General features: G+C 46.0%; 6 protein-coding genes across 15 annotated transcripts in view; 1 reads left to right on the top strand and 5 right to left on the bottom strand.

The window, feature by feature from the left end:
• Window positions 1–790: 790 nt before the first annotated feature.
• On the bottom strand, window positions 791–17,091 carry RUSF1 (RUS family member 1). Of its 4 annotated transcripts, none has more exons than XM_083378111.1 (15): window positions 16,566–16,841; window positions 14,396–14,558; window positions 12,927–13,004; window positions 12,296–12,410; window positions 11,254–11,299; window positions 10,240–10,272; window positions 9,958–10,063; window positions 8,813–8,914; window positions 8,631–8,701; window positions 7,427–7,611; window positions 6,777–6,834; window positions 6,420–6,490; window positions 4,602–4,760; window positions 2,626–2,703; window positions 791–1,178 (listed from the first exon to the last, which is right to left on the bottom strand). In XM_083378111.1, the coding sequence occupies exons 1-15, from the start codon at window positions 16,589–16,591 to the stop codon at window positions 1,084–1,086; spliced, it is 1,386 nt and encodes a 461-aa protein (XP_083234237.1). In that variant the 5' UTR covers window positions 16,592–16,841; the 3' UTR covers window positions 791–1,083. The 4 variants fall into 4 exon arrangements, with proteins under 4 accessions (XP_083234237.1, XP_083234240.1, XP_083234239.1 ...); XM_083378114.1 differs by lacking the exon at window positions 16,566–16,841 and adding an exon at window positions 15,141–15,889 and having other exon boundaries at window positions 793–1,178; XM_083378113.1 differs by lacking the exon at window positions 16,566–16,841 and adding an exon at window positions 16,913–17,091 and having other exon boundaries at window positions 794–1,178; window positions 14,396–14,553.
• Window positions 17,092–20,137: 3,046 nt separating this feature from the next.
• Window positions 20,138–40,521, bottom strand: RNF40 (ring finger protein 40). 2 transcript variants are annotated; one of them, XM_083378644.1, is made up of 20 exons: window positions 40,355–40,521; window positions 37,898–38,094; window positions 36,667–36,834; window positions 35,743–35,872; window positions 35,166–35,399; window positions 32,785–32,903; window positions 32,544–32,690; window positions 30,856–30,930; window positions 30,631–30,750; window positions 29,097–29,276; window positions 28,787–28,922; window positions 25,481–25,602; window positions 24,409–24,905; window positions 23,180–23,297; window positions 22,610–22,759; window positions 21,885–22,097; window positions 21,636–21,761; window positions 21,257–21,397; window positions 20,985–21,086; window positions 20,138–20,884 (listed from the first exon to the last, which is right to left on the bottom strand). In XM_083378644.1, the coding sequence occupies exons 2-20, from the start codon at window positions 38,027–38,029 to the stop codon at window positions 20,708–20,710; spliced, it is 3,087 nt and encodes a 1,028-aa protein (XP_083234770.1). In that variant the 5' UTR covers window positions 38,030–38,094; window positions 40,355–40,521; the 3' UTR covers window positions 20,138–20,707. The 2 variants fall into 2 exon arrangements, with proteins under 2 accessions (XP_083234770.1, XP_083234769.1); XM_083378643.1 differs by having other exon boundaries at window positions 32,785–32,906.
• Window positions 40,522–41,080: 559 nt separating this feature from the next.
• CFAP119 (cilia and flagella associated protein 119) lies at window positions 41,081–49,387 on the top strand. 3 transcript variants are annotated; one of them, XM_083378590.1, is made up of 9 exons: window positions 41,081–41,178; window positions 43,637–43,668; window positions 43,931–43,996; window positions 44,533–44,702; window positions 45,503–45,573; window positions 46,120–46,236; window positions 46,956–47,016; window positions 47,790–47,867; window positions 48,957–49,387. In XM_083378590.1, exons 1-9 carry the CDS (start codon window positions 41,155–41,157, stop codon window positions 49,133–49,135), a joined length of 798 nt encoding a protein of 265 aa, XP_083234716.1. In that variant the 5' UTR covers window positions 41,081–41,154; the 3' UTR covers window positions 49,136–49,387. The 3 variants fall into 3 exon arrangements, with proteins under 3 accessions (XP_083234716.1, XP_083234717.1, XP_083234718.1); XM_083378592.1 differs by having other exon boundaries at window positions 41,152–41,178; window positions 43,637–43,798; XM_083378591.1 differs by lacking the exon at window positions 43,931–43,996.
• Window positions 49,388–50,977: 1,590 nt separating this feature from the next.
• Window positions 50,978–62,739, bottom strand: PHKG2 (phosphorylase kinase catalytic subunit gamma 2). 2 transcript variants are annotated; one of them, XM_083377284.1, is made up of 11 exons: window positions 62,440–62,739; window positions 62,143–62,205; window positions 60,338–60,473; window positions 60,040–60,215; window positions 57,676–57,730; window positions 56,576–56,641; window positions 56,263–56,426; window positions 55,893–55,983; window positions 55,301–55,454; window positions 54,459–54,662; window positions 50,978–51,869 (listed from the first exon to the last, which is right to left on the bottom strand). In XM_083377284.1, the coding sequence occupies exons 3-11, from the start codon at window positions 60,430–60,432 to the stop codon at window positions 51,585–51,587; spliced, it is 1,290 nt and encodes a 429-aa protein (XP_083233410.1). In that variant the 5' UTR covers window positions 60,433–60,473; window positions 62,143–62,205; window positions 62,440–62,739; the 3' UTR covers window positions 50,978–51,584. The 2 variants fall into 2 exon arrangements, with proteins under 2 accessions (XP_083233410.1, XP_083233411.1); XM_083377285.1 differs by having other exon boundaries at window positions 54,459–54,581; window positions 62,440–62,681.
• A 13,597-nt stretch (window positions 62,740–76,336) lies between these two features.
• Window positions 76,337–114,765, bottom strand: SRCAP (Snf2 related CREBBP activator protein). Of its 2 annotated transcripts, XM_083378466.1 has the most exons (34): window positions 114,537–114,765; window positions 109,668–109,741; window positions 107,599–107,849; window positions 107,093–107,335; window positions 105,984–106,169; window positions 105,463–105,603; window positions 104,491–104,704; window positions 103,965–104,257; window positions 103,448–103,538; window positions 103,268–103,357; window positions 102,484–102,639; window positions 101,367–101,623; window positions 101,108–101,285; window positions 99,138–99,274; window positions 97,756–97,925; window positions 97,476–97,668; window positions 97,238–97,374; window positions 95,961–96,147; window positions 95,633–95,802; window positions 94,188–94,537; window positions 92,933–93,481; window positions 92,665–92,832; window positions 91,132–91,362; window positions 90,052–90,378; window positions 88,431–88,672; window positions 87,893–88,290; window positions 87,253–87,455; window positions 86,936–87,105; window positions 84,557–84,753; window positions 82,981–83,095; window positions 82,605–82,733; window positions 82,327–82,509; window positions 81,774–81,857; window positions 76,337–81,336 (listed from the first exon to the last, which is right to left on the bottom strand). In XM_083378466.1, the coding sequence occupies exons 3-34, from the start codon at window positions 107,659–107,661 to the stop codon at window positions 77,590–77,592; spliced, it is 9,999 nt and encodes a 3,332-aa protein (XP_083234592.1). In that variant the 5' UTR covers window positions 107,662–107,849; window positions 109,668–109,741; window positions 114,537–114,765; the 3' UTR covers window positions 76,337–77,589. The 2 variants fall into 2 exon arrangements, with proteins under 2 accessions (XP_083234592.1, XP_083234593.1); XM_083378467.1 differs by lacking the exon at window positions 114,537–114,765 and having other exon boundaries at window positions 103,448–103,535; window positions 109,668–110,270.
• A 5,148-nt stretch (window positions 114,766–119,913) lies between these two features.
• Window positions 119,914–139,568, bottom strand: part of FBRS (fibrosin) — a 25,485-nt gene continuing 5,830 nt past the window's right edge. For both annotated transcript variants that reach the window (XM_083377045.1, XM_083377046.1), the window contains exons 3-18: window positions 137,070–137,105; window positions 136,430–136,459; window positions 135,200–135,248; window positions 133,374–133,779; window positions 131,930–132,165; window positions 129,109–129,308; window positions 128,589–128,633; window positions 128,333–128,428; window positions 127,664–127,732; window positions 127,519–127,548; window positions 127,254–127,325; window positions 126,822–126,954; window positions 125,801–125,884; window positions 125,621–125,704; window positions 122,054–122,273; window positions 119,914–121,382 (exon numbers count right to left, since the gene is read on the bottom strand). In XM_083377045.1, coding sequence (XP_083233171.1) covers window positions 120,632–121,382; window positions 122,054–122,273; window positions 125,621–125,704; window positions 125,801–125,884; window positions 126,822–126,954; window positions 127,254–127,325; window positions 127,519–127,548; window positions 127,664–127,732; window positions 128,333–128,428; window positions 128,589–128,633; window positions 129,109–129,308; window positions 131,930–132,165; window positions 133,374–133,779; window positions 135,200–135,248; window positions 136,430–136,459; window positions 137,070–137,105 — 2,541 coding nt within the window. In that variant the 3' untranslated portion in view covers window positions 119,914–120,631. The remainder of the gene's footprint in view (window positions 121,383–122,053; window positions 122,274–125,620; window positions 125,705–125,800; window positions 125,885–126,821; window positions 126,955–127,253; window positions 127,326–127,518; window positions 127,549–127,663; window positions 127,733–128,332; window positions 128,429–128,588; window positions 128,634–129,108; window positions 129,309–131,929; window positions 132,166–133,373; window positions 133,780–135,199; window positions 135,249–136,429; window positions 136,460–137,069; window positions 137,106–139,568) is intronic.

Consider the following 139,568-nt stretch of genomic DNA (forward strand, 5'->3'; position numbering starts at 1 on the left):
CTGTCTATACTAGACAGGGGAACAGACACGAAAGAAAGTGGTTATACTTCTCTTTGGGGTACAAAATCAAATTTGTGAGTTAAAAATCTATGTTAATAAAAAGAAGACTTCCCCATACTGAACAAGGCACGTATTGGATACCGGCTTGGAAAGGCAAAATCAAGGAGTACACATAGTCCTCATTTAGCAACTCAGACGGTGACCATTTGCAGTTACAATAGGGGTGCAAAAGTAACTTTGCAACCGAGCATTTATGACCTTTGCAGGTCTTTAAAGCAAAGAAAAGCTGAGGTGAGATCATAAGCACAGTTGTAATTCATTTAACAGCCACTCCAATTAACGACCAAGTTGTCAGTCCCTACCGTGGTTGCTAAATGAGGATTACCTATACAATTAAATACACATTTCCTAGTCTTGCAGTGATGCTATGAAGGGGTGTGTGTGTGTGTGTGTGTGTGTGTGTGTGTGTGTATATATAAAAAACCCCACCCAATCAGAGCACACCTCCACCCACAGAACACACCCCCTCTGGCAGTTTAAAAAAGAGGAACAAACAGCCACTACCACACACTTCTCCCAGAAGAACGAAGCTGAAGCCACCAGCCTGAGGATGACGGATGAGATTTCGTCGAAACGTTGCTCTTATACCTTCAATTCTACGTGGGAAAAAACCCGAATGACCAAAGATCTACATACAAACACCCGCCGTAGAATTTAAGGTGTAGGAGCAACGTTTCGACGGAATCCCATCCGTCATCCTCAGGCTTGTGGCTTCAGCTTCCTTCTTCTGGGAGAAGCATGTGGGAGAAGCATATATATATATATACATATATATTAGCTTTAACACCCCCCGAAAGGAAAATATGTAAACACTTCATCACATTTTTTTAAACAAAATAATTGGAAAGAAATGAAATCTTATGTTGTCAGTACCTCATCTTTATTTTACAGTTAAGGAGTGGTAAACTGAGGCAAGGCAAATCCAAATCTACGGTTGATTTTGTAAAAGGAAACCAGGGCCCCCACCTTTTCTATGATTGAATAAATCAGGTTCTTGGCATAAAAATTCTTCCAGAATCAGAATCAGAGCATTTTCTTCTCAGCGCTGAGCCATTCCATCCGCCATTCCTCGGAGCCCAGGAGGTTCCGACTGGTTACCCACCCAGCGGATGTCAGTCCTTGGAAGCAGAAGGGAACCCAAAGTGAACAGAAAGGATTGGGTATATCTATAAACGCTGCACCCTAACCTTGGTTTCTATCTTTCTGGGCAAGGTACAAGAGGTACAAGTATAAAGAGCATTAGAAATTCAAAAACCACAGCAGTCCTCATTTACCCATTGCGACAGGATCTGCCACTCCGTCGCAAAGTGACTAGATTGTTAACTGAAAAAAAATCATGTGACTACCTTCGAATTACAACGCAAGATTGTCTGTGGAGATTCTCAGTCATGCAGGTCATGGCTGTTCCAAAAGTGTTTTTTCAAAAGGCAACTGGACTTTGTTTTGCTCTGAGGATGTTTCGTTTCTCATCCAAGAAGCTTCTTCAGCTCTGACCTTGGATGAGAAGCAAAAGGTCCTGAAGAAAAAAAAAAACAAAGCCCAGTTGCCTTCTGAAAAAGCACTTTTGGCACAACGGGAGTTTGTCATTTCTGGCTGTGGCCATTAAGCGGATCACCACAGGTTGCGAAGTACAACGTCAGACTGTGACTTGTGACTTCCGCCAGCTTCTCCGTTGACTTTGTCAGGAGCCAGCAGTGAAGGTCACAAATGACATTCACGTGAACCCAAGGATGCCTGCAACTTTGAGGACCCATCGTAACTCTCCTGTCAGTCACCGAACAAAAGGTGAGTTAAGTGAGGACTTCCTATATCTGGTTTAATTTTTTTAAAAAAAAATTGGGCAGAGCTGTGACTGACACTCAGAAGCACTCCCAGAGGTGCTGGGAAAAGCTTTGAACAAGGATGATTTCATATCTTCAAAGGACTCTGGAATCTTTTGTTGCTCTTTAGGGCTGCATTCATGAGTTTCTCTCAACCCTGGCTACTTGAAGATGCGTGGACTTCAACTCCCAGAATTCCGTGATGGCTGAGGAATGATGGGGGTGAAGTCCACACAACTTCCAAGTGGCCAAGGTTGAGAAAAACTGATTTAAATCTTTCCCTTTTAGTCAGCACTGGGGGGGTGGGGGTGGCAGTGTGACCTCAGAGGTCATGTACGACACTTTTGTGGCTACTGGAGGCTACTCTGATTACCTGCTAAAAGCTGATGGCATCATTGCCCACTGTTTTGAGGTGGAAAACACACGAGAGCTACCAAAACAGGCATTATCCTAATTAAAGAGCAAACACCCCCTCAAACTCCCATTGATCATGGTTCCATCCACATGAACATGACCCTATCCTCTTGTGACCCTCAGCCCTCTCCCCTCCCCAACATGAGTGGTCCCTGGCCATCAATACAATGCCAATATACAGTTATACAATTGAACTGTGTAACTGAACATCAAAAAAGCATTTAAAGGTGTGTAGACTGACTTCGTGGGCAGAGCCTTTTGAAAAGTGAGATTTGAGCTAGCTTGGTGCTGAATCCAGGATTTAAATGAAATTTAAATTTCCACCACGCACCTGCCAGGAATTTGGGAAATATCCTATCTAAGAACTGATGCATTTCGGAATTTAGCCTGGGATCCTCTTGACCGGATTCTGAAAAGCAGAAAAAGGAAGAGAAAAAAAACCATGAGGAAAAACTTGCGCGGCAGATTTGTGCTTGGCACAAAGGAGAGAAAAGGAGAAAAATCGCACGCTGGGGGGGGGGGGCAGGGAGAAACCCTTTGTAAATGGAAGAGAAGCAAAGTTATTCTCCTTGAATCCCTGGAAGTATAAATGCAAAGGAGATTAATTCACAGACAAGGTCCAAGTTGGCTTGTCGGGAACTGTACAACTTTTTCCAAACGCTGCAGGAGAGAGAATGAGAACATAAGCAGGACGTTTACAGGCCAGTCCCCAACCTATGGCCACCACTGAACCCAACATTTCTGTCGCTAAGCAAGACAATAGTGTTAAGTGAGTTTTGCCCTATTTTATGACCTTTCTTGCCACACTTGTTAAGGGAATCTCTGCAGCTGTTAAGTCGGCAACACGGTTGTTAAACGAATCTGGCTTCCCTGTTGATTTTGCTTGTCAGAAGGTCACCAAAGGTGACCCCAGGACAATGCGACCGTCATAAATACGAGCCAGTTGCCAAGCATCCAAATCCTGATCATGTGACCGTGGGGATGCTGCAACGGTTGTAAGCCTGGAAAACAGTTGTAAGTCACTCTTTTCAGTGCCGTTGTAGCTTCAAACAGTCCTAAAGGAATGGTTGTAAGTCGAGGACTATCTTTACCAACCACCTACCTTACCAAGTATCATTCTATGAGGAGCAACCTCCCTCTTCTCCCTGCCCCAAAGCCGTTGGGATAGCCTGAGGTAAATGGCCACCTCCATCTCCCAATCTCCTCAGTCTCCCATAGGCCCCACCTGCCTCGAAAAGGCCTACTGGACAGCAATTGTGTCGGTTGCAAGGAATACAATTGACCTGAGGAAGGCGGTGCAAACACCTTGGCCGTCATTTGCAAGCCTCTTCTCAACTGATTAGATCTGAGGCAGGCAGCTGAAAACATCTCACTGGCAGAGGGCTGTGGGGAAATACGAGGATACAACTGCAGTGGGCCATGCTGTGCATCTCACACTATGCACAAGTGATTGTTGTTAAGGCAACAATCATAGTTACAGTGGAACACTACCACCACCCCAAAAAAAGCTCCAGGCACCATTACAGTTGCATGTCAAGGACTATCTGTAATGTGGTGGAATAAACCCCTCAAAAGCTACTTATGAGCCAATCCCCAAGTAATGGCCACTATAGTTGTTCACCTTTACAACCAACCACAGAGACACTGTAGCTTCACTGCCTGTTTTCCCCCATTCCCCCCCACCCCCAGGTTCCCATAGGCCTTCCCCTCCCCCACTGGGTTCCCACAGGCCTTAGGCCTGATTCCCACCCCATCAGGCCTCACACCCTCCTCCTCCTCCTCCTCACTTACCTTTTGTAGAGCTCCGGTGCTTTCAGCAGCGCTGGAATAGATGGCTTCATTGTGTGGGCCTGTGGCTTGATTCAGGAAGTGACCACCACACTCCCAGCAGCCGCAGGAAATTCGAATAGCTGGGAACATGGCTGCTGCTTCCAGAATCACACCATAATGGCCGAGAATCGCACCATAATGGCCGAGCGACAAAGCGTCCCGTTCTGCTTTGCTAACACAGCCTGCACAGCGCTGAGGAAAGCTCCGGGCTCCATTACGGTTGTATGTCGAGGACTACCTGTAATGTGCTGGAGTAAAAGGGATGCCCACCGTCACAGACAATGGGGACCACCAGGAGATGTCCTTCTCAGTCCCTTCTAATGAGACATGCCAGAAAAGAACCCGTGATGTGAATTTCCAGTCTCACCAAGTTATGACGCGTTTCACACACACACACACACACACACACACACACACACACACACTCCCCAGTTCACAATTTGTTTTTTCCTCCAAATTCACTCCCCGGGTCATCACCTTTACATAATCGATGCTGCAAATTCAGGAGGGACCCTCTTTCCAAGGCACAGGTTTCCACATCTTCACAGAGTAAGGCCTCTAGAAGAAGGGCGTGGGTGTAGGCTTTAATCACATCCACACTGTCTGCTTGCCGATGGAGCAGGATGGAGATCAGCCCTGCAGACGAGGAGAGGAGTCAACGCACAGGCAGGCATGGGAAGGTTCTGGATGGGCTCCCTCTCGCGAACACTTCAGATCCAGATCAATATGATTCTGGATCAAAGTCCAGAAAAGAAAAGTGAAATGGACAGCTCATCTTGAATAAAGGTCAAAACACTGTTGAGCTCTGAAAGACAACCTATATATTCCTCGCTATACAGGAAGTCCTCAACTTACAGCCCTGGTGGCGCAGTGGTTACAATGCAGTACTGCAGGCTACTTCTGCTGACTGCCGGCTGCAGGCAGTTCGAGTCTCACCAGGCTCAAGGTCGAGTCGGCCTTCCATCCTTCTGAGGTCAGTAAAATGAGGACCCAGATTGTTGGGAGGCAATAGGCTGACTCTGTGAACCGCTTAGAGGGGGCTGTAAAGCACTGCGAAGGCGGTATATAAGTCTAAGTGCTATTGCTATTGCTTACGGTCGCCTTTCTATTCTCAAACAAGATAGTCGTTAAAGTGAATTTCGCCCCATTTTATGGCCTTCCTTGCCAGGCTTGTTAAGTGAGTCACTGCAGATGTTAAGTTAAATAACTTAGTTGTTAACTGAGTCTGGCTTTCCCATTGACTTTGCTTGTCGGAAGGTTGCAGGAAGTGATCACATGACCCCAGGACACTGCAACCGTCATAAATAAGAGTCAGTTGCCAAGCATCTGAATTTTTATCATGTGATCATGGGAATGCTGCAACTGTTGTTAGGGTGAAAAAACGGTCCTAAGTCTAAATGATCTGTTCTAAGTCAAGGACTACTTGTAGTTTATATCTCAAAATAAATTGTGGGGCCAACAACTCCAAAGATCAAATCTCCAAATACAATCATAATTCATCTGTGTGTCAAGGAATAAGAACAATACAAAATCGGCAATTAAAAATTAGGAAAGCATGCAAAGAGTATATAATCTTTCTTCGTTTGCGTTGGGACTTCAATGCCCAACCAGTGTGCCTGAGGAACGTCTGTAGATTACATGTAGTCCTCGACTTACAACCATTTGTTTAGTGACCATTCAAAGCTACAACATCACTGACAAAAGTGAGTTATGACCTTTTTTCATACTTAACACCATTGTAGTATCCCCTGGTCACCTAATCAAAATTCAGCTGGCAACTGGCTTGTATTTATGATGGTCGCAGTGTCCCGGGGTCATGTGATCACCTTTTGTGACCTTCTGACAAGCAAAGTCAATGGGGGAGCCGGATCCGCTTAACAACTGAGTTGCTAACTTAATAACTCTAGTGATTCACTTAATAACTGTGGCAGGAAAAGTCATAAAACGGGGCAAAACTCACAACTGTCTTGCTTAACGGCCACAATTTGGGGCTCAATTGTGGTCGTAAGTCAAGGACTACCTGTATTACTAACTATAACATGTATCTCTTCTGGAAGCCCAGGATGAACTCAAAGATCTCCACCCAAGGACTCCATGAGGTTGGTTGGACTGAGAAACGATGACTGGTCCAAAGTCAAGCAAACGTCCCGTGGGGCCTTGAATTCAGGTCTCCCTTATCCCAGCTCAGGACTGCCCAGCACACCACACCTATCTTCCATGCCAGAAATTCCTTCTCCTACAAGAAATTATGGTCAGTTAACTTCACATCTTCCTACAACATGATCGTACACCCACCTGCTGGTCGGTTGAAGAAAATTAAGTAATTTGAAGCATTGCCTTCTAGAGCTTTCTGGAAGTCAGCAACCCTGATGGGGGTTGGAGAAAAACATACAAATAAGGAAAAGTTAAAGAAAGATGCTTTGAGGCTGGGAGGGCCCTCTTCTCAGTCTCCCAAAGAATATTTTCAGCGCTGAGAAAAACGTTTGCATTTTCAGCGCCAGTTAAGAGTAGCCATGTTTCTTGGCATTTCTCAATTCCCGTAAAATAGGCTCCATTTGCTGTATTTGTTCACAGCTCAGATCAAGGATAAAACTCAACTCAAAAAGGCTAAATCATGCATTCGGCCTTCTCAGAATAATGGAGGAAACTCACCTGGAGGTCACTGTATGAAGAGGAGTCCCAAGAGTTATCTTGAGCTGCTGACGAAACCCTACATTGAAAAAAAAAATTGAGTCACAACCCTTGATTCAAAGAACACTGACTGAACATGTGGTGGAAGACTTGGCTAAGTGGTAAAGCATGAACTCCATCACTACCAAAGTAGCTACTCACCCGTGCCCAAAAAAACTTGCAGAACTTTCATGGTTTCCATCGAAAAGTAAAACATAGTGGATTTACCAACCACAGTTGCAAAACATCTGGTGACCACTAGATGGTAGCACGGCGGCACAAAAACCCTCACGCTTTGCTGCCATCTAGTGATTCTTGCAGCTCAGATCTGGTGAGTCTACCCTGTGTATTCCATGAGTTGGCAAATCCCCACCCACGATCCTCATCCGGAGTGGTAGACCAGCTTAATGGCAAATGAGAACTTGAACAAAGCTATTTCTTACCAAAATCAGATCGAAGTAAACCTCCCTTCTCAGATGAACTCTTGGCACTCCTAGGAGAAGAACTGGAAAACAGTCCCATGCCTGACACACCATTTTTTAAGCCATCCCTTCACTAAGGGCTACTCTATTACCAACAGAAACATTGGACATGATACTATAAGGTGCCTGGGATCACGAGACCTCAGATACCTAGCAGAAGGGGTTCCTGAGGGTTGATAGCAGCAGGGCCAGGAACTTCTTCCCACTTCAAGTAATGCTGCAAGACCAGATGGAGCCGGGCACGGTTAAGGGTCTCCATGCAAACTGCCCGCACTGCTTGGTAGTTGGCGTAGAGATGGAGGATGGTGAAGAGAGCATAGAAGGCATAGGTGAGGCTGAAGGAAAGAGAAGGAGAATTGAGAAGATTTCCCATCCCTAATTTTATTTTTCCCATCTCTCCCCGTTCCCTCCTTCCCTCACCATTCCATTCCTTTATTCTTTGTATAGTATTCCTTCACAATCAGCCTGGCCTACACAGAGAGAGAGAGAGAGAGACAGACAGAGAGACAGACAGACAGAGACAGAGACAGAGAGAGAGACAGACAGAAAGAGAGAGAAACAGAGACAGGAGACAGAGAAAGACAGACAAACAGAGACAGAGAGACAGAGAGAAAAGAGAGAGAAAGAGAGACAGACAGACAGAGACAGAGACAGTGTCAGAATCCATTTATATCATATTCATAAATGGAATGTTTCAAACATTATTCCATGGATTCTGCCATCTCCCGAAGAGAAGAGAATGGATGTGTATTGAACTGGTATTAGGCATTTCAAAGGAAAGGAGAAGCCTTTTGAACTGGGGAAACAAAAGGGGGGGCTAGCATCTGGCTTTTGTCACGGAAGACAGCAATAAACATGAAGGGTCCTAAGTTCCTTTTTCCCACGAGATGGATGATACGAGAGAAAGGATGGGGGACTGACCAAATGGGGTTAAGGGGGGGTTAAACCGGGAACTCTTTATAAGGGTTTACTTCGTGGGATAATATTAAGTCCTGTCTCGTTTCCTACAACCAAGCATGTCATAGTAAAGATTCTTTTTGGAATAGATTTGACTCCAAGAATTTTGTCTTCCTAAGACGTGGTTTGGGGTGGGTCCTGACAGACAGAGAGACAGACCGACAGACAGACAGAAAGAAAGAGAGAAACAGAGACAGGAGACAGACAGAGAGACAGACAGAGACAGAGAGACAGAGAGAGAGAGAGAGAGAGAGAGAGAGAGAGAGAGAGAGAGAGAGAAACAGAGACAGGAGACAGAGACACAGAGAGAGAAAGAGAGAGAAACAGAGACAGGAGGCAGACAGAGAGACAGGGAGCGAGAGAAGAGAGAGAATGAAAAAAACAGCATACAACTCACGGGAGATTGTCCACCACAAGAGGAATCAGGAAGAGACTGAAGAGAAGGCCAGCTAGGTTCACTAGTGTCTCCTACAGGATGGGAGAAATTTAGAAGAAAGTTGGTTCAGAGTAGAAGTCCTTCGTGATCTCCACTTGGCCACGTCAAGGGCTGGGTGTCGCTTCTTTGATCCCTCATCTCACCTGGCTTCCATCTTTGGCTGATACATCGGCCATGTTGTCCCGGCGGGCCTGGTGCATGGTGAGAGCCGCACGGGTGGCCCCTCCAGCCACACCCACAATGCACTGACACCAAGAGAACAGAGGAGGAGAGAAAGGTGCTTGTAACTGTCACCTTCTCCACCACCGGCCCTTTAGATTCAGTCTCCCCATTCTAGAGATCTCCGTCTGTTGCTTTTACTCCAGTTTAATACAGGTAGTCCTCAACTTACAATAGTTCATTCAGTGACTGTTCAAAGTTACAACAGCAGTGGAAAAAAGTGACTTGTGATGGTTTTTCACACTTACATTCACTGCAGCCTCCCCTTGGTCACGTGATCAAAATTCGGATGCTTGGCAACTGGTTCGTATTTATGACGGGTGCAGTGTCCTGGGGTCATGTGACTTTCTGACGAGCAAAGCCAACGAGGAAGCCAGATTCCCTTAACAACCATGCCACTAAATTAACAACTGCGGTGATTCACTTAGCAACTTAGTAATGGTGTTCAAAGCCCTTTATGGCATGGGGCCGGAGTACCTCAGGGAACATCTGCTGCCGGCATCAAGCTCCCTGCGCCCTGTGCGTTCCCACAGAGAGGGCCTCCTCAGGGTGCCACCGGTCAGAGAATGCCGACTGGTGGCCCCCAGGGGGAGATCCTTCTCTGTGGGCGCCCCGTTGCTATGGAACCAGTTACCGGTTGAGCTCCGGACGGCGCCCGATCTGCGCTCCTTTCGCCGCGATCTGAAAACATACTTGTTCGAGCAAGCCGGCCTGGCCTGAGGGGGGATTGGTGGGGTTTTTTATTATTTTTATTGGGGTTTTACTATGTATCAATTGTATTTTAATCGGGCATGCATTTAATTATTTTTTAGCTTTTGTAAATTTCTGTGTTTTATTCTTGCCCTGTACACCGCCCTGAGTCCTCCGGGAGAAGGGCGGTATAGAAATATTAATAAATTAAATTAAATTAAATTAAATTAAAAAACTATGACAAGAAAGGTCACAAAACGAGGCAAAACTCACTTCATGGATGTTTCGCTAAGCGACATAAAAGTGGGGCTCAATTGAGGTCGTAAGCTGAGGACTACCTGTATGGCCATCTCCCCTTCTCTGCACTCTTGCTTTTCACCTTAAAAAAGCCACTGGTGCAGACAATGAGCGTGAAGCATGCTGGGAAAGCTGGCGCCACGATCTCCATGAAGATGGCCACGTCGTTGAGCACATCAGCGAAGAGCCTAAATGGTGGTATTGAAAAAAAGTCGCTCAAAAGTCGAAATAAATCAGCCCACCCCAAGCGTACCTTTTGGGTACAATGCCTGGCTGTGATCGTGTATGAATGTGTACCTAAAACTGGGCATGAGATCTATTAATTAGAAGTCAAAACTGAAGGAAAGGCCTTATCTCCTTTTACCTCCATTGCTTAGCATCACAATCCAGTTTGCTCCTGGAAAAGACAAGAGAAAACAAGCAAAAAAGTAACAGGGTTTAAAAATCAAGTTTAGGTGTGATCGAATATCACAGGAATGCTTCAGATTCACATCCCCACTTATCCTGGGTATAGGGTTTCCTGCCTGAGCAGGGGGTTGGACTAGAAAACCACCAAGTTCCCAAGTCTTCTATTATTATTATTATTATTATTATTATTATTATTATTATTATTATTATTATTATTATTATTATTATTATTATTATTAAACTTTTATTCATTAAGCATGAACCTCAGTCAACTGAACACTCAAACTGACTGGCACTAATGGTTGACACGGGTTGCTGCCAGCATGCTAGGTATCAACCAAGTATCTCCTTAAAATGTAAGATGTTCCGAGTAGTGCAGTTTTTTGTAGCTTTGCTGGAGTTATTGCAGGAAGCTGCAATTTCTTGATGTATTTTGCAAAGTTTTATTATTTTTATTATTATTTTTATTAGTAGTAGTATTGTTAGTAGTATTATTATTAGTATCATCATCATCAAGTTGGAAGGGACCTTGGAGGTCATCTAGTCCAAACCCCCTGCTCAGGCAAGAAACCCTATACCATTTCAGACAAATGGCTGTTCAATCTCTTCTTAAAAACTTCCAGTGTTGGAGCATTCAGAGCTTCTGGAGGCAGGTTGTTCCACTGATTAATTGTTCTGACTGTCAGGAAATTTCTCCTTAGTTCTAGGTTGCTTCTCTCTTTGGTTAGTTTCCATCATCATCATCATCATCATCATCATCATCATCATCCAGCAAATTTCCTGGATTGATTTAGACCCATCACTAGGTCTCAGCCCCCCTCCCAGGATGTGGTGAAGGTGTCACAAAGGGAAGATGCTTGAATCATAGATGCCAGTTTGATTTATTTTATTTTATTTGGGGGGGGGGGCGGGAGTGAGCAATAAATGAAATACAGATAGCCCCATCCAAGATGAGGAGAGAAGGACTCACCCCTTGCTCCAAGCGAAAGCAATTCGGCCCAACATTCCTGTGCCATCTGTCACAGAAGAGAGATGAATGGTTGGCATGGCAACACAGGGCAGAGTATGAAAACGCAAAAGTAACACGAGGAGAGATTTTTGAGACCAGGCCTCCTACTAGAGCTAGAGGAGAAGAAAGTGGGAGGAGCTTAAACACAGGATGACCTGAAACTGGGACCAAGGTGGCTTCAGGGACTCCAGGCCCAACTAAAACACAGATTCCATGCAAGCAGCTTAATTGTTTATATACCACAGCCAACCGTTAGGCTTCCTCGAACTTAAGGAACAATTATTTGAAAGAATTGAGATCTAATCAGCCATCATACCCAGCATATTTATAAATAGACACGGATGCAACTTTTGCATGCAAGAGGCCAAATGTTCACAGTGCTTTATGTGCTTTGCATAAAGTATCATGGATCCAGACTTACATCTACGAGAATATAGCAGTAGAAATCAATTTAATCAATAAAATAATAAAATAATCATCACGTAAATGGCACAATAACCCCAGAGTTGCTTCAAAAGGGAGATGGGTGGCAGATGAATCTAATCATTTGTTGTCGACAGGCAAATTATGCAACGACCGACTTCTGGATTTAACATTTGTGAAGGATGAACTATTTACGACGTCAAACATCTTCACTGAACTTAAGCTGAATTCACCAGTTGCGCTGCCTCGTAATGAAATCACACAAGAATTAAAACAAACCACGATGAATGTTGGAGAAGCCATTACACTAATTTTGGGTTGAGTTTAGATTCAAGGAAGCTGGAAGGAAGAGTTATTAAACTTCAGCCTTGGGAGCCCATGACTTTGGGTGAGGATTAAGAGGGACAAAGAGGTGAAGCTCTCCGGGCCGGGGGGGTGGGGGGGGTGGGGGGGGTGTCTGGTGGCACAAGAAATAGGACTTGTCAACAGAAGCAGCACCAGAATACAAGCGAGGAAGCTGGTGGACAAAGGCCCTCCACCATGAAAAGAGAAGACCAAGAGAAATTCAAGCAAGGCCCACCTTTCAGAATCCACGTGACGGCGGCAGCTGCGACGGTGGAGGTCTCGTCCCCGACCCCCACCCCCTTCAGCACTGCCTGGGTGGCCAGTGTCCCTGTGATGCTGCTTGCGAAGGCCTGCAGGTTGATGGGGGATGCAGAGGAAAAGAGAAAGAGTAACAGTTGGAACAGGATAAGGAGACTTCTGGGCCCAGTTCATCACCAGAATAACAGAATAACAGACCCCCTGCTCTTCAGACCAGTGGTTGTCCCATCTCTTTTTTTAAAAAAATGTCTAAAGATGGAGCACCCACAACTTCTGAAGGCAAGCCGCTTCACTGATTAATTGTCCTCCCAGTCGGGAAATTTCTCCTTAGTTCTAGGTTGCTTCTCTCTTGGGTTAGTTTCCATCCGTTGCTTCGCATTCTGCCTTCGTCACCCGGGGCTCCTCTTAGCTCACAGACCCCCCCCCCAAACCCACGCCCCCAAAGATCCCATCAAAACAAGCCCCCTGTTCAAAAAGTGGCTCTTCTACAGATCCCAAGACAGAGAAGCAGCCTTTCTGCATGAGAAGACAAGGAAGGTTTGAGCTTCAAGGATCCCACGGAAAGAGAGCAACCCTGCCCCTCAGACAGGAATCTCCCTCTCTCTCACCTGGATGGTGTCCCAGAACTGGTAGGCAAGGTAGTCCGTGCTAACACTCTCAGGATAACCTTGGGGCAGGAAGATGGACTGCAGGAAAGAGAATGGGTGAGCACCTTCTTCCTTCGGAGCCACCCATGGATCCCCTCTCATTTTTGCCCATCTGCTTGCATTCTCCTCCCCAATGAAGCGCTTTACTGATTAATTTCTTGTACTTGGTGCTCTCTAGCTCACCTGCCATTGGCCCAGCAAGGGCCCTCACAAATCCTACAGCCCACGCAAGTCCAAGTGGAAAGGGTGTCTCAACTCACCAGCACCCATTTTTTTTAGATGGGGAGGACCCCTGGCCATAGTCATCAAGATTGTAAAATAATTATTTGACTCACAGTTGTGCAGCCTGAGAACTTGGGACTTGAATGAATGAATGAATGAATGAACCTTTATTGTCAAAGTGCAACCATGTATACATTGAGATTGGCTGAGCCTCCCACCACAACTCACAGTGACAACAAACCCACCATCTTGTTACACCATGTGAACTAATTGCACAACACACCGGCCTCGCAAGTCAATCATACATAAAGTTATTTCCCGTTCAAAAGCCTAACAGCCCATGGATAAAAGCTGTTTTTCAGCCTGTTGGTACAGCTGGCTATACTCCTATATCTCCTACCCGATGGCAGGAGAGTAAAGAGATACCGTCCAGGGTGTGAGTCATCCCTGAGAATCTTCCTCACTCTTCCAAGGCAATGAGCCCTGGCGAGGTCATCCAGTGGTGTCACGGGACAGCCCACAATGTCTTGTGCTGTGCTCACCACCCTCTGTAATGCTTTCCTATCCGCGGCTGTCAGACCAGCATACCAAACCACAATACCATACGAGAGGACGCTCTCTATAGTAGACTGGTAAAAGAGGGTCATAAGCCATTGTTCTACCCTGTTCTTCCGCAAGACCCTGAGAAAGTGAAGCCTCTGTTGGGCCTTTCTGGCCACCTCACTTCTGAAAGCAATGACTTGCCTTTCACTCACAGATCTCTTAAAAAAGTTGTCAAATTGTAAGATTCTTTGAAGGGCCGTGAGAAAATTATTAGAAGTATGGCTGGGGAGAATCAGATCTACTGAATCTATTTTTAATCATCATTTGTGCATCCCTCATGGTCAAGTAGCTCTCTAAGCTCTAAAAAAGGGGGTCTTCAAACTTGGCCCTTTTATGACTTGTGGACTTCAACTCTCAGAATTCGTCAGCCAGCATGCCTGGCTGAGGAATTCTGGGAGTTGAAGTCCACAAGTCACAAAAGGGCCAAGTCTGAAGACCCCTGCTCTAAACCAAGGTTTCCAAACCTCGGCAACTTTAAAGACGTGTGGACTTCAACTCCCAGAATTCCCCAGCCAGCATGGAAATTGAAGTCCATGTATCTTAAAAGCTGCCAAGGTTGGGAAACTCTGATCTAAACCTTTTTAAAACCAGAACAGTTTACTCACCATGAAGATATGATGAAATGAATTAAGGTGCCAGTCTTTAGGGATGTCTGTCACGGAGCTTAGCTTTCCATTCGGCAAGGCCTGGTAACGCCGAGCAAATCGAGAGCCATAACTTTCCGTGCAAAGTGTCTGAATCTCCAAGTCAGTCATGATTGTGCCTGAACTTTTAAAGATATGCAGCCTTAATCAAGTGCCACTGTAACTCAAAAAAAAGTGATCTTTGCCTAACTAGATCATGCAAGACAATAGTTTTCAAGATCCACTCCAAGACAGGCAAGCAATCACTCAAGCAATCCGGAAAGTTTGCATAAATATACGAGGGCAATTTGGAAATAAACCTCCATTTGGTTATCAATTGCAGACACTCGCAGATACAGAACTTTTATTATACATGCTAGAAAACTACATTGCATTACTTTTCAACATAATTGCCATTCAAATTGAAGCACTTGTCATAACATCTTAAGGGGTTTGAAATTCCTTCTACAAAAAAAAAAAATCTCCCGCCTGGGAATGAAGCCACCCTGTAACAGCATCCTGAAGTGCATTGTCATTGTCAAAGCAGTGCGACGCAAGCCACTGTTTGGTGTGCCTGAAGAGGGGGTAGTTGGTCAGTGCCAAATCTGAGCTATGGAGGTGTGTGTGTGTGATCAAAAACATCCTAAAGGAACTGCTTCAAAGGTTCTTGGGTGCGTCTAGTGGTGTGCGGGCGAGCAGATATCGAGAACTGACCGACTTCACCAACCTTTTTGTCAACTTCCTGCACGAGTTCAGCGCTGACTACAGATGGGCGGCCACTCCTTGCCTCATCGTGCATGTCAGTTCGTCCATCTTTAAACATGCGACATCACTGACGTACGACACCTTCACTCATCACGTTTGGACCGTAAACATTGCACAGTTCCCGATGAATCGCAGCTGCCGAAAGTTTTTTCGCACACACGGAATCGTATTACTGCATGCACTTCACATTGGGCAGGATTTTCTATGGCAGAGTTCATCTTCCATTGATCTCCAGAGGACGAGTCAACTGCAACACAAGCTTCTCCTTCCACTCCTCACTGCCTGCTGAACTATTGCGCACGGCGCCATAGGACAGGCGTCGCTACCTCGGCTATTTCTTGGACATGCTGAAATGGAGGTTTATTTCCTAATTGCCCTCGTACATAAACATATCTACATACCCACATATATAGTGTGCGCGTGTCTATATATTTGTTTTTATTTACTTTTTAATATTGGTTAGGCATATAGAGTCAGAGATGAGTGGCCATATAAATCAAATAAATAAATAAAAGTTAAAAATTTGCTGCTTGTGGTCAATCCACCCAAAAGCCTTTAATTGGATAGTTTTCTACCTATTTAATGGTAGAAATGGTATGCTCCTGGCTGCACCCATTTTTTACAACAGGGAAGTTGGAAAATAAGTAGAACAGTGTTTCTAAATCTCAGCAATCTTAAAATGTATGGACTTCAATTCCCAGAAATCCCTAGCCTGGCTGGAGAATATTTTAAAGTTGCTGAAGTAATGATAATAATAATAATAATAATAATAATAATAATAATAATAATAATAATAAGTTGGAAGGGACCTTGAAGGTCATCTACCCAACCCCCTGCTCAGGCAGGAAACCCTACACCATTTCGGACAAACGGCTGTCCAGTCTCTTCTTAAATATTTCCATTATTGGAGCATTCACCGCTTCTGGAGGCAGGTTGTTCCACTGGTTAATTGTTCTAACTGTCAGGAAGTTTCTCCTGAACAGCATGTGCTTGTGTTGTGTTCACCGTTGGTCATATTATCAGAGAACTGCTAGAAGTTGTACTTTAGCCACCCCTAAAAGATCACTTAGTCTACAGGTAGTGCACAAACAAGGGGCCAATGCAACAATTAACAAACCTTTATTGTCAAAGTACAACATGTGTACATTGAGATTAGCTGAGCCTCCCCCCCCCTGCTCTCTCCCCCCAACACACAGTGACAACAAACCCTCCATCCTACCACACCATGTGAACCAACTACACCACACACCGGCCTCCCAAGTAAATTCTGCATAAGATTATGTCCCACTCAACACAATCAGGCGTTTCCAGCATCTGTTTTTTCAACACACACGCATCCTCTGTCAACAAGCACGCTTTTGTGAAAACTCAGGCTTTAACTACCCACCCGAATGTGGTGGAAAGATGTCCCATATACTGACTCTGTAAACTGCTTAGAGAGGGCTGCAAAGCACCATCAAGCCGTATATAAATCTAAGCGCTATTGCGATCTTTAGAACTCCATTTAAGTAAAAACATTTTAAGGACGCGTCTCTAAAGGTTTCATCCAGCCATTCTAAATCCATTTATCTAATCATGAGACCCACTGACTTCAATAAATGTAAAGAAGCGCACAGTAAAATGCGTTCAAATATACTGCTTGCAACAGCTTCCTGCACCCCCCTAAGCCCGTGAAAGCTTTGCACGTTAAATGTCGGTTTCCCAAAGAATCGTGAAAGACAAGAAGCGAAAGACCTTTGCAGAAAGGATGATGACGACAGTCCGCGTCTTTCCTGCCTGGATTGGCGTTGGGAACCCAGCTTTATAGCCAAACCGCCCGGTTCCCTTTCCCTAAGGAGACATTTAGCCACGTCTTTAAGGCAGAAAATGTATCCGCAAAAGCGTCTCCAGCGGGCAGCGACTGTAAACGCTGCTTTCGTCCAGCAGGGGGAACCAAAGAAAACGGCCAAATTGCAAACCCGGCTTCATTTCATTGTCGCGCCTTCTTCTTTTAGAGATCTCTGGGAAATGTAGTCGTCTGCCCATCCGTTTAGTTTAGGTTTAGGAATTCTGGGAGTTGAAGTCCACAAGTCATATAAAAGGGCCAAGTTTGAAGACCCCTTATTTAGGTTTAGGTTTAAGTTTGGTTTAGTTGAAAAACCTCCAATTACAACTTCACATTTCTCTATAAAATTTTTTTTTCATAGCTACAGATGTGTTTGACGGATCAAGATTGAGAGTAAAGGAAGAAAAAAAAAACCTGTTAAAAGTGAATGCATGAAACATCCCTAATAGACGCTTACAGCAAAGAAAAATATTGCCGCTTCGCATTTAAAATATTTGAGTGCCTTTGAGGATCTCAGAAATTCCCAGATAAAATAAGCCTAATATATAAAAAATAATCTAATAAACATCAGTTAAGTGAACAGTGGAGAAAACCGAAATTGAAGTACTACAAAAATTAGCTAGAAACTATATGCTCATTAGAAAAAGTTGTTGATCCTGTTATTCAGGCACCTTTTTCTGATTTTTCTGATATATATATATTTAAAGTATAAAATCTTCGAACACCGGGATGGATAAAACAGTCGTTTATTGCTGAAAGATCATAATAAGGTGACAGTAAGACCGGATTGCAAGGGAAGCGATGTGAGACAGTCAGAACAATCGCAATTGGCTAGAGCAGGGATAGGCAACCTCGGCTCTTTTATGACTCATGGACTTCAACTCCCAGAATTCCTCAGTCAGCATAGCTGACTGAGGAATTCTGGGAGTTGAAATCCATGAGTCATAAAAGAGCCGAGGTTGCCTACCCCTGGGCTAGAGCAAGGTCCATCACACGGCCGAGCGCGGAACCAAACAGGCTTACCAACGGTTTTTCAAACCTTCAATGTTTTTTCTCTGATGACGCTGGCAGAGGACCAGCGAAAGCTTAGATTAAGTAGATATACTTTAAACAGTTACTTTTTATTGCTTATTTTATTCAGCAATAAACAACTGTTTTTTATCCATCCCGGTGTTCGAAGATTTCCTCTTCGCTAAGATTTAAGCCATTGGGCTGATGTAGTGCTGGTGCTGGAGCAGGCTTTGTTCAAATCTCCCTTCATCCATCAAAATTCACTGGGTGACATTAAGAAAATTGTGTTTTTGTTTTTTTTGTAGCTAAACCTCTCTCACGGGGTTATTGTGGCAGAGAAATATAGGGAGTGAGTGTCCCAGGATAATGTTGCAGGGTCCAATCTGGGTCCGTCACTGGGACCAGAGGTTTAGTCTTCCAAGCTTTCGGACTTGTGCTAGAGCCCTTCCTTAGGGAACTTCTAACGGAATGTCTAACATAAATAAGTTTCCTTAGGATGGGCTCCAGCAGGAATCCGAATCCAGATTGGATTCTGCAAAAATAGGGAGCGCTCCGTATGCAGCTTCTGAACGAATATAGGCTATATACATAAAATGAATGAATGCTGTCATCTTATTCCAGAGCGCTAGTAGATCTTGCTCTTCTTCCCTACCTCAGCACTGCTATTCTAAACAAAACACCTACACACACACACACACACACACACACACACAAATTATCTCACTCACTAGGCCTCTCTATGGTCTTCAGGAATTGTTGTTAGTTGCAAAGTCGTGTCCGAACCACCGAAACCCCATGGACAATGTTCCTCCAGGCCTTCCTGTCCTCTACCATCTTCTGGAGTCCATTTAAGCTCACGCCTCCTGCTTCAGTGACTCCATCCAGCCACCTCATTCTCTGTCGTCCCCTTCTTCTCTTGCCCTCAATCTTTCCCAGCATTAGGCTCTTCTCCAGTGAGTCCTTCCTTCTCATTAGGTGGCCAAAGTATCTGAGTTTTAGCTTCAGGATCTGGCCTTCTAAAGAGCAGTCAGGGTTGATCTCCTCTAGGACTGACCGGTTTGACTCGCAAGAGTCTTCTCCAGCACCATAGTTCAAAGGCTTCAATTCTTGGGCGCTCAGCCTTTCTTATGGTCCAACTTTCACTGCCATACATTGCAACTGGGAAGACCATTCTTCAGGAATGGCTCCCCTTAAATACCTTGCCATCTTTCCCTTACCCAAACAGCTAGTGTGGTTAAGAGGGGTTCTTACCCCCAGAAATTGCAGCAGATACCCATGCCTCTAAATGTTGTTGTAGAACAGGGGTAGGCAACCTTGGCTCTTTTATGACTTGTGGACTTCAATATCCAGAATTCCTGAACCAGCCATGCTGACTCCAGATATTCTGGGAGTTGAAGTCCACAAGTCATAAAGGAGCCAAGGTTGCCTACTCCTGTTCTAGAACATGATGCCCCATGTCCCTGCTTCTGAGTCAAGGATATTATTATTATTAATTATTATTATTATTATTATTATTATTATTATTATTATTATTATTATTATTATTATTATTTATTATTATTATTATTATTATTATTATTATTATTATTATTATTATTATTATTATTTATATACCGCCCTTTTCTGAAGGACTCAGGGTGGTTTACAGGATATTTAAAAGAAAAATCAATACAAAAGTTAAAAACAATTAAAAAAGATTAAATCAATCCCTGAGAGAAAAATAAAAACCCTTTAGTTAAAAATTCTCAGCCTGGGCCAGAGAGCTCGAAGAGCCAGGTCTTCAGGTCCCGGCGGAATGAACGGAGGTCGGGGGCAGTCCTAAGCTCCGCGGTCCTAAGCTCCGCGGGCAGCTGGTTCCAAACGATAGCTCCTGGCCTTCTGGATTTCATAAGAAGGATTTGGTGATTGTATGTTTTAAGAGTTCCTTGTGCCAGGAATATTAATTATAATTTTTGCATTGTACTTCTGTCATTGCATGTTAATAAATAACTGTATTGGTCGCAAATACTGGTCTTCTGCTCCACACAGAGTTGCCTTAGCTAAAGCTGTTTATAATTTTGTAAAAAAATAATAATTCTCCAATGAGCAGAACACGGTGCACCAATAAAACACAGATACTTAGGTTCAGAGGAACAGAGAGGAATCTTGCAGGAGCAGAGCACCTCTGCATTTATTTTCAAAACACTCAAGCAGTTCTTGAAATTCTTAAAAAATAGAAATGCCATTTTCAAGAGGGGGCATTAGAACTGCATGACTGCTCCCAGCAGCCAGCAGCCAGCGATTGAGGATCCTGTGTTAAATCTGCAAAACACTAGGAAGAGAAACCACCAAATCCCAAGACAAGTTGGAGAACCTCTTCGGGAAAGGCTAAAAGGAAGGAAAGAGCAATGGAGCAAGTTCTTCAGTATCCAGGGAAAGGATCCAACGTTACCCAAAAGAAAACCTGTGAGCAGTCTCAGAAGGGTTCCCAGCAGGAAGGAGGGGGGGTACTTTGGGGGAAGGGATCCACTTGAACAGGAATACCTTAGATGGCTATGAAGGGATCCCCAGACTGGAGCCAACGCAAAAGCTGGAACAAGTTCTGGTGGATCTAAGGCTGATCTTGAAAAAGATAAACCACGAGACACACCCACTCACCCACCCCTGGCAGTCCATGGACGGGAGGGCAAGTTAGGGGAAACGGGGCCAGCTGCTCAGCTGATGTAGATCCGGTGGAAGTCATTGGCACCAAAGGCAGCATTGCACTTGGGGCATTTCCGCTGACGGGTGTCGTAGCGCGTCTTGACGCAGTCGAAGCAGAAGACGTGGAAGCATTTGGTGAGCACGGCGTCCTTCTTGCGCGTGTTGCAGCAGGGACAGGTGAGCTTAGCCTGAGGATGTGCACAGACCACCGTGTGAGGGGCTGGGGCATCAGCGAGAGCTTCCCTTAATTTACAAGCCTCCTCCTCCTCCTCCTCCTGCTCTCCTCACCTTGTACTCCTTGATCTCCTCCTGGAGGATCTCATCAGCATCTGCATACACCTCCACTTTGCGCTGTTTTTCCAGTTTGCGCCGAAGGCGAGATATGTCCTCCTGGGAACAGCGGGCACATCAATGAGTCACTATCAAGCTCCGGGATGGAAAACCCCCCCACACACACACACACTGATAAACCATGGCTGCCTCCTCAGAAGTATCACCCTGAAGCCATGAGATCCAACGGCCTGTTTTACCTGTCACGGCCTTCCCCTTCCCCCTTGCACCTGAGCTCTTTTGAGGTTGAAAGACTCCTTCTCCTTGGCCGCCCTGTTCTCGGCCATGAAGGTCTGGATCTCCTTCAGTTTCGTCTGCACGTGCTCCAGCTGCACCTTCAGGTCTTCTGCCAGCTGGGCTGCCTCCACCGCCTGCAAGCAGAACACGGCATCCAAACCCGACCCGCGCCAACATCTAAACGATGCTCCCCCTCCCATCGTCCCTGCTTGTGAAAGCTCCCAGGGAGAGTCCCGTCAATCAGAGCCCGATTTCTAGGCTTGTGCTTCCCCCCCCTACTTTTTTTTTTAAAAAAAACACCTAATTAGGAATTTAACGGGTGCATCCGATTGCCCACTTTCTAACTCGGCAGCTCCCAGACCAGCTCCTCACCTTCCTCTTGTTGAGCTCCAGGGCCTGGCTGCGTAACGTGAGCTCTTTCTCCACGGTGCCCAGATTGCCCTGCAGGACCCGTTCCTTCTCCTCCAGCTTCTGCACCACCAAGAGCTGGGTGTCCACCTGAGGAAAGCAACCAGAGGCCACAAACGTATTCCAGGAGTTGCCTACATTTAGTGGCCTCTTCCTTCAAAGCTCTGATTCTCACAACTTGGGGGTGGGGGTGGGGGGGTGGGGGCTGCCTACCTGAGACTTCAGGGCCAGCACCTGCTCAGCCAGTTCTTCCTTCTCCTCCCGCAGGAGCTTGTGAATCTGGTTGGATTTGATGCGCTCCGACATCAGCTTGAAGTTGGCGTCATCCTTCTCACGCAGCTGCTGGTTTAGCCGCATGTTCTGCTCTTGCATGTCCTCAAAAGCTTGGCCTGTCACATCCATCTCTGAGAGAAGCGCCTCTTCCTCCTGATCCACGGGGGGGGGGGGGGGGGGAAGGAGAATTAAAACCAATAGAATTGGAATTTCCCCAGCCCAGCCCTTACTAATAATCTCGTAACTGTCTTTTTTTCTTTCTTTATCATGCTAGAATGCGTCAGGGGTAGGCAAACCTCGGCTCTTTTATGACTCGTGGACTTCAACTCCCAGAATTCCTGAGCCGGCCATGCTGAGGGGAAATGGAGAGGTTTCCATGCTGGCTCAGGAATTCTGGGAGTTGAAGTCCACGAGTCATAAAAGAGCCAAGGTTTGCCTACTCCTGGTCTAGATGGACTTCTGGACTGATCTGTTGTTACGGGTTCTAACCGCCAGGCCTTGAGCCTCGTCTCAATGAATGTGGTTCTTCACAGCAACCGGTGGACCAGGTCAAGACTGAGTTTAATGTTTATGGGGAAATTGCAACTGCCCTCAGGGCCTCTCTAGGCTCCTCCTGCTCTGGGGCGTTGTTTTGGGCAGCACAAGTCCCTCCCAGGAATAAATACCTGCTTGGTTGCTGCCAGCTTTTTCTGCAGATGCTCAATTTGTTCCTCGGCCATCTTGATCTTGCGTAAGGCATCCTCATCGGCCATTTTCTTACTCTCTTTCTTCTCTTTTTCCTCCAGCTCACGGATCCTCAACCGCAGCTCTTCCACCTGCCCAAAGAAATGAGTCAAAGAAAGCAGGGGCAACTTCTTCCCTTGAGACCCCACCCCAGCAGAGAATCCTTCCAAGTACACCTGCAGGTCAAGCTAAGATAACCAACCCCAATTACAAATGTCCTAAAAAGTTAGCTATCTAAAGCGCAGCCAACCAACACAGCTGGTTCTACCCTACGCGAGGAAGCCATGGCCATTTTCTTCATTAAAGTCACACTGTCTCGCCCAGAACCAGATCCTGAAACATAGGATCGCACCGAAGTGCATGAAACCTGGCAGCCTCTAACGGGGCTGAGCTTAGCAGACCCAGGCCCTGGAGTGATACACGGGTCCAGGTCTCCTGTGACAAAGAGTGAGCAGAAGAATTGGAACTTTGGGAAGACTCATATCTCCGGATAGGCCCCGCCCTTGTCTCACCTCAGCTTTGGTCTTCTTCTCAGCTGCCATCAGCTGCACTTTGTCCCGCTGCTCCTTGGGGGCTGACTTGTACATGTCCAAGAGAAGCTTCATCTCCTTCTGGCTCTCCTGAGCCTTTCTGAGAAATGAAGCAGCGGAGTCCACATGAAGAACAGGCCCCTGTTCTAGTCCCACCCCTGCTCTATGGCGTGTCAGACAAATGGCTGTCCAATCTCTTTTTAAAAACTTCTGAAGGCGGCTTGTGCATACAGGCAGGATTCTGCTACTTACAGCCAACCTCAACAGAAATAGTGCCAGAAGTGTTCCTGTGGAGATGATTTCCTGGTCTGGTCTACCTAGTTCAGGGCTAGGCAACCTTGGCTCTTTTTATGACTCGTGGACTTCAACTCCCAGAATTCCTGAGCCAGCATGGCTCAGCTTGGAAACCTCTCTCTTTCCCCTCAGCATGGCTGGCTCAGGAATTCTGGGAGTTGAAGTCCGCAAGTCATAGAGCGGCCTAAGGCCTAGGCCAGGGGTAGGCAACCTTGGCTCTTTTTATGACTCGTGGACTTCAACTCCCAGAATTCCTGAGCCAGCATGGCTCAGCTTGGAAACCTCTCCCTTTCCCCTCAGCATGGCTGGCTCAGGAATTCTGGGAGTTGAAGTCCACGAGTCATAAAAGAGCCAAGGTTGCCCAACCCTGACCTAGTGGAACCAACACTTTTTTAAAAAAATCCCATTTATATCCCGCCCTTCTCCGAAGACTCAGGGCGGCTTCCAGTTTAAGCACAAACCAATGTGCTTCCTGACAGATTTTTTCCCCCCCTTGCAATTAGCCTCCTTCCTGAGCCAACCATCCAGGAAAGTTAGTCGAGTCTCCAGGCTTCCAATCGGCAACGTTCACAATATCCAGCTGCATTGTCCTCACACGCGCTAACCACCAGGCCTGCCTCTGCTACCCCAGCACCCCAATTCTCCCCTAGTTTGTGTGGATACACAGCAGCTCTACAGAGTCTCGGGATTGGCAGAGATCCTGCCCAGGTAAGATTTTTTCTTCTTCTCCTTTTCAGTCTAAAGTGCTTTCCAGATAGAACAGAACAGAACTCCAGAACGACAGCTCCCTCTCACCCCCCCCCATCTACGTTCCAGGCTCTCTTCACAACCTGGTTTCAAAAACAAAACACGTCACAACGCCTCCACCTTTCAGGCCCACCCACCCACCCCTTCCCCCCACCCGCCCCGAGGCTCACTTGAGCTCAGTTCGCAGCTGCTTAAGCAGATCTGAATCTTTCTTCTTAACGTCTTCGCCACCTCCGCTACCCTTCTGCTTCTCCCGATCCCGTGAAGAGGAGGAGGAGGAGGAGGAAGAGGCCTCTTTCTCGCGATCCCGTGACCTCTCCCGGTCAACGCCCCGGTCTCCACCACGTCCCTTGGACCGCTCAGGCTCCTTGGCGCGGGGTGGGGGCGGCGGCTGGGGAGTGGGAAGCTGGGGGCCAGAGGCCTCCTCGTCTTCTTTTTTCACTCCCTCCGCGTTCCCGAGCAGCTGAGGAGACACCATCTCTTCCTTGGGCTCTTTCTTGATTTGCACCTCCTTGGATTCTTTCTTTATTTCGGAGGATGCCGTGTCTTCCTCCTCTTTAACGGCAGCGACCCCAGGGTGGCCCTGGGGACCACCGGAGTCTTCATTTCCCGGGGCTGGGGCGGCAGTGGCCAAACCAGAAGGAAACCCGCTCTGTTGCATGCGGACCTGGAAGAAACAGTAAGCCGATCGGCACTTTAAAACAAGGTGGTAGCCAAGCCTACGCGCCAGGAGTGGCGATACATTTTTCCCCAAGAGGGCACATGAGAAAGTGGGACTGTTGGGGAAGGCTGCCGTCACCCTGCTGCCTCTTTCCCTGCCCGGGCAGGGGACACCCAAAGGGACAGATGTGGCCCATGGGTCATAAAATGACCAGGTCTGCTATACACAAACAAGTTTCATTCCATTTTCCACAGAGTACAGGACCGACTGCAAAATGAGATGAAGGGGAAGAACGAGCTGAGGAGACCGCCACGGCTGGTAGGAAACGGCCGTAGCACAAGTTAAGCCCGCAGTAAAGCCTGTCGGATTTTACATTCCTCGTCAAAAACACGCGTTTGAGAGCGCTGGTTTCTTTTTCAGTGAAAATAAAAGAATATCGAGACGACTTGCCAGTCCTCAGGTCCCAGGTTCTGAAGCCGAACGGCGTCCTTCCCAAATCCAAACCAGGCAGGAGAGAAGGGGTGAAAGCCTATTGACCTGATGGCCCGGTCTCCCTTCAGCCGTTCCCCCGGGAGACCCACCTTGTTGATCTCGGCCTGCACCTCCCGCAGTTTGCGCTTGTACCGTTGCACGTCTCCCTTCAGCTGGTGGTTATGATTCTGGAGGCTGCTGATGAGGTGGCGCATCTCCCGATTGATGGGACCTCGGTTGTGAGAGGGAGACAGAGGGAGAAAGAACAAGTGTTTGAGCCACTGTCTCCAGCCCAGCTCTCCACAGAGTGCCCAGCGTCTCCCCTTACTTAATCTTTCATTCAGGAGTATCCCATCCGTCATCATCAGGCTGGTGGCTTCTGCTTCCTTCTTCTGGGAGAAGCATGTGGCTGTTTGTTCCTCTTTTTTAAACTGCCAGAGGGGGTGTGTTCTGTGGGTGGAGGTGTGCTCTGATTGGGTAGGGGATAAAGTGTGTTCTGATTGGGTGGGAGTGTGTTTTGAATGGTGGGTGTGTTCTGATTGGGTGGGGGTGTGTTTTGAGTGGATGGGCTGGTCTCAGCTGCCAGCCTTAGACCTGAGCTGGTGAGTTGTGCTGCTTTTGTTCGGCTTCGTGTTTGTGGTGGTGCCATGTTTTTATAGTGGGTGTCAGTTTGCTTATTGTGTGGTTTGGAGGGGTTTAAAGTGGCTGATGTTGCAGCTGTAGTTAGGTTTCTGTTTTGTGGTTGTGCCTCGTTATCATTGTGGGTTCGGATTTGCTTTTTGAATGGTTGTGTGGTGGTGATGTCATGTGGTGTTATCATGAGTTTGGGTCTGGTATCATTCTTGGTGGTTGGGACTCGTCTGTCAATCAAGGCGGGTTTCCAAAGTGTTGGTAGGCGAGAGGTATCATCTCGTTTGTTCATGCTGTGGGGGCGTTTTTCTATCTCAATGGCTTCTCTGATTATTCTGTTGTTAAAATGTTCAATTTTGGCGATAGTTTTGGTTTTTTTAAAATCAATTTCATGTCCCGTGGCTTCAAAGTGTTGGACCAGGGATGAAGTTTGTTCTCCCTTTCTGAGTGAGTTTTTGTGCTCTTCAATGCGTGCACTTATTCTTCTGTTGGTCTGTCCAATGTATGTGGTGGGGCAGGTGGGGCATGGGATTTCGTATACTCCTTGGTTTTCTAAGCCAATTATGTCCTTGGGGTTTCTTAGGATGGTGGATATTTTTTTTTGTCTGTGTAGAATGCTGTTTTGATGTTGTGTTTTTGGAGGACCTTGCTGATTCTGTCTGTGGTCCCTTTTAAGTATGGGAGGAGGGCTTTGCCATTTTCTTGTTCTCTGTCTTGGGTTTTTGTGGGTGTCTCTCTTCGGATTAAGTTGGTAATCGTGTTTCTTTGGAATCCATTGGCTGTTAGTACATTAGTGAGAGTGTGTAGTTCGGTTTTTTGGTGTTGTTCGTCAGCTAGGTGTTTTGTTCTGGAGATGAGTGTCTTGGCTACGGAGTTGATCTGTGCTGGGTGGTGGTGTGAGAGTGCGTTCAGATAGCGGTTTGTGTGTGTTTTTTTATGGTAGATAGTGTGTCCTAGGGAGCCGTTGGATTTCTTGTAGACTAAGACATCAAGGAAGGGAAGTTGATTGTTAGCTTCTGTTTCCATGGTGAATTGTATTTTGGGGTGTAGGCTATTGAGGTGTGTGAGGAAGTCATCCAGTCGAACAAAAGCAGCACAACTCACCAGCTCAGGTCTAAGGCTGGCAGCTGAGACCAGCCCATCCACTCAAAACACACCCCCACCCAATCAGAACATACCCACCATTCAAAACACACTCCCACCCAATCAGAACACACTTTATCCCCCACCCAATCAGAGCACACCTCCACCCACAGAACACACCCCCTCTGGCAGTTTAAAAAAGAGGAACAAACAGCCACATGCTTCTCCCAGAAGAAGGAAGCAGAAGCCACCAGCCTGATGATGACGGATGGGATTCCGTCGAAACGTCGCTCCTACACCTTTAGTTCTACGCGGGGAAAAACCCGAATAACCAAAGATCCACATACAAACACCCGCGAAAACCTCAGAAATCATATATATATATATACATATACATATACATATACATATACATATATATGTGTGTGTGTGTGTGTGTAAATTTTTTGGATTGCTAACAAAGAATTAAAGGGAGACTAATATGGTCATTTCAAACTCATTTGTTCTCATCAGTCAGCCATACCCTAAAGGTTAGAACAATTGCCTAATGTGCGATCGGCCCAGGTTCGAATCTCAGAAGGGTATGGCTGACTGATGAGAAAAAATGAGTTTGAAATGGCCATATTAGTCTACCTTTAATTCTTTGTTAGCAATCCAAAAAATTTACACAAATATGAGCTGTCACTGTTGTGACTACAGCCTGTGGATGGCCTTGGGTTAGGCTGAAACAGGCAATACACACACACACATATGTACACATACATACATACTAAGCAAGTGTATTCTGAATGCTTAACAAACATTTAACACACACACACACACACACAGACACACACACACACACACATGTTAAATGTTTGTTAAGCATTCAGAATACACTTGCTTGGTCCCAGACACGGGACAAATCTTATTTCCTGTTTCAGCCTAGCCCAAGGCCATCTACAGGCAGTAGCCACAGCAGTGGCAGCTCATATTTGTGTAAATTTTTTGGCTTGCTAACAGTCTCCCTTTATTCTTTGTTACACACACACACACACACACACACACACACACACACACACACACACACCTCCTTTATCTTTTCCCACAACTACTACCCTGGAAGGTGGACTGGGCCCAAGGTCTCCCAGGAAGCTTCTGGAGATGAGGAAGGCCTAGATCCTGAGTTTTCACCTTCTAATCCAACACCTGATCCACTATACTGTAATACCTCTAAACCCCCAAATTTCCAGTTAAAAAATAATAGTAATTTATTTTAAAACACTACTGGGGGTTCAAGCCCAACCTTTCTTCATTTTAAAAAAAATATCTATACCACCTCCTTAGAAAGAATCTCAAAAGAATTACAGAATGATCAGAGAGAACTTTCAGAGTTAAAACCATTAAAAACGACTAACACCGTTAAGGAAAAAACAAAACCCGAACGAGATGGGAGGAATGATTTAAAAGCGACTCCACGTAGGAGATAACTGGAGCCTTTCCAACTTCCTGCACGCAGCAGGGAGAAATTACCTTTCTGCAGGGGAGGAGAAAGAACAGGAGGTAAAAATTCGGAAAACAACTAGCGGCACCGGGGATGGCAGCTGGTGTCCTCTCTCCTCCTGGCCAGGGATCAAAGGCCTTGGAAGAGGAAGGAAAGGCCATCACCCGGGAATGGGGCGCAGCGTGACCGGCCCCCAGGACAGGAGGAAGCGGAGGCTCACCAGCTTGTTCGTTGGCCGCCAGGTTCTGCTCAAATTCAATCCGCAGCATCTCGTACTCCTTGCGCACCTGAGCCAGGGTGTCCTCCAGCTGGATCACCTCCGTCCGCAGCTTCTTCTGCACGTTCAGCTCGTCGCTCTGTCATCCAAGGAGAAAGAAGCCAGGTCAGCCTTCCCCCCCAGGAGCCAAAGGGCGCCCACTCTGCAGTCCCTAACCAAAGGTTACGATGATGACGATGATGGTGACTCAGGGCTAAGAGCATGAGAAGGAAAACACCCCAGCACCCCTGGCGGGAGGGGCTGGAGAGCTCACCTCCATGTGCTCGATGTGACGCAGGTGGCTGTTCTTGGTGGTGAGGAGCAGGGCCCGGGCCTCGTCCAGCTGCGTTTTCACCTGCAGGCTCTCGTTGTACAACAGTGAGAACTGGGACTGCAACACTTTGAACTCCAGAGTCTCCTTGACGGCCTCTTCCGGAAGACTCCGCAGTGCCACCTACAAGCCATTGTGGAGAAGGGGAACAGCCAGGTGCAGGGTATCATTATCCAATGTCAAAGCAAACCGGGAAAAGTGGAGGGGGGGGGAAAGAGGAGTGTTGCTTCGCTGTGGCCCAAACAGCCATGTAAAATTTCTACCTAATCTTCAGCAACAGATTAATGCTAGGTATTAAAATGAAGAGACCTGAAGTTAGCTGTTTGATTTTATTTATTTATTTTTTGAGACACCGCGTGCAAACTAAAGCACTGTTTCTCAGCCTTGGCCGATTTCAGATGCGTGGACTTCCAACTCCCAGGATTTATTTTAAAAGACTTCTGGGAGTTCCAAGTCCACACATCTTAAAAGCGGCCAAAGGTTGAAAAACGCTGAGCTATAGGGCAGCAGTTTTTGCATGGGTTTATTTATATATTTCTCAGAAGGAAATCGAGTGACTAGGAATTATTTGGGCAGGAAGCAAAGTACAGATTTAAGATTCCCAGAAAAGGCTGGTCAGTGACAGGAGTGGAACTGCCATCCCAAAGACTAAATGCACCTAAATTAATTAGACTACAAGAAGGACAGAGTTTGAGATTTCTAGTTCTGTCTTTAAAGCCAAGGTTGGGTCAACTGCAATGTGATTTAGGGGTCTACAGGAGTTGCAAAAGGAACTTGGTGTTGCCACTGACCCAACCTTGCTTTAAAGGCAGAACTAGAGATCAGAGTTTAGAGCAGCATAAAATTACTGCTACAGGTAGTCCTCATCTTATGACCACAATTGGGATGTAAACTTCTGTTGCTAAGCAATGCACTCGTTAAGTGAGTTGTTCCCGGTTTTATGACTTCTTGCCGCAGTTGTTACGTGAATCACACAGTTGTCAAGTGAATCCAGCTCCCTCCCCCCCCACACACACACTGACCTCGCTTGTTGGAAGCTTTCTGGGAAGGCCGCAAATGGCGATCGTGTCAACCTGCAATGCTGCAACCGTATGAAAACATGCTCGTTGCCAAGCACCTGAATTGAGATTAGGTGACCATGGGCACTCTGCGACGGTTGTAACTGCGAGGACAGTGTGTGTGTGTGTCACCTTTTCAGCAGCATCATAACTTCGAATGGTTCTTAAACAAATGTTTGTAAGTTGAGGACTACCTGTACTTAAAAAATACACAGTAAAATTGTGCCTGACGAGTTAATTCACCGATTTTAATGGGGGGGAAAAGCTGACCCAATTCCAAATATTGCATGAATAGCAATACAAAAAAACCACCTCTGAATTTAAGCCTTTGATGTTCCCATTGGTGTCGCTGAATGCTTCCTGCCACTCTCGGGAGTCACAATTTTTTTAAAAGTGCAGGCTTTTCCAAATACCAGTACCTTAAGCTTCTCATTAGTTCTAACAGCCTGCTGCATTTCCTGCTGCAGTTTCTCCAGCTCTGCCATGCGACGGTTGGCAAGTTCTTGATTCTCTTCCAGCTCTGCATTCAACATCTCGAACTGCAAAGCAAGCCCAAATTAAGTCAGCACAGGAAGCGTTGCGAGACCCAAGTCTTGCAAGCTGCAGGGCTGCAATTTATTTCCCAGTCACGTTTTCCGGCTTACCTTCTGCATGCTAAGGGTGATCTGGCCCCCCTGGAACCCACCATAACTGCCTGAGGCATAGTAACCCGAATTCAGCTGCCAAAAAAAAAGTGAAAAATCAGTAACGTCTAAAACCAAATGTATAAATGCGCGCACGCACACATGCACACACACACACATGTGAACAAAATCTTTCACAAGACATCTAGCCTTGCATAACACTGAAAGATTAATCTAGTGTGCAGAGAACTGCATTTTCTGAATTGTGTATGTACCTCTGCAAAATTAGTCAGTTCTGGATTTCAATAGGTTCTGTCTGCAATAGTAGAGTTTTATTGATGTTACTTATCAAATGTATGTGCCAGCTAATTTCAAGACTCAAATTAATTAGAACAGTTTTAACTAAAGAGCAGGCTCAGTTGTGGTCCTAAGTTGGGGACCATCTATAGTCCCTGCCACGTCAGGCTGATCTGATGCTTTTGTTAAACGTTTCCATCAGAACTTTCTTCAAAGCTTTCCCAAACCCAAGAAATAAAAGGTCGTTGGGTCCATGAGGTCAGAAGAAAGCTCTTAAGTCTACTGAGCAAACAGATACATCTTTCCCAAGGAGGAGATGAGTTGATATGAGGGAAAGGAGTAATTCATAACTGAAGATCGGGAAATATCTTGACACTGAGGATTTGAATCTTCTTTTGCCATGCGGCATGTATCGTTTTTTGCTGCTTGAAGTACACGGACGGATGTAGGACCACAGTGTTGTGATTCAGCGTCAGCCTGTGATACCGGCAGCTGAGTCTGATGATTCTGAAGAGGAGGAGGAGGAGGAGGGGTTTGGAGAGCCTTTGGTGTCAGAGGGAGGCTCTGATGCACTGCAGGACTCTCAACCTGGCCCCTCCCATCATGTTCCTCACCAGACTCAGCTGTGTGAGCACGAGGTATTGGACATAGATGATTCACAGCTGGATCTATTCAGGTACGCTAGGAACAGGAGGCAATCCAGCAGAGCAGAACAGAGAAAGGCAATGAGGCAACTCGGTGAGAGGAGGAGAAGGCAATGAGAAGCCATGCCTTGGGACTGCTGATAAAAGGGGAAGGTGTGGGAAGTGCTGGTTGCTGAAGGCAACCGTTTGAAGATCTTCTGCTAAAGTCCTGGTCTGTTATTCCTGTTTAACTCTTGATTGAACTTTTGGTTTAACTCTTGTTTGAACTTTTGGTTTAACTCTTGTTTGAACTTTTGATTTCTTTGTAAATAAATTTGGTTGGTTTTTTTTCCAGCCTGTTGACTATAAAAAGGGGTTGTCCCTGACATTCAAACAGGGCCGGTCATAGGCTGGAACAGAACACACAGTAGTAAATATGCCGCTGAATCCAAATCTGCTGAACTGCAATTGCCCAATGTTCCTCCTCACTGTGAGGGCTGAGACTGCTGGAAATCACAGCCCAGCAAGATCGGAAAGGGGAGCTTTCCAAAACGGTCTCCTGAAAAGCGGGCAACCCACCAAGACCTCCTCCTGCTCAGAGAGCACAACCGAGGCAGACGCTTCCAGACAAGCTCCTCCTGCTTTACTTACAGTCTGGGTGCCCTTCGGAATGGAGAGCCAGGCGAGGACTTCCTGCCCTTTAGAGTTTAGACATTCCAGCAGGCAGTTTCCTCCCACCCCTGCGAGCCAGAAGGGAGGGGAGGAGACCCCCTTGAAGGCCATTCTTGCCTGCTCCAACGCTTCAGCCAGGTGCTTGTTGATCTTCTGTTCCCGTTTGCGCAGCTTCTCTATGTCCCACTGCAGGTCCTCAATGGTGGTTTCCATTTCCAGCACTTTGGTCTCCGATGAAGTCACTTTGTCCTGCAGTTCTGTGTACTGAAATAGAGGCCAGTCTCAGAACAGCCCCTGCCCCGAGCCAACCGCCGCTGCCAGAAGGAGCCAAAAGAGGAAGACGGGACAAGGAACCTACCTCCAAGGAGATTTTGTGGTGTTTCTCCTGCATCTGAGTGATCAGGTCCTGCAGGTGGCGATTCTCCCTCGTCAGCTCCTTGTTGAGAGCCTTCACAACCTCTTCCAATTGGTCAAGTTCTACTGCAGAAGGAGACACCAACTCTCAGAATGTAGACTTCCCCATTTTCTTTGCTCCCAATTGCATTGGGGGGGGGGAATCAATGGCTATTAGCCTTGGTGGCCAGGCAGCAGATTCTGAAGGCTGCTGCTGGGAGACTTAATGGTCTTCCCTGGGTAGTTGACTGGCCACTGCGAGGACAGACTGCTGGATTAGATGATCCAGCAAGGAACCACTTAGGTTCTCACATACAATAGTAGCGACTGTGAGAGAGACTTCGGAGACCTAGTGGACAGCCACTTAAATATAAGCCAGCCATGTGCTGCAGCTGCCAAAAAAGCCAACACAGGGCTAGGCTGCATTAACAGAGGCATAACAGAATTAAGATCACGTGAAGTGTTAATACCACTTTACAATGCCTTGGTAAGGCCACCCTTGGAATATAGCATCCAGTTTTGGTCACCACAATGCAAAAAAGATGTTGAGACTCTAGAAAGAGTACAGAGAAGAGCAACAAAGATGATCAGGAGACTGGAGGCTAAAACATATAAGGAACGGTTGCGGGAATTGGGTATGTGTAGTTTAACGAAGAGAAGGGTAAGGGGTGACAGGATACCATTGTTCCAATACCTCAGGGGCTGCCACAAAGAAGAGGGAGTCAAGCTGTTCTCCAAAGCGCCCGAAGGCAGGACAAGAAGCAACGGATGGAAACTAATCAAGGAGAGAAGCAACCTAGAACTAAGGAGAAACTTCCTGACAGTCAGAACAATTAACCAGTGGAACAACCTGCCTCCAGAAGCTGTGAATGCTCCAACACTGGAAGATTTTAAGAAAAGACTGGACAGCCATTTGTCCGAAATGGTATAGGATTTCCTGCCTGAGCAGGGGATTGGGCTAGATCACCTTCAAGATCCCTTCCAACTTTATTATTATTATTATATAACATGTGCTTTGCTTCCCCAAAAAATCTTTTTTGTGGGTTTGCTATTTTTTTTTGCTTTGAGCTACAAGTTTAAGCAACAAAACACCCAAAGTAAGAATACTGCACTTGGATCAGGTTAAAAAAAATCCTCTCTAGAGGTAAAATTATTTTCTTCAATCCTTTCTCTGGAAATACACAACAGCCTCCCTGAATAACTGTAAATTGTCAGGTAACAAAAAAAGTTGCTAAAAAGCATATTTTCAAAAGCGCATTTTCCCCACCCCCCTCAAAAAAAGCATATCATCTGTCAGAGTACAAGAAATCCTCCACTGCCTGAGCCTTCAGTTTTAACTGGGGGAAAAAATCTGAATTATTAAGTACGGTATTTAGGAAATATTTAATGCAGATTTCAAAGTGGTATTTTTATAAGGTGGGGACAGCCTAAAAATTATCAAGCACAACTAGGTCAAAGAGTGACCCAGAACACTATATGCGTTCGTAATAGGTCCACTTTGGAAAACTCTATTAAGCCATGTCTTCTTCCTGGGAGCAGGACATTCCCAGTTTTTCAACGTATGCATTTTGAACATCCTCACACAACAGTCTGGCAGAGTCTACAAACGTTTTCTGTCTCAACTAACTCTACCCAGTAGCACATCTTCAAGATGTCTCAAGAGGTGTCTTTGATGTTTTATATGTTGATGGCAGCAAGATTACTTTCTGTACCAAAATGGAAGGACACTTTGACTCCCACAACGGACGAACGGCTGCAAAAGTTGATGCAATCAGCAGGGATGGCTAAACTGAACGCTTTGATTAAAGAAGAGAACACAATGAATTTTGTTTCTACCTGGAAACCACTTTTGGACTTTGTGCTTGGGGGAGGGAGTGGGGGGGAATGAAACTTTGATTTGGGGTTTTGCTGATTAGATAGGTTTGTTGTTATAGAAATGGCTAGTATATAGTATTATGTAAAAGTAAAAAGTTGGGGTTTGATGTTATTATCTTATTCCACTGCACCAAAGGGAGCCGGAAGTCTATGCCTTTTCTTTCTCCCCCCCCCCACTTTCCTACACTTTTCCCTTCCCTTTTGCCTCCCCTATTTTTTTTTTGTATTTTTGTATTTTATGTTATAAACTAATAAAAAATATTTTTTTAAAAAAGATGTCTGAGAGGGGATAAGGGAAAAATGTACATCTGAACCAACGCTCCTCCTCGCAACCAAGTCCACAGAAAAAAAACTGAGGCCCCCCAAATCCTCCATTTTGAGAGTAACTTCAGAGGCAGAACGGACAGCGAGAGGCTAAGCGTGGATTCCGAAAGTTTCGAAGGCATCCCCTTAGGTGGGATCTAGTCTCACCTCGCGCGTGGATCTTCTGGCAAAGCTCCTCTGTGCGCCGGTGGATCTTATCCGAAACCTCCACAATGCGGGAGACGGCAGCTTTGGAGAATTCCATGCGTTCCTGAAGCTGAAGCTCAATTTCTTCGTTGCTGCTGCTGGCCAAGGTAGCCAGGAAGGAAAGGGATGGCTCGTTCAGCACAAGATCCCCGGCCTTCCAGGGGGCCGGAGGTGTAACGGGGGACAGCACTGCCTCTGAATGGACCAAAAGAAAAAGACAAAAAAAAGACAAAAGGTCAGGGTTGTCGGCAGGCAGGAGAGCCCTTGATCCATTCCTTACATGCTTAGCGTAATGTCCAAGGTGCTGGGCTAGGAAAGGAGAGATGGTGAGCTCCAGTCTTCTCTCAGGCATGAAAGCCAGCTGGGCCAGTGACTACTCCCTTAGCTCTCAACCCATCTCACAAGGTTGTGGCCGCAGGGCAATCGAGAGGGAGGAGCATCAGTTGTCTAAACCGCCTCGAGTTGATCCAAAAGAAAGGTGAAGGCAAAACACCTAATAAATAAATGACTGCTCCAGAACGTGGGAACCTGGGCTTACCTCTCCTTTCGGAACTCTCTAAGAGAACAGCTTCCAATTCTGATCCTGGGATTTCCAATTTGGGCTCCTCGGCAGCCGGCCCGCAATCACCATCATAACGTCTTAGGAGCACCTGCACCGTCTCATCTAGCTGTAGGAGGGGAAGGGGGGGAAAAAATCCTCTAGAACTGAAGAAACAGAAGTGACTAGAGAGAATTTTAAGAGCATGTAAACAGAGGTGGGCATATGGGAGGAAGGCAGCTTCCAGGCATAATACGAAATACAGGATTCCTTGACTTACGACCAGTCCAAAGGTACCAATCTTCTAGGTTCAAAGTTCCAACAGCTGAGTCTCCTTCCCCGCCCCCCGCTCCCCCCCCCCGATCATATGACATTTTGGGCCTTCGGCATCAGGCCCACGCTTACAGCGCCTCGCAGTCAAGTAACTGCAATTTCTTTCAGGTTTTCAGCAAAAATGCCCCATTGCAAACAATGGGTTTGCTTAACAACTGCAGCATTTGCTTAAGGACCGAGGGATTCATTTAACAACCATGGCAAAAAAAAAAAAGGTAACAAAATCAGGTCAGTCACGTGATGGCCCACTTTATGGTTATTGTAACTTACAACCATTAGGGACCACACTCCGCTGTGGCTGTGAAGTCGAGAGCTATCTGTACGGCAGTATTTTCTATTCTGATTCTGCCCAGCACAGAAAAAAGTTAAGGACCCACAACGGCAGCTTTCTTTTTGCCCCTAAAAATCCTGCTAATGCATTTAAGGTTCCCCTAATACAGGGGTAGGCAACCTTGGCTCTTTTATGACTTGTGGACTTCAACTCCCAGAATTCCTGAGCCAGCAAGGTTGCCTACCCCTGGCCTAGTATGTTAGTGGATGGATTCGAAGCTGAAAGGAGAAAGAGGAGATCATCCAGGAGGGCTCTCTGACCTGCTTCCAGTAGCGGTTGACAATTAAGAGAGTGGCGTCATCAGTGGCCTGCCTCTTCTCCAGCTTCTCTATGCGCTCCCGCAGCTCATCCTCAAAGGCTTGCCGCTGCTCCAGCCGTTCTGCTAGCTTCTTATTCTTGAACTGAAGCACTTTGAGGTCCATCTCCTCCTGCAAATGCAGCCACCCCGAGTCAAGTATGAAATCCTCTCTAATGAACAATTCTACATTTCAACGACTGAGCTCACAAACCCATACCTCTGTAATTCCCCTCATCTCCACCCGGTGGCCTCGCCAGCAAGAGATTCTGGCCACTGCAGTCCAAGAGAACTAGAGAGCTTCAGACTGAGATGACTGCCAAGCATAGTATATCATGATCATAGCCAAATCTTCCACACAAGAGAGACAGATTGCTGCCTACATGTCCGCTTTTTCCTCACTTGCCTTTCCATCATATTAGCAATATACTGATAACAAATTCATGAAACCAATCTCTTTCGCTCTTTCAAAATAAACATGAGTAATAACACTTTAACATATCTGAGATAGGATGAACCATTAATTCACTCCCACCCATCATTTTTTAATGAACCTTTCACAGCATAAGATCTAAGACCTGAACTGGTTCATAACTCAAACAACATTCCCTCTGGAATCAGCTCTTTGAGCTCTCTGGCCTGGTCTGAGCGTATTAATCAGGATTTTAACTGTTTTTTAACTGGGGTTTTATTGTAAGGTTTATATAATTCTTTTAATTGTTTTTAAGTTTTGTAACTGTTGTATCTGTTTTTAAATAACCTTGTGAACCGCCCTGAGTCCTACGGGAGAAGGGCGGTATATAAATTGAATAAATAAATAAATAAATAAATAAATAAATAAATAAATAAATAAATAAATAAATAAATAAACATAACCAAAGTTTTAAGTCTATTTGGTTCCAAAGATAGGTCAAAATTTGCACCTCAATTTGCACCTAGCTTTTAAGAAGACTACTAAAATAGATGGGCCTATGTCAGGTTTTCAAGCAAAATTCTAAGCCTAGGATTTTTTGGGCCTTGCTCTGTAATTTCTTTTAATATTTTTTTTGCTATTTCCTGATATCCTGAATTCTCATTTTACAAACACAGGCTATGTCTATATGTGTAAGTGTTCTCAATATTTCTCCCTAATCCTGGATTCTAAAATAAATTACCACAGATTTTATCACTCAGCACTCAATCCCCAAATCCCTCACCGTGGAAGAGATGCCTCCAAGCCGAATAGGCTCAATCAGCGTAGTGGTGGTCTTCTCCTCCCGGTTGGATTTTTTCTCAGGAGGCCCTGCACCTCCATCTCCAGCGGCCCGCTTGCTTCCAGCCCCTGACATAGTGGCTTTCGGCAGTGGGCCCGAACCCAGGAATCAGGCAGTTAGCCAAAGAGGCAGCTGTTCAGCTAAAAAAGAGAAAAAGTTGAAATTACTCCAAAGCAAGACTAGAGTGCTATTTAACGCATAAAATGTCTAAAGGCCCTCCTCATTTAATTTTGAATTTTAAATATTTTATTGTTTTAATCTACCTTGTATTATAATATTTAGAGTTTTTATGTTGCAATGTATTATTTCTACACCACCTAGAATCGCTATGAGGGAGATGGATGATTTCTAAATGCAGCAAATAAATAAATCACTAGGCTAAAACTGGCCAGAAGAGGGATTTAAAAAGCCCTATCACAGTGCTTTTGATGGAGAATTTGAACAAAAACAGGGATTGTAGCAACATATTTTATTTTAAGAATTGGCTTGGGCAACCAATTTGCAAAAGTGGAACTCTACGCAGCGTACATCAGTAAAAATAGAATTTCAAAGTCCTTAATAACAAAACAACCCAAAATAACACTGTTGGGGTCCATTAACACATCTCACATCCTGGTCCCACCAGTCAGGTTTTCAAACCTTTCTCTGAAGGCTATCAGGGTTGGGACCAGTCAAATTTCATGGGTGGGGGGAGCATTTCACCAGTACTAAACCGGTACATTAAAAATTGCATTAAAATTAAAATTACATTAAAATTTTAAAAATGCAAGAATTTTTTAAGCACAAACCTTCTATCTATCTATCTATCTATCTATCTATCTATCTATCTATCTCTATCTCTATCTCTATCTCTATCATCTCTATCTCTATATCTATTTATCTATCTATCTATCTATCTATCATCTATCTATATGTAAATTTTTTGGCTTGCTAACAAAGAATAAAGGGAAACAAGCCTTTATTTAGCAAGCCAAAAAATTTACACAAATATGAGCTGCCACTGCTGTGGCTACTGCCTGTAGATAGCCTTGGGCTAGGCTGAAACAGGAAATAAGATTTGTCCCGTGTTTGGGGACTAAGCAAGTGTATTCTGAATGCGTAACAAACATTTAACACATATATATCTATATCTGTATCTAAATACTAGTACGTTGGGTGGGTGCTATTAAATACTCTTAAGGATGGAACACAAAATTGGGAATAGTCAGTGCTTTTTTTGTAAAAGAAAAAGGTGCCGGAACTCACACATGTCATACAACCCGCCTTGCCTACCCTACAAGGTTCCATCCAAAAAAGGTGCCGGAACTCCATTCTGAGCGTTCTACGAGAAAAAAAGCCCTGGGAATAGTGAAAACAGCAGGAATAAGGGAAACTGCCGCCCTTGTAGGGGAGATGGGCAGTATATATGTATCAGTGTGCATATATGTATGTGTGTATGCATATGTATAAATGTGTGTGTGTGTGTATGTGTGTGTATATAATGTATATGTATATGTATATAGATATAGATATAGATATAGATATAGATAGATATAGATATATATATATAAAATGTAGGGACGCGGTGGCTCAGTGGGTTAGGACGCTGAACTTGTCGATCGGAAGGTCGGCAGTTTGGCGGGTCGAATCCCGAGTGCCGCGTAGCAGAGTGAGCGCCTGTTACTCGTCCCAGCTTCTGCCAACCTAGCAGTTCGAAAGCACATAAAAATGCAAGTAGACAAATAGGGACCACTACGGTGGGAAGGTAACAGCGTTCCGTGCGCCTTTGGCGTCTAGTCATGCCGGCCACATGACCACGGAGACGTCCTCGGACAAGCGCTGGCTCTTCGGCTTTGAAATGGAGATGAGCACCGGCCCCTAGAGTCGGAACGACTAGCATGCATGTGCGTGCGGGGGAACCTTTACCTTTACCTTTATATATAAAATGTATATATACGTATATGTGTATGTATGTGTATATATATATATATATATATATATATATATATATATATATATATGCATATGTGTGTGTACATGTATGTATGTATATATATATATACACAAATTTAAATAAAACTGGAAGGATAAGAGATGGGAGAGGGAACTTGGGCGAGAAAAAGGGAATAGAAGCAGCCAAGGAGTGTCAAAATCTGGGTTGCTTAAAAAAAGGGGGAGAAACTGACTATTAGCTGCCTTTTCTCCTGCCTAACTTTGATATTTCCACCTGGAGTGACACTTCGCACACTGCTTTCCCCAAAGAAGCCCTCGTATCCGCAGTTTCAGTCATAAACGTGTATTTTAAACTACGGCGTAAAGAAGAAACGGCAGGCAAGACGGGAGACCTCAGGGAGGAGAGGGAGTAATGGAGAGGGGCGAAAGGAAAACCTCCGGTGAGGGAGAGGCTGCCCAACCACTCACCGGCCCAGACGGGTATCCCTCTCCTCCATAGCCCTCGGCCTCGGTACGACGCTGCCGACAAGCAACGCCACCGCAGCTACCGCGCATGCTCGTCCGACTCTCTTCCCGGAGGCCCAACCTCCGCCTCCGCTCTCAACGGAACTCAACGTCTTCGGCTTCGCTCTGCGCTCAGCGGAGTGCGCAGACGCGGACGCTCGTGCTGGCTAGGCGACCAACGCTCCACCTCTTCGACCACAGTAAGGAAAGTTGGGCGGGATTAATTATTCCGGAGTTGTTGGTAGAGGGGCACGGAGCAAGAAGGCGATTGGGTAAAGCGCGGAAGAGCCTGCGTTGTGGTCTCCTCCGATTGGAGCCCACGTTGGCGAAGAGAGTGTTACCATAGCTACGCTGGCGTCTTGGCTCTTTCCTTTCCAGGTAGAGATAGAAAATGTAGAGACAACCATTCCATTGGACGTTGAGAGGGAGTTCAGTTTCCCATCTACGTAGCAAGAAGAAGATTTGATTATTATTATTATAATTCTACGCAAGTTAGACAAAGAAATGGATTCTTCTTCTTGGCAACCATTCCGGATTTTTTTTTGGTTACTTTCCTCTATTTTGTTATTATATTCTATCTATTGGAAGTCTTCCGTTTCTTCCACCCCAATGAAAGTATCTGCGATTGGCGCAGCGCTGGCTCGTTCTTTCTTAGTATCCCTCGTTCTGATTGCACAGCTACTGATGGGACCCGGAAAGGCGGAAGCAGGGATTGCCATGGCAACGCGTGCTTTTCCCCACGCCTCGCCGCCAGGCTAGCCGAAATGGGGCCGGAGACCCTCCAGCCGGTAAAATAAGACATATTAAATTAATGGTTATAAATTGCTATTTCTTGGATAAATTATTTCCTCCGCGGAGAATGTGGTGGCATTTGAGGGACAAACAAGCCAGTTCAACAGATCGAGAATCCCTAAGGAAGCTTCACCTGTTGAACGTCTGCCTGCTGTGCAACCGCAAGCTAAATGGAGCTCCGTCGAGGAGGAGAAAAAAACATACACGGGAGAGAGCTAAAGCTAAAAATGGCAAAGCTCGAGTCAGTTCCTTGGGTGTTTAGGTTATGCTTTACTTAAATTGAATAATTGGGGTTGAAGATAACGAAAAGTTGTTTTGTAGCCCCTGCTGTCATCGGGTCCCTCTTGCCTTTACGATTATCCAGTGAAGATACCCAAAACAGCCAGCCCTTGACTTACGACCACAATAGTGCCCACAATTTCTGTTGCTAAGCGAGAGATTTGTTAAGTAAATTTTGCCCAATTTTATGACCTTTTCCTGGGCTCCAAGATCACTGCAGATGGGGACTGCAGCCAAAAAATTAAAAGACACTTGTTCCTGGGGAGGAAAGCCATGGCAAATCTAGACAGCACACTAAAAACCAGAGACATCACCCTGTCAACAAAAGTGTGTATAGTCAAGGCTATGGTCTTCCCTGTTGCAATGTATGGCAGTGAAAGCTGGACCATAAGAAAGGCTGAGCGCCAAAGAATCGAAGCCTTTGAACTATGGTGCTGGAGAAGACTCCCACGAGTCCCTTGGACTGCAAGGTGATCAAACCGGTCAGTCCTAGAGGAGATCAACCCTGACTGCTCTTTAGAAGGCCAGATCCTGAAGTTGAAACTCAAATACTTTGGCCACCTAATGAGAAGGAAGGACTCACTGGAGAAGAGCCTCATGCTGGGAAAGGCTGAGGGCAAGAGAAGAAGGGGACGAGAGAGAATGAGGTGGCTGGATGGAGTCACTGAAGCAGGAGGCGTGAGCTAAAATGGACTCCAGAAGATGGTAGAGGATAGGAAGGCCTGGAGGAATGTTTTCCATGGGGTCGCGATGGGTTGGACACGACTTCGCAACTAACAACAACAATGACCTTTCTTGCCTGCCATAGTTGTTAAGTGAACTATAGCAGTGGTTTTTTTTTATCCCATTTATATCCCGGCCTTCTCCGAAGACTCAGCTTACAATCTAAAGCACAAATCAATGTGCTTAGCAATAGCCTTCATTCTATGTATATGCCTGCTTATTAGGGCTTTCGCCCCCCCCCAAGCGGCATTATTACAAAGTCAGCTTATTGCCCCCAACAATCTGGGTCCTCATTTTACCTACCTCAGAAGGATGGAAGGCTGAGTCAACCTTGAGCCCTGAGTCCTTCGGGAGAAGGGCGGTATATAAATAAAATTATTATTATTATTATTATTATTATTATTATTATTATTATTATTATTATTATTATTATTATTATTATTATTATTATTATTATTATGCCTGGTGGGATGCGAACCTGCACTAAGCTGGTGTTACTTAAGGAGGCATTAGCCCACTGCTCCACCAAGGTTAAGTTAGTAACAAGTTTGTTAAGTGAAGCTGGCTTCCCCATTGACTTTGCTTGTCAGAAAGTTACAAAAGTTGATCACATGATCCCGGGACACTGCAACTGTCATGAATAGGAGACAGTTGCCAGTTTCGATCATGTGAGCGTGGGACTGTTGCAACGATCACAAGTGTGAAAAAGGGTCAGAAGTCACTTTTTTCAGTGCTCTTCTTGTAACTTTGAACGGTCACTAAATGAATGGTTGTAAGTCAAGGACTACCTGTAGTAGAATTACCAGATTATGTATAATTTGACATAACAGTAATAAAATTAATACAGTGTGTTGCAGCAGGCAGCATGATGGAAATAACAGAAACCTGAGTGGCTAGATATTCTGCAAGTAAACTTGGACACATCTTCTCCTTATAGCAGACTTGACACATACTTTTTTGAACTATGGCTTGTTGAATAAACCATAACGCTACAGGACACATGTTGCTTCTTAGTAGTAGATGTCTGAGAAACGTGTGCAAATATAATTAATCACCACAAAGGTGAAGATACATATAAGCAGGGCTTTTTTTTTGTCATAGAACGCTCAGAACGGAGTTCCGGCACCTTTTTTGGATGGAACCTTGTAGGGTAGGCAAGGCGGGTTGTATGACGTGTGTGAGTTCCGGCACCTTTTTCTTTTAGAAAAAAAGCACTGCGTATAAGCTTATGGTTATAGTAGACAATGCTTTTTGCAATCTATTAAATGATAAATGTTTATCGAATAAAACATGGTTTATAAGACATGAGCATGTGAATTAAATCTCAGAGTTCTACCAATAAAATGTAGCAATTCATATGCTGATGCTTTTAATAAACAATGAACTAACTTTATTGTGGATTAGACATCATACTATCAGAAAATTTATCTCAAACTGACCTTTTTCTTTCAGCCCAAGCCACATAAGGCAAAAATATGTATGTGGTAAGTAGTTTTTCATTCTTGAGATTCAGAAGAGTTATTACATTTCCTGTCTAAGAGCCAGTTATATGTTGATCCATAGAGAGAGGGTTCCTTGAATTTCTGGCTGACCGTGCTACATCCTTTATCCACTGTAAGCATCATTAAACTTATTTTGGACCTTATTTTCAAGAAAACCTGTACAAAATCACACTGCTAGAAAAAAAAATGAATGTGCTACATTGGCAACCCTTAGTTTTTCTCTTTTCTTTTTGTGACGTTTCAGGAAATATTTAGATGTTCATTCCATGGACCTCATCAATAATGCTGGAACAACTGATGAACTGAAAAGGTGATGGGTGTTCATGAAACATTTCATGACTGGCTTTCTTAATCTCTTTCTAGAACAAAACACAAGAAGCTCACAGAATGAAGTTCTGAATAAATTCCTTGCCAGCCTAGTGATTAATAAAACCCTTTTTCATCTATAGCACAACCCATAAATGTATTCATACACAATAAGACACATAGTTGTTCTCTAGCATTAAGTATCTTGCAAAAAAAGATTTGAGAATCCCAGCATAATGTGGTGCGATAAACAAATTTATCTCCCTCCCCTCATTAACAGAGATATCCACAGTATAAAAAGGATACATTTATCATTTTGGAGTGCTGGCAGTGAGATTTTAAACTGCTTTCAATTAAACCTAGCAGAATCAGAGAAGAAATTATGCCAGTTCTGACCAAATGAACCTACCAGCCTTGCCACAGATGTAGAAACTTTTTTTTTTTTAAAAAAGGCTATTGTCAAGTAATGAAAATAGCTGGTAAATGGTTGTGAACGTTCAAGCTGTCACATTTTTTCCCAATTTCCCCTACTTTCCGCAGGCTCCTCTCTGACCTCTTTGACCTGAAGGATTTTGAATCAAATCCTCGCGCTGCTATCTTATTAGATTTGTACTTCTACACCATCCAATTCAGCCGGGAGCAGGGCTTCAACCGAGAACAAACCGCTGCTTTCTTCTCAATTGTGAAGGATGTGCACGAGGCCTGTGTGGGTAAGGAACTGGGCGTTGAGAAAGACGGAAAAAAAAGAAGGTTGTATGAGTGGAGAAAGGTGGGGGAAGAAGATGAAAACCATATTTATTTAGTGACTTGAATATCTGAACTTTCGCACTGCTTCGGTCCCAAGGCTCTAAGCCAGGGGTCTTCAAACTTGGCCCTTTTATGACTTGTGGACTTCAACTCCCAGAATTCCTCAGCCAGACAAGCTGGCTGAGGAATTCTGGGAATTGAAGTCCACATGTCATAAAAGGGCCAAGTTTGAAGACCCCCTGCTCTAAGCAACGTATTTCTTTATTTACTTGGAGTTTTAATAGCGCGACAGGGTGTGTGATGGACAGGGCTTTTTTTCCTCATAGAACGCTCAGAACGGAGTGCCGGCACCTTTTTTTGGATGGAACCTTGTAGGGTAGGCAAGGCGGGTTGTATGACACGTGTGAGTTCCGGCTCCTTTTTCTTTTACCAAAAAAGCACTGGTGATGGATATGGGAGAAAATAAATAAGTTTTTTTCAGATGCCCAAATCACATTAAGCCTCTGCAGTTTGGCCTGATCCTCTTTGTCTTAGGCTGGCTATGGTACCGCCAGTCCCACGTGCTCTTTTTGCCTCTGATTTTGTGTGGGCAGAATCATGAGAAAATGTCTCTGTGACTAAGAGCAGCCAGCAATAGAAGTGGAAGGGAAAAGGGTCCCCACCAGAGTCAGTGATATGGAGGAACAGGGCGTCGGGATGCGGAGGAAAGGAAAGAGGCTAAAGGGGATCTTCTGCTTATTCCTACCGTCTGGTTTTTGTGCAGAAACACCGCTGCCCAATGTGGAGGAATGCTACAAATATTTCTCCGAACTCCTGTTCTGCCACTCCATTCGGGTGAGTGTGTGAATGCCAGGCAGGCCAAAAGTGGCTTTATGTTTGCTTATCCGCAGACAGGTGGTCCTCGGCTTTCAGCAGTTCATTTGGTGACCGTTTGAAATTACAACAGCCCCGAAAAAAAGTGATTTAACGGCCGTTTTTCACTGGTACGACCGTTGCAGCATCCCCGTGGTCACGTGATCGAAATTCCGCCGCATGGCAACTGACTCTCATTTATGACGGTTGCAGCGTCCTGGGGTTGTGCGATCCTCTTTTGCGACCTTCTGTCAAGCAAAGTCAATGGGGAAGCCAGGGTCACTCAACAATCGTGTTACTAAATAACCGCAGTGATTAATTCAACAACTGTGGCAAGAAAGGTCCTAAAGTGGGGCAAAATTAACGACTGTCTCACCTAGGAGAAATTTGGAGCTCAGTTGTGGTCATAAGTCAAGGACTACATGTAGTTTGCTTTGAATGAAGCTGCCCTGAAGAGAGCCTTTCTCCCCTCGTGGTTCTTGCAGTGGTTCTATGGCTGTTCTCTTCCTGTCTCTCTCTCTCTCTCAGAGACCCCCCTTCAGCATTGATGTCTTCAATCAGGACCAGCTGGTGCTCCTAACCGACTACATGATTAACACTTACTTCCGTCACTACAAACTTTACAAATACGCTTTCACCCCGCAGGTAAGGCCGATTCCCTTCAGCCCAGGCAGTGCTAGGGAAGGGCCGGCGTTCTCTTGCCATTTTCCTGCTACAGGAAAAGACGAGCATGCCCTCCGGGAAACGGCCAAATTACAAAATGTGATCTCTGGCCTCATTTGGCTACTCCTGAGAATTGTATTGCCGCAAAATGAAGCCAGCAGCATCTTTAGTGGAACAACCTGCCTCCAGAAGTGGTGAATGATGCTCCAACACTGGAAGTTTTTAAGAAGAGACTGGCCAGCCATTTGTCTGAAATGGTATAGGGTTTCCTGCCTGAGCAGGGGGTTGGACTAGATGACCTCCAAGGTCCCTTCCAACATCATCATCATCATCATCATCATCATTATTATTATTATTATTATTATTATTATTTTATTTATTTTTTTATTTTAATTCCATTTATATCCCGCCCTTCTCTGAAGACTCAGGGCGGCTTACAAGCTTAGCAGTAGCCTTCATTCTATGTTGTTATTATTATTATTATTATTATTATTATTATTATTATTATTATTATTATTATTATTATCAGTAGCCTTCATTCTATGTTATTATTGTTATTATTGTTATTATTATTATTATTATTATTATTATTTATGAAGGGAGCCTCAAGCCTCCCAAACACAGGAGGTTCAAAAAGGTGAAATGCAGGTGTTGGTCCATCACGCTGGGCTCACAACCCCGATTCTGCTTGAAATCAATAGGTGAGGCTGGACATCTCATTCACCTATGTTGGGATGCCTGAACCGGAGCCCAAAGAGGAAGGTGAGTGTGGAGGTGGGCCGGGATTCTTTTGCATCTCACTTTTGAGATCTACTGTACCTTGATGATCCACTCCTTTTTTTTTAGTTGGGAGGATGGGGGGGGAAAAAGGAGCAGAGCAGGCTGGGAAACCTTCCTGACTAGAATAGAGCCAGCACTAGTGAGAATTGGACTGGAAAGATGGCTTAAGAGAGCTTTCCCCCGATCTGATGCCCTCCAGATGTAGCTGTCTTACCAATCCTGTCAGTCAACTCAGCGACTGGGCACTGTAATCTAGGGGACAACAGTAGGGAAGATTGATACACACTAATAATGTTTCTCAACCTTGGCAATTGGAAGACGGGTAGACTTCAACTCCCAGAATTCAACTCCCCCCATTGAGTTGGATCTGGAGACATGACATGGGCTTAGGCCATTGGCCAGTCTAGATATGAATTCCTTTTTTCTGAAAGAGGTTTTCAGATGGAGATGATCTTTCTCACCTCCATCAGTTTGAGATCTTTTCACTTGGCAACAAACCTCGGACCTTGGGGTGTGCAAAGTGGGTGTGCTGCAACTGTGGCCTTTCTTCCTTTCAGGGGCAAAATTTACAGGACGCCGAAGGGCCCCAAACCTCACTAATAACCCTCCCCTCCAAGCTTGGCTTAATCTAAAACGAGTTAGCTTACGTTAACCAATCATGTAAAATCATAGGATTAAAAATAAAAAGAGTATTATATGATCCCCCTCTTCTTCTAGGGCTGCCAAAAGATTTGGCATATTTCTCTTTTCTATAGGAGCTACAGCTGAGAGTGCTGAAATGGGACTGTCTCCTTTGCAAGAGGAATTGGAAGTAGCTGGGGCTCCTGCAGAAAGTAAGTTGGGTGGGGGGATGCTTCAGAAGCACAGGACTTGGGGCTAGTATGATGTGGTGTAGGAGTTTCGGAGGTGAGCTCAACCATCCACAGCTCCCTAGATTGCCCCCTTGCCATTAATAGCCACCCTCTTTAGCCTCAGGAGGGAGATAATAGTTCTCTATCTTATAAATTATTTTGTTGTTAGCTGCGAAGTTGTGCCCAACCCATCGCAACCCAATGGACAACGTTCCTCCAGGCCTTCCTGTCCTCTACCATCTTCTGGAGTCCATTTAAGCTCACGCTTCCTGCTTCAGTGACTCAATCCAGCCACCTCATTCTCTGTCGTCCCCTTCTTCTCTTGCCCTCAACCTTTCCCAACATTAGGCTCTTCTCCAGTGAGTCCTTCCTTCTCATTAGGTGGCCAAAGTATTTGAGTTTCAACTTCAGGATCTGACCTTCTAAAGAGCAGTCAGGGTTGATCTCCTCTAGGACTGACCGGTTTGATCGCCTTGCAGTCCAAGGGACTCGCAGGAGTCTTCTCCAGCACCAAAGTTCAAAGGCCTTAATTCTTTGGCACTCAGCCTTTCTTATGGTCCAACTTTCACAGCCATACATTGCAACTGGGAAGACCATAACTTTGACTATATGCACTTTTGTTGGCAGGGTGATGTCTCTGCTTTCTAGTGTGCTGTCTAGATTTGCCATGGCTTTCCTCCCCAGGAGCAAGCGTCTTTTAATTTCTTGGCTGCTTGTAAATTATAAATGTTAACTAATACATGATTTTTGGCAGTGCGGGTCCTGAAGCCCGAGTAGCTAATGGCAGTGCTTCTGCTTATTAGCAATAGGAATAGCCCTCAGACTTACATACCACTTCACGGTGCTTTGCAGCCCTCTCTAAGCGGTTTACAGAGCGGGCACATTGCCCCCACCAATCTGGGTCCTCATTTTACCCATCTCGGAAGGATGGAAAGCTGAGTCAGCCTTGAGCCGGTGAGGATCGAACTGCTGGCAGTCGGCAGCATTAGCCTGCAATGCTGCATTCTAAACACTGCGCCCCCTAGGGCTCTTCATTAGAATTACAATTCACTCTGCCTCACCCGTTTATAGGTCCCACGGCTGCACTGCGGGACTTCATTGTCTCACAGCTCAACCAGGAGTTAACCCAGCTCCGCCTTTCCATCGACCAGCGTCTAAAAGCCACAGAGGACCAGTTCAACGCCAAGCTGAACCAGCTGGAGAGAGGTTCTATTGCCAGCAAGGGGGCTGCCAAGGGCAAGAAGAAGTAAGCAGGTACAAGAGGACCATCTCCTGTCCCAGGGTCATTTCTTCCTCTCTGGGGCCTCTGCAGAAAGGGGGGTCACCAAAAGACCAAGAGACTTCACAGGGAATGAGGGTTAAAATACAGGGAGCAAATGGATTTCTAAAAGGCTTTTGAAAATGTGCTAAGGGTTTACAGCAAATCTCTTCCAAGGTGGTAAGGTCATATAGTAGTAGCAGGAACCGCTGCATAAAGCACATGATGATATTAGGATATTAAAGTGTGGTTAAAAATATTTTCTGTTGTTATTATTTTTCCCTAGGTCAAAAGTAGCAGCATTATTAAGGGTAAAGGCCAATCTGAGACTGAATACAGGTAGTCCTCGACTTATGTCCCCAAATGAGCCCAAAATTGCTGTCGCTAAGCAAGGCAGTTGTTAAGTGAGTTTTGCCCCATTTTATAACCTTTGGGGTTTTTTTTAACCACAGTTATTAAGCAAATCTGGCTTTCCCCCATTGGCTTTGCTTGTTGGAAGCCAGCTGAGGTTACAAATGATGATCACGTGAACCCAGGATGCCGCACCTATCAAAAAACACATGCCATTTGGCAAGCGTCTGAATTCTGATCACGTCACTATGAGCGTGCCGCAGTGGTCGTTAGGCGTGAAAAGCAATAAGTAATTTTTTTCAGCGCCGTTGTAACGTTTGTCACCGAATGACCTGCCAAAAGAACACCTTTAAGGATTTAATGGAACCAAATTAATTGAGTCGTTCCAATACGATTAGTTCCCATATTTAATTAGGGGGGGGGAAACAACCTAGAGAGTCAGTTTGGTGTAGTGGTTGTGAAGAAATGCTGGATTAGAAAAGGATCAGGTCTTGAATACTAATCTCCTTTCAGGCGTGAATGCTGGCTGGGTGACTTTGGGTGTCACAGGCTCTTAGCCCAACCCCACAGTGTGTTTCTCGTGAAGAAAACAGGAAGCGAGAGCGTTCTCTACATGCCCCCTTGTCTTGCACAAGATAAGACGGGATATAAACACCTTCAGGCTTTGGAAAGTTTCTCGGGATCCTGGTGCCTTAATAGGCCGAGCACTCTTGGCCAACGTAATGTAGCCTGGCTGGGCAGAGAGAAATATTTCTTTCGCTAGAAGCTGAATGAAATGAACCTTTATTGTCAAAGTACAACTATGTGTACATTGAGATTAGCTGAGCCTCCCTTTGTGCTCCCACCCCGCAACACACAGTGACAACAAACCCTCCATCTTACTACACCATGTGAACCAACTACACCACACACCAGCCTCCCAAGTCAATTCTGCATAAAATTCACGAAAATTTATTTCTCATTCAAAAGCCTAACAGCCCACGGATAAAAGCTGTTTTTCAGCCTGTTGGTGCGGCTGGCTGTACTCCTGTATCTCCTACCCGATGGTAGGAGAGTAAAGAGATACCGTCCAGGGTGTGAGTCATCCCTGAGAATTTTCCTCACTCTTCCAAGGCAGCGAGCCCTGGCGATGTCATCCAGTGGTGTCAGGGGACAGCCCACAGCCTGGAATCTGGCTGTGCCAACTAGACTACACCAACGGACTTGGCATATGGCTGTTTTTGGTAAACTTTCCCTCGTCCTATCCCAGTTCCGCCCGCTCTTTGTCCTTGTGGCCTAAACGTTTTTTCCTGGGATATGCCAAATTCGAGGTGCATTGTTGCCTCCACTTTGGGCCATGCTTGGGAATTTCTGGGAGTCAGGGCAGAAGAGGATGGGGGGGTAAATGAGTGCGTCTGGCAGGACCTCGTGTTTCGGCAGAAAATGATTACAAATTCCCCTTCCAAGCCTTGCCATGAAAGGGAAGCCCAAGTCGGAAGACAGCTGAGGTTTCATTTCACTTTTATTATGGTTTGGACAATCGTAAGGTGGGGGAAGGCAAAAAAAAACCACAAACGAAACAAGGAGCAGTTCAGCAGAAAGGCCACGTCCACTACCTGATTACAGCAAAAAAAGGACAGGTACAAAACCTGATCTCACCACTGATCTCCAGTACTGACCACAAATCCAAAGGCATGGATTGTTCCTTCAGCCGAAGGGACTGCACTGACGGACTAGACCCCTAAACAGTCCTTACAGCGCAAAGGGCTACGTCAGGGGCTCCGGGACTTGCAGCAGAAGCGTGTTGCTCTCCCCAGCCCCTCCCTTTGGACCAACCCCATTGGTGTGATATTAGCCCTACCCAGGTCCAGAACAACCTTCCAGGTATAACCAGGGAATCTTGTCCCATCAGTCCAAAACTCAAGGTTCCCCCCCCCCAAAAAAAATTCCTGTTCCCTAGAAAGTCTCTTCCATGCACAAGGAGCCCAAAGGAGGACGCTAACCATTGGCTGTCCACCCCTAGTGGGGCAAGGGTGAAGTTCAGTTCTGTGTACACCCCCTGCCCTTCAACATCCCTCTTCCGGGGATCACCCCGTGCTGTTTCACGGGGACTAGTTCAGAGGTTCTTCCACAGCTGACGACGGAGCCTCCTCTCCTTCTGTGCCTAGCAAGACCAGCTGGATGGCCTTTGGGACATTTTCAAAGAGGGCAGCCCGGTTTTGTTGCTCGCCCTTCTTGACCCAGTGCCCGTAGATTCGGAAGGCACAAGCGTCGATCAGCTTGCGCACTCCCTTGAGGGCATAGGGGTCGCACAGCAGCAGCTCCTTTGTGACCGGGCGCACCCGCCGGTAGCTGGTGTAGATGCGGATGGAAGCCCGCACCGTCCATGCAATGACCTGCCGTGGTAAAAAAAAAAAAGAAAAGAAAGGCATCACACCAGGCCAGAAGGCGGAGAGAAGAAGGCAAGGAGGTTCATAAGCAAGCATTAACTCAGGGATAGGCAACCTCGGCTCTTTTATGACTCATGGACTTCAACTACTGCTAAGCTTGTAAGCCGCCCTGAGTCTTCGGAGAAGGGCGGGATATAAATGGAATTTAAAAAAAACAAAAAACTCCCAGAATTCCTGAGTCAGCTGACTCAGGAATTCTGGGAGTTGAAGTCCATGAGTCATAAAAGAGCTAAGGTTGCCTACCCCTGCATTAGCTTACAAGAGGCATCTCCTCCCACAGGAGATCACAAAAGAGGAAGTGGGACAGGCCGTCTGTTCTGCCCAAGCCTGTGGACGTCCTTGTTAAACGCACAAGGACAATGCCCCTTTTGACAAGTCGGCCAGAAACTCAGAAGAAAACAAAGCCCCTTTTAATATTGGTAACAAACCTGCCAAATGGTCCAAAAACAAAGGCAACAAAACACAATCCAAACGGAGAAGATTATCCACACGAAACACAATGCCAAACAGAGAATTATTCCCCGGCAATAACCAACAGGACATGATCCCACGAAGTGCTTTGCAACGGGTGCCTTCCGCAACCAGCACCGCCCACACATTCCCTTTTTGTAATTCAGTCCCCAAGGCGTGGCTTCTCAATGCCTTCTCCCCTTCCCCCGGAGTTGCCCCATTGCCTCTCTCTGGCCTACTCTCCTGGCCTGTCTTCGTTTGCGGGCGTCTCTCCTGTCCTCCAGCTGTGCGTCCTCCAAGTCCGACCCAGCCTCCCCACCCAGCTGGGTCTCATCCTGAGCACGAGCGGAAGGGCCAGGCTCCTCACTGGAATGTATGTCTTGGAGTTCATCAGAGCCTTCCTCCAACTCCGATGGCTCCCCAGGCCCCTCCTCCTCCTCCTCAGTTTCCCCAGACTCAGCTGTCGGGATCACAGGCTGGCACGGAATCACACCACCATCCATCCACCGAGGGCAGCACTGACGGTGCCGACTAGCAGCACAAGTAGTCCTCAACTTAAAACAGTTCCATTTAGGGACCGTCTGAAATGACAACATCACTGGGGAAAAAAGGGATTTACGATCCTTTTTTTCACACTTACAACCGCCGCAGCATCCACATGGTCATGTGATCAAAATTTGGATGCTTGGCAACTGGTTCGTATTTATGACGGTGGCAGCATCCCAGGGTCGTGTGTGATCACCTTTTGCAATGTCTTGACAAGCAAAGTCAACGGGGAAGCCAGGTTCACTTAACAACCCCCGGGTCAACTCGCTTAACGACTGCAGGGATTCACTGAACAAGAAATGTGGTAAAAATGGGGCAAAATTCACTTAACAACTGTATCACTTAGCGACAGAAATTTGGGGCTCAATTGTGGTCGTAGGTTGAGGACTACTTGTAGTGTTTCAGGGTATTCGTAGACACTTCATTCTTCTGCAGTGATTCTCAGCAAGTTGAAGACGTGTGGACTTCAGGTCCCACAATTCCCCACCCAGCGTGCCTAGATCTTCAACTCTGCTAAGGTGAGAAACACTGTTTTAGAGAGACATCAAGCATCGGGCCTGGAACTTTTTGCATCTAAAGCAGTGGTGGCGAACCTATGGCACGCGTGCCAGAGGCGGCACTCAGAGCCCTCTCTGTTGGCACGTGCGCCACCGCCACCAGCAGCAAGTCCATCAGGCCACCCGGAGCAGAAGCCCCACCCAACACAAAGAAGGCGGAGCGGACCACTAGCAAGCTCTAGTAGAGGTGGTAGAGCAGAGGTCACCAACCATTGTCGATTGGTGGACTGGAAGAAAAGGGAGGGGGAAGCATTTTACATGCATGCGCACACGCACGAGGCTGCGAGCATGCACGCGCTGCAAATGGGGCGGGGCTAGTGCCTGCGTGATACTCACTAGCCCTGCCCTGTTCTTGTGTGGTGCAGCGCCTTGTATCTGCACCCAATGGCGTGGCGGCGGCCATTTTTGCGCCTTGCAGCACGGTGGCCCATTTTTGCGCCACCAGGTTTTGCGTGCCAGAGGCGGCACTCAGAGATGCCTCCCTGCCCCCTCCCTCCCCCCTGACGGCACTACAATGCTGATGTGGCCCTGGCACTTTGCGATAGATAAATAAATGGGGTTGGGATTGCAGTTTGGGCATCACGGATCTAAAGCATGTACTTTTAACATTAAAAAAAAATCCCCAAATAAGGTCTAGAATAAAAGTTTAACTAAAACCTATACACCAGTGTTTCTCAACCTTCACAACGTTAAGATTTGTGGATTTCAACTCCCACAATACTTCAGCCACCCAACTTTGAGGTGGGGGGAAAAACCTCACGAAGTGAACCGTTTTGAAACTGTCTCCTACGCCCAGAGATGTAAGAAACAGGCATCATTTCGACCCAAAACCGTCTTGTTTTGAGCCTCGGAACATCTGTTTTGCAGTTGTTATATATACACCGACATGTACCCTTTGGGGAATGAAGAATGGAATAAAAATGACTTAAATGAATAAATATTTTGTATTGATTTGTAATTGAATAAAAAATATGCCCCTTACCCTGAATTTATGGAAGGGACTGAAATGTCGCTGCTCCTTTCCGTAGCGCTGGAAAAAGGGGTGTTGCAGTGCCTGCTCAGCACTCAATCTTTCGACAGGATCCACCTTCAGCAGTCGGGAGATCTGCCCAAAAAAAAAAAAAAAGAAAAAAGAAAAAAGGGTGTCCCAAAAAGCGTTCTGAGAACACAGGCCTGCTGATGGATTCTGACACGGAAAGGGAGGAATTGAGAAGCAATGTGACGATTTAAACATATATTTATATGATTTTTTCCCCTCTCCCTGTTCTGTATGTCAGGCTAGGCAACGCCAGCATGAGCTACAAAAAAAACCACAGATAGTCCTCGACTTACAACAAAAATGAAGCTAGCCCATTACGATCGTAAGTCATGACAGTCCTAAAGTGGGTCACCACATAACAGGACCCCTTTTTATGACATTTTTGCAGCAGTCCTAAAGTGACCACTAAGGTCATAAAGCAAAGCCAGTTCACTATGGCCTTTTTTTTTTTTTTTTGGCCAAAAACTGGTTTTCAGCAAAAACGTCGAGACGCGCAGTCATGTGACCATGGGACAATACAAATGGCCATAAATGCGGCTGGTTGCCAAGTGCCTGAACGTAGTCACATGACCACGGGGGAGGGGGGGCTAGGATCTAAATACCTTTGGGGGTCCATCACAATTTCAAATGGTCACTAAGTGACCAATCACAAGCCAAGGATTACCCTGCAGAGTTTGGGATGGCAAGGTCCCCTCCAGTTTTAACTAGCTGCAGCCGGGAAGAGCTGCAGTCTTTTAACTTCTCTCCCATTACCGCACGTGACAAGGACGCGGCTGCCTTCTTACCAAATCCTTGACCGTGTCGGATCGGTCATCCCACTCCGGGGAACCAAAGTGATACTGGCCTTCCATGATCATCCGAAGCATCAACATCTGTTTGCGGTGCCAGAAAGGGGGAGAGCCAGCCAGGAGGGTGAAAAAGATGACACCACAGGCCCAGCTGCAGGGAGGGAGGGAGGGGTTAATAGTAGAGAATATTTGTAGCTCAGGGTTGAACCGTGGAGTCCTTGGTTGTTTCATTGCAGACGTTTCACTACCCAACTAATCAAGAATGCAATCAAACAGTAAACAGCATCCTAATCAAGGAACCGCCAAGGACACTCCCAACAACACGGACAGGGCAAGCCACTTGTATATAAAGAGAGCGCAGACTCACTGCTTTCTAGCACTGATGACGTTACCTGGTTGGGTAATGAAATGTCTGCAAGAAAACAACCCAGTTCAGAGAGCACCAAGGACCCCAAAAGAGATTATTTTCCAGTGCCCCACCCCACCTTGGCTGGCAGGTGGGGACAACACTGTAGGCCAGGCTATCTGGCGCTCAGCAAGTTCAGGAAGGTTCCCTGATCCCCCACCCCATTCCCTAATTACAACTTACAGGTCCACCTCCTTCCCGTAACCAGGATGAGTCTCGTCCATGGAACATTTTAGTATCTCTGGTGCCAGATAGCCTGGGGTACCGCACAACTCTGCGGGGAAGAGTCACGGATTCAGAGAACGTCAAGAGAAAGGCAAATGGGGAGAACTTTTCAGAACAAGAACAAGTGGAGGAACAGCCTACGGAAAGACGCCACGGAAACAGTGAGCTGAGCTTTCCTACCTGCCCTGTGGCTTAACAGAGGGGCTGCTCCACGTGGCAGGGCAAACGGAAAGGCCCGCCTCCACTTTCTCCACCTCTCCAAAGATACGCCACCGGGTGGGACACACACACACACACACACACACACACACGCACCGCACCGCCTCACCTCGCAGTTTCTCCCCTGGCTCCAAATGGCAGGAGAAGCCAAAGTCAGAGAGTTTGATGCTGAGATCATCGTTCATGAGGATGTTCTCCGGTTTGAGGTCTCGGTGGATGATGCTATTCACATGAAGGTAGCTCACGGCCTCCAGGAGGGCTCGCATGACGCATCTGGAAAAAACAAAAGGCAGACGGAGGCCCGGTTGTTGCGAGGACCAGGTCTTAGAGCCCTCTACAAAAAAGCAAGGAGGAGGGCTCGTTAATTTATGTAGTCAGAACTTTCCACTACTCTAGGGCCAGCAGAAAACCTTCGGATTTACCTGGTCTCCTTTTCACTCAGGGTTACCTTCTCTGTAAGGTAGTCAAAAAGCTCACCGCGCCTCATCCTGCAAGGAAAACATCAATTAAGAGACTAGAAGCAGAACCGGCTTACTTCTATTATGCTGTCTTTCTCATAATTTATTTATTATATTTAGCGTACGGCTCTCTTTTTTTCATAATTCACCATTTAATACAGGATTATATTGGCGACTTTTAAGATGTGTGTACTTCAACTCTAATGGCAGAAAGTGAAGAGGAACTAAAGAGCCTCTTGTTGTGGGTGAAGAAGGAGAGTGCAAAACTGGGGTTGAAACTAAACATTAAGAAAACCAAGATCATGGCATCCGGCCCTCTCAATTCCTGGCAAATAGATGGGGAAGTAATGGAGGTAGTGACAGATTTTATTTTCCTGGGCTCCAAGATCACCGCAGACGGGGACTGTAGCCAAGAAATTAAAAGACGCTTGCTCCTGGGGAGGAAAGCCATGGCAAATCTAGACAGCACACTAAAAAGCAGAGACATCACCCTGTCAACAAAAGAGCATATAGTTAAGGCTATGGTCTTCCCAGTTGCAATGTATGGCAGTGAAAGCTGGACCATAAGAAAGGCTGAGCGCCAAAGAATTGAAGCCTTTGAACTACGGTGCTGGAGAAGACTCCTGCGAGTCCCTTGGACTGCAAGGCGATCAAACCGGTCAGTCCTAGAGGAGATCAACCCTGACTGCTCTTTAGAAGGCCAGATCCTGAAGCTAAAACTCAAATACTTTGGCCACCTAATGAGAAGGAAGGACTCACTGGAGAAGAGCCTCATGCTGGGAAAGATTGAGGGCAAGAGAAGAAGGGGACGACAGAGAATGAGGTGGCTGGATGGAGTCACTGAAGCAGTAGGCGTGAGCTTAAACGGACTCCAGAAGATGGTAGAGGACAGGAAGGCCTGGAGGAACTTTGTCCATAGGGTCGCAATGGGTCGGACACGACTTTGCAACTAACAACAACAACAACAACTTCAACTCCCAGAATTCCCCAGCCAGCATACCATTTTATTTCACAGAGTGAATCAACCCCTTGATCCCACCCATTTTCAAAGGTCTGTTACTTACAAATCAAAGACTAGGAACATGAAGGTGGATGTCTCGTAGGAATCTATAAGAGTAACTGGAGGGGGAAAAAAAGGAAGAGCTGTCACTTATATCGTAATTGCTTCAGTGTTCATGAAATGGCACGTGTGTCTAATGGCAGAATACAAATGTGGAGTCCTCAATTGATGACCACAAGCCCAGAATTTCGGTTGCAAGTCACGGCGGCCATTAAGTGGGTGACCACGTGACCTGATTCGATTTTATGACTGCTGACATGATCTCTTTACAAATCACTGTGGGCATTAAGCAAATCACATGGTCATTAAGTGAATCCCAAATAGGTGGTTTTTACTGGAGACCAACAAAAATGCTAGAAAAGGCCAAAAAAAAGGTACTCCATTACAAACGGTGGTCATGGGACTGTGGGATGCTGCAAATGGTCATAAATGCAGATTGTCAAGGGCCCAAAATGCAATCACATAACCGAAAGAGGCTGGCACAACAGTTTCTCCAAGGCCGACCTTTCCTTTTGATTAAAGTGCCAATCATTTTATTTCTTTAGCTGATAAATTTATACCCCTATTTTCCCATCCGTGCTCAGTTAATAAAAATATACAAGGCAGCAACGAAGCACAACTTTTTTCAAAAGAAAGCTGCATAAGAGCCTTGGTGGAGCAGTGGGCTAATGCCTCCTTAAGTAACACCAGCTGCCTGCAATTAGTGCAGGTTCGAGTCCCACCAGGCTCAAGGTTGACTCAGCCTTCCATCCTTCCCAGATAGGTAAAATGAGGACCCAGATTGTTGGGGGCAAATAAGCTGACTTTGTAATAATGCCGCTTGGGGGGGGGGGGGGCGAAAGCCCTAATAAGCAGGCATATACATAGAATGAAGGCTATTGCTAAGCACATTGGTTTGTGCTTAAATTGTAAGCCGCCCTGAGTCTTCGGAGAAGGGCGGGATATAAATGGGATTAAAATAAAAATATAAATAAATAAATAAATAAATAAATAGAATCCACGAATCAACCTCTTAAAACCACCAGCAGCACCACCGTCTCTTTGTAGGATGCTACCCACGATTACACCAACCACTTAAGGAGTTCAGCAGAATTCGTTGATACAATGCAGAACTGGGTAGGAGCAGACTGCTCAATAATTGTGATTTTACAAACAGCAAGGAGTAAGCCCAAAGATCAGCAATGAGGTTTTGTTTTGCTTATTTTGTCCCTGCCTTTATTAATCAAGTCATAATTAATCAGAAGAGAGGGGAAGCATCACTCAGGCAGAATTACCTCAGCAAAAATGGAAGAATCGAAAAAGGACAATTCACGGACACACCCAGTTTGATCTAATAATAATAATAATAATTTTATTTATATACCGCCCTTCTCCCGAATGGTTAAAGCTCCAGACTAGAAACCAGGAGATTGTGAATTCTGGTTCCGCCTTTGGCATGAAAACTGGCTGGGTGACTTTGGGCCAATCACTAGGAGACTGTGAGTTCTAATCCCGCCTTAAGACATTAAAGCTAGTTGGGTAATTTTGGGCCAATTATCAGGCGAATGAGCTCTAGTCCCATCTTAGGTACGAAATTGGTTGGGTGACTATTGGCCAGTTATTCTCTCTCTGCCCTACCTACTGCACAGGATTGTTGTCGTGGGGAAAACAGGAGGAGGAAGGAGTATAGGCAGTCCTCGACTTATGACCACAATGGAGCCCAAAATTTATGTTGCTAAGTGGAGACATTTGTTAAGCGAATTTTGCCTCATTTTACGACCTTTCTTGCCACGGCTCTTAAATGAATCACTGCAGTTGTTAAGTTAGTAAGACGGTTGTTAAGTGGCTTCCCCACCGACTTTGCTTGTCAGAAGGTCACAAAAGGGTATCACATGACCCCCGGGACACTGTGACTGTCATATGACTCAGTTGTCAAGCCTCCGAATTTTGATCACGCGACCGCGGGGAGGCCACAGCAGTCGTTAAGTGTGAAAAATGGTCATGTCACTTTTTTTTCAGGGCCGTTGTTAACTTTGAACAGTCACTAAACGAACTGTTGTAAGTCAAGGACTACCTGCGTTACGTACGTTCGCTACCTTTCGTTATTTCTAAAGCAGAGGTCCCCAACCCCCAGTCCGTGGACCGCTACCGGGTCACGGCATGCCAGCAGCCGGTCCGCACAAACAAGCAAAGCCCCATTTGCGGGATGCAGGCAGCACAGGAAACCACGCACCCCTCCGGTCCACGGAAAAACCTCTCTCCACGGAACCAGTCCCTGGGTGCCCAAAAGCCCGGGGGTCTCTGCTCTAAAGTAATAAAGGCGGGATAAAAATCAAATCAAATAAATTTGCAGTAGAAAGAGATGCTAAGAGATGGGACAGCCACTCACTGATGAAAGGGTGACCGGAGACCTGGCGCAGGATGGCAATTTCTTTGCTGGTGGACAAGCGGACTTCTTCCAGCTGCTGGGGGGTCATGCGCTCCGGGGTTACCTCAATAATTTTTACCGCATACTCCTGGCCCGTCTGCTTGTGTATACATCGCCGGACCACACTGCTCACGCCTCTGCACAGGAGAATCAAGTTTCGAGAAAGACTAAGGTCCCAGGGATGAAAAATAAATAGAAAATGTTTCCATCCCTCCAAGCCATTCCACTGCGTCACGTCCTTTCTCCCTCCTAGCCTCACCTGCCAATAATATCCTTGGGGTCGTATTTCTGGTAGAACTCCTTGGCACCAGCCCAGTCTGGAAGCTCGTCATCCAGGCCCACGTCTCGCGTCATTCTGCTGCAGGGCTGGTAAACCGCAAGTACCGATTCAGCTTCTGAAATGCATCAAGAGGCAAAAGGAGACCTGTCTCAAAAGCGCTGGACGCTTTCTGGACTCAGCTGCTCCCTGATCTGCATGCACACGAGGAGACCTACGTGATGGCATCCTCAGGCCGAGACATTCCAATCCACACATGGCTTTCGGTGGTGGACGTCATGGAAGAGACAAAGGAAAAGGACTTAAATTGGACCGAGGGGACTAATCCCCTCTCTGAAAATTTCATTCAGTGGCAGGATGGATTTCAAGACACATCGTAGCCATCAAGATGCTCTCCCCTACCGTCAAATGGAGCTGTAATTCCTCCTTTGGATTTATCAAGAAATTTTAAAAAAATCAACCCATCAACATTTTGCATCCTTGTGCTAGCTACAATGGGGTAGATTCCCCATTGCTGTGAGCAAATCAGGACAAAATAAAAAGCCTGATGCATTTTCCCCACCCCCAGGGAGCAAAACTGCTACAAAGATTTGACACACAATGCACATACAGTATAGGAAATACTGGGATTAGAGGCAAGACCAAGCAAAGATATCCCTTTGGAATATCCCATTAGATTAGAATATTCCACATATACGTCAGCCTCTACAATTCCGCATTTTGCTTACAGTCACACCTTTTTCCTATGCCTGCTTTTCCATCCCAATGGAATCCTTCACTTCTAAACCTCGAAAACTCATTTCAAGAGCCTTGTTTTAGCCTCATCATCACAATCTTATAATCTGAATCCAGATCTCCCTTAGATAAGGGTGTAAAACCTGCAGATGTTTCCCTAGGAGTATAAATGTCATAAATTTCGACTGAAATGGGATTATTTTTTTTTTCAAGTAAAGAGGCAAAGCCTGACAGTATATCCAGCGAGGGCTGCTTGGTGTTCTCTGAGCTTGAATGTTTTCTTGCAGATGTTTCATTACCCAAACTAGGTAACATCGTCACTGATTATGTTATATAGTTTGGGCAACGGAGCGTCTGCAAGAAAACAATGAAGTTCAGAGACCACGGAGGACCCTTCATTTCAACCCCGAGCTACAAATATTCTCCTTTATTGGTATTTCTAATAGCACGGTAAATCAATTGGCACTGAGAACATTCCACTTACTAGGGTAGCTTTCTCATCCTCATGCCCCCTGGGGTGTTAAGACAATAACTGTCAAGAGTTCAAATATCCATTTGTTTTCACACTTGCTAAGAAATCTATGAATTGTAGTCCAAGATTTCCAAACAGTACCAGGAAAAAGGGGAGTGATCCCAAGGCATTCGCCGGTTGTGTTGCCGAATCGACAGGCCGAAATTCTCCACAATTTAGTATTAAAAGGGCATTAGAAGGGCATCTCCCATCTCTTTTACCATTTGATAAGAAACGGTAGCAAGAAACCCGCTTTTAGGGTCTAGATTCGGTACATAAAGGTGCATCAAAGTATATAAAATCCGCAGGATTTTATTGAGGGTACGGCATCGTTTCTATTTTATCTATGCCTTATCACACACACACAAACACACACCCACCACACACACACACAGATTTGGAGATCTGCCACTTTTTGCAGCACTTGGGCCTTGCTTTCTAAGCGTATCTATATTATTTATTTATTTATTTATTTATTTAGATTTATTTATTTATTTAGATTTATATACCGCCCTTTCCCCGAAGGATATTACCGGCCTACCTTCCAAGGTTGTTGCAAAAATTACTCAGAAATCAGGTCTCCCGCGTGAAGCCATCGGAGCACCTAAGACAGAAAGACAGAAAGCGCTGATTTATGCTACAAACCGGGCGGAGAGGCTGCTCTGCGGCGAAAGCTTCATCCTCCACCCCAGATTTGCTCAGGGGCGACAGAAATGCACTCTGCATATTCTCAGAAACTAGAGGTTTTAACGTTTCAGGGCCGTGGCCTAGCAGCGACAATACATTGCGGGGTTGAGTGGTTCTGAGTCCCACGATGACCCCCCAACCCTGAGCTTACCTCCTCTTTCTCTCGCCTCTGCAGGGGGATCCCCGCTTACGTAATCGACTCCCGCGCTTCCCGCGCAAAAGGGATCGCCCCGAGATCCTCACCCGGCGGCGCCTCCGCTTCAATTGACCGAATGACACCCACAAGGATAGCCGGCGACTCCCGGGCCCCGCCCCTTCGACCTGATTGGTTCGCGCTCCTTGAATGTCCCGGGGAGTGACAAGAGCGACCAAAGGGATCCGTCCATCACCGGCGAGAGCAGCGCCCAGTGGCCAGACGAACAGACCAGGGAAGGGAAGGCGGGCTGTCGAAAGGCAGAAGCGAATCAGATAAAGAAGAAGAAGATGAAGAAGAGCGGGGATCAAAAGAGGAAGCGCCGTTTCCCCCCCCCCCCGCAAACGGGAGAAAGCTCAGCCAATCAGAAATGGAAGGTTTTGCAAGTTGTCAGGAGGAGGAACCAATGGCCTGCCGGTTTTGGAGGAGGGAGCGAGAGGAGAAGCGGCCTCGGTAAACAAACCTCGGGGGGGAAAATGAGCCAATCGCGAAAGGGAAGGGGGCGGGTGCTGCGCGAAAGGGTTATTCTAGGTTTCACAACCGCCGAAGGAAAGGTCGAGAGACGGTGTGTGTGGGGGGGAATTCTCCCACGCCTTTCTCCAAGGCTTGGTCACGTGACCAATACAAAACACACACACACACACACACACACACACAGAGCAAAAGGTACACAACTCGCCCTAGCCCAGGGGTAGGCAACCTCGGCTCTTTTATGACTCATGGACTTCAACTCCCAGAATTCCTGAGTCAGCTACGCTGACTCAGGAATTCTGGGAGTTGAAGTCCATGAGTCATAAAAGAGCCGAGGTTGCCTACCCCTGCCCTAGCCGGACCCTCCGCCCGCAGCGCACGAACCTCACGACCTTCTGAAGGAGATTAGGATGGGCAGCTCAAGGTCGTGCCCGCTTGCCAGGGATCAGCAGCGATCTAAATCTGGGACGACTTTCCTCCACCTCATGCTATGCAAATGTGTCGGAGCGGCCCTTGCGTGTTGTTTGGGAATTATGGGAGTTGCAGTCCTAACACAGGGGTCTTCAAACTTGGCCCTTTTATGACTTGTGGACTTCAACTCCCACAATTCCTCAGCCAGGCATGTTGGCTGAGGAATTCTGGGAGTTGAAGTCCACAAGTCATAAAAGGGCCAAGTTTGAAGACCCCTGTTCTAGAGGGCATATTTATTTATTTATTTTAATTCCACTTATATCCCGCCCTTCTCCGACTGGGGAAGAGCGCTCTGACCACTACACCTCAGTGCAACCTGACTGCTTAGGAAAGCCGGCGCAACCTTCGTGTGTGCATCCTCCACGTTGATGGACAATGCGGGTTAGACTTTACCCCCTTCCTCCCCAACTGGAGAGCCCCTGAGATCAGGGTTCCTCAAACTTGGCCACTTTAAGACTTGTGGACTTCAAGTCCCAGAATTCCCCAGCTGTTGCTATTTGTAATGGTTTTTCATCCAAAAGAGGCGTCTGCTGTCCCATTTTATCTGTACAACAACCCTCTGAGGTGGACCAGGACTAAGAGAATTAATGACTGGTCTGAGGTCACCTGAGGGGCTTTAGAGATGGGGCAGGATTTGAAACCAACTCCCACTCCCCCCCCCCCAACACAAGCTTTGATTCCGCCTTGATCTTTAGGCTGCCTTCTGTGCCCAACCTTGCTAACTGATATCCACAAGAGGTAAAAAAAAAAAAAGGAGAGTGCCCAAATGTACAGAGCTTTCTGCCCCCTCTATCAAAGGCAAGCTACTTTTGATACTGGGAAGAATCCAGAGAAAGAAATATTTTGGGAAATATTAAAAAGACAGAATATTATATTTCCCCAAAGGATCTTAAAGGCAGAAACCACCCCCACCCCCCACCCCCAAGTCTCTGTGTCCCAAACAGAAACCAGGTCTGCAGAAATGCAGATGTGATAATCTTGTCGGAAAGATTGGAGCCAGGAAGCTGGGATTAGAAAAAGATCCTTAGAATCAACAATCCCTCATACCGAATAATCCAAGAGCCCCAGGGAAGTAGGATATGACCTTTGGGACATAATAGGATTAACCCACCACCATCAAAATACCACAAAGGCACACTCAGATTCAAGTCAAAGTACATGACACAAGAAATACAAAGCCTCAAAGAGGAAGAACTCCAAACAAAAGCCCAAGAAGGTATAAAAACCCACCACCCACAGCCACATGTGGTCAGTTTTTCCCAGAGCCATCTTTCTGTCTGGCTCTCCTCTTCAATAAACCACAACCTTCTTTCTAAAACAGTCTCCATTTTGTTTATTCCCAGCTTGGACTGGACCCCGATGAAGATTTTTCTTTCAACAGTACAAAGGGGGGTTGGGGTTGGGGTTCCTTCTGCTCAGATCAGATGGTTAGGATTGATGCTAATTATAACTTCATGCCACAATAATTCAAGTCATCTGTGTGCCAAATAATATGACTTCCTTTTTCCAAACTCAACCACTTTCACTGTCAGGGGATTTCTATAATAGGTATATATATTTTTTCCAGCAGGAAAGCACATTTCATGAAACAGAAATACAAATATTTCAGTCAAGTATAGGTGCTTCTGGGAATCCGCATTATATGGCAATCCTGGCTAGGAGTGATGGGAAGGGTAGTCCAACATCTGGAACACATCAAATGGAGAAGGATGATAACAGATGAAATCAGCTAGGCTTCTTACATCAAGGAGAACAAGTCCTTTTACATTCTCTGTAGGAAAACAAACTTGATGTCCACCATGTTAAATAGCGGGTTCTTTGGTGCAGGAATGAAGACAAGGTAACTGAGTACAGGGAAACTCATATTTTATTTCGTGCAGAATCTGTACTGGCAAATGGCTGCAACTAGCCACAATATATAGTCTAGCCCCTAGGTGGCAGCCAATAGGTTTGAAGCAACCATTGCCGCCTAGGGATAGCCAATTATAGCACTGGAGACTTGTAGTCTGGGTTACTGGAGAGCCGTTAGCCGTTAGCTGCTCCAGCAACCCACGTGGTATTACTAATGAGCCCAGTACATAACACACCATTTTTCCCCTTCATGAAGCCAGCTCAACAAAGGAAGTGCCATCACAAAAAAAACACTTCAGTGCCAACTGAAGAAACCACAGTAGTCAACAAGGATTCTGGAAGTCCAAAGTCACCGATCGACGTGGCTCATCATTCTGCTTTAGATACGAGGTAAGACAGGAGGACTAGTAACGTGGGGGTCAGAATAAGAAGGAAAATCCAGACACTGATACTCAGGAAAGACATAAAGCGAGACTTCCGAGCCCAGTGAAGTGCTGCATTCTGGGAATGGGCCTTTTGCTTCTCATTAGCCTAAAGACGCAAAGAACAGCTTTGTTATTCACTCTGGATGTAGAATAAGGACACCAGAAAGCATGAATTTTAAGGGGCAAATAATTTCTTAGCCTATCTTTTCATACATTGTATATACATCACCTGCTGAAATGCTCAACATAGGTCTCAGAATTCTTGCCTTCTCTTCCCTAGCGAATTGCCATGTTTGTAAAACACACTGAATCACAAACGGTCCATTCACACGTCAGCTGAGCATGCTGGGTCAGAGCCTATGCTTAGTTTATGACTCCTTGTATCATCAGAAACAAAACACTGGATTCAGTCAGGCCATTTTCACTCAGTAAACCATGGGTGACCATGTCATGCAGATGTCCTTGGCCTGTATTTCTGCATATCGATCCTAAATCAAGAGTCCAGATAAACACACAAAGCTAAATAGGGCAAGGGCCTTCTTTTTTTCCTCAGGTAAGACATCAAAATATGAGGTTGAAGGTTTGTTCTCCAAGCTTGTGGGTTGGTTTCGTTACCAAGCTAGGTAACATCTTCAGCAGCCTTTGAGGCAGAGGCCCCCGACCTTTTGGGCACCAGGGACCGGTTCCACGGAGAGAGGTTTTTCCGCGGACCGGAGGGTGCGTGGTTTTGTCTGCTGCCTGCATCCCGCAGATGGGGCTTTGCTTGTTTGTGTGGACCGGTTGCTGGCATGCCGTGGCCCAGTACTGGTCCACAGACCGGGGATTGGGGACCCCCTGTGTCAAATGATTATCTTCTGATGGGGTCAGGTGTGAGTCATCAGAGAGAGGCTTGTGATGGGTCTTATTTCAGGTCAGGGTTGTTGGAAGTTGTGACACCTGACCCATCACAAGGCCTTCACTTGACACACACCATATACCTGAAGCCCTTATAAACAGAGGGGCGCTGACACACACATCCACTACACTCCGCTGAAGACGTTACCTAGCCCGGGTTGCAGGATGAGGGTGATGGTTCGTTGTCCGAGCTTGTGGGTTGGTTTCCGAACGTTTCGTTAACGAAACGTTCGGAAACCAACCCACAAGCTCGGACAACGAACCATCACCCTCATCCTGCACCCGGGCTACAGATATTCACCACTATTGCAAACATCAAACTAAGCTCCCATCTTGTTGTTGGGAATGTTTGCAAGGCTAGCTCTAAAGATTTGCATGCTACCCACTCCCTAGCTTTAAAGTCAATGCCTCTGAGGCTTTCCATCTGCTTCCACCTGGCAAAGAGGCTGGTGTGGACTTTACAAACACCTGAGCCCAGCCAGAACTTTCCTTCCTTGCAGGTATTGCAGGAGAGCAGTGTTGGCTTAATGTGGGGGGGGAAAAAAACCCTAGAACAGGGCTTTTCAACCAGTAGTACGGATACCACCTGTGGTACATTGGCACCTGGCAGGCGGTATGCGACCATCCTAGACAAGTGGTAGCGGGGGAGGGGAATGAGCTGAACCGGTGGCAGCACCGCACAAGCCTGAGCGAGAGATGGCTGGAGATGCAGGGCTGTCAGGGCTCAGCGGAAGCCCCAGGATCAGCTCCAGGCTCCAGCTGGAGCTCGGCGCCGATCCTGGCGCTTTTGCTGAGCCCAGAAGCAGCGCCGATCAGCTGGAATGTTGCAGCGTTTCCAGGGTCTTGTGATTTACATTCAGATGCTTGGCAACTGATTCATATTTATGACGGTCACAGTGTCCCAGGATCATGTGAAGTGACCAAAACCTGCTGCAACCACCCAGCAGATGGGGGGAATAAAAACCAAACATACCCACCCCCGCTGCCAATCCTCAACAGAAACGCTCACAACAATGGAAACCTCGGACAGGAGGAAGAGCGCCGCCGGGCGGGCAGGCAGGTGTCTTGCTCGGCTGTGGCTTGGGGGGGGCACTTTTTTCAGTGCCATTGTAACTTCGAACAGTCACTAAGCAAACTGTTGTAAGTCGAGGACTACCTGTACTTCATCACTTTTTTCCTTTTTTTTTTTTGGTCATCAGGTTTTTGACCCCTTGCTAGGCGCCTGGTGGTACTCGGATGCTGCCATATCCTAAAAGTGGTACAATGGGTGAAAAGGTTGAAAAGCCCTGAACTAGAAAGACCCAGGTAGCGCCTTCTTCAACTCACCAAGTTGATTAAAAGGCCCTAAGCTTCTGCAAGCTGCTCAAGTAAAACGGGCAGGTTACAACCTTTTAAGTCAACTTGAATTGTGAGGGTGGGCAATGTGTTTGGATGTTGTTATGCCAAGAAAATCTAGTTTTATCCAATGTATCCAGGTTGGGGCTAAGACTAATGAAGGATTTCAGTGGGGGTGAGCGAAGGAGGGGTAACTAGGTTGGCTAGCCGGATGCAGATCAAATATGAGACCCATTACGCCTTGCCTGCAAAGAATTAGATTTTTCATTAAAAATTTAAAATTAAATTCTGTTTAAAGAAAATAGCATTACAGGTCAAATGTAAACATAGTAACACAGAATCGTAGGGCCGGAAGGGACCTTGGAGGTCTTCTAGCCCAACCCCCTGCCCTTATAACCTCCCGGATAAATGCAGCCTTTTCTTGCCGTTCCATTGATTAATGGTTCTCTCACTATCAGAAAATTTCCCCTTACTTCTGGGTTACTTGTTTCTCTCTCTGATAGGTTTCTCTTCCCAGACTATGAACTAATAAAAACAAGTCAACCTGACCTTCCAACAAAGTACAATTTCCCCTCTTATCATGGATGAACATAAAAAATTAGCGAGATTGGAACTCCAGGGAGGTGTTAGCAGACTGAATGGCCACTGAGCATTTGAGAGAACAAATATACCTGTCCCAGGATAATGTTGCAGGATCCAATCTCGGTCGGTCACTGGGACCCGAGGTTTTGTCTTCCGAGCTTTCGGACTCATCCTGCAGCCCCGATCCTCAGGGAATTTCTCTCTAGACACACAACTAAGTTGCTGAAGAAAAGTCAAAAAGCAAAGAAGTTCCCTGCAGATTTGGCTCCAAAAGCTTGTAAGACAAAACCTCGGGTCCCGATTACAGACCCATATTGGATCATAATAATCATAATCATCATCATCATCATACCTAGGATGCTGGCAGCAACCCATGTCAACCATCAGCGCCAGACAGTTTGAATGTTCAGTTGACTGAGGTTCATGTTTAATGAATAAAAGATGATGATGATAACAATAATGATGATGAGAATGATGATGATGATGATGCCACCAAAAGTGCCGGGAAAGAAAAGATGAGTCTTTTTTGGGGCTGACCAAATTCTGACTGATTGACTGTTGAAGGATGTAATAAGAAACTGGGTGAAAGAGAATTACTTTGAAGGAACCACCCAAAGTCACTTAGGCCAGATGGGTGGTGTAGAAATTTAATAAATACTTAAATAAACCACATAGAGGAAGCAGCCAGATGAAGTAGCGTTTTGTCATGGGTTCCACTTGTGAATTGCTAAAAGCAAGGCTGATTTTTGGTTTCCTCCTGCCTGGAGGATCACTTTAGCCGTTGTCTTCCTGCCGTAAAAAAAAGCAAGGCTGTTGGGCTCCATTGTGAACTCTTGTGAAATGACAATGTGGCTGGATGCACTCCCGTAACACCCCTGAAGTTGCACATTGTAGGGGCAGGATCAGTGTCGGCACAAATCTTTTACAGGGATTATAAACTTCCCCATAGTTTTACACGGAATCTTGTCCCCTGCAATTGATTCTGTTTGCTCCATTGATCAATTCTGAATAAGCCTTTAAGCTATGTTAGGACAAAATCAAGAGTCTTTAAAAATTCACCCCTTTCCTTATTTCCTTAAAAAAGGAAAAAAACCACGAGTTAAACTTAAGATTATGCAGGATACTCGTGAGAGAGGTGACCTTAAATTGCCTAATTTTAAATTATATTATGAAGCTGCTGCATTAGTAGGAATAAGTGACTGGATTAATTTGACGCAAGGGAGGTTATTAAATCTTGAGGGCCACGATTTGTTGTTTGGCTGGCATGCATATTTGTTGTATGATAAGAAGGTAGACAACGTGTTTAGGGTGCATATTTTAAGACAGGCATTGCTGAGAGTTTGGAAGAAGTATAGACATAAGTTAAGTTGCAAGATACCATTGTGGGCAATTCCAAAACACGCAATAGAAAATATACATGCTGGCTTCAAACATGATGTGACTACGTACAAGGAGATCCTCAGTTTGGAAAGAAATGTTTGGTGTTTGAAATCATATAGCCTCTTGCGAGAAGAGAAGGTTGTTCAAAATTGGTTTCAATATACTCAGTTACGGGCCAGGTGGAAAGAAGACCAGAAAAATGGATTTACAATGACTGATGAAAATTTGATTAAGCAAATTAGAAATCAGGGACCAGCACATATCAAACGGATATATCTTGCATTGATAGAGATTGACTCAGAAACAGAGCTTGTTAAGGATTGTATGATAAAATGGGCCCAAAACATCCAGGAAGCCATCACAATGGACACGTGGGAAAAGATTTGGGTGAGGAACGTAAAATTTACTCAAGCTCAAAATCTAAGAGAGAACTTTTACAAAATGTTTTATAGATGGCATTTAGATCCTAAAAAGCTTGCAAGTATGTATCCGAATTATCAGCCTAAATGTTGGAGGTGTGGTGATGAAGATGCAACATATTTTCACATATGGTGGACATGTAAGAAGGTTAAGGCTTTTTGGATAAAAGTCTGGTGGAATATGCAGAAGATTTTTAAACAGAGGATAAAGTTTTGTCCGCAACTTTTTTTGTTGGGAATAATTGCAGACGCTACAGTTGTGGACATTAAGTTGATGTTGAACTTAATTACGGCGGCAAGACTTTTGATAGGCCAATATTGGAAGAAAGAGGAACTGCCGACCATAGAGGAGTGGACTTTAAAGGTTTCCGACCTGGCAGAGATGGCGAAGATTTCGGCCTATTTGAAAGATCATTCGCAAGAACGCTATATTATGGAATGGAGAAAATGGATTGAGTTTATCCAGAATAAGTATAGGGTTAAGAAGTTTTATGTAGCATTTGAATAAGTCTTCTTTCGTCTTTTTTTCTTTTCTTATCTTAGTTTCTTTTTATACATATTCAATATTATTAAGGCTTGTTTTATCCTATATAAGCTAGAGAGTGATGGATTTTAGAGTTTATAGTTGTTAGTATATGATTGTTTATGATTGCTTTTTATATATATACCTTGTATTTAGCTCTGGGAAGTCCGGGGGGGGGGGAGGGGGGGAGGTAGGGAGGGGGGAGGAGGGAGGGGGAAGGGGGGATTCTTAAAGGAAAATTGTATTTTAAAACTTTTCAATAAAAAAAAAAATTCACCCCTTTCTTCTAGCATTAGCTTTTTTTACAGCCCACTTCATGACAGGACCTGGATACCATCCTTACAGGAATGTGGACCCATGCTTTTTTGAACCTTACAAGCCCATGGGATGTAACGGGCTTTCCTCAGTTCTGAAATTTGACACTTTGGCAAAATATTGACCAAGCTCTGCTGCCTTGAAAGTAGCATGGGAATTTTAATGAGCATCAGCTCTGGGATGGTTATTTTCCACATCTGTTTGAGGAATATTTTCTCCGCTGTCCAAACCCCACTCCATTGTTCTCAGTTGTTGAGAATTCCACAAGCCATTCTAGGTACCTTGTGAAAATCTTCAGCTTTGGGAAATGGAATACAATCCACTCCTTTTTCCTTTGAGTACAATTAGGTCTACTAGATGAAGGTATTAGCTGTGTGTTTAGCCATTACCCTTAGCAAGAAGACCTTAAGAACGAAAGCCCTTTTTTCTCTAGGTGCCACTAGAGCAGGGATAGGCAACCTTGGCTCTTTCATGACTCGTGGACTTCAACTCCCAGAATTCCTGAACCAGCATGGCTCAGGTTGGAAATCTCTCCATTTCTCCTCAGCATAGCTGGCTCAGGAATTCTGAGAGTTGAAGTCCATGAGTCATAAAAGAGCCAAGGTTGCCTACCCCTGCACTAGAGACACACCATAGGTAATTTATTTGGAGGTATACAGGCTTTTCTTCTCTCTGGTAATGATGGGAACCAGGGACAAAAGTGATGAGAAGATTAAAAAGGTAAAGGTTCCCCCGCACGTGCGTGCTAGTCGTTTCCGACGCTAGGGGCCGGTGCTCATCTCCGTTTCAAAGCCGAAGAGCCAGCGCTTGTCCAAGGACGTCTCCGTGTTCATGTGGCCGGCATGACTAGACGCCAAAGGCGCACGAAACGCTGTTACCTTCCCACCGTAGTGGTCCCTATTTTTCTACTTGCATTTTTTACATGCTTTCGAACTGCTAGGTTGGCAGAAGCTGGGACGAGTAACAGGCGCTCACTCTGTTATGCGGCACTTGGGATTCGACCCGCCAAACTGCCGACCTTCTGATCGACAAGCTCAGCGTCAGATTACATTGGCCTAGATTCTAAATACTTCCTTTTTTTGGATCAGTTGATATCTTTGGGAAGGAAAAATCATACTATTAGTTAACAAGAGAGAAGAAGGGTATATATTTCTTTTCTTAATATCCAGGAATTATTTTCACAAAGAAAATTGGACTCAGTGTTGTTCCCTTTCTTGTTCAGGGAACACAGAAAAGCAGACATTAATTTGATCACCACCTTCCCAGCCAACTCCTTTCGAAATGGGGTGCCACTCACCTTGACTGCATAGATCAGAGCCAGGACCCCAATGCACGAACAGCCACAGATGATGCTAGCTATGGCCAGATTGCGTAATCTGCGCACATTCAAAGCAGGGGATTTGCCACTCGCCAAGGTGTCCGGGGCTACCATCCCTCTGCTCTCCCCTTCATTGTGGACCCCCATTTCTTCATCCATGACTAAAGGACACACAACCAGGTTGCTGAAGAAAAGTCAAAAAAGGCTAGAGAGAAGTTCCGTGAGGATGGGCTCTAGCAAGGGGTCTCAAAGCTTGGAAGACAAAACCTCGGGTCCCGGTGACCGACCCAGATGGGATCCTGCGATATTATCCTGGGACACGTATATATTCGCCTTCATTTGTACAAGTCAAAAAGCTAGTCTCTTTTGCTGTCTCGGTGATTCACATTAACTATCAGGATACTAGGAAGCATCAGGATACTAGTCCAAGGTTGTGAGTCTAATTTCAGAGGCCAGAAGTGTGTGAATGTCTTCCATTTCCTTTGAGAGACCCGATTTCCAACTCTGTGTCCTGCTCTGGCATGCGGAAGAATCCCATCCTCTTGGTGTCAAGTCTTCTTTGAGCCAAGCTCTTGCGTCTTGAGTTGAGTCTGGCTAAATTGTCGTAAGAGATAAGGCAGAACGCTGCCAGAAGGACACCTTTTTCACAAATGGAATGTACGAGCTCAAGATTAGAGAGCTTTTTGACCTGGTCATTCATTCAGCTCTTGTGAAGGTAAGGAAGAGAGGAACAGAAGAAAAAAGAAACATCTTTTGAGAAAAGACTCACATCCGGCAGCAGGATTCCTGTTTACTATTCCTCTGAACACCTTTTTCCTGGTTTTCTCCGACTGTTATGTACTCACACGCCCACCAGTTTCGCCTATCTTGGGTTGGGTTCCTACTGCTTTCTCCATGAAGTCATGTTTGAATCATTCGTTGAGCTCATGGCCTTTTTTTTTCCTTTTTCTTCTTCTTCCCCTTTTCCCAGTCTGCCTTCTGGGTGCTGTTTTGATAGGAAATGGTCCAACTGAAAAGCTCTCAGGTTATGCAGAAAGCTGAGCAAGACGGACTTATATAGGCTGCCCTGAACTGCTGAGATTGATTGGTGGAGCCTGACAGATAAGACAGGGAATATTCTGAGCGATACCTTCTAGGCAGGGTGTGACAGTGAAGAGGAAATCAAGTGATCTAAGGAACAGCAGCTGGCTTGCACACAAGCTAGCTTAGTAATAACAATGGCAATTGTGCTTAAGCTTATATACCACTTCGTAGTGCTTTATTTACAGTCCACATATTGCCCCCAACCATCTGGGTTCTTGTTTTACCATCCTTGGAAGGAGAGGAGGCTTGAGTCGGCGAGGATCGAACTCCTGACAGCGAGCTGAATTAACCTGCGATAATGCATTTCTAATCACTGCGCCACAGGGGTTACAATGCAGTATTGCAGGCTAACTCTGCCCACAGCCTGGAGTTCGATCCTGAAGGGCCTCAAGGTTGACGGAGTCTTTTCTCCTTCCAAGGTTGGTAAAATGAGGATCCAGATTGTTGTGGGGTGTGCGTGCGCAATATGCTGACATTGTAAACTGCCCAGAGTGCTATCAAGGTAAGGTAAAGGTTCCCCCGCACGTGTGCTAGTCGTTTCTGACTCTAGGGGCCGGTGCTCATCTCCGTTTCAAAGCCGAAGAGCCAGCGCTTGTCCGAGGACGTCTCTGTGGTCATGTGGCCGGCATGACTAGACGCCAAAGGCACACGGAACGCTGTTACCTTCCCACCGTAGTGGTACCTATTTTTCTACTTGCATTTTTAGGTGCTTTCATACTGCTAGGTGGGCAGAAGCTGGGACAAGTAACAGGTGCCCAATCTGCTACGCAGCACTCGGGATTTGACCCACCAAACTGCCGACCTTCTGATCGACAAGCTCAGTGTCCTAACCCACTGAGCCACCGCATCCCTCATGGAACGTACCTTATGGAACGGTATGGAAGTGCTATTAATGGACGTCCCTTTGCTAGTTCTCATCTTTCAGTGTTTATCAACGAAGTGTTCCATTTGCTTCAACTTACCTTACTGCAGATATGCTCAAATTGAAGTTCAGGTTGAAGAAGAGAGAGAACTGAGCCAGGATTTTTTTTGTTTTCTTTCTGGTTCCTTTCTTTTTAGCCTGGGATTTCTTCCTCCTTGGACAGTGCCGCAAGCAGATTCCAATTCCATTTAACGACCCCTTATTAGGGACCCTTCTTTTCAGGCGAGGTCAATGAGATGAAACAGGAAAGTAGCTGCAGCTTAGAAACATCAAGTCCAGATCAGGACACACCTCAGCTGCAGCCGTGGGGCAGCACACACCAGGTTTTGTCAAGTGATGCCAGCAGACTGAGGAACAAGTTTGCCCGCATTCCTAAACTAGCAACTGCAAAGCACCAAGTATTTATTGGTTCCTTTTAGGGCATATTACAAGTTTGGTTGCTATTGGGTTAATTTGTTGCCTGGCACGCCTGGTTGCTAGTGCAAAGGAGTTATTTTCTCCCTGTTCCTTCCTGTCTAGATCAGCCTTTTCCAATCGGCTGCCCTCACCTGAGCTGGAATTACCATTCCGTCCCCGTCCCCCCCGCCCCAACCACCACTGTCTCGATCCATACCGAAATATTCCCCGTTTTGGTATACAGTAATGGGAACGGCAAATCTGCAGCGTTCAAATAACGGACTACAACTCCCAGGATCACCGCCCTCGGTCCTGCTAGGATCACAGAATCACGGCAGCAGGGCCCCCCTCCTCCCCCCCCCATCATCTCTGAGAAACGACCACCGAGGCCGCTTAAAAGAACTGAACAAAGAATTCACTTTTTGTGGCGGCTTGTTCCACTGGGTGACAGCTTGCGAGTTCCCAACATCTCCCTCACTTCACGTCGAGTTTAACTGATCCTGCCTCGTGGGACAAGAGAGGAAATCTGTTCTTTCTCCCATGGGCCAACCCTCGGGAGGTCTCTCCCTGTGGTTGTCTCTTCTCTAGGCTAGATGGGCTTCTTGCCCGATTTAGCATTTGATACCCTTTTACCCAAAAGGCGAATGTGTTCCACCCCAGTCACGCCTGCCAGCGGAGAGAAGTCAGCTGTTTTGGCTGAGTGGAGACGGGCAGAATTTTTCTTCTCGGAAACGGTTTCCTGCTTCGACGCAAGAACTAATCCAGCGTTTAAAAAAAAATAGCATCTTCCTGTGGACAATGCTTCTGAGCGAACTAGGTGGACAAAGGGTGGCGCGGACGTACCATCACAACAAGCAGAAGAGTTGATTTTGCTTCTGGCTTTTCTGTCTCCCAGAATTATTTATTTAGTACATTTATATCCCGTCACGATCTCTTTTACGTCGTCTTGGTAGCAGGAAATAAATGCACTAAAAGGTTAGTTTACAATGAAAATGCTGTCACGATAACAGACTATGAAATCGGATACAACGTTCACAATCTTGCACTTCTATCCCCAGATAATACTTTATAAAAGTTTGGCTATTTCCTAATCAACTCAAGATATAATTCGCTACCGTTCTTAGCACAATCTTTACTTTTCAACTGCAGGTGCACTAATATAATGGGTTTGGCCACCAAAGCAGACTGCGTATCTTGCTGAAGCTATGGTCTGAAATGGGCAAGGAACTGGGGCAAATAAGAAATTCCAGTTTGCCCAACTGAGTATGACAACAAATGAAACCCTATGCTACAGAGATCAGGTAAATATGCTGAATTTGAGCATGTCGGCATGTGGAGAAACACCAACCCGCAGCTCTCTTAACACAACACGACCCACCGTGCCCAAGCAAGCTGTTTAACCAAAGAGATGGAGACACAGAAAATAAAAACCTTTTTTTAAAAAAAAATCCACAAACCCATGTGTGTGTGTTTTCCCCCCTTTTAACACTTTATTCATAGCATTATTCTGAAGAAAGATTACATCGGTCTTCTGTACAAGTTCTGAACATGCTTCAGTAGGAAAGACAGCTCCATGGGAACACTTCCCCCCTCCACCCCAACTGCAACCCATCCCCAAATCCAGAGAACTGCTGCCACACACACACACCCCTAAAACCCACTGCAGTGAGGGAGGGGACGGAAAGTTGTGCTCCCCTATACAAAATAACCTTTGCATAGTTTATGTTCAAAAGAATCTATTTTACAATGAGAGCTGTACACAAAGAGGAGTGGAAGGGGAGAAGGATTTGACCCAACTCATGAGCCCACAAAAAAAAAGTCCCTGGAGCAGTGAGGCTGTGATCGATATCATTTAAAAGGAGGTTATTTTTCTCTGGGTGGTGATGCAGAAAAAGGAGCACATAATCTTATTGGATTGTGTCGCGTAAATCTCCTCTCCCTTGCCCTCCAAGTTGGGGAAATAACTGTCCCATCTCTTCATGCCTCAAAAGGGCCGAAACATGGTGAACGGAATAAGCCGGGAGACAATCAAAAAAAGGGGTCGCCAGAAAAGGGGGGACCTAAGCATTTGGTCACTGTCATTTAAAAACCAACCCAAAGCCGTTAAAAAAAGTAAGAGCTAATCGTGTTTATAAATCAGGAGGGCATCCTTTGCAGGACTTGGGGGTGGGTGGGTGGGAAGAGGACAAAGGAACACCTGGGCCCGAAACATGACACGTGCCTATCAAAAGCCTGGGCTGGACTTCCCAAAAGCGCCGGGGCATTTAATGATAGCAGGTGCCCTGTAGTGTTATTCTAGGGGCAACAACTCTGAAGCTACTCTCCTACTCTCTCTCTCTCTCTCTCTCTGCTCACGGTTAGGAAGTAGCAGAATTCGTTGCAAAGTGCTGGCCCTGCCACTACAACCTGCGGGGTGGAGTGGGGTGGGGTGGGCTACTGAGCTACCCAGCCCCAGCGAGCAATGCCAGCAGGAGTGCCCCTTGCCTGTTCCCAGCAAAGCACCTGGGAATGAAGAGCCATGCTCACCGTCCTCCTCCTTTCAAGTAGTACTCCAACAGTCAAGACTGGAATGCAGGGAGCTCCAGTAGCTGCCCCCACATTAACGGGAGGAACAAGAGCCAAGGGAGGGGAAGGACTAGATCGGTTTACTGTAGGTGCGGGAAGAGAGGTGACGGTCGAGCCATCCCCGCAGAGAAAGACCAGTGGGACCTCTCACGCTCTGGTCACGTCTTGGGCTTGCGGCCTCTGTTACTTTGCGAAGAGGTCACCGGGGCAGTGGAGGAAGGGGTCGTCGGGGAAGAGAGGGCTCCAGGGGCCCCCACAGCCGAAGGAGAGAAAGCAGGGCCCATTTTCCTGGGGGGAATCGGGGACGACCCCGATCGGGTATTCTCAGCAGGCTTCGCGGCGCTGCGGAGGATGCGGTCAGCCGTCCCGCTCTGGTGACCCTGGCCCCTTTTTCGACCGTGGCCCCTGGCTGAGTCATAACACTGGCGCTTCGGCTGCTGGATACACTTATAGCTGATGGATTCCGAGGAAGATCTCAGAGAAGACTCCGACTCTCCGCCCTCTTGCTCAGAGATGCCCTGGGAAGCAGGGGACTTGCTGCTGTTCCTCACCCGCTTGCCCTCCACGGAGCAGCGCCGTTTCCTTCGCTGGGTTTCCCGCTCCAGCGGTGGAACAAGGCAGCCAGGCCGCAGGCGAGTGGAGCGGGCAGGGGTGTCACCGGAAGGCTGCTCCCACGTGCTACTCTCTGCCGATGAAGCCCTCTCGGTGCCTATGTGCTTTGGAGAGGGCTGAACTAGCACCTCGCTGCAAGACTCCGGCTTTTCTTCCCGCTTGAGCAGGGCAAGTCTGGTGAGCGGTCGGGTGTCCTCGCCGTCCGAGGAGCTCTGATTGGCGCTGGGCAACGATGGGCCAAGGTCATCTTTTCTCCTACGCCGTCGTCGCTTGCGGCCAGGAGGAGCCGGGGTGTGCTTCTCCAAAGAAGTCTCCTGGTCAGAGTTGGAGGCTGGAGGTTGGGCCACCTCCACCCGAGGCGAAGACGGGTTCTTTGGGGGACGACCCCTTTTCCGCTTCGGTGGAGAATTTGCTGCCGGGGAGCCGGGGGCACCTTTGGGTAGCGAGCGTGACACGGGGGACAGATAAGGCGGATCTTGCGTCTCCGAGGAAGCTTCTGTGGCAGAGGCCCCTCGAGGGGAAGAAGCTCGAGGTTCACACGCTTCAGTGGACGGTTTGGAAAGCGCTTTAGTGGAAGCGGTTAACAATTCTCGTCCCTTCAAGGCGGAGTTAGAATCCGATCCAGGCTGAGAATGCGGTGAAGTTCGATTCCGTGCTTTAGGGGAGATTTTGGAGATGGCCGCTTTGGGATGCAAGCCTAGCGGCTCGTGAAGCTTCGAGGGGCCCTCTGTTACAGAGACGGCCTCAGGAGATCTCTGTAGCTTCTTTTGCACCTTAGTGGGAAGCTCTACAGTCTGAGGTTTTGCGGATGGGGATAGCAGCACTTCGGAAGCAGGAGACTTGTGAGGCATGACAGGGGATTGCCGAGTCTTAGGGGGCCGGCCACGCCTTCGCTTTTCCACGGGGGAGTCACCGTTCTCACTGCTGTCTGTCTTGCTCTTGGGAGATTCACTCTTGGGAGTGGAGCTCTCGGGCGCCTTCTGCTCTGGGGACGGAGGAGTCCCTGCATGGCCTTCAGGGGTTTTCCTCACTGGCGCTTTTCTTTGGGAAGGGCTGATCTCCAGAGCTGGCTCAGGAAAGGGGCGGAGCAACCCTGGACTCTGCTGATCCGGTGACTTATTCTTGGGAGGACGTCCTCGTTTGCGCTTGACAGGCTCAGAGGACGTATTACCCGGCAGCTCCCCTTTTGAACCGTCATCCTTTTCTTTGGCTGCTGCCCGGCTCTCCAGTTCAATTCTTCGCCGGGCGGGCAAGTCCCGCAGCAGAGGCAAGGCTTTAGCAGAAGGTGGCATTTCTGGCTCTGACAGGCTTTGTGCCGGGGCACTGCCCAGATTCATCACTGCGCTGGGGGTGGAATCCAGCTTGCCAGTGCGATTACGTCGTCGACGAATGAGCTCTTTCTCTTCCACCACCGTGACCAGGCGGCCTGGCAACTTGCGTAAGACTTTGGCGGCAGGGCCATCTGGCGTTTGACAGCTTTGCTGGATTTGCACATCAGCGCTGGTTCGACGGCGTGGAAGTTTGTTCGGTGAAAGGCTGTCATCTGAAGACAAATTTCCTTGAAGGGATGAACTCTCCTGCGAAGAGGCAGAGCTGGGGCAGACTGCTGCGAGCCTGGTCTCCTGGGGCCCCTCCCCATGGTTGTTTTTCCCTACCGCTCCTTGATTCTGAGCGGTTGTTTCATCCAGACTGTTCACTTTGTAGTCAGCGGTTTGAGATATCGGGGATGTACCCCCCAAGGGCAAGATTTCAAGCTGGGGCTCAGTTAGCAAACTTGAAATATGAGAAGGGAGGTCTCCACTTCTCAGAGATTCCTTCAAGCCATTTTGTTCCTTGATACAGGTCAGGGTTTCCAGTTGAAGGAGAGAGCTCGTAGCTGGAGAGTGATCCAAGGAAGTAAACACAGGGGGGTCCATCTTGGGGGCTTCACTGTCCAGCATAAACGATGCTGCACTGCCTGTGGTTTCCCAAGTGGCATCTTTTGTGCTTTTAGAAGAAAAAGGCTCAGATACTACCTTAGCAGCGTCATCGGGAGGTGCTGCGGTCTCTCGAGGAGAGATCTGCCTGGTTGCCTCATCCGCAGAATTGACCGGTTCCCCTTCTGCAGCATTGTAGCTGGTGCTCACATCTGCTCCTTCCATTGGCTTCTGCCCACTCAGCTTTTGCTCCATCACAGGTAAATTTATTTCACCTGTAGCCTCAGACCTGCTCTCAGAAGTTAGTTTTACAGTGCCAAGTGGCACCGGAGTCGTTGCTTTCATTTTATTGCCCGGGATATTCAGCTTCCCGGCATCGGGTAATGTCTGTGTACCCAATAATTTCCCAGTAATCAGGGTGTCTTGTTCTTGGAATGCTGGAACTTCCTTATCCGCAGCAGAATCAACAGGGTGGAAATCCAGGGTTGGTGGACCGAATTGGGAAATTTCTTCTGTTTTTTGCTCTTCTACATCCGCTTTTAAATTAAATGCCTCTCCATCGAGTCCTTTCAAGTGAAATTCTGGAGCCTTTCCCTCCGTCCTTGACACCTCAGACTTAGGTGAGCTACATGTAAGTTTATCTGGCCCAGAGGTTTTTTCAGACTTCTGTAGGCCTAGCCTGGGCCCTTTATCCATGTTGGTATCTGATGCCTGTGGGACACTTCCTGGTAATCTTTCATCAACAACCAGGGTCTCGGTCTTCGATGTGGTACCTCTTAGAATTCTGTCCCCAGCAACTCCAGGATCTGACTTCTGTGGAGTAGCTTGTAGCCATTTATCCACAGCAGATGGGGTGTCTGTTCTATGGAGATTAGCTCTCAAAAACCTGTCACCAGAAGCTTCGCTTCTGTGGGGGGGCATTTTCTGCACCTTCTCCCCACTAGTTAGTCCTTTATTCCATAGCTCTTCCCGCCGGGTCAAAGTTCTACGAGTATTCGGGACAATCTGAGCCCGCTTTTCTTCCCGCACCAGCTCTCTACGCACTGAAGCACTTCTGGTATGCTGGGCTACTTGGGGCAGGTTGTCATCTTCCTCATCTGTCACCATTCGGGAATGCCGGAGATTGGGCAGCCTTGACTGGGAGGATTCCACATCTCCGCCATCCCCATCCTTTGGTGGAAGACGAGTGCTACGCAGTCGTTCGCTCATGCGGGTGCCGGTCCTCTCTGAGCCTGTCCGGCTAGGAATCTTGGCCTTCTTGCTTTTCTTGCTGGAGCCTTCCTCAAGGAGGTAACTCTCATCTTCATCTTCTGGCAGTTTAAAGACCACCTCATCCTTAGCCTGGTCAATATCTTTGCGGGCAGCTTCCACCTGTTCCTGGAATAACAGAGAAATCAGATAAGGAGGAACCAAAGGGGGAATCATCACTAGCTTGGCAAGGATTCTGGCCCTGTGAGCTACTCAAAGGTATCTGAAAAATAAGACTCTTAACCCATTTTTCCCCTTCTCAATAGGACTAAATGCTAAATATCCTCATCATAACTGGAGACAGCCCTGCTTTTTAACATATACATGATGTGCTGATTGTCCTCTCCATGAAAGGTTGGGAGACCAGAAAAATGGGACTCTCAACAGCCTGGAAGATGGTTGCTTTACGGCTATTTTAAAGAAGTTGAATCAGACTGAGGAACTGACCCAACATTTAACATAAGATTTAGCCAGCTTAAAAAGAAAAGTTGTACGATCCTTGATTCCCATTTTTCTGACAAGTTATTATACAAAAGAATTTCACCAACCAGGGAGCTGAAATTTACCTCGGCTTGCTTCAACTCCTCCCGACTGACGTCCTCCAGAGATGCCTCCAAAAAGTTCATGGCATAACGCTCAATAGGAGTGAGCTGAAAAATGGGGGGGGGGGGGGGAAATCACAGGGGATTTTTTGAAAAGAACACATCACATGTTTTGCAATTATTTCGGGCGCAGGGGTTGGAATGCAGGGCATTGTGAGATGTTTGTATTTGTGTTGGAATTTTGAGTGCTTACATCTTTATTCCTACAGCCAATTACGGATTCACCGGTATGCTGCTGTTTGATTGTTATTTTTAAAGTTATGGTTGGCCTCAGTCATGATGAGATGGGCAGCCATATACACTTAAAACAAGCTAAAAAAGATAAATAAAATCATCTGCCTGAATCTAAAGCAGCGCTGTCCACCCTTGGCAACTTCAAGATCCAAAGTTGCCAAAGGATGGACACTCCCGATCTAAAGGAAACGATATCTTCGTATGATTGCAGCAGATGTACATTATAGAACAAAGGGGTAGCCTTCCACTTTCATCTCAGGTTAAAAGGCAGGATGTTATGTACCTGTTCTACGAGTGAAGCAATTTCCTGCTCTGCCTTAGAAATTTCTTCTTCTTCCTCTTTGCTGGACCGGTCTTCTGCATCCAAAGGAATGTTCTCATTGAATTCTGCCAGCTCAGCCACTTGCTCTGCCTTGGCCTGAGTAGCTGCCCGAATGTCTTCAGGGTCCTCAGCCTTGCACAGTGCCTGTGAGGGAAGACATTTCCAGGCAGAAATCACAACAGTCCTGACCAAAGTAGGGCAGCTCCCTTTTGTTCAACGTTATGAATAAAGTAACCCACCTGTTCTAGAATCTGTGTCTGCTTGGTGGCCATGGGATCCTCTTCCTCCTCCTGCACCGGAACTGGGATCTCTCCTTCTTTCTTCGTGGGTTCATCTAGCGGCATGTCAAACAGCTCAAGAATAGTTTGCTGAGGGCAGAGAAATTAAATTACAAATTATCCTTAAGATAGGAACTGCTGGCCTACACATCTGGTAATTTTTTTTTGTTATCTTTCTTGTAGCAGGTTAACATAACTAAGGATGTCTCAAGAGTAACAGGGCAGCGTTAAGATGCTTAAGAATAAAGCACTGCCAGTCAAACCACTGGTCCCATGCACCAAGGACATCACAATTCAGTACCAAGGTCCAGGATCAATTGCAGATGTTTATGGTTACCTGCTTGAAGTAGGCTGTAGTGAAGTTGCCCCCTTCAATAGCCATATCTCCTAGCATCCTTTTCTGATTAGCTTTCTTCAGAATATTTTCCTCCACAGTCCTTTCGCTGATCAACCTAAAGGCATCAGAGAATTAATCTGTAAGTTACTGCTAGCCAACTGTGTCTGTGGGGAAAACCTATGAAACTTACGAAGTTTATTTTTTTAAAAAAGCTATTGCTATAATACAATTATTAAACGTCTAAAGCCTTTTCTGCAGCTACCAGAGCTCCTTCTAATTGCTGGTGCTGAAAAATGGGAGTGTGGCCATCTATTATAATGATGCTGTAGGAGATGACTAGGCTGAGCCTGAGGGAGGGATCAAACGCATCTGTTCTGTTCCAGCCTACTACCGGCCCTGCAGAAAAGCCAGGGACAACCCCTATACAAAAGGCAACAGGCTGGAAGTACGGCCGCCAAATTTATTTACACAAAACAGATCCAAGACAGAGCAAACTAAGCAAAACAAAATACGAACCACTAAAACAGAAGCTGCTCAAACGGTTGCCTTCAGCAACCAGCCCTCCCACACATTCCCCTTTTAAACAGTTTCAAGGCGTGGCTTCTCTTTGCCTCCTTCCGAGGTGCCCCACTGCCTTCCTCTGTTTACTCCTAATTGACTGCCTCCTGCTTCGGGTGTCCTTGAACAGGGCCAGCTGTGGGTCATCTTCATCCAAGCTGTCAGGCTGGGTCTGAGTAGTAACCAGATGGGAGGGGCCTGGCTGAGAGCTCTGCGAAGCCTCAGAACTGTCCTCTGCAGGCTCTCCAAACCCCTCCTCCTCCTCTGAATCGTCCGACCCAACTGCTGAACCCACAGGCTGACCCTGAATCACAACAGCATCATAAATCACGAGTTTCCTGCAAGACATCTAAGAACAGCCCATCTTGAATGCCTCTCTCACTTCCCACTCATTTCCCTTAGCTGCTAGATGGTCAGATTCTTGTAGAGAGCTTAAGCTTGCAATAAATCTTTATACAGGTATTCCTCGACTTATAACCACAATTGAGCCCAAAATTTCTGCTGCTAAGTGAAACATTAGTTCACTGAATTTGGCTCCATTTCCTGCCACAGTTCTTAGGTGAATCACTACAGTTGTTAAGTAACATGGTTGTTAAGTGAATCTGGTTTCCCACACTGACTTTGCTTGTCAGAAGATTGCAGAAGCTGATATGACCCCAAGGCGCTACAAACGTCATAAATACGAGTCAGTTGCGAAGCGTCTGAATTTTGATCCAGGTGGGCACAGGGATGCTGCAACGATTGATTCTAAGTGTGAAATGGTTGTCACTTTCTTTTAGGGCCGTTTTAACTTCAAACGGTCACTAAATGAACTGTTGTTAAGTCGAGGACTACTTGTACTCATTTGAACTGCCTGAATCTCCTGGGGGCTTGACAGAGGCATAATCCTGTAGATCCCACGCTTTGTACATCTTCCCCAACCTCATTTCCCAAGTGTGCAGGCTGAAATCCTGGAGAATAACATAGCTAAATTAGACTAGCCAATGCTGTCACACGTGGAATGGAAAGCTTAGTTAACCTGTAGATGTGAACATCCCGTGTCTGCCCGATACGGTGGCAGCGATCTTGGGCCTGAGCATCCATGGTGGGGTTCCAGTCACTGTCATAGAACACCACAGTGTCAGCACCGGTCAGGTTCACTCCCACCCCACCGCTGCGTGTTGACAAGATGAAACAGAAGATGCGCTTGTCTGCATTGAAACGCTCCATCAATGCCTGCCAAAATCAAAGAAAGAAAGAAAATCCTGGACCGGGATTCTGCCTTTACCTCCTAGCTTCAGAAGAGGAAGGTAGGTTTATGAACTGACTTCATGTATGAATTACACGATTAAAAAGCAGGCGATACAAATATCTTAATTTGATAACCTACAAAATCATTTTTTTTCAGAACTACATTTTACATTTTTTTTTAAAAAAAAAACCCACCCTTCAATTAACAGGACATAGTAAAGGTAAAGGTTCCCCTGCACATGCGTGCTAGTCGTTTCCGACTCTAGGGGCCGGTGCTCATCTCCGTTTCAAAGCCGAAGAGCCAGCGCTTGTCCGAGGACGTCTCCGTGTTCATGTGGCCGGCATGACTAGACGCCAAAGGCGCACGGAACGCTGTTACCTTCCCACCAGAGTGGTCCCTATTTTTCTACTTGCATTTTTACGTGCTTTCTAACTGCTAGGTTGGCAGAAGCTGGGACGAGTAACAGGCACTCACTTTGGCACTCGGGATCCGACCCGCCAAACTGCCGACCTTCTGATCGACAAGCTCAACGTCCTAACCCACTGAGCCACCGTGTCCTTAACAGGACATAAGTCTCCATAATTTGCAATAGTCTCATTCTGAAACACCCCCCCCCAAAGTCTTGGACTGTCCCAGTTATTCCCTTACCTATGCAGCATAATTCAACCAAAGAAAAAGCCAGGAGTTTAAAAAATGTATTCTGAATGAAAGCTATTTTTTTTTCCAAATATTCAACACGCCAATTTTCCGTGACTGCCTCCAGGTCCCTTTGATTAAACGACGTCAAATTGTTGGGATTCCAGAGTCACGCACTCCCAATGGCAGTGTTTGCCCTATGAATCTGCATCCTTCCAGAGATTAGGATGGCCTAGATCAGGGGTAGGCAACCTTGGCTCTTTTATGACTCATGGACTTCAACTCCCAGAATTCCTGAGCCAGCTAGAGGCAGTCCAGGTCTGGATGGGGAGAAACAGGCTTCGACTCAATCCCGCCAAGACTGAGTGGCTGTGCATACCGGCATCTCGGATGAACCAGTTTTGTCCATCTTTAATTATGGGGGGTGAGGTGTTACCCCCCGTTGATAGGGCTCGCAACTTGGGCGTCCTCCTGGATTCACGGCTCACTTTGGAAGATCATATAGGAGCCGTGACCAGGGGGGCTTTTGCCCAGATTCACTTGGTGCGCCAGTTGCGGCCCTATCTGGACCGAGATACCCTACGCACAGTCACTCATGCGCTCGTGACCTCCCGTCTAGACTACTGCAACGCTCTCTACATGGGGCTGCCCTTGAGGACCACTCGGAGGCTTCAGCTGGTGCAGAATGCGGCCGCGTGAGTTGTGATGGGGGTTTCCCGATACTCCCATGTAACACCTCTACTCCGCGAGCTGCATTGGCTTCCGGTTGCCCTGCGGGTGAGATTCAAGGTGCTGGTGATGACCTATAAAGCCCTAAATGGCTTGGGTCCGGGATATATGAGGGAACACCTGCTCCCTTCATCCAGTGCACTCACACAGGGAGGGTCTTCTCAGGGTGCCGCCGGTAAAAGACTGCTGCCGGATAACACCCAGGGGAAGGGCCTTCTCTGTGGGTGCGCCTGCCCTCTGGAACCAGCTGCCTGTGGAGCTTAGGACTGCCCCCGACCTTCATTCATTTCGCCAGGACCTGAAGACCTGGCTCTTTGAGCTCTCCGGCCCAGGCTGAGTTTTTAACTGGGGTTTTTAATTTTAGGGATGATTTAATCTTTTTTTAATTGTTTTTAACTTTTGTACTGGTTTTGTTTTAAATACCCTGTAAACCGCCCTGAGTCCTTCGGGAAAGGGCGGTATATAAATCTAATAAAAATAAATAAAAAATACCCCTGGTCTAGATCCTTTGAGTCTCTTGCTGTTCCCCCAGGTGTTTGGGCTGTTTGGTTAATCAAGCTCTGCTGGTTAATGTTACTCACTGTGAATTGGGACTCTGTTTATTGCTGTGGACATTTTGTTAAACTACGGTTGCTCTTAAATCTTTGTACGCACGTCAGAATCACTTCTGCGAGACAGGTGGCCTTCTATGTTGTTTTAAGTGAATAAACCAGGTAGGAAGGAAGCAGCACGAATCACTTCGGCAGACAGGCAGGGATTTTGCTTAACATTTCAGGAAGGGCACAAACTGCTGTCGCTTACCTGCCGTTGCTCTACCCGAGTGCTACCATCCAATCGCAGATAGATATGCCCGTGATAATTGAGGAATTGTTCCAACACGTCCAACATGCGGGTCATCTGGGTGAAAATCAGGACCCGGTGGGATCCAGCTTTGAGCTGCCGTAGTAGAACATCCAAAGTCTGCAATTTCCCTGAAAACAAATGAAAGAACAGAGAGCAATGGGCAATGATATATCTGCCAACCCAAAAAACAATTTGCTTGACCTCACAAGCAGGCTAACGCATTGCCCTCGTTTCCGATCGGTGTCAAGTGCACCTTAACTCTTCTCACCACATACCACAGTCGTACTGGATGAGGCGAAGGTCCGGGAACTGGGTCCTCATGTTGCAGATGATACGATGCAAACAACTTGCGTGTGGCGAGAGCTCTTGGCGCAAGGTCTCCTTGAAGACTGACTTCTGGAGCAGGAGTGTCGGGGGAGGATGAGAGGTGTGCATGGTGATAGCAGGAGCCTCCACAGGAGGCATAACGAAAATGAACCTGCAAAAGGTGAACAGACAGTAAAGGAGATGTAAGAATACAAATTCAACAGCCAGTCTGGTGTAGTAGTTAAGGTGCTGGCCCAGGAACCAGGAGACCGTGAGTTGTACTCCCACCTTAGGCTGGGCTACTTTGAGCCAGTCGCTCTCTCTCAGCCCAACTCACTTCACAGAGTTGTAGTTGTGGAGAAAATAGGAAGAGGAAGTAGTATCAGATACATCTGCCACCTTGAGTTACTTATAAAGTAATCAATGTGGGTTAAAACTTTGATAAACACATAAAATACCTCCAGAAAATAAGAGAGGAAGATTTGACTAAAGCTGGAACTCACAGGAATATTTTGAAACACTCAAAAAGATATCTTCATGCTTCTGCCCCCTCCCCCCACTTTAGCACCACCGCTTCAAAACAGCCAAGTATCTGCAGGAAAATATTACCTCTCTATAATGTCCGTCAGCTCCTCAATCCGTTGCTTGGGTGTCAGGATTGCTTGGGCCAAGGTTTCTGACCTCTGCCAATAGGCCTCGAGATGCTGAGTGCTCCTTTGCACTTGGGCTGCGTAGCAATGGGTGTATCCAGATCCCCTTGAGCCCTTTGGCTCTATGTTCTGGGTTGCCGTGGCTCGCTCTTCTTCACTCGGCTCCACCATGGCCTCCTCTTTCTCCTCCTCCTCCTCCTTTTCCTGGGGAGGCGGCAGAGCAGGAGAAAAGAGGGTGCAAAAGCGTAGCACTTCGGTACCGTAGACAGGCGCAAGGTTGCAGTGCTGCTCATTGAGACGGAAAAGCCGGTCAAGGCGCTCCTCCTTCTGCTTCTTCCTCTTCTCGTCAAGTGCTTCCTGGAGCCAGAGCAAGCCAAGCGGATAGAACTGTATCCAACTTCTTATCGCCTCCCTGCCGCAACTTCTCAACTACCCTGTTCCTCCAGCCCCCTCCCCCCCACCCCCCGAAAGCCACGTCTCTGAGCCAAGGAACTCACCAGAAAGAAAGGGGAGCGGGGCGGGGGAGGTGGTTGCCGTCTCGGCCTTGGGGCCAGGATGGAAAGGGGTGGTGGTGGTGTAGGTGTAGTAGAACGCAGAGTTAACATCTCCGGTTCCTCCTTGGGCATGGGGCTTGAGGCAATCTGGGACACCATTGTAGGAGAAGTGTTGGCAGAAACAGTAACAGTGGCAGCTGGGCTGATAGCAAATGAAGCAACTGTGGGAGGCGGGGGAGGAGGAACTGTGAAGGAAACAGAAGAGCAATCGTGAGGAGGATTGCCGACAAATCTACAATCTCTTTCATGTTTATAGTGTGGTAATATGCCACTTGGCTCCCTCTTTGGATTGGAGTTATTGCATAGGTTAATTTTGTTTAGAAGACTCACTGGCTTCTGTAAGGTAAAGGTAAAGGTTCCCCCGCACATGCGTGCTAGTCGTTTCCGACTCTAGGGGCCGGTGCTCATCTCTGTTTCAAAGCCGAAGAGCCAGAGCTTGTCCAAGGACGTCTCCGTGGTCATGTGGCCGGTATGACTAGACGCCAAAGGCGCACGGAACGCTGTTACCTTCCCACCATAGTGGTCCCTATTTTTCTACTTGCATTTTTACGTGCTTTCGAACTGCTAGGTTGGCAGAAGCTGGGACGAGTAACAGGCGCTCACTCTGTTACGCGGCACTCGGGATTCGACCCGCCAAACTGCCGACCTTCTGATCAACAAGCTCAGCGTCCTAAGCCACCACGTCCCTTGCCCTGGCTTCTGTAGATCCTCGTAATCTTTTGAAATGCATTTTGAAAATACGACAAGAGAAATGAATGCAGCACACCTTTCTGACTGCAAAATACGTTGTAACAACAGCTGGACAGTTACCAGTTGTCCATCCACTACAGAAAAATTTAAAGAATGCATGGGTTTTGCTATATTTGAACTATCATTTTACCAGTTTAGAGGGCTATGAAGAAATCTGAATCTATGCAGGACTGTCAGCTTTTTGATAATATATTTTTAGTCTAACTACTGTAATTCTAAACTGGTAGAATTTAGCAATTATTCTTCTGGATACTGAAAATGCTTTTGATATGATTTCCTGGACGTTTTTGAAACAGGCACTGACTTATTATGGATTCCCTACAGTTTATAGCCTACCCTGATGTAGTTTAATTAATTCGGAGTATTTTCAGAGGGTAACATTACGTTATGCACCTCGTCAAAGATGCCCTCTTTCATCTTTTCTTTTTAATTTAGAACTGTTTACATGTGCTATTAGAAATTCTGAAATCACAGTCACATTAGGAGGTAAAAATTACGTATGTGCTTATATGCAGATGGCCCATTTCATGAATCAGCCAAAATTTTCCATTCCTAATCCTATTTCGCTTGTCTAATATACTAATTTATCTGTTTTAACATTTTATTACATGAACTATCATTTATCTGCATAAAATTAGAAGAATATATCTACAGTTAGTCTTTGTTTACCAGATTAACACATTCCTTGATTTTTCTTTTTTATGTGACATCCTTTTTTTTTTTTTTTAAAGATCAGTTTGAAGCTGGCAGTGGGATCCAACTCCCAAATTTTTGATGCATGAAATCCCACCTGGTGATTTTAAGACATGCTCACCCAGCTGTTGCTCCAGGTTGGGATTTGAGGCGTGTACCATTCGCAGCGTGGGTCTCACAAGGGTCTGTAGGGGGGCTGGTGCAGGTGGCCTCAGTGGGACCAGGGGTTGGTTGGGCAGCCTAACCGAAGAGACGGGGTTCACAGGGAGTGTGGCCCGCTGGGCCAAGAGGGCTGTTGGAAGGCCAGGTAAAGTACTGGCGGTTGTTGGCGTCACAGGGCGCATGGGTGGATGCTGTGGCCCAGGGGATGGGGACACTAAGCCATCTCGAGGAGCCTGCCGTACGACAATCTTCACTACGCCCGAACTATTCACTGCTGAGGACGGCACTGTGAGAAACAAAAGGCAGAGGAGAGGCTCAATTTTGAAGGACAATTATTTCTGATAATCTGCTTACTACAGGTACTCCGTGACAGTTCCATTTAGTGACCATTCAAAGTTATAACAGCGCTGGGAAAAAAGTGACTTCGGACCCTCTTTCACACTTGTGACCACTGCAGCATCCCCATGGTCATGTGATCAAAATTCAGACGCTTGGCAACTAACTCACATTTATGACAGCCGCAGGATCCCCAGGTGTCTGTGTGTGTGTGTGTGTGTGAGAGAGAGAGAGACGTGATCACCTTTGGCGACTTTCTGACAAGCAAAGTCAATGGGGAAGGCAGATTCACTTAACAGCCGTCTTACTAATTTAACAACTGCAGTCAGTCAGTTAACAAATGGGGCAAGGAAAGCTGTAAAACGGGGTAAAACTCACAACAAATCTGCCACTTAGCCACAGAAATTTTTGGGCTCAATTGTGGTCATTAAGTCAAGGGCTATCTGTATTTATATGTTGGAAGAGGGAGAAAACTGAAACGCAAATAAGGTATAAAGAAAGAAAAAGACGGCCAAAAGACGACGAGAGATGACTGGCCATGTAATTCCAGAGGTAGCACGCCTCAAAGACAGTCATCAGAAAGGAAAGCTGGTGGAGGGCAACCAGTTGCAGGAAGGGGCTTCATGTCCCCAAGTCCGTTTCCTGAAAGAACATTTCCCTCACAAGCCAGAAGGAAAATCTAGGCTACGAGAGATAGACTGACCTTGGGTAACAGCAATCGGGACGCTGATTGTTGCTGTGGAAGCAACGGGTGGCACAGTTGTGCTGGTAGCTGGGACCGGCAGGATGGTGGGAGGCTGGTGGCCTGGAACATTCTGCACGCTAACTGGGTTCTGCCCTGCCTGCTGGGCCATCGCCTGGATCAAAGCCACTTGGGCCGGCTGGCTGATGATGTGGTGCTGCCCCCCAGCGGACACCAAGTGAACTACATTCCCTGGAGAGAGAAAAAAAGAGAGAAGGAAAAGAGAATTCTTGCCCATTCTGTTCCTTTTTCTGTCTGCAATGTTTAAGTAACATTTTCAATATATCTGTAAGCCCTCCTTGAGAGGTCCCACTGAGAAGCAGTGGTCCTCCGAGTCAAGCAAGGCTCTAATTTTGCTCTATCCCTCGGGTCACCGGATGACTCACAAAGAGACACCAGGAGCTTAGAGGGGCTGCTCCAATAATAAAAAAAAAGCTACCTGCCACTTCGTTTCCCTTTCAACATTATCTCCCCGACAGCCTGTCACTATCATTTTCCCTTAACATATTATTTTCCCTTAACAGGAGACATTTAATCTTGCGAGCATTTTATCTTGTCAGTGGATCTGTTAATTCCAATGTTTTAATTCTCTTCCATAAATGGCATTTAAATAACAAGAAGGAAGCATTCCTGTGTAGAGCCAGGGTAAAGTTTAAAGTTGTCTCATGGGATTTATAAGACACACACATCATGCAGGAGTGTTTCTTATGCTGAAAACATCTACTCAAGGATGACTAGAAAGTACAGGTAGTCCTTGACTTACAGCGGTTCATTTAATGACTGTTTGAAGTAACAACGGCCCTGGAAAAAGTGACTTATGGCCGTTTTTCACACTTACAACTGTTGCAGCACACACACACACACCCAGTCCTGTGATCAAAACTGACACACTTGGCAACTGACTCACATTTATGAGACTGCTGTAGTGTCACGGGGTCATGTGATGACCTTTTGCGACCTTCTGACAAGCATAGCTAATGGGGAAACCAGATTCACTTAACAACCAGGTTACTAATTTATCAACTGCAGTGATATGCTCGACAACCGTGGCAAGACAGGTCGTAAAATGGAGCAAAATTCACTTAAGAAATGTCTCACTTAGCAACAAAAATTTGGGGCTCAATTGTGCTCGTTAATCGAGGACTACCTGTACATTAGGACCTGACATTCTCTTGCTAATTTTGAACAAAACAATCCTTCCGATTTCAAGGGACAACAAATAACCCCTCCCCCCCCGCCCTTAGCTAAAATTAAAGTTTGTATGGAAGATGTATTAAGGCACAAGCCATGGTTCCGAAAACAAATCCCTGAACGGCGTACTCAGAAGTACCTGGTTCCCAGACCACTATTTTGTATTATGGCTTGCCGAATCTCAGTCTAATCTCTAATCAAACATTACTAAGCTTCCCTAAGTCAAGGTTACCCAAAGCTGTCTTATTTGTGACAAGAGGACAAGGGGGTCATTGGGGCTGTTCAGGACTGGGGTTTACCTACTTGGCAGCTGTCGGGCTGGCTGAGGCATAGTGACCTGGCGAACTTGGGTACCCGTCAAGGTAAGCTTGTTGCCTTGGATCTGGAATGTGAGGGGTTTACTGCCTGGAGCACCTTGGAGAGGCCGGTTAGCCAACGAGGCGAGTTGACCAATGCTGACTACTTCACCTGCTGCAGTGAAGTGGGGGGGGGGGAAATAAAGGAGGGGTTAGATTTTCAAACCATCATGGCATGGCGGCCGCCCATTTCTTGCTGGCTCCTTAATACTTACAAGGCAATCGTGCCTGCATATCCGGGGACAGCAAAAGCCTTTGCTGCACACCTCCGGCCGCGGCAGCAAAGTTGTATCCAGGCAAGGTAGGTACGGCAGAATGGATGTTCATGGGCTTCACCATGCCCCCAATGGCGCTGGTGGACTGTTGAGTGGTAGCTCCCGCAGGTCCTGGGCCCAAAGGGTTGGTCGGGGGAGGCTGCTGCCCCCCTACAGGGGATACACCCAGAGCGTTAAGGGGGGATATGCTAAGTGTATTAATGGATTGGGGGTTGGTGGGGGGTTGGTGAGCCATAGGACTGATGCCCAAGGGGCTGATGGGGGGCTGCTGTTGGACAGAGGTGATGCTCAAAGTATTAGCGGGGGGTTGCTGTCGCACTGCAGCGCCACTCAAGCTGCTAACTGGGGGCTGCTGGCCCACTGGGAGTGGGACTGGCGCAGGCTTGAGAGAGGAGGCGGTGGTTGTGGTAGGAGAAACAGGAGGTGGTGAGAGGAGAGGCCGGGGAGTATTTGGGACCAGCTGAGCTGCAGTCATTGCCATGGGCAGCACTGTAGGTGGGGGGAAAGAGAGAGAGAGAACAAGGTTAAAAGGTAAGGTAAAGGTTCCCCCGCACATGCCTGCTAGTCGTTTCCGACTCTAGGGGCCGGTGATCATCTCTTGTTTCATACCCGAAGAGCCAGCGCTTGTCCGAGGACGTCTCCGTGGTCATGTGGCCGGCATGACTAGATGCCAAAGGCGCACAGAAGGTAACCCTGTTACCTTCCCACCATAGTGGTCCCTATTTCTCTACTTGCATTTTTTACGTGCTTTTAAACTGCTAGGTTGGCAGAAGCTGGGACGAGTAACAAGTGCTCACCCTGTTACGCGGCACTTGGGATTCGACCCGCCAAACTGCCGACCTTCCGATCGACAAGCTCAGCGTCCTAACCCACTGAGCGTCCCTTAAGAACAAATTAAGAGACCCACAACTCTTATCTTTTTAAAATATTAAGATACGCTTCAGGAAACCCAATGCCAAAATAGTTTTGCAACTGAACGGACAATTTGCTGTTTAAAAGTCAAAACAAGAAATCTATTGCCCATTTCAAAATAAACTCAAGAGGTGCAGATCTAGTTTCACACAAAACAACTTTAACGGTAAAGGCGAAGGTAAGAAGAAACAGAGCTCAACTTCCCCCCCACACTCTCCACACCCCATCGCCAAACTTTCACTCGCCCTCTTTCCTCATTCCCCAAACAATTCCGAAACCTCACCCTGAGGAACAGAGGCCTGGCTCTGCAGCAAAGCAGCAGCTGGGTTGTTCTGGCTCAAAGTAGGCACTAGAGTTGGGGTCTGTGGTCTGGCAGGAGGCGGCACCGGTACCGACATGGTCACAGATGAAGGAGGCATTGGGATAGGCACAGGGAGAGACACCGAGACGGGGAGCGTGGTGGGCTGCAAAGGCCCTGGCAATCCCGGGCCTGGGTGTGGTCCAGGAGCTAGAGCAGGCGCCAGTGATTCCGGAAGCACAGGAGTCATCGGTCTCTGCAGAGGGGCTGTGGGTCGAGGGCTGTTCACCAGTACTACTGTTCTGTTTTCTGGCTTGGGCATCGGCTGTAACATCCTGAAAGAGATGACACAGAGCAATGGGTTTCTTTTCTTCTGCTGTACGATAAAAAATAATAATAATAATAATAAAAAAAAACCTTGGCTAAGAACTGTCTGATGGAGACAGTTCCAGAGATGGAGATTTAACAGTCCCCTCCAGTTCTCAGCCAAGATTGTTGTTGTTGTTAGCTGCGAAGTCATGTCCGACCCATCGCGACCCCATGGACAATGTTCCTCCAGGCCTTCTCTACCATCTTCTGGAATCCATTTAAGCTCACGCCTACTGCTTCAGTGACTCCATCCAGCCACCTCATTCTCTGTCGTCCCCTTCTTCTATTGCCCTCAACCTTTCCCAGCATTAGGCTCTTCTCCAGTGAGTCCTTCTTTCTCATTAGGTGGCCAAAGTCTTTGACTTTCAGCTTCAGGATCTGGCCTACTAAAGAGCAGTCAGGGTTGTTCTCCTCCAGGACTGACCAGTTTGATCGCCTTGCAGTCCAGGGGACTCGCAGGAGTCTTCTCCAGCACCATAGTTCAAAGGCTTCAATTCTTTGGCGCTCAGCCTTTCTTATGGTCCAACTTTCACAGCCATACATTGCAACAGGGAAGACCATAGCCTTGACTATACGCACTTTTGTTGACAGGGTTATGTCTCTGCTTTTTAGTGTGCTGTCTAGATTTGCCATGGCTTTCCTCCCCAGGAGCAAGCGTCTTTTAATTTCTTGACTACAGTCCCCATCTGTGGTGATCTTGGAGCCCAGGAAAATAAAATCTACCTCCATTTCTTCCCCATCTATTTCCCAGGAATTGAGAGGGCCGGATGCCATGATCTTGGTTTTCTTAATGTTAAGTTTCAACAGCCAAGATTATTGCATATTTATTCTAGTCAAGGTAATACTCGGAATTCAAAGTCAGGACAGCAAATAATGCAGAGCACATTAACTAATAGCACATCATTCTTCTGCATAATTGCCATTGGAATAATCCCAATAACAACTTTTTCTTTAGGTCAGAAAACCCAAATCCTTCAGAGCTGGCAAGCTTATGTCCAAAGGGAAAAAGTATGGATATGACGCAATGAGGCCTCTTGAGCAGTGAGAAGAATCACAAATACCTGTTCACTTTCATTTTGACTGGCTTGGGTCTGGGAGGAGGGTCTGGGGACTCAGCAATCTCTTCAATCATTTTCCTTGTCACTTTCCATTTGGGCAGGAATGTGTCTGTTTCGTAACGGGAAACGGAGCCTTCCAAGTTGATCAGATCAAAAATGCCCAAGTCCACGTTCTGCAAGAGGTTGAGATTCACATGCAATAAAATCAGGATGCTTCGTTCTAGTTTTGCATCTCCCTTTGTCTCAAAAACAGCGGTCACCTATCCACCCAGATACCCACTAAATGGAGCAATTCCACCCTTTCAAGGAGATCAGAAGAAGAGGCACTTGCCTTGAAAGGGTCCCAACCAAGAGCATGCAAGACGAGGGAAGCAGTGTGGAAGCAGATGCCCTCTGTGATAAATGGCGAGTGGATCGGCCGTGGGTCGAAAAGATTGGGGTGATTGCAGACCTTCCGGAGTTGCATCAGGATGTTGATGACACTCATGAAGTGCCCTGTTGCCAACGTCTCCTTGGTACTGTAAAGGGGACAGCCACATGGAATCAGCTATGCCCACAGATGCCAAGGAATGTAATAATCGATTTCAAGAGTCATAAACACGGATGTGGCGTGGAGCTGGACAAATAAAAGCTAGAGAAACACCATGGTCTATATTCCTTTCTCTCCAATGGCCAGCCTACTATTCTTTTTTTTTTTTATTGAAAAGTTTTAACATACAGTTTATCTTTAACAGTCCCCCCACCCCCTCCTTTCTCCCTCCCCCCCTACCTCTCCCCCCTCCCCCCCCCCGACTTCCCAGAGCTAAATACAAGGTATATATAAAAAAAGCAATCGTAAACAACCATATACTAACAACCATAAACTCTAAAATCCATCACTCTCTAGCTTATATAGGATAAGACAAACCTTAGTAATATTAAATATATATAGAGAAGCTAAAAGAGAAAAAAAAGAAAGAAGACTTATTCAAATGCTACATAAAACTTCTTAACCCTATACTTGTTCTGGATATACTCAATCCATTTTCTCCATTCCATAATATAACGTTCTTGCGAGTGATCTTTCAAATAAGCCGAAATCTTTGCCATCTCTGCCAGGTCGGAAACCTTTAAAGTCCATGGTGGACTTGTAAAAAGATCAAGGTTTTCTGGATAAAAATTTGGTGGAATATGCAGAAGATTTTTAAGCAAAGGATAAAGTTTTGTCCGCAACTCTTCTTGTTGGGAATAATCACGGATGCTACGGTTGTGGACACTAAGTTGATGTTAAATTTAATTACGGCAGCAAGACTTTTGATAGGTCAGTATTGGAAGAAAGAGGAACTGCCGACCATAGAAGAATGGACTTTAAAGACCAGCCTACTATTCTATGAGGCCCACGCTATTAGCTTAAAAACTTTCCTCACAAAATCCAAGAATGTCTAGTACCCATAGACATTCCCTCTGTCACTTCTCAACTAGCCTTCTATACCAGGGGTGTCAAACTGCCGGCCCGTGGCCCAGTTGCATCATGCTGAGGCCGCACCAACCCCAGCTCCGGCAATGCGAAAAAAACTCACGATGAGTCACGTGACGTGGCAAGTTAAGACACCCGTGGTCTATACTTACGTCGCCTGGGCCATGAAGTCATCGTAAAGGTAACGCTGGCGCTTGGAAAGACGGCACTTGATGACATGCTCGTATTTCTTTGGCATTTGCTTCTCTACATCCACTTTGACCCTTCGCAAGAGGAACGGGCGCAGCACCTGTTGGGACGATGACAAAGAAGGCACGTTTTGTTCTGGATCTCTTCTCGGTCCACTTTCAACAGTCCCTTGAAAAGGCCTTCTCCTTCCACGATGCTCACCTTGTGCAGTCTTTTGACTAAATTCTCATTGTACTCCTGGCTGCCTTCAATCATGCCTGTCAGTGGGTTGGAAAACCACTCCTTGAACTCGCGGTGTGACTGGAAGACGTGTGGCATCAGGAAGTGCATGAGGGACCACAACTCCATTAAGCTGTTCTGGAGAGGCGTCCCAGTCAGCAGTAGCCGTCGCTGGCTAGAACACAAGTAAGACACAAATTTGAAAATTTCTGAAGAAAGCTGTTTCTATTTAATGCTGAGGGAAACACTGCTATCGCCTCACCTGTTGAAGTTGAGCAAAGACTGCCAGCGTTGGGATTTGAAGTTCTTGATGTTCTGAGCCTCATCCAAGATCAGGTATTTCCAATTCTTGCGTCGAAAGGCCTGGTGATCCTGCAACACCAACTTATAGGAGGTGATGCAGATATGGAAGGCATTGGGCTTGGTCCAACCCTAAATGGAGGCAGTGAAGGAATTACAACAGGGCTAGTAAGAGAGATTCCTTATTAACTGCCTGCCTTCTTCCTGGCAAATAGATGGGGAAGAAATGGAGGTAGTGACAGATTTTATTTTCCTGGGCTCCAAGATCACCACAGATGGGGACTGTAGTCAAGAAATTAAAAGACGCTTGCTCCTGGGGAGGAAAGCCATGGCAAATCTAGACAACACACTAAAAAGCAGAGACATCACCCTGTTAACAAAAGTTAACAAGGCTATGGTCTTCCCAGTTGCAATGTATGGCAGTGAAAGTTGAACCATAAGAAAGGCTGAGCACCAAAGAATTGAGGCCTTTGAGCTATGGTGCTGGAGAAGACTCCTGCGAGTCCCTTGGACTGCAAGGCGATCAAACCGGTCAGTCCTAGAGGAGATCAACCCTGACTGCTCTTTAGTAGGCCAGATCCTGAAGTTGAAACTCAAAATACTTTGGCCACCTAATGAGAAAGAAGGACTCACTAGAGAAGAGCGTAATGTTGGGAAAGGTTGAGGGCAAGAGAAGAAGGGGACGACAGAGAAGGAGGTGGCTGGATGGAGTCACTGAAGCAGTAGGCGTGAGCCTAAATGGACTCCAGAAGATGGTAGAGGACAGGAAGGCCTGGAGGAACGTTGTCCATGGGGTCGCGATGGGTCGGACACGACTTCTCAGCTAACAACACCCTTCTTCTGGTAGAAACAGTTAAAACAAAATTGCTCCTCAAGTCAATGATCTGCAAGATTTGCATTCCTAAGTCCATCACCATAACACAACTCTGTGTACATTACCCACAAGGTCAAGTGTGCTTGCTCTTTCCAGAACCGTCGTGCACAGTTCTATGATGGCACTGAAGTCAGTGTCCAATCCCTTGCAATTAATTTTTTTTCTGCTTTTAACTAGTAGGAAACAGCATTAACGTGAACATTTCCTGTTTGTGCTACATTTAGTATGTGTATGTATGTAAATATATATATATACGTATGTGTGTGTGTATATATATATAGATAGATTAGATAGATGATATATAGATATATATAGATAGAGATAGAGATATATAGATATAGATAGATGATAGCTATATGAGAATACCAGATACTGGACACACAAGACCATGAAGCAGAAGGCAATCTTCTTATGCATAGCTGAAGAATAGGAAAGTTCAAAACCAGCTGCGAGTGGTTGACAACTCTCACCTGTCGCTTTAGCTTACGCTCCTTTTGCGCCCCGTAATATGTTAAAATCTTGAAACTGGGGCACCAGCGCTTGATTTCCATTTCCCAGTTGAGCATTACACTGGTGGGAACGATGATCAAGTGAGGACCCCAGCTGCCTGCAGGAGCAAACAAACATCGTACCCAGAGATGTTTATGTCTCTAAAGGCAAAAGTCACTTCTTCACCTTATTCTCCCACCCCAGTCGTACATGTCCCCTGGATACATTCAGTTCTACCACACAGATGGCAATACCATTGCAAGCAGATCTTACGAGAGAAAAAAAGCACTATCAAATCTTCTTCCCAGCTGTATTTACCAAGTGGGCTCTTTTCAGGCTACTGGATGAATAATCCTGTCGTGACTCTGTCCAGTGGCAGGTTCCATTTGAGCAATTTTGTGGCATTTGAAGGTCACTTAGGCTCATGCTGGGCTTTTTGAGTCAATTCAAGGCATACCATACTTTGGGAAGACCGTAACGCCACCTAGCAATGTTCTTTTGAATGAATCCCATGCGTTGTCTCTTAAAAGAAGTCAATAAGATTTTGGCAACTATTTCAACACAAGCTCGTTCCCCACTCTGGTTTTTAAGGGCTACTAAAGACTCTGGCATGCTAAGTGTCACTGAGATCATTAACACTTTTTTTGCAGAGGGAATTCCCCATCCACTAAAAAAAAGAGCCAGTGAGGAGAGCCTACCTAAGGAAACACATTTGGGTTGGATCAATTCAGCCATTTATTTATTCACATTTATTCACACTGTCCTCAACTTACCACCACCACTGAGCTCAAAATTTCTGTTGCTCAGTGAGACAGCGGAGTTTTGCTACATATTAGGCGCTTTCGTGCCACAATTGTTCAGTTAGAATCACCGCAGTTGTAAATTTAGTAACACGGTTAAGCGAATCGGGTTTCCCCATTGACTTTCATTGTCTGAAGGTCGCAAAAGGTTATTAAATGACCCTGGGCCCCTGGCAACCATTATAAATAGAGTCAGTTGCCAAGTGTCTGAATTTTGATCATGTGACGATGGGAATGCTGCAGCGGGGTCATGCGAAAGAGTCACATCACTTTTTTCAGCGCCACTGCAACTTCCAACAGCCACTAAATGAACTGTTGTCAGTTGAGGACTAGCTGCGTACCATAAATACGTCAAAACAAGTCATAGTAAAAAGATTTTTAAAAGAACACCACACTCAAAAGAGATGAGATCCGCAAGAGAGCCATCTCAAGATCTCACTGGACTCCTGAGAGCTGCAGGCCTCCCGATTACACACGGATGGTTGCTCCAAGTTATTAGATTAAACTAAGTACCTTGACCTTTTCAATTTGGATGTAGTTGGATGTGGCACGGAGGACCACTCTGATCGCCTTGACTGATGGTGTATACTGAGAAAGATGGGGTGTGTGCAACTCTGTTAGTATCCTGTATCTCTTGGCAGCTTCTGGTACCATCAACCGTTGTATTTTGTTATAGTTGCTGAGGGAGCTGTAGTCTGATTTCCTTTACTGCTCTGTGGTGGTTCTGCTTATATTTCACCAAGTACTATCACCAAGTGATACTGGGATACTTCTACCTGACCTACAGGAATTGTCCCGACAGGAATCAACAGATCTGTCCTTGTAATCGTGTTGTTGAATATATACTGCTCAAAAAAAATAAAGGGAACACTTAAAACAAAACAATGTACTGTATTTAATAGTAGGATGTCTTATCTTGTGTTCCCTTTATTTTTTTGAGCGTTATATTATTATGAACCACTGGGAGGGATTAATCACAGATCCAGTGTAACTAGCTTAGTTACTCTGCCAAGGGTCCAAGTGGACATTAGTACCCAATATGACTTAGGCCCAACATCAGCTGTGACTTTTTTCTTATGCGGAATCCATCTCCACTCCCTCATCTCCTTCCTGCCCAAATAACCAGAGCTCTCTACCAGCTATTTGCCCACCTTTTTCACAGGCCAGATGCGCCAACAAGGAAATTGTCTGGATCGTTTTACCAAGACCCATCTCATCAGCCAGGATGCCGTTGAGTTTCTTCTCATACATGGTAACCAGCCAATCAAGGCCAATGTGTTGGTATTCTCGCAGCGTCCCACGCAACAAATAGGGAATTGGTGTCTTCACCTGCAAGAGAGAATGGTTAATGTAATTTCTCTGCTTTATTTCACTCCCTCCCTAATTGGCTGACCCAACAAAATGACTCACTTGTGTGGTTGCCAAGGTGTAGCCTTTTGGCTGTAGGCTCTCTGCTGCTGCTGCAATGTCTGTGATCTCTTTTTTGGGCCCCGGAGCTGGAGCTGAATCATTGTCTCCCTCGCCGCCATTATCATCATCCTGCTTCAACAGGTACTCAACACCAAAATCTTCCTCCTGGATTACTGAAGCGCCTCTCCTTTCCTCCTCAAGGGCATCCTCTACCTCACTTTCCTCTTGCTCACTTTCTTCGATCTCTTCCGTGGAATCTGGAGGCAAAATCAGTAACGTCGAGATAAAGCCGTACTACATAATCCTGTTAACTACACACACAACACACACACACACACACACACACACACACACACGTACATACATACATACACACACATATATATATATACACACACACACGTGTGTGTGTATGGGACGTGGTGGCTCAGTGGGTTAGGACACTGAGCTTGTCAATCAGAAGGTCGGCAGTTTGGTGGGTCAAATCCCGAGTGCCGCGTAACAGAGCGCCTGTTACTCGTCCCAGCTTGCCAACCTAGCAGTTCGAAAACACGTAAAAAATGCAAGTAGAAAAATAGGGACCACTACGGTGGGAAGGTAACAGCGTTCCATGCACCTTTGGCGTCTAATCATGCCGGCCACATGACCACGGAGACGTCCTCGGACAAGCGCTGAGCACCGGCCCCTAGAGTTGGAAACGACTAGCACGCATGTGCGGGGGAACCTTTACCTTTACACACACACACACACACACACACACACTGCTTTTCTACGTAAGAAATCGCTCACGGCAGGCCCCAGTTTTCATTCGGAGAAATCCAACACATTGGTTTTAGACCAGCAGTTTTGCAAGGTATCAATTTGGAGAACCAGGGCGAAACGTCTGAACAGCTCAAAAATCCATCCAGCTTTTGATACCATGCAAAAACATTCATTTACAGCAGGGATGGCAAACTATTGCCCCTCCCCCCCAAAGACATTGTAAAACTTCAACTCTCAACAGTTCTAACCGGCAGATTATAGTAAAGTGCAATCCACATTGTCAAATGTTCAAGCCTGAAGCGCAGGAATACCTATAGCCGCATGTTACAGGGGCCGCTCCCTCTTCCTTCTATACCTGAGTGACTAGTGCTATTCTCCTCCTCCGATTCCTCCTCGTACTCTGAAGTGCTGGGCTCCAGTGCCTCAGATGAAGTGTCTGATGCTTCCACTTCAAAGTCTGAAGCATAAGCTCCAGCATATTTCTGCAGTAACTCCTCCATGGGCAGTTCACCTGTTAAAAAAGTCCAAAAGAAAACTTGTGTTAGGCCAACGGAACCTAAGGAGTTTGATTTCTCCAACCCCACCTGCTGCTTTACTTATGTTGAAGGGATCTCCCCTTTCTGGAGTGGTAAAGCTTTGAAATGACACATCAACTGTTAACTAGAGGTTAAGTCTTAACCCTGACTACCAAAGTCTAACTTAGGAGTAGATTCAGATGCTTTCTGTCCCTTTGGCACTGCATCACAGGTTCAAATTAGCCAATTTTTAAACTTTAGTCAGCAAAGTCATTTTTCCCACGCTTCCGAAGAGATTAAAGGGGGAAAAAGAGCCAATTTTTAAACTTTAGTCAGTAATTTTTCCCACGCTTCCGAAAGAGATTAAAGGAGAAAAAAAAAGTGTTTGCGACAACACTTTTTTTTTTGGGGGGGGGGGGGGAAGGAGGAGTACTCCAAGACAAACAGTACAGTGTTGGGGGCAGTTGCTTAAATGGGACCCTTTGTTGCTTGAACAAATTCTAGGAATGACGTTTCATAGATCCAGCAGACATTCAGAAATACTATTCAAACATAATTATTGTTCTGAAGGATTATGGAACCCAATCCCCGTTTGCTATCCCGAGTTGCAATCTCTCTTCGAACCTTCCTTGGCCAGATCATCCAGTTCCTTGCTGTGATCCACATTTCCTTCCAGCTTCTCTTCAGCATCTATCGTTTCCTCTACATCTTCAGCTGGGAGAGAAAGGATTTCCTATGTTATTGGATTGCAATCCTAACCCTCATCCCAATTCTCGCTGCGTTGACTCAAAACAGCACGCTTACCTTCCTCTTCATTGGCCGTAAACTCCTCATCCTCTTCGTCTGGTTTCCAAGGTTTCTTACTCCTCTGAGTAACAGGTTTGGGTTTCTCCTGCTAAGTAGAGGGGGAGGATAAGGCTTCAAGAGACAGACCGCAACGGGAAGCTCTTTGGGGCACAGGGACATGTAACAGTAGGACAGATTGTAATTGATGCTTCTTGGCAAATGTCAATTGTGGGAACCAGTTAAATAGTAGTAGCAGGACTTATATACCGCTTCAGTATTTTACAGCCCTAAGTGGTTTACAGAGTAGGTTTTCATTTTACCCACCTCGGAAGGATGGAAGGCTGAGTCAACCTTGAGCCTGGTGAGAATCGAACTGCTGGCAGTCAACAGAATTGGTCTGCCATACTGCAGGCTAACCACTGTGCCACCACAGCACAGTATGAGTTTTAAAACTGGAAGGTTGGATTCTTTTAATCCCAGCCTATAAATACAAAGCACCCTGAGTTCCCAGCTCAAGGTTTGACCTGAAGGATACCTTTAGTGTTTCAGAGGTCTGACTTTCCTCCTGCTCAACTTCCTCTTCGCTGTCACCCTCTTCTTCTTCATCGTCGTCATCGTCAGAGCTGGAGGCACCAGGATACACACTGAAGGAATTTTCTAAGATTTGGGATGGTAACGTCTGCAGTAGCTCCTCTAAAGGTAGCTCGCTTTCCTGCTTTAGCAGCTCAATCTCCCGCAGCTGCGTTTCGGAATCGTTCCCTTCTTGTTGCTCCTCAGCTTCAATTGTCTCTTCGTCATCTGACTCTTCATGCGGTTGAAAATCCCCATCTGTCAATGAGAAAAAGGATCAGCTGCAACGCCCCCCTTCAAGTCACAAAACCAATTCTAGAATTGTGGGTCGGGAGGGGAGAGTGAAATCCCACACGACACCCCTGGGAAACAAATACCATTTCTAACAAAGCCAATGTCTTTTTTAAGCGGGAAGGTGTAGTTTGAAATAGAAGCCGTACTAAATGGGTTAGGAATTGGCAAGCTCAAAGAACAGAGTTGAGGAAACTGACCATCTTCGATGAGCTGAGCAGGGGGAGTTGGACTGGAAGCAGTAGAGCCGGCATGGGAGCCACTGGTCTTGCTGGGAACTGGAAGAGTCTCATTGAGGCTCTGGGTTAGCAAGTCGGAATATTTCTCAGTCTGGCCCACTATAAAATCCAGCTGCAGATCCAGTGCTTTTTTCCGTTTTTCCTCCAGACGTGACTGCTGCTTGAATTGCACAACCTGAAGACGTTTTATTCGGTTTATATATGCTGCCCATCTCTCAGTTCGAGGCGAAATACCAAACTACAAACTACATCAAGAATCCAATCTCCAACTAAATTCATTCAAGTCCCACAATGCATTTTCAATAGCATTACGCATCATTATAGCCATCCTTTCCTCTGTAACCATGAGAATACAAAAATGGGCATGGCTTCTTTGCACAGTTCAAAAGCTTCTTGCTAATAAGAAGAGATTGGACAGCCATTTGTCTGAAATGTTATACGGGCTCCTGCTTGAGTAGGGGGTTGGACTAGAAGACCTCCAAGGTCCCTTCCAACTGTTATATAAAATATAAAAACAATGAATCCAATTTCCTTAGGACAATAGCTCCAGTGCAAATTTTAAAAGGGTAGGCCAGTGTAGTTTTGAACGGACTGAGACTACAAACTTATCTGACAATGGCAACTTACTGAGTGGCTATTCCCCCTATTCTGCCTTTCTCATGGAGTTGGCCTGTGGATAAAAATGAGGAGAAATCCCTCCATGCAAAACGTGCCTGGAGTTTTGGAGGGATATAACTATAATAACAGGCAAAAGTAACACTATGGTATAAAGGACCAGCTATTTCATGTGTACATTTTCAACACTTTTGATCAGACACATAAAATAATAAACTCAATGACATGGAAAATGGGCTGGCATGTACTTGCCTATATATTTAGGCTATCAAGATGTACAACACACTTTTCCTGACTCTGGACAAGGGCTTCACACACCTTCTCAACGTTGCTCCAGAACTGCTTGACCTCTTTGGCAATGGAGGAAGCAATGCGGCGCAACTTGGCTTGCTCCTCGCGTTTGGCTCGTTCTTCTTTCTGCTTCTGTTCCTCGTGGTGCCTGATCACCATGCGCACAACCTGTATGCCACAGGGGAGAAAGGCGACAGGTCCAAATGACCAAAATCCGTCACAGGTCGCCATGTTTTCCACTTTTATCCTGGACCCTATTTTAGGAAAGATTAGCTTGTGGGAAGTTTTATGGAGGGAAATCGTACAGCCATACTGTGCACTACCCAGTTGAAACAGCACCAATTACATCACTTAACTGCTAGGGTTATACAAAAGTCCAGAAATCCCACAGGAGCCATGAAACAGCTAAGCAGCAGCATCCCATTACATGGCATTTGCTTCTAAAAGGTATAAAGATGGGATTGGATGGATGGATGCAAACCTGCTGAAAAAGTCTGGAGACGGGGCAGTTTAAAGGCGAGATAAGTTTTAAAGATGCCAGCACCCACCTTCCTGGCAACACCCCTCTTCCAGCGACGTTCTTGAGCAAAGTCAGCAGAGAGCCATTGCATTTCCTCACAAAGATAATCCCAGTGCACTTTGGGCCGAATTGGCTCAGGCACCTTGGAAAGCCTTTTCAAAGACCAGAATCCTTCCTTCTTCATTTCTGCAATTCGATTCTCAATCTCTGCTTCCTAAAACAAGAGTATCCAGGGTCAGGTAGTTTGTTCACATGCTTCCTGAAAGGCTCAGGGCTATCCTGCTACCCTCAGGGCTACTCTACTATCTTAAGACTGCAAATGGGTTTTTTTTTTGAAAAAATTTTTTATTAGTTTTTATAGGGTTGGGGAAGGGGGTAAAGGGGTGGGAATTAGGGTTAGGGTACAGGGAAGGTTGGGGGGGTAAGGGTTGGGTTTTCCCCCAATAACATTCAATATTTGGCAAACAGCATATTGTCTGGGTAAATATATATAAATAAAAGTAATAAAGCTAACAACTGATAACAATAATCAATATAATAAATTATCATAAACAATACTAAGTTTTCAATGTATAGTATTTTTCTTACTCAAATAAACTCAAAATTCTGTATCACATTCCTTTCTCTCTTAATTCGTTTATCTAGCCATTGATAAAATTTATTCCAAGTTCTATAATAAACTGAATGCTCTCTCTTTAATCTCTAAAGTTAATCTATCCCTTTCTGCACAATCCAATATTTTTTTAATTAATACTTCTTCAGTCGGTAACTTTTCACTTTTCCAGTATTGAGCATACACAATTCTCGCTGCTGTTAATACATGTAATATTAGGTATCCACTCTCCTTGTCATAGTTGGGACCTATCATTCCTAACAAAAACCAATTCTGGTTTGAATTCTATTTGTTTTTTTTAATCACCTTCTCCAACCATTAAGTGTATCTTAAGCCAGAACCTTTGAGCTTTAGGACACGTCTACCAGGTATGATAATAAGTACCTGGTCTTTGCTTCCATTTCCAACGCACATCTGAAGTATTTTTTTAAACATTTTCGTTTAATCTCACTGACTGCAAATGCTTATGCCCAACATAAAAAAAAATGGCTCAAAGGGGTCCGACGGTTTGGACAAGAGCTTACATGCTTTGCTTGCTCAGCAATCTCTGCGTGTGTCTTGTCCCACATGCTCGCGGGATCAGGGGAGATGTACATCCCAGATGATACCAGGGCTCTGTTCTGCGACTTGGGACCGTCAAAACTTAGGTGACTGTCCAAAGAGGAGTCGTGGGCCAGATGTGGCGGCGAGATGCTCCCACTTGAGGAAGGTGAGCCTGAAGAGGCTGGCGACACTGGATTGCTCCCTGTCATTTTGTCTGATGTAGCCTGAAGCGCACGGTGTAATATGAAAGGCATGGAAGGAAGGAAGAGATCAACGGCAAGGATTATCACAGCGCCCTTAATCGTTAAAATACAGCAACTCCAGAAATAAAAGTCTCAGAGAAGAACTTCCCTTTGGTTTGCCTTGCCGCAAAGCTGCTCCCTACAACGTGTCTCCCATTATCTCAAACCATCGCTGAAAATCCACAGATACGACTCGGCTAATCCGGAGGGATTTGCACACGGGTGCTTCTCACCTCCAACTCTACCTGTGCGTGCAGCAGGTGTTGTTGTTGTTGTGGTGGTGGTGGTGGGGGAGGACTGGTCTGCATTTTAGTTCGCTCTTGCTCTTTGCCTCTCGTCCCAACAGTTTCAGCTGCGGTTGTAGTGCTGGCCTCCTGTTCCAGGGCATGCTGCGAACCGGCCTCATTCTGCTCAGCCAGCCACTGGGACGAGCCGTCCAGCTCCTGGGTTCCTTGGCAGCCCAGCCTGCGCCCGGGACTGCCTGACTCAGAATTAGCTGAAGAGAGTCATGAACAGAAATCAGCATTCATGACTGCAGCCAAATTGAAAATCTTTCAAAACTGATGCACGTATCCAAAAAGCTTCTTCTTTTTTTTAAAAAAAAGCACAATTCACCAATCAAAACAGGCTGACTTCTGCCAATAGCATTTTAACGCAATGGGGGGGGGAGAAATTGTAGGAAAAGGTCTTGAAAAGGGAATGCACTCTTTTTTTTTTTTTTGGAAGGCCAACTTCGTTGTCTGAGGATTATTCTAAATTTGAGAAAGTTTCTCTCTCCCAAAATATAGTTGAGCTTCTCTTTTCAGTTTTTATAGATGCACCCTTAAGAAATCTGTATTTGTTTCTTTATTTCATTTGGGTGCCTCTAAACATGTAACTGCTTTAAAAAATTAATGCTTACTATTACTATGCTGTTCCATAGTTCTGAAAATTGTAAGTTTTGTTCATAGCTTGCCATTTTCGCATCTCTGTATCTTTGCAAAAAAATAGCTGAATATATATAGTCCTCGACTTATGACAATTGGGACCAGAACTCCCGTTGCTAAGCAATGCAGTCATTAAGTGAACCACAGCTGATTTTACAACTTTTTTTGCCACAGTTCTTAAGCAAATCATGCAGTTCTTAAGCAAATCCAGGTTTCCTCATTGGTTTGCTTGTTGGAAGCCCCCTGAGAATTGTCATAAATGACAATCACATGACCTGATTCTAGGACGGGGTAGGCAATCTTAGCTCTTTTATGACTCGTGGACTTCAACTCCCAGAATTCCTGAGCCAGCATGGCTTAGCTTGGAAACCTCTCCCTTTCCCCTCAGTGTGGCTGGCTCAGGAATTCTGGGAGTTGAAGTCCACGAGTCATAAAAGAGCCAAGGTTGCCTACCTGTTTTAGGAGGACCAGTTGTAAGTCATTTTTTTTCACCACTGCCATAATTTTGAAATGTTGTTAGATGAATGGTCATCAGTTGAGAACTACCTATGCTATGATTTGAAATGTAATCGCAATGTAATGGAACACAAAAAGGGAATCTTGATACCACACCATCTTTTTCCAATAGAAATTTCCTAAAGAAAATTTCTGCTTCCCCACTACGAGGAAATGTGCAGTTCCAAATTTGAGGGTGCTCACAAGATGTCAATGTGTCTGTGAGTCAAGATTTATCAAATATATTTCCTGCCTTTTGACTGCAATAGTTCCTAGTATACTCTCCTGCGTATCACAGCAAGCAAAATCTAATACACATAGCCCTCAGCTTACCACTGTAACGGAGACCGGAATTTCTGTCGTATGTCGTGATGGTTGTGAGGCACCCCCATGACCAACTTCATTTCATAACATTTTTTGCAAGATTTGTTAAGCAACTTTGGTGGTTGTAAAGCAATCCCATTGGTTGTGAAGAGCATTTTTTTTTTGGCAGAAATTAGAAATACTGGTTTCCAGCAAAAAAATGTTGGAATTGGCAGTCACATGACTGCAGGACATTGCAAACGGGGGTAAATGTGGGCTAGTTACCAGGCACCCAAGATGCAATCGTGTGACAATAGGAAAAGAGGGAGGGTGGCCATCAGCAATTCAAATCTGGGCTGTACTGTTTGGTTTTTTTTTGGGGGGGGGGAGAGAATCGGTCATAACTTTGAATGGTCACTAAGTTATCAGTTGTAAGTTGAGGACTTATCCTATAGGTGATACAGAAACTAACTGCATCTAATTTTACTTTAGGAAGATATGGCAATTTCCTTCCTTCCTTAGCATTTTTACAAATGTTTCCATATTCGCAATATTTTTTTAAAAATTTTTTTACAAAATTTCAGCCTTACCTGTTTGAGCTGAGAATTCCACTTGCTTTTCAGACTGTACTTCCAGGGTTTCGCTTTCCAGGGGAAGACTACTCCTGAAAAAAAAAGGTCAATCCAAGGCAAAGAATACCAGGTTTTGCAAGCATTTATTCATTTCGCTGGAGTCTTGCTCTATTTTTTTTAAAATTCTCTTCAAAGCATTAGCGAAAGGCTGTCCATATTTCTCCACGACTGTAAGGCAGACAGCACAGGAATAGCTTGACTACAGGTTACGATGGAGATGTTTAATGTAAGCACCAGCTACCAAATCCAAGCCTATGTGAAAAGGCAAGAACCTGTTTGAGATGCTACTAAATGTTCCAGAGACAATCTGAAAGATGTTATCTTCCGCTCACAGCCACAAATCCCAGATGATCGAAGTCACCCATTTTCTCAAGGTCAATTTTTATCGTTTCATTCCCTATGCACGCACGCACCTTTGTCCCTGAAGCGTCAATACTCTGTAACTTGTATCGTTGTCTTGGCCTTTCTCTTTCTCTATTCCTTTGACAAATATATAAATCCTCTCAACCTGAAGCTTTCCTCTGAAACTGTACTATTCTCTATACATTTTCTGCTTTTCCACTCACTAATTCTTAAAAACAACCCAATATCCCTAAGCTCATGACATAATTTCTTTCACCAGTTACCTTGAAAACCTCTCACCTTTCTTGGACCTTGCTAACTCCATATCCTGGTTCAGTGCCTCAATCAGACTTTGTCCACCCACTTCCAAACCTGGTACTCTCTCATTTGTTACCTGCTGTGCCATTGTTAACACTCTTCTTTCAACATGTCCCAAAATGGATGTCACCTTATGGCAGCTACTTGCAGGAACATACGACTCCTCAGCTAACTTCCTCCCCTTTATGTGCAAACCAACCGGGCCTTCGCCCCACATAGCGAGCCTCATTGCATTGTATCTCCTGATTGCTATTCCCATCACCCCGTCCCTCCAATCTTTTAGTTCTTTTTTCCTTGTGAACAAGCCAGGGCTTTGCCTTTCAGTCATCAGGCCAGGACTTCCCTCATCGTGAACCTTCTGATCTGCAACACCAAACCGAGAACCTGGTGGTCTCGGCCTCAGTATCTCATTCAACCAATGCACGTTGGCAGACTTGCTTGCAAGCTCAAACATCCTTTTTCTCATCCCAATATTTAATGGCTCAAGCCTCTGCGCTGCCGATTTGGTTGCACACTCACCCATCACCATCAAGTTAATTCTTTCTTTTATTCCTGCCCGAAGTGACCTTGACATACGCCCATGTCCTGGCCCTACACCTGCAGTCCACCCGGAACTTGCTGGGGCTGCTATATAATCTCGTGTCCGTGGTCTTCCAAGCCATGCTTCTGGCAGCTCCTCCAGATGATGTCTTGCTACTTCACTGGCATTGATTTCTTGTGCCTCTTCCTTCCTCACTTTCGATTCCTGCCTGGCTACCTCTACCTGTTCCACTGCAGGCTTTTTCTTAATCTCCTCTAACTCAGGCAGCTGCTGGATTTTCACCATCCTCTTCTCTGCCTCTGACAAACAATACATTCTTTCCCGCCCAATTCGGTAACCCATGAAGACCACTGCTTTATTTGACCTCACGCTTACTCCAAAACGCCCCTGTTCAGCTGATCGGGTCTCCCTTTGTTCATACGGCCTCTTGCCCGTATGATCTTGTTTTGTTGGTCTCTTTTCCTCAGGCTTCCTTAAACCAGTTACAATTAATCCTGGAGCTACATGTGCCAACACTCCATTGTAGCCTCCCGCTGACCGAACGGTCCTACGTGGTGTTACTTGAATTGGTCCTTGTCGTAGCCCGGCCAAGCCTACAATTATTTTACCTTTCACTTTTTGACTTTCTTCTTCTTCGCCAGCCAGTTTACCTAATTCTTCAGTGAGCCTTATGCTCGTTTCTAATAAGGCTACTTGATTTAAGGACAAATCTTTTCTTTCCTGGCCAATTCTCACCAATTCTGCAACAAGCTCTTGGCTTAGTTTACCCTCTTGCGTATATAATCTGGATATCCCTTCTCTGGAGCCTACCCCTGCTCTCTCTTGAGTTCGTCCTTCCAATTCTGGACTCCAGGATAAAATCTTTTCTTGAGATGGCAATTTTTCTCCCACTGCATCTATGACAGCAATCTCTGCCTTTTCCTGAGATGGCCTCGGGCCTTTCGTTATTTCATTCTGATTAATTGCTAATGCCATCTCTAATTCTCCAGTTTCCACTTTATCAATCGTGCCAGCTGAAGCCAATTGTTCTTCTTCCTTCTCTTCTACTTGTTCTGCTAGCCTTTGTTCTGGTTGTGTCAAATCTCCAACTTTCTCTTCAATCATCTCTGATTCCATCTTTTCTTTACTTCTACTATCCTGAGTTTGCCCAGGCATTTCTTCCTGTATTCTACTTATACCCTCTGGTGCTTCTGTTACTTCTCCACCTACACCTTCCTCTGCAATCGACTCCTCTACAGTCTCTTCCTTTGCTTCTACACTTAGTGCCATGTCCTCCTCTCCCATCTGTATTTCATTAATGCCCATCAAATTTTCAACCTTAAGGTTAGCTACTGCCAATGATATATCATCTTCTGTTGTCACCTTGCCAACAGCCTCTCTCTCTGCTTCCATGGCGGCTAAATCTTTTTCGCCCCTTACTACTTCACTTGTCTCCACCGAATCCTCAATGTTATCTTCAACCGGTATCCTCACAACTTCTGTAGTCACTTTCCCAATTTTATCTTCCCCTCCCATTACCATCTCACTCGACTCTTGCAAATGTTCAGCTTCAGCCACCGTTAATGTCACAGCTCCCTCTGTACTTACGTTTTGTTCTCCCACCGGTTCCCTACTTTCTCCCCAACTTCCCTCAACTAACTTCTCCGTCTCTCCTTGATGCAGTGTTGTTGCTGCTGCTGCTGCATCTTTCTTTTCAGTTCCAATCTCTGCCTCCACCTGATCAACCTCGGTTTCTGGTGCTTTCCCAGCCTCTTCAACCTGTATTTGATTTGCTTCCGAAAGCCTGGCTTCCTCCTCCACCGTTGCATCCCTCTCTGCAGTCATCTCTCCAGCTTCCCTGAGATTTCCCAACACCTCCTCAGGTTTTCCTTGGGTTTCTACTGTCTCCGTTTCACGGGCCATTAAACTCTCTCTCTCTCTCTGATCTACTCCAGCTACTTCCTCATCCCCAGCTTTGCTGTACACCTTATTTTGCTCCATACCTAATCCTACAGATTCTTCAGTCTCTCTCTGATATACTGAGGTTGCATCTGCTGCTACCTCCTCTCCTTTAGTTATCTCTAAATTGCTGCCCTGACCAAATCTCGACAGGTCATTATCTTTTTGTATCTCTGTGGTTTCAACAACCTCTTCAGTCCCTCCCTCGGAATCTTTCTGGTCTAAAGCTAATACTTCAGCCGTCTCTTTCATGTTCTTCTCCTTTTCTTCAGCGTCCGCATGAACTTCTTCCTTCCTCTGATCCTGATTTGCCAAAACAACTTCTTCATCCTTTTCTAGAAAAAATCTACTCTCTTCAACCATCCCTTCTTCTTCATGCTCCTTTATCTTCCACTGATCTATCCCCCTTGGAGTTTTTTCCTCTTCTCCTGCAGAGGGGCTCACAAATAAACCGGTATCTTTCTGATCTGCTCCTCCCAATTCCTCAGATTCCTCTTCCTCTGCTTTACTTTTCAGCTCCCCAAGACTTGATTTCCTCCCCCTTTCTGTCATCTCCTCAGTATAATTTCCCTCCTCACCTAAGGCTGCTTCTCCTTCGGACGTATCAACTCTTCCTTGACTTAATTCACCCACGTCCCCCCAAATGTCCTGATCTTGCCCCTCTGACGCAGCTGCCCCTTTCTTATTTTGCTCCACTGTAGCCTCTTGATTTAGCCCCTCGTTTCCAGCACGATCCGCCTGATCTTCTTTCCGTCCCTCCTCAGGCTCCATGTTTCCTACGGCTCCCTTCCCTCTAGCTACTCTTGCTTCTCTCGCAAGCCTTTTCCACACGATTTGATGACACGCGACAACTAAGTTTCTCCACTCCAGTCCCAGCTTTAGTCAACTATCATCCCAAGCTCCCTCACACGCCTCTACCCTTAACCCACCACCCCCAACGCCTCTGCAATCCTTGCGATCCCTCCGGCCGGCAACCCTCAAGCTCTCCAAACTTGCGAACCCCCCCCCTTTATCCTCTTCGACCAGATTCGCCGAACGCCCAGATTGTACCGTAATCGCGTTTTCTAAACATGGCCCGCCGGCACTTTTCTTTCCTCAGCCTAAGTTCGCCACTGTTCGCTCCCTTCCCCCCCCCTCCTTCCTCACTTTAACCCTTTGTCCCCCTTGTCCCCGCCCACTTTCCCCCCCCTCGCCCCCCTCCCGACGCCTCAAACCCCTCCCACCCACGCGCCCGACCCTCCCGAGCCCCGTCCCCTCAGGATCCCCACCCGCCCCTCCCCCCCACGCACAGAGGAAGATGCGGCCGTTGGTTGGTTGGTTGGTCGGCCGGGTCCGCGGCGCGCGCAAAGACGACGAGCTGCCGTGGGGGGGGGAGGGGGCTGAGGAAGCGAAAAGAGAACGGCGACGGGCTTGAAGTAATAATAGGCCGGCAGCGGCCGTTGGCTGAAGAAGCGCGTGCGCTCTCTCATTGGCCTCCCGCTACTTCCCGCCCCACTACGGTCCGAGAGCGCGCCCTCTAGAGGTAGGGGGGGAAATAAACCAGCGGGGACGGGGAAAAAAAGGGGGCACGCGGACGCCCTTATTTGTTTCCTCACTTTTCCCTCCCGACTCGACGCACAGGCTCGCCCCGCTCCAGAGAGGTGGGTGTGAGCAAGAAGAGTAGAGACCCGGCCGGTCCGCCATCTTACCTGGGTGGGAGGGGGGAGGAGTGAGGAGGGAGGGGAGGTGCCTCCTGCCCCGCCTCCTCCTGCCGCCACCTCAGCCCCAGCGCCGCCGCCTCGGTTGGATAGAATCTGCCGCCATCCGTGGCTCCTTAGCCGCTCCCGGTCGGCTTTGTCCAGCGCGTGGCCCCCGCCGGTATTGCTCGGCACGTCGCTGACCCCTCCCACTCGGCTGCTAATCCCTAACCAGGCCCCGCCGAGGCAGACCCGACCCGCCGTGGCAAAATGGCGGCCGCCACCACCAAGCGCCAGGGCCAACCCCCTCCCTCCTCCCACCGCTCCCTCCGCCCGCCGGCCTCGGCATGGAAGTCTCGCGAGAATTAAAGCGACGCCAGGGGGAGAGACGCCGCGGCACGGGGGTGGGAAAGGATTCAACCGGAAGTTGATTCCTAGAGAGAGATTATTGGGGACGGAGGGAGACCTCGCGAAAGGCTGCGGCGAAGCTTTTTTGTAACCGTCAGACCGAGGCCAGGGAGCGGGAGTCTCAACGCACGGGGAAAGGGCGAGGCCATTGGGAGTGAAGGGCGCCCTCAGGAATGCTGGGAGTTGCAGTCTCTCCGTTCTCCCCTCTGGAAGCATGAAAACAGGAGCCAGGGCGCCTTGTCCTAGCTCAGGGGTCGGCAACCTCGGCTCTTTTATGACTCGTGGACTTCAACTCCCAGAATTCCTGAGCCAGCTATGCTGGCTCAGGAATTCTGGGAGTTGAAGTCCACGAGTCATAAAAGAGCCGAGGTTGCCGACCCCTGTCCTAGCTATTCGCTGAGCAGGCTGGCGCGACCATTCAAATTTCCCCAACGTAGGTGCTTGTGTGTATGAGGTTTTAGGTTTACACACGTGTACCCGTGGCCTTTACTGTGCGATTGCCCCTATTTACATGAATTTAAAACAGATTTTAAAGCCAGCTGGCAAAAAAAGGACCCATGTATCTCAATGTTGCAAAAACGTTAGAGCGCATCGTTTTGACAGGAACTGTTAATTTAGGTCAGGGGTCTTGAAACTTGGCCCTTTTATGACTTGTGGACTTCAACTCCCAGAATTCCTCAGCCAGTGTGCCTGGCTGAGGAATTCTGGGAGTTGAAGTCCACAAGTCATAAAAGGGCCAAGTTTGAAGACCCCCCCGATTTAGGTTGTCAAAAGCAGAGTGCAGAATGCTACAACGCCTCAAGCTCCTATCAACCCAGAACATGTTTTGATTAGGACAAATTTCTACCGCACTGATATTTTTTTCAGCAATAAAAAATTGGGGCTGGCTGTCAGCACGAAGGACTATAGAACTATATAGTACTTGAAATATTTATTGACAACAAATTCAGAGTGTGGACTGAACACACACACACACATATATATATATATTCTGCAAATAGAGATGCATGTTTTATCAAGAAAATATATTATTTCCACCTTATAGATTGAGTACTATTTTAATATTTTAAATTGCAGGCAATGTTACATGATTCAAAAAGCACTTACATTTAGGTAAAAAATAGCGTGCAGCTAAGTTGCTTGTTTTTATGGTTATACAGTTATAAAAACTATGGTTATATACAGATAAAAAAACATACTGTACATTCTAATGTGCTTGATACTTAAAAGACATTTCCAATTTATTGGAATGTTATTTTATTAAATATACATGGGAAATATGGTAGTTTTAGTCATTTAATTTTGGGTACATAATTTCTTGGACATGTCCAATACACAATGAATAATTTTGCTCTATATTTTAGCCTATATCTTTGGTCATTTTCTGAACTGGAAAAGTGGCATTGTGGCTAGCACTGCTTCAGGTTTCTTGAGGATGACTGCATATGCATTCCATTCCTTGATAACCCATCTTTTTATCCAAAGGATATTTAAGTTGCTTAATTCAGCTCCCCTAAATATATTTTCACCAGTTGCAGTGTCCCAGGGTCATGTGGCCACCATTTGTGATCTTCTCAGTCAGCTTCCCACATGCAAGGATGGATTATCTTAACAACTACAGTTAACACTGTAGTAAAAAAGGTTGTAAAATCAGATGTGACTCACTTAAGCCACCTTAACAACAGAAATTCTGGTCCCAATTATGGTCATAAGTCAAGGACTACCCATATTTTTATTGTGAACTTAGGTCAATGCTTGTGAAAACATTTTCTACACGTATACAATAGCTGAGCAGCTAAATCTGCCCAGTGCAAAAGCTATGGCAGGAAAAAATGATGCAACAGAAAAGGACAACCTAAGTGCTTTGCTGGGTTCTTCGACAAAAGCATACGCAAAACCAAATTCCTTCAATTTTGAAGTATCTAATTTTCTTCGATGAATATTTTAGCATGATTTTGAATATTAGAATATATTATCTAAAAGTCTTGTAAGATACATGAGTCAGTTTGAAACCACTGGATGTAATCATGGCTCTAAATGGGACTACCTCATCCATGTACATATTTATTTGAAAATGTATAACTGTCTATCAAAACTACATTTTTCTCCTGCTGAAACATGTTAAACCCTACTATTCCGTTCACTTTCCGAGTGTATTCTTGACAACAAAAATGTAGTGGTTAAGTCACCAGATTAGAAAGTGGGAGACTGTGAGTTCTAGCCCTGCCTTAGCCATGAAAACTGGCTGGGTGACCTTGGGCCAGTCACACACACACACACAGTCCAAGTGATTTGTGGGGAAAATAGCAAGGTTATTGTAGGGAAAATAGGAAGAAAATGCATTGGATGTTTGTTGCCTTAGTTATTTGTAAATACAGGCGGGATATAAATAAATGAAATAAACCCTTAATCCTGTGTTTAATATATAATTATTTAAATATTTCAAGGTGACTGTTTATTAGGACAGGTTTATGTATTTTAATTCCAATCTCAAAAAGGTACAACTATTTTTTTCAGTAATATTTTGGATCTGTAAGAAGCTACACCAAATGGATAGTATTATTTCATGAGAATTCTGTGTAGCGGTTCTTCATATTAAATATTTCTGCATTTACTCGAGTTAAATCCATTGACCCTAATGGCACTTTGAAATGGAAATGCATAGGACTATACTTGATACTTTGGGTGTTTTGATTCAGAAAGGTGCAAAATATGGCTTTTGGTGATATTTGACCGGGATCTGAACTTCTAGAAGCTTTTCGGTAAGAAATTTATTATAGCTTGTATTTGTACTTGCACCAAATTACCCACTTCAGCCAGACTACAAAACGTTTGGTAAACAAGGCATAAAAATTATGAAGATTATAGGAAAATAAGGATTAAATTGTGTGTTGAGTATTTTTGTCTACTGCTGGAACTGTGAGCTCAGAATATTAAACTTTGCAATTTATTTTGATGTTTTAATCCAAGTAATTTTGTATGATAGTACAAAATGTGTGCATAATAAATTTATAAATTGTGTATGTGTGTGTATGTGTATTCTTAACTGAGATTTAGAAAAATAGGAAAAAATGGATGCTGAAGTCCCAGACATTTCAGGATTTAAAGATGTGTTTATAGATTGCCTCCATTCATGACAACATTAGTTAAACCTATTCTAGGTATTTTAAGATCTTTTGATTTCTAGATTGGCAGGGGTACAAGGGGAAAATTAGTATTTTTACTGTGCTTTACACCTCTATTTTTTCTTGCTCTTGTGAGTCACATTAGATTGCATCTAATACATGGGATATTGTACAAAAGAGTGCTTTGAATTAATCCCAGTGAGGCTGATTCCGGATTGAGCATAATTTCATTGCTGATCAGCACGTTGCTGTGCTGATCTCAGATTAGGCTATACAATTAAATAGACAACAGAGAATTTAGTGGGATATGGTGCACATCACGGTGCACATACATACCAAATGTATTTGGAGCTAAAGAAAGTTGAAAGATATGCCTGATGAATAATTCCACACTGGCTGCTTTGCTTTACAATTCAATATAACATTATAAGCCGTCTGGGGAGCAATTTGCCTTTATGAATGCCTTCCAATATTAGGAGTATTTGTGCTAAGTCTGAAAGCTCAGGTGCGGCATCTAGCTGGCCTTGGCTCACCTCAGAAAAATTAAGGAGGGTTGGATAGCCTCAAAACGTTAGGAAGCTTAAGCTAGACTGAAAAGATTAAAAATATGGAAAGCAGCAACCAAAAAAAATCAGTATTACCACCAATGAAATTACAGAGGTGTGCTCACTTAATATCCAGAAGTTGAACTGAACTTTACCTTGAACTACTTACTATCAAGGTTCCCTGTGGATAAGCAGACTAGATCACAAAGGGTCACTCTGGGCATGGTTCTCTCCCAATTCTTCATTCAATATCAGAAAAATGACAAACGATTTCATAGAAGCATAAGCACTCATTGAAAACCAGAGATGGAACTATGGAACGCTGCATTCCATAGTATTCAAGGAAGGGGCAGAGATGCCAAATTGTCTGAACGTTTTTATCTAAACCGTTTGGGCTCTCACCTAGCAGATAATTATTCTGGATGATTATATCTCACTCTTAAGGCATTTGGCTTTTTTTTTTAATTTAGTGATGTTTTATGACAGGAAACCTCTACTTTGCAGCCCAGATTTTATTAGGCGAAACTTGAGGGCTTATTCTGTGCTACTACAAAAAAGATGTGGGTGGAGGAAACAAAATGCAAAACCCCATCTTTAATTGCAATTATATGCAGAATCATATGCAGGATGTCATTTATTCTTCAAGATGTGAGCAAAGTTTATAGATTAAGGGGCCCAATCTGTGCAGATGGGGAACACTTCAAAGAGCGGGCGAAGCCATAACAAAGCAGGTAGTGCAGGAAAAACTAATTTTTTTAAAAAAAAAACAAAAAACAGTAATAGTAGATATGATTATTCCCCGTGTATTTATTTAATAACTCTGCCCCTTTGCCATATTAACGAATATAATCCAGGGCACGTTTTACTGATACTTTGGGACTACGGACAGCACCTGAAGGAATTGCAAGTTGAACAGCTGTGCCTTAAAGGAGTGGAAGGAAGGGGGGGGAAAAGGTTTTCTTTCCCCAAAGCGTGGCTGATTCTGCCGGTTTCTGCCTCCCCCAAACAGGAGCTCTACTTTCACATTATAACTGTGCTCTGTGAATACTTTCAGGACCACAAGGGCGTTTGCCTTAAAAGACTATACACAGGATTCTGCATCTAGCTCCGTTTATGCTTTTCAGAGACTGCAAAAATTAAAATTCTCCAAGAGAGCAGTTTCCCCATCCGAGAATTTCGCCTTGTACTCCACACGCTCTCATTTGTTCTCTACTGTCCTGGAAAGAAGGTGAGAAGCTGTATCCTTCCCCCCCCCCCCAAACACACCTCCCTTTTCCTCATCTAACACACACACAGCAAGGAATCGAGAAGCACCAGTTTGGAATTTAATTAACCAGCCTGGGGAAGAAAAGGGCATTGGACAAGTGTGTTGCACCATCCCATTAATTACAGGAGGAGGGAAAAAGGGATCAGGAAACTGGAGCAGGAGCGAATACAGGTATAGAAAAGAGCAGTACAGTAAAAACAAGGGGGAACAAAAGAGGGCAGAGGAGAGGGGACGGGAGAGGAGAGAAAGTCACTTTTAAAATCACAATCTCAAACCTTTTATAAATGTACAAAAACCTTTTTCCCCATCTGCCTAGGGGAGAATATATAAATATTTACACTGCCTCGTGGGGGAGGTACCCCAAGATTCAAGCCCTTCCCCCTTCCCCTGAAAGCAGCCTTCCCACCAGTCCACTGAGGATAAAGGAACACACCGAGTCTGTTTTTAGCCCAGCAGGAATCCTGGAAGCAGGACAGAAATCCCAATGTCTTCAGAGGCCGGAAGAGGAGGCCTTTGCAGAAATCGGGAACGACTGCCAAGGGCCCTCTGGGCACCTGCACTCCCGGCCTCTTCCCCCAAATGCACCCCGTTATCCCAACTCCCAAGGTCGAAGTCCTTCTGGGTGATGACAGCAGCACATCCCTAGCTCAGGCTATCGTGACCAAAATAGCCACTTTCCTCTCCCCGCAAACTTAAAAGACGGGCGCCCCGGAGGCTGCTCGGCGAGAGGCGTTCACGTTCCAGAGCGCCACCAGAGCGCTATTATCTGGAGTCCCGGTCCTTGTAGGAGGCCGCCAGTTCTCGGATATCGGGGGCTCGTCGAGGGGAGCAGGGCCGAGCATTGGAAGCAGGGATCAGAGGTGGTGGGGCGCTCAGCAGTCCCACCGCTGCCACAGCTGCCGAGGGGGTGGCTTTTGCCAGCAGTCCGTTTTGATGGCGGGGATAAGCCATGAGGCTGGGGTGAGGCGGGGGAGCCAAACCATACAACCGGGCTCTTTCGTAGTCCTCGGCGGCGGCGGCGGCGGCAGCAGCAGGCGATGGGGTCTCCAGGTAGCGGGGCAGGCGCTGTAGCGGGTGCAACTCCAGGCCCCGGTGGTGGTAGGGCTCTCGCCAGGCCTCCAGTGCAGCATAGGAGGCAGCTGAGGGCGGGGCGGCCACCAAGTAGGGAGAGACGCTTCCTCCCGTCCCAGCTTGGGGTCTCTCAAACACAGCCAGCGTCCCCAGGGGGTGGGAGACATGCAAGGTACTGTGATAGGAAGCACCCGTGCGCAGAGCACCCTCAAAGCCAGGCAACTCCGGCTCTTCCTTGACCTTCACTTCTTTCTTGAGAGGCAACTCTGGGTAAGGGGAGCGGGAGGTATGCCCTGAACTTGCCGGGCTGCCATAGCGATGTTCTCGTTCTGCCTGTACGTGGGGTCGGCTTGGAGGCTCCTCGTGGATCAGCGATGGGTTCTTTGAGGTGGGAGTAGCTGGAGAGGAGCGCAGCGAATGGCGGGAGAAGAAGCCAGAATCTCTGAATCAGAGAGAGACATAAAATGGAAGGGTCAAGACCTCCTGTGGAATCTGGCCCTGAAGCACTGACTAGCGGTCAACCACTGCATGCAGCTGCTTGGTCTCACTGTGGACCTAAATAATCAAAAGACCTTCTCCACCCTTTCAGAAAAGTCACCTATATTTCTTTTCTTTTCTTTTTTTTTGGCCAGACGTATTTCTGAAGAAAGTGCTAAGTGTTCAGCGGTAGGCAGCTTTAGAGGACTGGTGGACATGTGGAAGTGAAGAGTCCATAGTGCTGACAGCCCTTACAAAATGGCTGGAGCTGAGGGGTTTGCCAGTTTACAAAATGGCCGCTCTGGTGAATGTGACCATCTTCATCCACCTCTAATCCCTCAGGATGCGTCCTACTGATTCAGTTTTTTCTTTCTTTCTTTTGGAATACTCTTCATATTTAGCTGAGATTGCCTATGATTTTTTCCTTTCTGAGAATGGAGCCCAGAAGGATTTTTGTGTGCTTGTACTGCGTGGTAGCTTCCCATTACATATGGCACTTTCGGAAACCTGTTTCTGAATGGCAGCATATAATGTTTTATATGTAGAAACCTATAATCACCTATCTCTGCAATGGTGGATGGGACACTTGTACATATCACGTCTCTGCCATTAACCCGTGTCCCCTTTTCCCCTTACCTGTCCTTCTCATCCTTGATCACCGGCCCTTCAGACTTCTCGCTCTCCTTCTCAAGTTGGCTGCTTCCACGCTCAGACCCGTCACTGCCCCCACCTTTGGGCCAGGCTGGGGCAGTAGGGAAGGAAGGTGGTGTACGGTGTAAGCGATTCCATGGCTCATGTGGACTAGGGAAGGCAGGAGCTCCAGGGCTGTCCTTCTGCCCAAAGACTGCACTTGAGTCTGGGAAGGAGAGAGGAAAGATCAGACGGCCACACTAGATGCAATGTTGCCCCTACAGCCCAGATCAATGACAAATAATATGGAAGGAACTGAATTATCTCATTAAAAGATTCATAATAGTGATCATGCTGGCGCACAGGGCAATCCCCACTCGGAAAAGCACATGGTGCAGTCTTATGAAATCATTCTGCTTCTAAATGCTGGTGGAAGGATTCGTTAAGAAGAGGAAGGGGGAGAACGCTCACTCACAAAAAAACTGTCAACACATTGGGAGATATTATACGACACACAAAACCTCTCGCCTACGTTTCTCTTACATGTTTGATAAAGGCAGAGAGCTATCTGACTTTCCCGCCTGTCTCTGCCTTTTCTAAAGGGTAGAGATTTGAGTAGAGTTTACCATAGGCTGTTTGCAACAGAAAAATTCAAAGCCTTACACACACCTTGCAAAAATTATCAAATGGGAAGGATTAAGAAGAGGGAGGTAAATCATGGAATTCTATGAATTGAGCAAACAAATCCAAAACCAGCGGTGAAGGAAAAAGAGTAAAACAACTTAAAAAGTTAAAACTACTGAAATTTTTCCTCTTGATAAATGTGCCGTGTGGAGGAGACATTAACGCCGTGTTACTTGTGGGCTGTTAGCAAAAAGGTGTTCAGTACGTGATGCTTCATTATGCACTCGTTTGACTGGAAAAAAAACAAAACCGTTTAACCTGTAGCCTTCTCAGTCTTTCATGTGACCTCGGAAATCAACTGCCAAATTCCAAGATTCAGCCACAGCTGACTAGGAAACCACAAAGATATATGATTTACTAGTGCTGTTAAAGATCATGTCTAGTCAACAGATGCCTGCCAAGGAAATCTTTCTGGCAAAATTATTGTTTCTCAACCTTGGCCACTTGAAGATGTATGGACTTAAATTCCCGGAATTCTGGAAGTTGAAGTCCACCCACCTTCAAGTGGTCAAGGTTGAAATATACTGGCTCACACTCATTACCATTCTCTCACTGCAATGCTCTCTACATGGGGCTGCCCTTGAAGAGCACCCGGAGGCTTCAACTGGTGCAAAATGTGGCCGCGCGGGTGCTTATGGGAGTATCTCGGTACTCCCATGTTACACCACTCCTGCGCGAGCTGCATTGGCTTCCGGTTACCCTCTGAGTGCAATTCAAGGTGCTGGTAATAACCTTTAAAGCCCTACATGGCTTAGGCCCAGGGTACTTGCAAGACCACCTGCTGCCATTGTCAACCTCCCATCGCCCGGTTCGCTCCCACAGAGTCGGCCTCCTCAGGGTGCCGTCGGCCAGGCAATGCCGTCTGGTGACCCCCAGGGGGAGACCCTTCTCTGTGGGCGCGCTGACCCTCTGGAATGAACTACCCCCGGAGCTGCGGATGGCCCCTGACCTTGGGTCCTTCTGCCGTGACCTGAAGATCTGGTTGTTCCAACAAGCGGGCCTGGACTGACTATGTTTTTTAATTAGGCTTTTTACTGGGCTAAATTGTCTTGTATTTATTGCATTTACTGTTTAATTCTTTTTTTAAATTTTTTACTTTATGTTTTTTTAATTTTTATGGTTGTGAGCCGCCCTGAGTCCTAAGGGAGAAGGGCGGCATATAAATTTAATCAAATCAAATCAAAATCAAACAGAGGAAGTTGGAAGTCAATGCCTTTTCTTCTTCCCTTCTCTCCCTTACTTTTCTTTCCCTTTTTCCTCCCCACTGTGAACCTTCTTGTCAGAATCCATTTATATCCCATTCATAAATGTATGTCTAAAATATTATACCCCTCCCTGGATTCTGCCAAATGGGTTTGAGGGGAGGGGGTTGAACCGGGAACTCTTTATAAAGTATCAAAGTGTAACACAATGCCAGATCCTGTCTTGTATTTCCACAACCGATCATGTCCTAGTAAAAACTCCTTTTGGACAAGACCTGGCTCCAAGAGTTCTTTATTTTCCTAAGATGTGGATTGGGGTGGGTCCTGACACTTCTATTTGCTTTTGTATTTTTGTATTTTATACTATAATAAAATGTTACAAACCGTAAAAAAAAAAACGGAAAAAAGTACTGGTTTTAATTTCTTTGGTGGCGGTTCCTTTGCTGAATCACTTTCCCTTTGCACTGACGGACGTATCACGAATTTATCCATATTTATTAATATCCACCACTGCCTTGGTGGTAAGCTGGCTGGTCGGCCCTTCTTCTTCTTCTCTCCCTCTCCTCCCCTTCCTCCCCGCCTGCTGGGTTCTCCTTCCACAGCCTCTACTCTTTTCTTTAAGGTCTTTCTTTCCCCCTCCCCTGCCAAAACCTCTTCCTTTTATCTCCTCTCCTCTCTCCCCCACCTTTTCTGTTCCGTGTGTGCTGGGAAGCACCGATCAACGTGTAGCCACCCATGCCAAACCTGGGGCCTCTGCCTTGCCCCGGTAGGTCCAGCTGACTCTCTCACCTCAAGGGCCTTCTGCTGCTCCTCTTGGTGATAGCAAAGGCTATCGGAAGCGCCGATCCTGGGCTCTCAGTAGAGGCCCTGCAACACCCCGGCTCCAGCTGACTCTCCGCCCGAAGACTGCATGCGGCTGCCAGCCACCCACGTGGCCTCCGGAAGCGCCAATCGTCTGGAACCGTGCGAGCCAATCCTGGGCCCTCAGCAGAGGGTCCGGTAACACCACAGCTCCAGCTGACTCTCCCCCAGGCCTTTGCGGTGCTGCTGCCACTTCAGCTCACCGGCACTGCCGCTGCTTCAGCTCATCCACCCCACTACCCATGTCTAGGTTGTGTACCACCTGCCAGGTGCCAAAGTACCATCATCGCTACATGTACCACTGGTTGAAAAGCCCCGGCCTAAATAGCCCTACAGCTGGAGAGTTCTCTTCCACTGAGCTGCGGTGTCTGGCAGTCATCCTGGCTACCATTTTTCAAGTCATCCTTAGCTTGCAGAGACTAGGAAGCTTTTGTTGCCCCTGTAATATTTTTTTTAACTACAGCTGAAACAATCCTAATAATATACGAGTCAAGCGTTACTGTGGATGCAGTCAAGGACTCTTTTATCTTATTTCTGTCCAGTTTTCACACATAACCCACTGTAGAGGAGGGAAAGGTGACAACAGAGCTTATAGCTCTCTTAAGAGTTCACCAGAACCTCAGTGGTTGAAATGAATATCTAATGTTCAGGTAAGTAGTTGGGGGAGTTCGTAGTCCTTGGTTGCTTGGCCTCCCCCCCCCCCAACCCCAGCAAACACCTTTTAAAATGCTGGTATCAAAATAAGGCCCATTCTTGCCCAGCTATTTCGATAACCCACAGAAAACTGCCTTAAAATACTTGTGCCCCTTCTCTTAAAAATACTCACTGAAGGATGGGTTGCCCAGACCGCCAAATGCCCCGTTGGAGAGTGCGCCCAGAGAGGCAAAGCTAGGCGGCCTGCCAAAAGGATCTGGGGAAAAAAAAGTCAGTGGAGGAGTCAGCAATCATACAGGAGCTACCGGTTCCCGTTCTCTTGGCTGCGTTACTCTGGGACGTCAGGTCTTACCAATGTGGGGGCTGGGGTTGAGGAAAGAGCCATGGGGAGCGGTGGCAGGGCCAAAGGAGGGGGCGTTGCCTGGATGGACGACACCTGCAAGAAAGAGGAAGTGAGCACAGGATAATAAGATTAAAACAAAAAGAAGGCGGGGAGAGGACGATGAGTGTATTTCACATCAAAAGAACGATGACTCCCAAAACAGAAATATTCCCAGGGTAAAATGTAATTTAACCACGACCTGTTTTTAAGTGCCTTGATTATTTTTCTCTCATAACCCTCTGTATTAAGGTAAGGCCTCCCTGTTCAGGTTTTCAGACAGAAAACTGAGGAAAGCATAAAGATTAACATTATGGGTCTTATTGTCAAAACACCAAGTGCCCAGCAGGTAGGCAAGGCCACCCTTGGAATACTGCATCCAGTTTTGGTCACCATGATGTAAAAAAGATGTTGAGACTCTTTTAGAAAGAGTACAGAGAAGAGCAACAAAGATGATTAGGGGACTAGAGGATAAAACATAAAAGGAACAGTTGCTGGAATTGGGTATGTCTAATCTAATGAAGAGAAGGACGAGGGGTGACATGATAGCAGTGTTCCAATATCTCAGGGGCTACCACAAAGAAGAGGGAGTCAAGCTATTCTCCAAAGCACCCAAAGGCAGAACAAGAAGCAATGGATGGAAACTAACCAAGGAGAGAAGTAACCTAGAACTAAGGAGAAACTTCCTGACAATTAGAACAATTAACCAATGGAACAACTTGCTTCCAGAAGCTGTGGGTGCATCACTGGAAGTTTTTAAGAAGAGACCGGACAGCTGTTTGTCTGAAATGGTATGGAGTTTCCTGCCTGAGCAGGGGGTTGGACTAGATAACCTCCAAGGTCCCTTCCAACTTTATTATTATTGTCGTTATTGTTGTTATTAAATGACACAATTAGTTGTACTGGCAAAAAGTGAGCACGGTGAGCTTTAAGAAGTCTGAGTTATTTAATTGTCAAGGAAAAGCCTTCCAGCGTTTGCAAAAAGCGCACTGACCAGCGGCTGTGAAAAGGGTGGCAGGGCGTGCCAGCTCCTGGCTATGGGGCAGACTGCCAAAGGCTCCGGTCTCAGGCAAGCCAGTGAGGAGGTCATTCCGGAAATCCAATTTGTGGGGATCGCCCTGCATCAGCTGTGAGGAAACAGAAGAGCAAGAAGTCCCGGTAAGCCACAAGTCACGCACGAGTCCATCCAACTGGCCCTCACTCTATCCTTTGGCAGAGATCTCTCCTATTCTGCCTCACCGCACTCTCGTGATGATTCTGCTCACCAACCTCTAACCCAGCACCGCAAGCCCCAATTTGGATCCAGCACGGGAGACATCAAGACGAGCAAGGTTTCCTCTCCGTTTGGTTGCAGGGACCTCCTGTGCCACACCCCCAACACTGTACACAGCAGGTGGAGGGGAAAGTTGGCCCAGGCTCACCCTACCTTTATTTTCTCCTGGTGCCGCAGGATCATATATGCCACACGGACGTGCATGGCGCACCACTTCCCCGGCTTCTGCGAGAGAGGGGGGGAACCATCAGCTCTGCACATTATGTCCCTGAGGGCCAGGCACGTGTTTGCCCTATACCCTGACCTCTTCACTCTCCCCACTCCAGGGTGTATCTCCCCCTCCCACCACTTCTAGTCCTTTCACCTCACGTATCCACCCTTTTGCAGTGGGATCAAAGAATGCCCTAATGTTACTCACTCTCAATGTCGGCCTGAAAGGATCGGTGATCTGCAAGGAGACAGGGAAAAAACACACATGGGGGTGGGGTGGTGGGGGTGGAGAATCCTCTCCACCACCACCACCCCCCGTCCCTGCCATTCTCCCAAATTGAGGGTAAACTCACCTGGGTGCCTTTCTGAGACATGCTGGGTGGGACAGCACCCAGCCGGGAAGGCAGGTCAGGATTAGTGCTCTGAGGAACAAAGAAGCAAAACAGACCATTAAATAGAAGCACAATCAGTTGATTAGCATTCCCTAGCACAGGCCGCCTTGAAATCGTCCCCCTCCAACTGCGGAGTTTGGGAACGGTTAGCTCAAGCTTTCAGCTTCTTCTACTGGAATATTCTAGTTTCGCCTGCAGTCGCCAAGGAATTGTAATTCCTTTTCTTAGCTACCAAATTATTGGCAGACGCGAAATGGCACCACTCTACGAAACCATGTACAACCCCACACCTTTCCCCCCCCCCCAAAAAAAAACATGAGTTCTCTCTTTAAAAGTTCATGGCTGAACTGGCACATCAAGTACTTGCCCTCTCATGCATTGATCTGCATTCTTTTGGGATTGCCATGATTCCCACAGCCCTAATCTATCCCACCAAAGTCACTGCGTGCAGAAAACTCAAGCATCACAGTCCTGGATCCCCCCCCCACCCCCACTCGCCACCACAACATGCAAAAGGCCTCTTATCACCAGAAAATAAGCAGAAAAGCCAGAAGCTCTGAATTCTAAAGCTTTCCCTCCACTCAAAACTTCCACAAAACCCCATTTGTCTACCGTGTCTGGAGGGTTCACCTTAGGTTGGAATGCCCCCTGCAGGGAGCCAAAATTCACAGCAGGAGGCAGGACTGGGGAGATCCCCGACACGGTTGGGGGGTAGGCAGGATAAAACTGGAAGAAGAAGAAGAAGAAGAAGAAGGAAGCAATGGAAGTGCCACCCAGAGAACTGAGGCAGGAGAGGGTTCTGCTCCATTCCCAGGATGCAGTTTGGTCAATTTCATCGAGGTCCCTTTAAAAGGCCAGCCCCCTCCTCCAAAATGAACGCACTTACATTATGTCTCAGAAGCCCATCCATTTTCCCAGGGTACTTCTCATACTGGAGGGGGAAAAAAAGAAAAGAAATCAGAAAAGGCCTGTTTAAATGGGCCAGGCAGGTCCCAGGAGAAGGGAGGGAGGAAAGAAAGAGAATTGCCGGGCCCCGAAACCAGGAAAGACACATGGCGATTCTCCCAAGCAAAGTTCTCGATTGTTCCGTGCCTGTAGACAGAATCTTGCCAAACTAAAAGCCCTCTGTTCTCTACATCGAGCATACATTCTGAGAACTGTTAGGGAGGGGCTGCCTTCACCCCCTTTCTCTCCCAGAAAATACCTGGACTGAGCTGCCTCTTAAGTCCTCGGGGTTGCGCCCCTCCCTCCCGGAACTCCATCTCACTACACCGCATCTCAACAATCCTTTTAAACTAAGCTGGCCTAAATCCTGATAGACCCAAGTTAACCCTACTAGATGCTGGAAGGCCCATGAGCCGTGAAGCCTTGCTTGCCACCTCACTTCGAGTCTATGCTGCACTTACCATGGCTGGGCTGGGTGTGGGCACCATGCTTGACGGGAAAGGAGTGAAGTGCTGGTGGGTGTGCTGGTGGGTGTGCTGGTGCTGGTGGTTGTGTTGGTGGAACTGGAAAGCCAGCGGGCGAATGGCAGCAGCTCCCATGTCGGCCCCGCCTTGCGTCGTGAGGAATCGGGAACTCAAGTCCTGGCGGATTAATTCTTGTTCTGAGGAGACAGAAGAACAATCCGTAATTGCCAACGGTCAGCAGAAAAGTGAACCAATGCTGGAAAAAAAAGAGAGAAAGGATTTGACTCCCTCCCTCCCTCCCTCCCCACAACTCTCCATCTCTCCATGTACAGGAAGTCCTCAACTTATGACCGGTCGCTTAATGATCCAAGTTATGACAGACCACCCCAGAGCTATTTAAGAACCATTTTCAAAATTATATGGCTGCACACTACCACCCCAGGGTCATGTGATCCCATGTTCAGCACGTTTTATTTTATCTGTTTTAGAACATTTATATAGCTGCCTACTCACTCACCGCGACTCCAGGCATACAAACAGTAAAAATACAAAAAAGAAAAAAAAAGAAAAAAAAGAAAAAAAGAGAGATAGAAACAACAAAGATAAAACATAATAGCCCCCCACTCACCCACCCCGGCAACAGCACGCAATTAAATAAACCATTTGGTGGGATCAATTGGACTCTGGGTTCCTTGGGCCTGCTGGCAAAACTACGTCTTCAGGGCCTTCTGAAAGAGTGCCAAAATGGGGGGGCAGTCTAATTTCTGCAGGGACGATGTTCCAAAAGGGAGGGAGCCACCACGGAGAAGGTCCTTCTTCTTCTGGGTCCCCAAACATTCTTTGCCTCCCCTCTCTTTCACCTCTACAGCTGTTTGCAGTGTTCTGTGCTGACGTGACCATGATTTGCAATTGCTTTTTTTTTTTTTGGCCATTTTCTGGCATTCACTTCTGGTTTGTGGCAAAAATGGCCACTGGGGGTGGGGGTGGGAAAGGTTTCACTTAACAACCCCTGTGAAAAAAGTCATCATTTCAAATCTAGTCACCTGATACCTAGACTTATAACTGCAATGACTTACAGCAGTAATTCCAGGTTCAATCACATTTTTTAGTTGGGGACTATTGGTATCTCTGCCCTATACAGCGGCTCCTAATTTTTCTACAAGTGTTCCAACTAGTCCAGATTTTGTATCTTGCCAGACTCTTCGGTACAGTCCTATTAGTTTACAGCCTCTGCATATCCTCCGATAACCTTATTCTTTTTAGTTTCCCTTTGAAATTAGTCCCCCCCCTTCTTGTTTCACATTGCCAGTTTGTATTCAAACTGTTCCTTCAAAATTAGGACTAAAAATTCCTCTAAGCTTCCTTAAAAATACTCTTATGACACCCACTACGTAGAGCCAGGTTGTACAACTTCTGGTTCCTAGAGCAAATCTCAAACTTGCCACTAAATTGAAATGTAAAAGAGTGCAGTTATCAAATCGAAATGAAACATTTATCTTAACGACCTTTAAATTTGACTTGTCATTAAAGTGATATCAAAACAAAGTTAAGTTTTTGTCCCAGTCGTGCTTGATTCATGAATTCAATCTCCAGCATGCAATTCAAAGACCAAATGGAGTCTGTGTCCCAAAAGTGCTTGTACCCCACTGCTCTAAACCATATGCACAATTCAGCCAAGACTACTTTATGCGAGTCGAATGTTCTACATCCATACATGCAGTCCTCAACTTACGACCATAACTGAGCACAAAATTTCCATCACTAGGGAAGACAGTTGTTAAGCGAGGTTTGACCCATTTATTTTTTTGGACCTTTTGACGGCTGTTAAGTGAATCAACTACAGCTGTTAAATTAGTGGCACGGTCGTTAAGTGAATCTGGCTTCCCCATTGACTTTGCTTGTCAGAAGATTGCAAAAGGTGAACATGTGACCCTGGGACACTGCAACCGTCATAAATATGAACCAGTTGCCAAGCACCCAAATGTCGATCATATGACCATGGGGATGTTGCAACGGTCGTGTAAAAAACAGTCATAAATTACTTTTTCCAGTGCTGTTCTAACTTAGAACATTCACTAAATGAATGGTTGTAAGTTGAGGACTACCTTTACAGTGTACATTTTGATGTTGATTTTTTAATTTATTTATTTATTTATTTATTTAATTCCATTTATATCCCGCCCTTCTCCGAAGACTCAGGGCGGCTTACAAGCTTAGCAGTAGCCTTCATTCTATGTATATGCCTGCTTATTAGGGCTTTCACACACACCCCAAGCGGCATTATTACAAAGTCATCTTATTGCCCCCAACAATCTGGGTCCTCATTTTACCTACCTCGGAAGGATGGAAGGCTGAGTCAACCTTGAGCCTGGTGGGACTCGAACCTGCACTAATTGCAGGCAGCTGGTGTTACTTAAGGAGGCATTAGCCCACTGCTCCACCAAGGCTCTTTTACAAACAGTTTGCATCCAAATGCATGTCCTGTATCCTGAAATATATACACCACGTAGGCTAAAGCAGGCGTGTCCATCCAGCAGCCTGCGGGCCACATGCAGCCCTGGACAGCTAGTAAGGCAGCCCCACGAGATAGTAAACTTTTAACATTATTGGGTTATTTATATACATTATATACTTTATATGCGTGCCAAGACAATTCCTCTTCACTCACTGCAGCCCAGGCAAGCCAAAAAGCTGGACACCCGTGGGCTAAACAGTTCAAGCTGTTTTATTCCTTCTTCTCTTCCAATTTAGCCCCTGCCAATCTTCCCCAAAGCACTTGTCACACCCTATCGTGCCCCTCCATTGAATTCTCTCTTACCAGATATGGCAGCGGCTGCAGCTGGGTGCCCAGCAACTTGAAGCAACGGGGGTGGCGGTGGGAGGCCAGGCGAGGGGGTGAACATGCCTGGGTGGTGGTGGGAAGGGGGCCGAAGGGTGGAGGAAAAGGCGTGGGGAGGCAGGGCCAGCGAGGGGGTGGAGGGCCGGTGAGGGAGTTGAGAAGAAGGGGAGCAGGGCGGAAGGATGGGCTTGGGGTGAGCTGCACCGCGGCTGCACCTGAAAAAGGGAGAAAAAATAAATAGATACTTTGGAGTGCCTAGGTCAGGAAGAGACAATATTGATGGAAATACAGAGACCCTCAAGAAAGCCAGATATTAGGCCCTGAGAGACTTGGTTTTCCGTCTCAGTTCGGTAATGAGGAACTCAGCTGGGATGTCTTGGATTAGAAGCTTCATCCAGCATCATATCCTTAGTAATAGCATACGGGGAACAACGGTAACAGGTCTCACGGAATTGTTATCAGTACAAGCCAGGGTACTATGTACTCAGAATAAACTTTTTTTTAAGAGACCTCTTTCTCAAGAAAGAAATGAGAAAAACATTTGAGAGAACGAGAGAAAGTGCAGCCCCAATACACGACGTAGTCATTTCAACTGTGGGCCAGAAAGCAACAGTCCAATCTCATCCTTGTCATAACCTATCTATATATCGGTAAAGGTAAAGGTTCCCCCGCACATGCGTGCTAGTCGTTTCCGACTCTAGGGGCCGGTGCTCATCTCCGTTTCAAAGCCGAACAGCCAGCGCTTGTCCGAGGACGTCTCCGTGGTCATGTGGCCGGCATGACTAGACGCCAAAGGCGCACGGAACGCTGTTACCTTCCCACCGTAGTGGTCCCTATTTTTCTACTTGCATTTTTACGTGCTTTCGAACTGCTAGGTTGGCAGAAGCTGGGACGAGTAACAGGCGCTCACTCTGTTACGCGGCACTCGGGATTCAACCCGCCAAACTGCCAACCTTCTGATCGACAAGCTCAGCGTCCTAACCCACTGAGCCACCGCATCCCTGTTCAATATATATATAGGAGCAAGCTAGGCTATTCTCTCCATTTTAAGTAGTTAACTCATCTTCAGGGTAGCTATAACAATTTTTTATTTTTTTTATTTTAATTCCATTTATATCCCGCCCTTCTCCGAAGACTCAGGGCGGCTTACAAGCTTAGCAGTATACAATATACAAACTATCTGCAGGGCTGCTGTAAGGATATACAAGGAGCTCTCAAGAAGTTATTAATAAGGCATAAAGAAGGGGAGGGAAATGCCTCGAAGAGGACAGAAGCAACAGCAGTTAAAGGAAATAAAAACTACGAAAGTGTAGAAGGAAGAAGAACAAAAGGACAGAAAACGGGGACAGGAGAAAAGCTTGAAAGGGATGAACAGATAAAGAGAGTGGGGGGGGGAAACCAGAGAGACGGCATCGGGACTCACCCTCCAGTGCTGAGGTCGAGCCCTACAGAGTAGGGGGCTTGTGTCTGGCTGGCAAAGGGTGGCACCTTCATGTGCAGTTGGCTCTGGGCAAGGCTGTGGGTAACTGCTCCACCCTGGGGCATTGGAGGCGGCTGGCCTTTGGGCTGGGGCGTCCCACGAACAGTGTTAGGTGTCTGAGCCCGAGTCTTGACAGGAGGTGGGGCAGGAGGACTTGGAGGCAAGGCCTGAGCCAGAACAGGGGCAGTGGCTGCCTGAGGAGGGGGTTCCTTAGGCAGGAAAGGCACTAGCAGGGAGTCCCGGTCAGCCTCATAGTTACGCTCCTGGCTCCGTTCCAGGCCAGAGACTTTAGGGATCACAGAGAGTTTGGCTTCACAGCTCCCGTTTAATGCACCAATGGGTCCCGAGGCTGCCAGAAAAAGAAGGGGAAAAAAATATGCAAACAGAGAAAACAGGAATCAGGCTATTGGAAAAGGCTCGACAGATTGTGTTGGGTTTTAAAACTTTTGGGGTGGATCCCCATTTCACTAGCTAGTCAAATCTGTTAGCCACAAATGCCGATGCACGCAACAAGAGTACATGAAGCAATTAAGGGGAGGGGTTACGGTTAAGTATCCACTGACATTGCATGTTTTTAAAACCTCCACGAGAATAGCAGAGGCACAAGGAATCAAAACCTTCCAGCAACAGAGGGGGCAACTGTCGCAAAACTGTCCAGCAACAATATTGTAGTTGATACTTTGGACACCCCCCCACCAGTTAGGAGCAGGGCATCTTAGCACCTCAGGAAAATGTTCTGAGGGACACTTTTGCAGGAACCTTCAAGCAAAGCACTCCTTTAGTAGCCATCAGCACGGCCGCACCAGGAAGTACTTGGCTTTGAAGGTTCACGCAAATGCTCCTTCACAGCATTTTATGGAGGTACCAGAGAGTGGTTGCTTCTCGTTGGATGGACAACACCTCGCTTAGCCAAAGTTAGGTCCGTGCACGTGGAGAAGCCATTTCTGCAATCCAAGTCACTAAGCGAAGCACGTCAGCCTCCCCAATCCTGGCTAAGCTTTTTTGCGGAGACACAGGTGATTCCAGTCTAAGAGGTTCTTTGCTTGCGTTGAAACTGTGGTGATCCGCACAGGGCTACTTAATTAATTAACTACTACTTTTGTGAAAGCAAACTCTTCTGAAATTCAGAGCTTCCCTCTTTTTTTTTTTTTGGCAAAATCCCACACAAACCTATTTCTCTTTTCTGTTCAGCTGTTCCTCCTAAACCTAAGATCTGGTTGTCTCCCATCCTGATAACGTTCGGGAACCTTTTAAGACCCTAGTTTCCCTCTTAAGCTTCGGGGCAGAGTGCAGGATGAGACCCTGCTAGATGTATTTTAGGGGACTATTCATATTTTCTTTCCGTCTTTTGTCCCTTCTTAAGTGTAAGCTGCCCAAACAGATAGGGAGTTGGACAACCTATGAATTGTATAAATAAATGATCACAAGCATCAGGAAAGAGAGGACCTAGTATAGGCTGTGAAATGAGACAGTTCCCCCCCCCCCGATTCCATGTTGATGGATAAGATAATGCTCATTATTATAAATCTGGTTAGAATCTTAAGGCAGAAGAAGATATTCCACCACCACCCCCTCGCTAACCAATTTTTTTTTTAATCAGATGGACCGAGTACTTGGCATAGGTAAAACAGAACCGCAGTGCACCAATCTCTCCACAGAAGCAAAAATCGTGCTTGTTCAAGACACACTGAGAAATGCTGCCCTGTTTTCTTTAGTGCACAGAACCACAAGTAGCCCCCCCACCCCCTTGCTATTTGTCCACACCCAACCTTTGCTGGTTGAGACAGTGAATGACTGTTCGAGGTCATCAATGGAGGCCTGCAGAAAGACAAGAAACACAGGGGGTTCGTTATATTCCCCAAATACATTTAAAAAAAACAACAAAAAAACCCCCTAGTTCTAAATGTATTTGGAAGAGTCAGAAAAGCTACCTGAGAGCTTTTCAAGGAACTAGGTACTTTACTTTTGAAAGTAGAAGCGTGATAAGGTTTTTTTTTTCCCTACCGTACACGGTAAGATGGATTCATGAGTATCTTTAATGTACAGTTGCACTGCTTTCCATGACAGGCAATTAGGCTAGGAATGGTTGTTAACCGAGTCAAACTACTCTTCATTCATCACAATTCTCTCTTTTGCATTTCCAAACAAATACTCAAGTGTTGTTGTTGTTTTTTACGCAGGCCATCCTTCACTTTCTATAAACTTCCAGAGGCTGATCAAAGCCCTTGTGTTTTTATCTTCTACAAATTTCTCAATGGCTTATGTTGCACAATTGGGATTAGGTGAGAGACACCAAGAGGGTTTTTTTTTTACTACCATTGTATATAAGTGCGTGTCCATATGGACACACAGATAATGGTTACCAGACTCTTGCTCTCTTGTCCATTCTAAGATCACTAAAGCACATGGGGTGTACTTCATACTTGGTGCTATCTACCACCCAACTTACAGAAATATCAGCCACAAATCTTTTCTGAAAACATTTGCAATAGACTGCACAAAATATGATTACTTCTACTCATCTACATTTTCTTAAAAAAAAAAAAACACCCCACCATCTCCCTGACCAATTTGGTCAATTGATCTACCACCCAATTATTTCTCTGACCCCTAAGGTAAAAGCGCTCCACACCATAAGACGCTGAAAATAAAGCCCTCCATTTTGTCCCCAGCCCAGCACAAAACCTCAAAATATGGAGTGTTTTGTTTGGAGCTGTTAATACTAATAAAAGCCATTTCAAGTTTTTAACAATTTTGTGCACGCCTGGAATTTTGGATGTAATTCTGGAAAAATGTACAAGGTTGAAGTATTCACACACTAAATGTTTGTGCAGAACGAAACCATCGCAAGCAGCTTCCCATACGTAGAAACAATCTATTTTCATAAAATAGAAATTTCTCACAACATTGTCCCTAAGTCATTTCTCGAAAAGCATGCAACTATCGCTAAGTACTGAGAACATGTCATAAATTAGGCCCAGAAAATTATAGTTGCCTACCTGCTCCTCTGGGTCGCTTTCTGTATCACACTGTCAAAGGACAATGGAGAAAAAGAAACAAATGTCAAATGGAGCAATATAATGGAAAATAACCCTCTCTGGATCTTTGCTATTCTATACATAGCTATTAGAAACGATAGATTTTACAGTAGGACAACAAGCTAGGTCTTACTGTATCTGATATAAAATATTATGTTTTAAAGAGTATTAAGAGCACAAAAACATTTCTAAAAATTGTAAAACACAGAAAGAATGATCTGCTATTACTGTACATAGAATCCAGGAAATTAGTCAGGATAACCCAAGAGACCCTTCAACGCATTGGAATCTATTATTTAAAAAAAATCAAAGCATGCAAATTGGCATCATTGCAAGAATTAACCATAACTAAGGGAGCGAATGGGCATTTTTAGCAGCTTCTAGCTGGCCTATACACAATCCATCACTTGCTCTAGTATTAAGTATTAATTAGTATTAAGAGGAGTTGATTTCTCTGCTCTTCTGGAAAAGCCATTTGTAACACAATTAAAGCCTGCCTTAATCTGAGGGAAAGATGGGATGCTTGGGCAATTAAATTCAGTCTTGCAGAACCATGTTTTGAAGCGATTGAGGAAAGAGCGTTCATACGCTACCCACTTACTATATATCCAGTTTCCAGGTAAGATTGGAGAGAAGGCTGAATTTGATTTTAAAAAGAGACAAAAGAGAGAGAGAGAAATTGATTAGACTCACAATAATGAGGTTTACAACTCCACAGCAAACAGGCCAGAACTCTATATACCAAGTTTTGTTTGGCTGAGAGGGCAATGAAATTAGAACTATACTGAAAATAAAGCCATGCCTACTTTCAAAACATGTGATCTGGATTTCTAAAATAGGTCAACCTTGATTTATAGCTGGCTGTAAACATTATACAGGTCAATAGAGCATGTTTGGAAAATAATTGCTTCACTCTTTGCTCTATTTTGCTGGGCATATGACGACACACTGATGATAGTGCTAAGATTATTCCCATATAAACAATTTAGCAGATTCGGTTACAAAGAAGAAAACACTGCACTTGTGAATCTCTCAATAACAACAAATCTTCCATGAAGGGAAACCCAACTGTCTGCATTTGAGAAACCTAATCTGACAACCCAGCAAACACCTTCAAAAATGGCCCCCAAAACTAATGTGCTAAATGTTGCTCATGTGAAAGAAGGAAATGGTTATTAAGTACATGGAAAATAATTATGTTAATAAATATAATTAAAATAAAAATATTTAAAATTAAATGTCAATTAAAGTTTATTTTCTTTCTACCCACATTTGAAGAATGTATCTGGCATGCCATTCAAACAGCTGATGCAGCCTCTGGCTGAAAAATATGTCCCTCCTAGTATAGGCACTGTGGCCCTTATGTCTTTTATTATATAGGAGTCCACTGTTTCAGGAAGCTGTCCTTTAGATTTATTTAATTATGTACTTTCTAGGTTTTGTTCTTTAATTTTCCTTTGTAAAGTGAAGATATAAAACATTTTTATGAACACTCTAAGTATAGGTCAGTTTTGTTCCCACTTTATTGCTATCAGTTTCACTTCAGCTACATAATGAAAAAAGCTGGGATTTCAACTAATTTTAGGATGATAGATTCAACTAGCTAGCTGTTTTGGATATGGTATTAAACAAAAACCATTCAAAGGAACAGAAAATTCAAGAGCACTTACAGGGTGAGTTGTCCTAACTGCTTTTTTGTCTTATTTCCAATAAAAGGTTAGTAAATTTTATGCATGTATATTAACAGAGAGGGTTTTTTTTATGGCAGTTATGTAAATATTGCAACTGTATATTCCCTTCCACCGAGTCTACGAGTTACATGGTTCGCTGCTCATGATCCTGCTCTGACTCTGCATTGAGCAGAATGAGTTTCCTGTTGCCAATGTTGCACTTTTGTGCTTTTCCCCTACTGAATATTAATGCTTACATCCCTTGTGTGGCAAATTATAATAGATGAGCAAGCCAATGTTTACCCCGATGGAGCTCCATTTCGGGTACCAAGCCCGCACTGGCTCTATGCAAGCACTGCCAGCATGTGCTTCCCTTGCTTGGATGAAGGTGGCTACGCATCATTCCTCACCCTTAGTACTTGCAAGCCCCCTTGCTTCACCTGGACCTAATCTTTTTAATTCTATTATTTCTAAAAACAAATGGGAAGCTGCAAAACAAAGCATCAGCTGCCAAAGCTCTTTTCATTTTCAAATATGCATCTGGATCCACATTGGCACTGTAAGTACACTCCGAAATAATATTGAGGGATTTCCGAATATAGATTAATAAAGTCTGGGCTCATCATACACAAGATGTAACTTTGATTGAAAAGAAGGTGTGGGTAATTGATGTGGCAATACCAGGGGATAGCAAAATATACACAAAGAATTTGGAGAAAATCACTATCAAGATCTCAAAATCAAAACTGAAATATTATGGCACAAACCAGCCATGATGGTCCCAGTAATTATCAGCACACCGTGCGCCATACCAAAAAAAATATCTTGGATGGCACTTGGAAAATCTGTACATTGACAAGTTACCATCTGACAATTGCAAAAGGCCATGCTGCTTGGATCTGCACCTGTTGTCAGAATCCATTTATATCACATTCATAAATGTATGTTTAAAATATTATCCCCCCCTGGATGCTGCCATCTCCCGAGGAAGGAGGAGCGGATGTGGATTCAGCCTGCCTTGGGTTATTTCAAAGACCAAGGGAAACCTTTTGAACTGGGGGAACAAAGGGGAGGGTTAGGGAAGAAGGCATCTGGCCTGTGTCTCCATTTGAATCTGTAAAGGAAGAAGGCAATAAAAGATACGAAGTTCCTTTTTCCCATGAAAGGGATGACCCGAAGTAAATGATGGGGGGCTGACCAAATGGGGTTGAGGGAAGAGGGGTTAAACCGGGAACTCTTTATAAAAGTTTCAATCTGTAAAACAATACCAGGTCCTGTCTTGTATTTCCACAACCAAACATGTCCTAGTAAAAATTCCTTTTGGACTAGAACTGACTCCCAAGAGTTTTTGTTTTTCTAAGACGTGGATTGGGGTGGGTCCTGACAGTGTATGACATCCTACGAAGAACCTGATGTGCGTGTAGGCTAAT

This window comes from Vipera ursinii (genome assembly GCF_947247035.1).
Source record: "Vipera ursinii genome assembly, chromosome: Z".
NCBI classification, from domain to species: Eukaryota; Metazoa; Chordata; class Lepidosauria; order Squamata; family Viperidae; genus Vipera; species Vipera ursinii.

Excerpts from the sequence above, each read along its gene's own strand:
- PHKG2 (XM_083377284.1), bottom strand. The coding sequence starts at position 60,432 with ATGACGCGAGACGTGGGCCTGGATGACGAGCTTCCAGACTGGGCTGGT. Across the intron at positions 60,216-60,337 it reads CCCAAGGATATTATTGGCAG|AGGCGTGAGCAGTGTGGTCC; the intron begins GTGAGGCTAGGA and ends TCTCCTGTGCAG. Across the intron at positions 54,663-55,300 it reads CCGACACGGTCAAGGATTTG|AATCCATCAGCAGGCCTGTG; the intron begins GTAAGAAGGCAG and ends TTTCCGTGTCAG.
- RNF40 (XM_083378643.1), bottom strand. The coding sequence starts at position 38,029 with ATGTCAGGGGCTGGAAGCAAGCGGGCCGCTGGAGATGGAGGTGCAGGG. Across the intron at positions 35,873-36,666 it reads TCAACCGCTACTGGAAGCAG|CTAGATGAGACGGTGCAGGT; the intron begins GTCAGAGAGCCC and ends CCCCTCCTACAG. Across the intron at positions 32,691-32,784 it reads ACCACAAAATCTCCTTGGAG|TACACAGAACTGCAGGACAA; the intron begins GTAGGTTCCTTG and ends CCTCTATTTCAG.
- SRCAP (XM_083378466.1), bottom strand. The coding sequence starts at position 107,661 with ATGCAGACCAGTCCTCCCCCACCACCACCACCACAACAACAACAACAC. Across the intron at positions 104,705-105,462 it reads TCTGGAGCAACGTTGAGAAG|GTTGTGCAATTCAAGCAGCA; the intron begins GTGTGTGAAGCC and ends AAACGTCTTCAG. Across the intron at positions 88,673-90,051 it reads CAACCTGGAGCAACAGCTGG|TTCCTCCTCCCCCGCCTCCC; the intron begins GTGAGCATGTCT and ends TTTCCTTCACAG.
- RUSF1 (XM_083378111.1), bottom strand. The coding sequence starts at position 16,591 with ATGGGACATCTTTCCACCACATTCGG. Across the intron at positions 13,005-14,395 it reads CATTTCATCATATCTTCATG|TCCATCTTCCTGCCCCAAGG; the intron begins GTGAGTAAACTG and ends TCTTTCCTGCAG. Across the intron at positions 7,612-8,630 it reads CTTGTGGTGGACAATCTCCC|CCTCACCTATGCCTTCTATG; the intron begins GTGAGTTGTATG and ends TCTTTCCTTCAG.
- CFAP119 (XM_083378590.1), top strand. The coding sequence starts at position 41,155 with ATGGGGCCGGAGACCCTCCAGCCG. Across the intron at positions 44,703-45,502 it reads TGTGCACGAGGCCTGTGTGG|AAACACCGCTGCCCAATGTG; the intron begins GTAAGGAACTGG and ends GTTTTTGTGCAG. Across the intron at positions 45,574-46,119 it reads TGTTCTGCCACTCCATTCGG|AGACCCCCCTTCAGCATTGA; the intron begins GTGAGTGTGTGA and ends TCTCTCTCTCAG.